The sequence below is a fragment of the Pleurodeles waltl genome, chromosome 3_2 (genome assembly GCF_031143425.1).
Source record: "Pleurodeles waltl isolate 20211129_DDA chromosome 3_2, aPleWal1.hap1.20221129, whole genome shotgun sequence".
NCBI lineage: Eukaryota > Metazoa > Chordata > Amphibia > Caudata > Salamandridae > Pleurodeles > Pleurodeles waltl.
Window position 1 is genome coordinate 117,859,096 of NC_090441.1, and position 144,179 is coordinate 118,003,274.

Below are 144,179 nucleotides of genomic sequence, written 5' to 3' on the forward strand. Positions count from 1 at the left end.
GTTTTCAAAAATAAATTGGGGTATTTCATTTCCTCTATTGACTTGCAGTGAAATGAGGAAAATTTCAGGAAAGCTATAAAAAGCCATTTTTGGCTTTAGAATCTCCTGCCTGAATCTGGTGTGTTGGCATGTATGGGAATATTATAAGGGCATGACATTGCTTATTGTGATATCATTAAGGGTAGGACATTCTCACTTTCTTTATACCGCCTGATACAGTTTACAGAAAAAAAAATACAAAACGTTTTTACATTTGAAGAACTAAAGTGCATTAATGTAAAAGCTGCCTGATTTCAAAAATTCAAAAGCAATTGTTCGGTTTCTTTAAACATAACTTTTCTGATCTTTTGGTCATGTTCACCATTCCAAGATGGCCATTAAGTTAAGCCGCGCACCTTACTGCGTACCAGACAACATCTTTTGCCACTGAAATAGGAGGAAGACCCTCCCCCTACTCGCTCATGAGTCTTTTGAAAAAGCGAACGTGTATCGTTAGTATAAGAGACTACCTTACCAAACCGGCACAGTGGCTGCTGTACAACGATATGTTGCTTTTAGAACTAGCAACGCAGATTAATTCAATATTATTTCTACCAAAATGAAAACAATAGTAGCTGCATACAATCGTACTTTTTTTTTTAGTATAAAGACTTTTGCCTTCTAAAACTGGTAAAATAAATTAGTTTTATTTTTTGTTGTGTTAAACAGTTTCTACTGATACAGTTTACTTTTTTATACAGGCAAGTAGGCAAACGTTCTAGGTTACAATGGCTGACTTATTTACGTAACCTTTACGGAAGTTCACGCGGCATTTCGCTTCTGCGCTTCCATTGGCAGATGCTCGAACTCCTCTTTGAGGCGATGGCGGCGCACAGTCAGTTGCTGCTGTTGTGCCTGCTTCCCCTGTGTTGGATGTTAGGGAATGAGGCTCAGCAAGGTCAGTGATGTTGCATTGTTATGGTGCCACACTGTCTTGCCGTTTGAAGGACAGCCCCTGTTTTATGAAAATAAATATCACATTATTTGCTCAGCCCCACTAAGTAGACTACCCCCCCACTTCCAAAGAGTTCACGGTTGGATTTATAATATGCTTCGCGTACCTTTCGTTACATGTTTTTAAAAAGTTGACTTTTTTGATTATTTGTCTCCTAATTATACTGTGTTTTCAATTGTAGCACGCAGTTTGCGCCAGTTCCTGGTTCCTACTTGTTAGCTCGGCCATTATTTTTGGTCTCGTATTAAGTATAAGTGACTGCTGCACTTCAACTAGCAACTTTATATCGGAATTACTAAGTAATAGTGTATTTCGTTTGTTAGCTTCTGCAGAAATAGGAGCAACAATAATTTATTTTGCGTATTTAGAAGCCTTGCTTTTGCTTTAACGTTCTCGGTGCTGCAATCTTTAATGGTTTATGTCACTGAGTATGAATAGAAGTTTATTTCCAAGGTTCTTCTTATTTTCCATATATTGGTTTTGCTCACAATTGTGTTCGTGTGCATTACGCTAAAATCACATTTCTTCCAAGCCATCAGTTCGAGTTTTAAAATGTTGTTGATTTAGTTGTTTTGTTAATGTTATTAACACGATGTGATTAATATACAGTTTAATCAAGATATTCTGTTGAGAAACTGTTTATTTTGATATTGGGCAACCTTGCCCCCAATTTCAAAATGCTATTAATTGCATGCAGCCATCTTATTCAGCGCACTACTGTCTTCTGTCCTTACCTCACCACGTACGAAGCACACAATAGCTTTTTTTTGTAAAAAATGGAAACGTGATGTTTCTTTTCTATGTACAACGTGACGCTTTGTCGAATGCTGTGTTAAAGAAGTTAATTGTAGGGCCTATTGGGACCATAGTGTGTCTGTATTGGGTGAAACCGTGTTTGCAAATTGTTTAACATATCATCTGCCAGTCATATCTGGAGGACACCAAGATGAGAATTGTATTATGTGAATCTGGAATTAGTAATAATGGCTTGGTTATTTACTGGTAATATCAATTACCCCAGGTCTTCTGTGCCACAGTCATTACTAGTGGGCTTGTCTCCTGTCAACAGATCCTCCATAGTCAAAACCACACACATTACAGTTTTCCATCCCTCCAAGATGGCGTCCTTCCAGTTTCTAAACTACTGATATCAAGTTGATGCCTACCCCTTATATCGAACCCCAATCTGAGATTGAAGCAATTATCTCCTGGGCTATGAGGGATGGCAACCCCTGACTATGATGAGGAAGACTTGGACTCAGACTAGTGAAACCATTACTTACTGGTGAAATTCATTACCATGATTTGTTGCCCCTAGTTCTAGTCATTACTGAATTACGGTGCCAGCCCACCACAGGAAGCACCTACCTAAGTGTCTTTTCTTTTTTCATGAACACATGGAGTAAAGCTTCCTCCCCCATCCCTACAGCATGTAAGTATCAAGTGTACTGAAAAGAAAAAGGTGCAGAATGAATACTCACTGGGAGTGAGGTAGGGACTCGTCCCAGTCCTCACTGAATGGGAATTCACAAGCAAACAGAATTTTGCACCGTGAAACACAGTACTTTATTACAGACCACCATTACTTCATTGCCATTTTGAGTACATGAACACAAAAATTGTCAGAAAGATTATAAATAACAACAAGGTGATAATGGTCAATGAATGTATGATGAGAAACCCACGTTACCGCTCTGCAGATTCCAGGACTGAAAACCCCACCAGCATCTGTCCGAGGTGCCGAGATTGGCCTAGTAGAATGGCCCTGAACTTGTGTAGGAGGTTGCTCCCCAACAGAATCATAAGCCTGTGAAAGAATCATTTGCCTCCCAAATCCATCTACTCATAGTAGAGGAAGAAACCTTCTTCCCTTTGTTGACATTACCAAAAGAAACAAAAATTGTGCGAAAGACAAAAATCCTGAGTATGGGTCAAATAACACAGAAGAGCTCTTTGAACATAAAGAGAGGAAAGATCATGACCCTGATAATCTATCCCTAAAATTGGAAACACAGTGTCGGGTAACACAATTTCTTGATCTAAATAGAACTTCGAAGACATCTTGGGAATGAGTTTGGAATCAGACTTAAGGATCACCCTGTCGGGAAGGATGGTAAGATATGGAACAGAAATCACTAGAGAGCCCAGATCCCCATTCACCCTAGTAGACGTAATGGTTAATAAAAAAAAACCATTTTTATTGTTAATCATCATAATAGGGCTGTGTCTAAGGGTTCAAAGGAATGTAACTGTAATCCCTGCAAAACAATGAGCGGATCCCAAACTGGTTACTTGACTGGAAGGGACAGTTTCTGCAAACAGAAACATTTTACCAACCTATGAACCAGGGGAGCAACATGGAGAAGTTCACTCCTGACTCTTTTAAATGCACAGATGGCCACCCGCCTTGCTGCTAAAGTAGAGGGAGCCAGATAAACAAAATCTCCTCTTGCAGGTAGTCCAAAATCTGAAGTGAGCCAACCAACAGAGGGTCCAAGGCCTTTTTCACACACCAGGCAGAAAAAGTATTCCAAAGCATCTGATAAGATGGCCTGGTCGACAATTTTCTGGATTTCTGAAGTTCTTCGGCAACTGGAACCGAACACTCAAAAGACACCAAACTCACTCTTTTAAGTTCCAGGCCCTCAGACCTAATCACTTCACCTGAATCAAAGATAGGAGAGGAAACTGAAGATGAGAAGAAGCAATTGGAAACCAAAATAACCTCCGCTTGGACAGGGGTATAAAAAGCAAGAACCATGGGTGATGTGGCAAAAAGAGAGTCACAAGAGTCAATGGTATCCTCCCTCACCGAATCTTCTGGTGCACCTTTGGGAGGAGGGGAAGAAAAGGGAAGGCATATAGAAGCCCCGCTGGCCAAGGCTGGCGACAGGCTGCCCGCGCCTGTGGACAATACATTTCCAAACAAAAAAGTGGAAGTAAGGAAGCCTGATGGGAGGTAAACAGATCCATCCTCGGGGATCCAAACAAATGACAAATTTGCTGAAACTGTGGAGTGCAAGATGGAATGATAGAGATGAGGGTAAATTCCGATTCAGATTGTTAGCATGAACGTTCAAGGATAGTCGGATATATGCTGCCTTCAGGGAGAGCACATGAGCCTCCGCCTATGAACAAATTTGAGTTGCCAGAGGGCTTAAGCAGGATTACATTGTCCCCTCCTGATGATTGAGGTAGCAGTGAGTCATCTGATTGTCAGTCCACATGACCACATCCCAACTCGCCAACTGTGACTGAAAAAAGCAGACTGCTTTTAAGACTGCAGCCAGTCCCCTCCAGTTGGATGATTGACAGCTCGCCTGAGCAGGCCGCTGCTCCTCCAGTCCAACAAGGCTGATTCCTACCCCCAGAGACTGGCATCTGTTGTCAACAGTAGCTGGACAGATAGTTGGATAGGGGTCCCCCATTCTCAAGATTGGGGTATGGAGCCACCATCTGAGCACCTGGCCTATTTCCTGAGTGACCTGCACTGGAAATTCGTACTGCTGGCTGGTTGGGTCTCAGTGTCCAAGGAGATGGTTCACTAATGGTTTCAAATGAAAATGGGCCCAAGGACCAACCCCGTTGTTGCTGCCATGAAACCCTGGAACTTTAACCAGAATCTCGCCGGAATCAATGACATCTGTAGTAGCTCACAAAGAGTCATCCGAAGAGACTGTATCCTATCCTGAGGGAAGAAACACCCCCTTTCTTGTGTGTCGAATAGTGCACTGATGAAACATCTGACCTGGGCTGGCACCAGGTTGGACTTCTGAGTGTTCAACTTGAAGCCGAGCTGCTGAAGAAGAGTTGTCATTGCCACCACCGCTACCCGAGCATTAAGAAAAGAGGAAGAAGAAACTAGGCAGTCATCGAGGTACATAAAAATGGAGAACCTGTTGATTTGTAAGGATTCTACCACAGGAGCCAGTGCTTTGGTGAAAGTCGGAGGTGACGTTGACATCCCGAACAGTAGAACTTGAAACTAGAAATGTATGTGATTCACACACAGCCCCAGGAAGGGTTGACTGTTGGAATTCACTGGTACATGAAAAGAAGCATTCTTGATGTCCACAGTTGCTAAAAATTCGCCCTTGTGAAGTAAAGGGATTATCTGACCATGGTGAATTTCTCCAGGTGGACTTAACGGTTGAATGGCTTGAGATTCAGGATGGGGCAGAATCCCATCAGGTTTTTTGACTGGAAGAAAAGGGTGAATAAAACCCCTCCCCTTTTTGGTGATGCAAGACTGGAATTACTGCCTTCTCTAGAAGTAATTTTTCCCACACCTAACCACATAGCTTCTTTCTTTGTGATGTCTTTTGATTAGACAGTAATCCTAAACACCAGGACTGGAGGAATCTTCTTGAAACCTTCTTGATTATTGAAAGGGCCCACTAATCCTCTACCTGGGCCCACCATTGGGGAAGAAAATTCTGAAGCCTGGCTCCCACTGCCAGATAGTCTGGGTTTTGTTGGCAAGCGAGTCACCGTGAGGGCGGCCGTGAAAGGGAAAAGAGCGTTTCACCTCCTACCACTCTTGATTCTGTGTTTGGACTAAGGACTTATTGCCAGGAAGAAACTCAGAAGGTTTTTAAATCTTCTCTTCTGCAGATTATGAAATCATCTCATAAAGTTAATTGGAGCAGTTTCAATCCAGTAAACAGGAGTTTTTGCACTAGAGATCGTTGAGTTGATTCCAGTTTTTAAGGCTTCATCTAAAGGGTATCCTGTCCAGCTACTGCTGTCCCTGAAGACAAAAGCCCACAAGTTATCAAAGGTAACATCTGAAAGAAACTGCAATACAACCTCCATCTGGACCAGAATCTATGTAGGGTCAGCTTTTTCTTGGAGACAATGAAATAATTTCTGAAAATCCTTCAACTGGACCTCAGAGGCGTATGCCACATATGAACTGGCTCTCACCCCAAAATGGGCAGCCACAAAAGTCCTTTTAAGAGAGGATTCAATCTTTCTGTAAAGAAGGTCTGATGAAGTAGCTTCCTCACAGGAGAGGAGAGGGATGAGGATGATGCCATTGAAGGAAGACTCAAAATGACCCTTGGTACTTGGGGAATTTGCTCATAAAAATGTTCCACCAGATAACGTTTATGGAGAAAGCAAAGGATATTGTGTTTGTTGACATCTTTTCATTCCTTTACAACAAAGTCCTTGATAACGTCATGGAAAGGGAGTTCAATTTAGACAGTCCCTCTGTATTGGGCTTAAAAACCATCTTCCTCCACAGTCTTTGGGGAAAGCCAAGATCTTTCCTAATGTACCCAAGCCTATCACACAGCACCTTCCTCTTCACTTATTCCCCCAAGAGAAGCATCAGGCTTATCATCCTGATCCATACACTGTTTCTTCAATTGGGCATCATTAACAGCCTCATCAACAGCCTGTTTATTGAGGTGCTGAAAATCTAATTTGCTCAAGAAGTTTGGTGTGTGTGATCATTCTCCAGCTCTTCAATATGTTTATACTTCTCTGTGTGTTTCCTAGGACCAGCAGTCTCCATCCTCGGTCTATCCAAAGCAAGATAGACTGTATTTAGCTCCTTCCAATTTGAAAAATGTGTTGACTGCGAAACTGACCATTTCCCTTGAGGTGTCACACCTTCCAGAATGGCACCTCAGTCTAGCTTGCTTGCTGGCATCTGTAGTTACTACTTTCATTGAAGAAAAAGCTGATTCCTGTTCAAATTCTCACCCTTCATCCACCAACCCAGATTCTCCTGTATCTGAACACTCACTGGAACCCTCGTCATAAAATCCTGAGAAATCGTCTCCCAGTGACCAAACAAATGGCTCCCAGTGACCAAATAAAAGGTGGATCAATGGGTATAAGAGGAGGCAGGCTCAAGGGAGAGCTACCAGTGTTGATGCCATATGCCATGATGCCTTGTATCCTCAACCACTGTCTCACAGTAGGAGCAGAGTCTGCCAAGAAAGACTCAGTCTTCGCTTTGATGTTGAGCTTTCTGTCCTCCGGAAAGAAAACCTTTCCGTCTTCTGTCATGAAATGAGCATTGATGAAATGTAAGCCCTGTGTTGGGATAATGCAGGATTCTTTGAGGTTTAACAAACATCTTTGATCTTGCACGATTCTGTATACATCTTGAACATGGGGCAAGGCCTTAGAAAATGAAGAACAAGAGATCAGTCAGTCATCCAAATAAGAAAGTACTTGGATTCCTTTAGAATGTAAAACCCATATCAACTGAGCCATACCTTTAGTAAATACCCTCGGACAAGATGGGAGACCAAATGGGAGTACCTAAAATTGATAATGTTAATCCTACACACTCAAGCGTAGGAGCATTTGCAAACTGGTTTGGATCAGAATATGTAGCTAGGCATCTAGAAGATCCAGTGATGTCAAGAAATCTCCTTGTTTGATGAGTGGAAAAATCTCTTGCAGAGTTGTCACCCTGAATTTGGTATAGCGAATCTACTAGTTCTGTCTTGATATCCTACGCAAGCCTGAATTCACCAGATGACTTAACAGGAAGAGAATCGTTTTGACTACCCTTCTACTCTGGTGGTTCTACTCCACTGAAGCATATTGTTTTCCTGTTTTTGCAGACAGCAGGGTCACACAAAATAAATCTGGTGGCTGTGTGGAGAAACTGAGTCTACCAGGTCTGCCCCTCAGGACCTCAACTAACTAGACTGCTGAAGAAGAGCTTCTGAGTTTACAATTATTGCTGGACCGCTCTGTAGCCAGAGCACAAAGAGGCAGACAAAGTGGTAAGAATGCATGCCGTGCTTCCGCATTGCCTTCAGATACACATGGTCAGATCCTGACTCGCCATACAAGCTTGCTGATGCAGGCCTCTGACTTTGCAGTGATCCATTAAAGCAGGATCTTGACATTTTGAGACAATGCTCCAGGAAGATAAGAAACAGGAAGTGATAAGCATCAACTTCCTTTTTATATAAGTAGGTTGGGAACAGGAAGTCGGCTATCTTGAAGGGGTGGGAAACTGGAAGGTGTGGTCTTTTTAGCAGTACTGTCAACAAGAGACAAGCTCACTGGCAATGGCTGGGGCGAGCAAGATCGACTATGAGGTAATGTGATTTCAAACTGTAATGCTCTTTCTTTGAAATGATTGGTTGAGTTCATGGGTTGTTTGCAAATATGCATCAAATGTATGGTTTGCTTTTTGTAATCTCCTGTAAAGGAGGCCACATCCTAAGGGTTGTGGGTTCACTCCCCTGATATTTAGAAGGCAAACCTATGTTGGTCTGGCATCTGGTTTATGACTAATTTTACTTGAGCCAAACTATACAATGTACTGCTATTTTATTATTTTTATTTTGTCCTGAGCTTCATGCTATTTCTTGATTTTAAATGACCAATTGACTGACTTCTAACCGTGTATTTTGCTTTCTGTAAATATTTAAACTTTTTAGTAAACATTCGTAGTTTGATTATAATACATGTCTGTCTTTATTATGAAGCCTAATGTGCTTTACATTTAATTCTGAAAATGTTATTTAATGTTGAATTAGTTTGAATGACCAGATCAAATAACTCTTGGCAGCCAGTGGTAGACAAAAGTATTGTACAAACTACAACCCAGATGTGAGGGAATATACATGTGGCAATATTTACCATCCCCATTGCATTAGCCAACAGCATGGCATTGTCATCTTGGAGATGCATTGTTTCCTCTTTTACCCTCCTGTATCTGCACATTCGAGAATATGTGATGTCACTATGTGCCATCTTTGCGTTTGAAGAAATGAACCAGTGGCATGATTGATTGTGAGTGTGAGGTTATTTCTGTCATACGTATGGGTTATTAGTGCTGTTTCCTATTAAGCTATAGTTGACTCACCATGTAAAACTGCACTGACTATTTGGAAATTATGTACGCTTTCTCTGCACCTCCAAGCCCTCCTTTTCACACATTAAGCCTTACACTTGTAGGGCATTATATTGTGTTTGGAGTGTTTACACTCTCTTTCTAAAAATTATTTTTTCTCTTTATCTGTTTATTGAAGCTGTCACTCCATGTACGTACAAGACAGTGTAAGTCTGATAAATCTTGCTTATCTGTCACATCACGTTCCTCAGCTCCTCTTCTGAGGACATCTCTGCCATGTTTTGCGGCCGTAGGATGTAGGCTGGTTTGCATTTTTGATAAGTCTGTGTGGAGATGTTACCAGGACTATTAGGACAAGATCTGGACCACTCAAACAAACAAGGGCTCTGCAAAGAGAAAACACATTGGCAGACCACCCGAAATTGAAATACCCACAAAAGATATCCCTCCCTTGAGATCTTTGTTCTGTTACTCGGGTTACAGACCTGAAATTCAAAGCATCATGCAGAAACTAAAACATTCATGTCCACCCCCCAGGAATAATAAGGCAGCAAGAAAGATTTGGGAATAAATAGGCTGCAATCGTATTTTATTTCCACAATGGAATTAGCTAAATGTCTTTGTTGGTACTTTATTTGCAACGCTTTTTTTTATTACAAGTCAAGGGGAGTCTGATACTAAAAGACTGGCTGCTCTTAAATGAAGATCTGAAGATGTATAGGCTCTGGAGTACAATATGGTCATTAGAATGTTGATGGTAGGCTTCACCTATCTACTGGCTATACCCCTCCCATCCACAAGCCTTCTCTCATGCTTGCACATCCAGGTCTGAGCCCCAATTACACTGCTCCCTCAACCTTTGACTGGGCCTTACGATCAGAAGGAAGCAATTTTCACATGTCCCTGTACAAAAGCCTGTTGGGGCCCCCACTTCTCCTAGTTGCTAATTCTATGTTATGCTTATTCAAGGCAAGGCAGAAGAGGAGGTAGGCGGGTTTCTGCATTTTTCCCAACAAGTGCCATACCTGAAGCTCCTTAATATTGTGGATACCTTACAAGGTATTTTGAAAGTTATGCTCCTACAAAAATGGTTGTATTTCCCCTGGCTTGACTGACTGACAGGAGGTTACTCCTGATGATGATGGGGTTAGGTTAGGTGCACAGGAGAAGCCCCATACTTGCATTTTAATATGCTTTTCAGCCCACCTGGCTCCACAGGACCATTCATCATTGACATTGTTCTACATGTAGGAGTTAGGTCTGTTGGAACTTGGTGGTGATCTGCTTGAGCTTGTAAATGTTAAAGTGTTTTGGGGGGGTTTAGATTTTTGCGAAAAAATAATGAGGATGAATAATGATTTTTGTATTGAATTTAGTGTGTAAATGATAACCAGTTACAGTTGAAATGAGTTTAATATATTGTATAAACGTGTGTGTAATAACATGTTTTGGTTAGGCCATATTTGGTGGAAAACTCAATTTTGTTTATATGGTTGTCTGCTGCTCACTTCTGTCTCTTCCACCTCCTGTCTTGTTCCTCGACACATCTTCTCTCCCCACAGGCTCCTCAGAAGCAAAGACAAGTGATGTAATAGGGTTTTCCTTTGTGTGCTTGTGAATTGATTTCCTTGTGTTCCTAATGTTGCAGATTCTGAAGGTTCTTCTGCTGTAGTTCTGTTGCTATGCTTAGTATTCCTCCACTGGCATATAGCCTATTGCTTAGAAACGTTTCATATTAGTTGATCTTCCTATGACAGCATGATGCTCGAGGCTTTCTTAAAAGTAGGATAGTGTTATGCAGTTGTGATGTGCTGTACTCCGATTTGCTCAATATTTGCTACTGTTGGCCATGCCACAATGAAACTGCACTTATGTATTTGTAATTTTGGGCCTTTATGGCATTTACCATTTATTGTGACCGCTTTTTTTTGGAGATTTTGTACTAAAACCCTTTATATTTTCTCTGATCTAGAAGTCTGTTATTGAGTTGCTTAATTGCTACTCTGCTAAACTAATGTTGGGACTGTTGATGGGGAGGGTGCCTATTGTAGCAACATCAACCCTGGAGCTCAATCACCAGAGGTACATTTTGGGTGTTTTGTATTTTGGGGTATCCTGAATTTTGGTGTACTATGTCTGCTCCCACACCACCAACAGATTTCTCCTTACGTTCATTCTTTGTTGCGACTGTCAGAAGCCCTTCCCTATTATATGTTTTAACCACCTAATCCCTTACGTGTGTGAGAGGCAATTCACTGGGATGAAGCTAGTGTGATAAGGTCAGCAACCCCATCTCACCCCCATCCACTTGTATGAGACCATTCTATAGTGCAAATGAGGGGTTCCCCTCAGCATGATGTTTGTGCCTTCTATGCAGACTTACCAGTGACTTCATGGAAGGCGCTAAACACCTTTGAGACTGAGAAAAGAATTCCACTTGGGTCCCGATAATGAAACGATAAACCTTTAAAATGGGGGCAAAATGCTTTCAAGTGGCTGATTGGTCACTTGTGTAAACTACACATTTGATAAGTGAATGCATTAAGGGTTTTATATAACTGAAACAAAGAGCTGTCTTCTCCTATGTACTTCTCATTGCATTTTTTAATGTCCAAAAATGACTGTGAATTGAACTAAAATAGCGGTCACCTCATGTTTGGTGCACAATTCACCGATGTAACTCAAGCCAAATATTTCTTTTGGCCTTTAAAATTTATGTTGTTTGTACTTGTAGTATATTTGCTGCCCTATTTCAGTGTAATGTATAAAGAAGTAATTGCATAGGTCCCATAAAATCTATGCATGTGCTAAATATGAATTGTGTTTATTTTAGAGGAAAAAATAATGTAATTATTTTATTTTGTCTCAAATACAACAATATGGGCCGATGATAAAAGTTTTGTTAACAGGTATCCAAATAAATAATGCTTGATGAGAATATTAGTCAACCAGTTTGATATTGATTGTTAAATACTTCCGTTGGGTGGTCTGGGGTGTGGAATTCCTATAGCCACCGCCCAGGGCATATTGCTTGGGGTCAAGGGCAACAAGTTTTGATGTTTATTTTGTCCTTGGGACAAGTAGGCCCAACCCCCTGCAGCACAAACCCTTTGGCGGACAGTTTACAGGACCTTGTTATGGAGCAGGAAAGGGAATTGTTTGCAGTTGATGTAATATTTGTGTCCATATGTTTATTCTTGTTTTTATGGTTCATTAATGTGAAGCCTTTATTGTTAGGGTGAGTGTTCTAAATACATGGTGTAAGCTCGGACTGCACTACTGCCAGTGATTCCAGTAAAAAAATGTGTACACACGTTCGCAAATTTTAACAATATGAAGCTACATGTAATGTTCCCAGAATGCTGTCTGATTAGATGCAAATATTTTCAGAAGCTTGAAAGCAAGAGTGAGGATTCTTTGCTTTAAAAATAAAATGCTCACAAAAAATGCAACTAGGGAAAAAAACGTTTTGTTAAATTACTGTGAACTTTTTGGTACTATTTCCTTGAAGCATAATTCAGTAAAATGTTTTGATGCATGTTAATATTTACAAAAATGTTCATAATGGGAAATGCTAAACCAGTTTGAACACGCTTATGGCAAATATGAAAATAACCAAGCACTAGCAAAGCCAATAGGTCTGAAATCGGTGGTCAGTTTTTTGGTTTCATCAATGCACGTCTTATTTTGACATGACCTTTGAAAAACATTATTATTGTGGGAGCTGTCTTATTTTGACATGACCTTTGAAAAACATTATTGTTGTGGGAGCTATGAGACCCTCACGGGTGAGTAGTGCGCTTTACAAATCCCCTGGTTGATTGATTGATTGGCTCTTCAACATTGTAACAGACATTGGCAGAATGGGAAAATATTTTTTGATCTAAAAAAAGCACACATTTCTACAGTAGTTTCTGGCACTGAACAAAACTACTTTGTGTGCCGATATGCTCCTTGTGAAAGAGCAGAATGCTATCACTCACAGCGAATGCAGCTAACAGATGAAGAGAGAGAAATAGAATTTTAATAAAAACAAAAGGCCTTGGTTAACACCAGACCTAATTAGGGGACCAATTGTTAAAGAAAGTCAAAATTGTGCACCCATGGTATTTGCATTTGCATTAGTGTAGATTAAAATATTTTTTGAAGTCACAAGAATTTACAGAAGTACACCAGGAAATCATACTCCTAGATAATATTTGTGAACTGTATTTTAACATGAGCAAAGATGCATGTGTAGATTTGCTAATTTGAAAATATGTTGAGTGCTTATAGGTTCACTTTCCCTCGAACCACTTTTTTCCTTAACCCTGGAAGAAGCTATATTTGTGCCCTTGTCAGGAGTAAATAGCCAATCGTTCCCAATATGTGAAAAGATTAGAGAAGACATAAAACATGAAATTTAGTAGGTTTGCACAGAGTCAAAAGGACATTCCAACCCTGAAACCTTTGTTTATCACTACCTCCAGCCCAAGTATGTAGATCTGCAGAAAGGTGGGGAAAATAAGGGCATTGCTAGTATTCCCTGGGATAATCAGAGAGACTATTATTAGAGCTCTTATATAATAAGATTTCTGCCTTAATTTGTCGCCGCTGTGCTCGGGACCAAAGGGACAGGTAGATCATTTTTTTACAGGACAAGTAGCTTTTTGAAAGAACATGCCCCATGGACAAGTAGATATTTTATTAAATTCCACACCCCTGGTGGTTTACAGACTAAACATCTACTTAATTTGCTTTTCTGATCACTGCATACTTTATGTAAACCACTTCTACACTGATTATGTATTTGGAGTTACTCTGAACCAATAAAAAGGAGGCATACTTTACAAAGATTATGGCCTAATGGTTTCTTAATTTCCAAATTCAGTATGGCCTTTGATTCATTTTGGCATTATGTTTTCTCACTGTTACTTCTGCTGGATAGTGTTTTTTTTTTTTAAACCTGAATAGTAATAGGCTGTGAGTTCGAATTATGTAGTGTAAAATGCAGGTCATCTGACATTCCTAGCTCACCCTTTAGTGGGGAAAATTGTCTCATTATATATAATTTAAACATTTGAGCACCACTTCCAGTGCTGATAAAAGTGTTTGAGAGAATGGATAATCTGGGTAAAATGTGTAAAATTACAGTTCAGAATTCTTCATTGTCCCACTGTTTATGTCACATGTTGTTGCTGTGCTTTATAACTGGAAACTCTCAATGAGAGACACACAGTGCAAGAATGATATTTAAACTCTTTCCTGGTTAATTTGAGGCCCAAACATGATCAATTCTTGCTTCCTAGGTTAAGCATAGCCTGTTTTCTACCCCTCTGACTGGCTCCATGTATTCTTCCACAAGTGCTCACTTTCTGGGAACTGTTTTTTTCTTTTTCAGGATGCGTTCTGCGAGAGTACATGTGTTTTCAGTTTTCTCCCTTGTATGCTAGTTCACAGCAGTAAACTTGCTGTATTTCTTTGAAAATGTTTCCTCCCTTCTGTCTTTCTGCTTGACTGACTCTACTTATCTCTGCCACTACCCGTTCATTAATCGCACATGCATGTGAGGAACAATGTTCTTTCTCTGAGCTTATTTATTGTGGTCAGTGCTCTTTAGCAATGGCATATCTTGAACGAACTCCGTGCTCATTTTCATGCCCATGCCATAGATGCTGGAAGTAGGGGATTTGGAGCGAGGTGAAGCAACCCCAAAATAAACATGCAGAGTTCTGAAGTTGAATGAGCAATAAAGAGGTCTTTAAATTTTGTTTTTATCTTGTCTCATTTGCTGTGTGTTCAAAGACAGAGGTCAAATGTCAGACTCTTTTGACAAATTGCTGTTTATTCATTTAAATGGAAGCTTGGTGTTTACTTTTCTTTCACTGCTTGCAAATTGTGCTGATGTGAAAAGGCTGTAGGGTTTTCTAGCACACAACAAACATGAAAGGCATGTAAATGAACTGTACAGATATTTCAGAATATATCAGAACTGGGAAAGCACAAATGAAGCACATTTTAAAAATAATTTTGAAGTGTGGTGAAAACAAAGTTTTTAACACAATCAAAACAAATCCATACACTAGGTGATGCCAATTTCTACACATTATCGATTGTGTGCTATAGTTATATCAGCAGAGCTATATGTCTGTGCAATTGTAATAGTAATTTAAATGGAAAATATGTTGTGTGTAACAACAGTGCACAACCACAGCATGCTTCAATGATATATTTGTATCGGGGTGCTCCAAAATGTACCACTAGCTACATACCACATCCTTACATACATGCTCCTGTGTAATAAGTAATTTCAAAACTTTTCTTATAGCATTTGAAAATGATGACCTCATGGTTCAGCTGCCAGGAGGAAAGTTTAAAATGGGAACCGACTCCCCTGACAGCAAGGATGGTGAAGGGCCTATCAGGGAAGTGAAAATCAAGTCATTTTCCATTGACAAATACCCTGTAACCAACAAGGAGTTCAGGTTAGTACTGTAATGACAGTATTTCCTCTCAGACAGATCACCAGCAATGGTGAAAACATTTCTCACATTGTAAGACTGCTTGTAATGCCCAAACACAAGCCAGGGATGATTTTGATGCCTGCATGCATACATGGCTGAAATCCCAATAAAGCCCACTACTGTTTGAAATACCTTCACATTTTCCAAGACAGTTTTGCATGCCCATGCATTAACAAAAGGCTTTGAAATACTTACACACAACTCTAAACTGTCCGGTGAATAAAGGCCTTACATTTTTGCTTTTCTTATTTTAATAGTTTTTTTCTTGAGCAAAGCTGACAATTTGATTTAAGCATGTTTATGGAAGAGATATCTGTGCATGAAATGTGTGTCCATGTTCCATTATAGAAAATTGAGTATCTCTTGGTGGGGCCACAGCCCAGGGTCATAAGTTTAGTTTGGCTGTGGTTGAGTTCAAGCCCATAGTCAGCACAAAACGAACTAAACTTATCCACAAGTACCTGGAGACCCATAGGAGTTCTGGAGATCAGGAGGGAATCATCAGCAAATAGCAAAATTGGAATTTTGTGGTTATTCAAGGATGGAGCATCATTTTGGCAGTTGGTAACGACTTGCACCACCTCATTGATAAACAATGTAAATAGCGTTGGGGCAAGAACACAGCCCTGACGCACCCCTCTCCTAATCTCTATTTTGTCGGTGAGATCCCCCTGATTACCCCATCTGACTTGTGCAAATGTTTTTTCATGTAATCTTTTAATTAAATGCACTAAGTTTCCTGGGGTACCGATTTTGTTTAATACTCCCCAAAGTTTCTCTCTTGGGACAAGATCGAATGCAGATCTCAGATCTACAAAGGCAACATAAAGTTTTTGCTTAGATAGGGTGACATACTTCCAAAATAGTAATGACAGTCTGAAGACTTGGTCCATGGTATTAGTTTTAGGCCGAAAACCGGCCTGTAAGGGGGATAAAATTTGGTTATCTTGGATCCAATCGGTAAGCCTATCTAAGACTTGCTTAGCAAACGTCTTCTGGAGGATATCAATAAGGCTGATTGGACGGTAGTTTGCAGGTGAACCTACGTCACCCTTTTTATAAATCGGTATTATTTCTGCGCCACGCCAAGAATCTGGAATAGGGCTACCAGCTGCTATGGCATTAGACAATAAATTGATGTACCATGCCCATATCTTTGGTTCTGATTTAAACAGGTCCCCTGGGATCTTATCTGGACCAGGGGCTTTAGCTGGCCTCAAAGAATTGATTGCAGCTGTTGTTTCGGCTAAGGTAAAAACAATGCTCTCAGTTGAAGTCATGTTAACAGCCCAACACTCATCGTATCCAGGATCCTCCGGAGCTTGCGGTGCAGGCAGAGCGTATATTCTAGAAAAATAGGACATCCATCTTTCGGGCTGTATATACATACCGATGTCATCATTGCCCCTTTTCGAACTAGAGGTCAACAGCCGCCAAAAGGAACTATCATCTTTGTATTTGACTGCTGCAAGCAGCTTCTGCCATATCTCATTATCCCAATCTTTTTTTGCTTGTTTCAGGGCATTAGCATACCTACGTCAGGCCTCTTTAATAGCCACTTGGGTAGAGTTTTTTACAGCCTCGTTTAAATTAGATCTTGCTCGCACACAATCCTGATTGTACCATTCTCTACGGGGGGTATCAGCAGGTCTCGATTTGGAAGGGGTTTCCCTATAGAAGATACCCTGTAGGGAATCCACCAATTTAATGTGGATAGCCATAATGGGAATGTCAGGGGCTTCTTGTTCCTCATAATCTACGAAGAGTTTTAAAAATATTGAATATATTTCCCCAATCAAGTACGGATTGGATTCAACCTTTGGCCAGCAGACCCGAGAACGTCTATGGTTCAGGTAAGGGAGTGGGACATTAGTGATCATTGTGTGCTGGACTCTTAAAAATGCATGGTTGGTCAGTACAAGGCACAGAGGATTATGATCGCTATCCAAGCGAGATAAAATTTCCATGTCCAGTGAACTTGACCATAGCCTAATGTCCACCAGGGTATAATCAATAGTACTAAAGGAAAGCCCTCGCTTGAAAGTGATGGCTCGCTCTGAATCAGATTTAGTGCGGCCGTTACATTCTCTCAGGCCATATTTCAGGCAAAGGGAAGACAACTGAGATGCATCACAGGAAACGGGAGAAAACGCCAATTCCTTAGGTATGGTAAGCTCCATAGATTATTTGGGGGTGAGAATTAGCAACAACCTGCATTGGGGGCCCCAAATCGATAAAAGCTTAGCTCTTCTGGCACAGAGATCTGGGGCCATTTTACGCTTCCACAAGTCTACCTCTGAGAGAGTGATTACTCCAACTATTAAAATTTACCGAGCAAAGGCACAGAGCGCTGCGGTCTATGGGGCTGAAATTTGGGGGTCCTCGAACACTGGCAAGCTAGCAGTGGGGGAAAACAACTTTGTAAGGTCAATCTTGGCCTGTCCTCGCAGTACCCCACTGCTGCCAATGTTCTGGGACCTCGGCCTTCCACGCATCTCAGATGTAATTGCCCTACGACCATTGCTTTTCTGGGTCCGTGTATGGACCACCCCTGAGCTATCCACATACAATGAGTCTATTCAAGACATTCTAGATAGACCAAATGTACTTACCATTTCCTGGTTCAACTACATCTCAAAATGGTTTCATAGATTGGGTCTTAGTGAGTTTTGGAGTCATCCAGAAAGTATAAGGAAGGATCAGAAGAATCATCTGAAAACTGTTTACTGGATACATGTCAGGGAAAACTATCTGCTGTGCTCAACACACGGCAGATTGACGTCACAATTCTTTGATATTAAATGGTATCCATATTTGGAACCATTTATGGATACAATTCTTGATCCATTAAGTAAGAGTCTATATATTCAGTTCAGATATGGTTGTCTGCCTCTTAAATCCTATGGCAGTACGCGGAGTGCGATCCCAAGTCCTGACACTTGCCCGAGTTGCAATCAAATTTCAGAATCTATTGTACATTTTATGTTTATATGCCCTGCTTATTTGATTGCGCGACGGAAGTGGTTACGATCTGTGTGCAGTAATATGGGGGTAAGACATTGTATTGTTGCCTTAAGGATCATGATGAGGGAAACTTCTCTCCCCCTATCTTGTGCGGTTAGCAAGTATATTGTAGCTGCTTGGCATATACGTACTAAACTTTTGGGGAAATAATGATGATGAGGACCAAGTGTTTAAAAAAAAAAAAAGTGTTTTAGCTGCTAAATTTTAACTACACACCTAGACTGAAATAAAACCCCATGTTTAATTTAAATGTTAGGTATTAGGGGGTTAGGTGCTTTTTCTAAGGGAAATCATTTTATGTGTTTTAAGGCTGACATATATGTTTTTATCTTATTCTTATCCTTTTTAATCTAATTTCTATCTCCTTTTTCATTTAATTGTTGGTTGTTTTGCTTTTATGGTTGAAAGTAACCGAATAAAGCTATGTGTTGATGATGGTGTGTCCATGTTATGTAGGCTTTGAATAATAATCTTTATTTTTAGGCTGCTGCTTAGATTTGATTAAGAATCACAGCAAAAGCTTATTGTTACAGTGTACAGTCATCTTTAGGGGGGTTTCTACCCTGCCAAGACCCATATATGAAGGATTGAAGTTTAAAAATTATGTAGCTTAACCTTTCCTTCAAAGTTAAATAAATAAATTCATCATAGTAAAACACCACTTGCGTTTCAATATTTTCTATTCTCCATCCCCAACCCTGTCAAGCTTGACTCTACTGTCTGGGGTGGAAATATACTGAAACCATAATTTGACTCCTTGTTGGTATAAACACCATTGTATAGAATGGACCTTCTCCTTCTAAACACCCAGCGTAGGTGAAATAATCACATATGTTGAAGTTTGGTGAAGCTATTACACATAAAGCATTAACTTTGTGTAGTAATCTTGCACTAATTTTAGGTGTGTTTTACTACCCTGCTACACTCTGTGATTACAAATTAACGGTGATTAATTAGAATGACAAGTTGATTTTCTTTGTGTGCTAGGACTAACATGTATCTCTTGCAGAATCCCCTCCTCCCATTTGAGCTGACCTGGGAGGAATTGTTGTTGGATTATTGGTACTGGAGCCATGGAAGCAAAGCACACTCTGAGAATATTCTCAGTACATAGATTGCAAAATTGATGTGATAAAAGGCAGTATCAGGCCATATCCTTAGTTTGAACTGAATTGTGTCAAACAGAGGTCTTTCATGGGTCAACAACAGATTGATGCATTTCAGACCTGCATAGAGTTCTGAAATGGAATTACCTCTAATCTGATTTGCTCAGATGTAATGTGAGTTATTGTAATTGGATTTGAATCAGGTAAACCGCTGAGGGGTGTGCATCCTTAATTAGACTGGACCTGTGTCCTATATAAACGTTTGGTTTTAGCAATGTACGCTTCAGAAAGACCGTTACTGAATGGGATACTGCTGGTCTGAAGCTAAAAAAGCATAGCTGGATAGAAGCCTTCAGCCTGCACTTCCATTTTCCAGTTTGCCTGGATGTCCAGATCCTGGCCAAGAAACTCAACAGCACATCTGAGGAGAATGATGCTGGTTGTCTTATGGGATGTTAAAGATCTGGATTGAGAATCATCTGTGAGGCATTCCTGCTTTCACTTCTGCAATTAGAAAAGGTGTGCATATGTATGCGTCTCTTAGTCTTCTGGCCTTGGTGCAATAAAATTACAGACAAGAGGGTAGAGTTGGGTCTAGATTGATTGACATTTAGGGCCTCATTATGAGTTTGGTGGGTGGCAGAGGCCGCCTGCCAAACTCTTTGGGTTCGAAGACCGCCAGTCCGGGTTTCCACTCGCTGGCCCTATTACGAGTTTCCCACTTGGCAAGCAGGCGAAAACAGTGTTTCTGCCTGCTAGCCCAGCGCGAAACTCACCACAACATTGACGTTGGCTCGTAATCGAGCCGGCGGCAATGTTGCGGTGCGTCAGGTGCCTGTAATTCAGGCAGTGAAAAGCGCGACAGGGCTGTCAATGGTGGCCCCTGCACTGCCCATGCCAAATGCATGGGCAGTGCAGGGGTCCCCCGGCACCCGTCTCCGCCGGCCTTTGCATGGTGGTGGAGCGCCATGCAAAAGCTGGCCGACACGGGGGTCGCGCTGCCCTGGCTACTTAAGATCATCAGCACCGCCAGGCTGTCGGCTGGCCTAAAAGTGGCGGTGCCAGTGGTCTGACCGCAGCGCTTTCGCTACGGTCGTAATGTGGAGGTCGGACTGCTACTTTGGTGGCAGTCCGACCGCCACTGCGAGTGTGACGGTCTTAAGACCACCATACTCCTAATGAGGGCCTTAGTGTTTGGGATAAACATTGAAATGTTTTGAATCTAATTCATGACAAATACAACATCTTTACTTGTAGTTGTCTTGTTATTTGCTCGATGTTAGCTAGTGTTGTTATGATGTTTGCTATTGTTAATCAAATTATGTTATAAATAATGCCTACAATCACGATTAGACATCAGTAATAAACATTAGAAATACCTTTATTGGTGTGTGCACTAATTTCCATATTCATTGTATCTGAAGTGCCTTGCATCATAAACTGTGAGTCTCAGACAGCTATTTAAAAAGTATTGTTCAAATGTAGCTACTCCAGTACAAGAGGAAGCGGAATAGGATACCCACCTATTGTTTTCATATTGTTAGGGTAGATGTAATATTACCTGCTAATCTCATTGGTAAAAATCTAGCCATTGTGTGCCTTTTCCTCCAATAGGGTCACTGGAGTAAAAGGTCTTGATACAGGATCTACAACGGTATAGCCGTAGCCTTCAACAACATACCTGCCCTTCTTCAAAAGAGTTGAAGACCCACCTTTTTAAAGAACAGTCCACCTCTATTCTCGGAATGCAGAAGCCCCTGCCTAGATTCACTCTCTGATTGTATCTGCCTGTGTTTCGATTACGTGCTTCGTACAGAATCACATACAAAGTTGCTGCTGAACTCAAAAGCTACTTGCTTTGTTTGAGCTTTTCATGTACTCCCTTCACATGCAGCTCATGGCTCACTACTATATATCCAGTATTTACTGGCGCCCGTAATTTCAGTGCTGCCTCCAGGACCATTTAAAAAAAAGTATTTTCAGACTTGAAAAATAACCTTTGGCCCCTCAGTGAAATAGATGAGCATGTTCTAATACAAACCTAGCCCAAGTACATACCCTAACACTGTTAGTAGTTTAATTCTTCATTAAGCAACAACAAAACAACCATATTGCATATTGTAGTAGTTCATATTTTCGACATTCATTTTCTCCACAGCTGTGAATTTCACTGTGTAAAACTGTGGGTTATTTTTCATATGCTGTTTGCATATATACTGTTTCTCTGTTTGTACAGCATAAGGATATTCTGCCTACATTCTGTAGTGTTCTCACTCCATAATCATTGACTTCCTTGGCCCCTTCCTCTTCACCTCAGAAACCTTTGTGCTTCTATTATTGTTTCAACGGATTCCACTAGTTTTTATTAATTCCTTCTGTAGTTCCGCTATCGGGCATGACAACCCTATGGCTTCGAATCTGAATTTATTGATGTTCGGTTAATTAAAATCATTACATCTAAGCATAAGTAACACGTATAAAACATAATAAAAACAATATTTTATGGAGGAAGAAGATACCAAGTTTGCGATCCCCTTTTAGAGCATCAAACTCCCCATTCCCAGTGAGCCAACATGAAACATGCCTTCGCCTTACGCAAGTCATTAATCATAGAAACCACATGGCAGCACACTGTTCTAAGATGCTTAGAGCTAAAAGTGCTTCCTAGCACATCATTCCTGCACTAGGTTAAAGCTTGTAAAGTGCGGCCCAGAAGAACAAAGTGCTCCATACTTGGTAGACTGCCAGTATAAGGGCCACCATGGACATTTTAGATAGTTGTTTACTGCTTTCAGTTTGACCCCCCTCGTACAGCTGTGATTGTGCACAGTAAATACCTGAAATCAGTAAACAAATAAATTGTACTTTTTTAGCCTTAGTAATGTTCTGAATTTCATCCCTCAGTCCTTAAATCAAGACAGCATCCTGTATTTTGGAGACAGGAAAGTATATGCGGACTCTGGTTGAGTGGCACCTTAAAACAAAATATATTCGTTTTAAGCCCATATTGGGATCTTTGAGGTATTCCACTTCTCCCTGTGCACGATTTGTATCTCCTAGAAGGTAATGAGTGGTTTTAAACTGACATCAACACATGAGCAGTCAGGGGACAAGTGGACTGTGTTTGAGAAGATGAAGATTGAAGTAATGGGGTTTATACATTACCTCTCTGTTTACACTTCCCCAAGGTCGTTGCAAAGAAGTAACCATTGAGGCCATTGTATATAAGACTCTTGTAATATATCAGTTGCAAAATGATACACAACTCTGTGGAACACACCTACCTGGATCTCAGCAGCTTCTCTCTTCGAACTCCCCATGGTAGACTCAAACAATTGACTAACCAAACTAGCGGACACAATTATCTGCCTAAAATGTTGACATGTTTTACATTTAATGTAAAATGGTTAATATTTGACCATTAGGCATGGATAGTGGGCTGGTAATATTGCCATGTGGTTTGGGAATATTGCCATGTAGTTTGCTGAGCGTTGTTTTCTGTTTGTTTAGTGTACTGTTTTATGTTTATCTTTAAAAATTGAGCTGTTTTCCTGAGTTTTCTTTTTCAGCTCAGATTACACCAGTCCTTATGACGAGTCAGGATACAACCCTCCTGTTATCTTCATAGCGGACTGCAGTTACATAGAAATGTGATCCTTAAAGACGGACATTGCAAAATGCCTGTCTACTTTGCTCCACTGTTTGATATATATACCCGCAAAGCTAGTTACTGTTGGTTATGTGATAATATGCCTATTTGTTATCTGTATTCATTTTGTATTACACAATGGAAAATCAAGAAACAACTCCAAACCCCAAAAAAGTGAATTCCTGAGTAGTCTTACTTGACGACTTGTGAACAGTGTACTTTACAGGATCCAGGACCATTCATAATTTGTACTAGAAGTAGACTGAACAGTCTAAAGAGGGATATCAGCTTATTCAGTTCACAAGGTCGTTGTGCCTCAAGGGACCCCCAGTGTATCAAAGGTGGAACAATGTGTCTTTCATGAAAATAAAATCATTCCTACCCTCAAACTGTCTGATCAATCAGGGTATTTGACCATTCCTCACCAGTCAGAGATAGTCTCAGTGCCACAAAGGCTCAGTTGCATGGAAAGTGTTCCTAAGTATTGAGCTTCTGCTGTTTCTTGATGGTGTAATGAAGACGATTCGTCTGAATGAGCCCTGAAGAGCAGCTCCTCTCTGCTTTCTTTAAATGGCGATACTAAGCCTTATGTATTATACAAGCCCCAGAATGGACCTCCTTGATCAATGGCTTCAATAAATATATATGGCATGGTATCACTGTTTAAAGAAAACTGAATATTTGCCTCTAGATACACCTTGTTTAAAAATAGCTGCTATTTAGGTGAGACCAACTCCTCTTTGTGCATCTTGGAGGCAAAGCTTGTGTGTTTCCTGTTGGTTCTTTGTTGTTTGTAAATTGGGGCAAGGCACTTGGGGCCAGATGTAGCAAAATAACATTTTGCGACTTGCAAATTGCGAGTACTAGCGACTCGCAATTTGCAACTCGCAAAATGTTATGCAGAAAGGTGTCTCAGACACCTGCGAGTCGGTATGGGGTCGCAATGACCCACCTCATTAATATTAATGAGGTGGGTCGCAAATTGCGGCCCCATAGCGAGTCTAGGCACTCGCAAACATGGAGGCCTGCTGTCGTCAGCAGACCTCCATGTTCGTGACTGCTTTTAATAAAGCAGTTTTTTTTTTTTTTAAGTGTAGCCCGTTTTCCTTAAAGGAAAACGAGCTGCACTTAAAAAAAAAAACGAAACCTTTAGTTTCGGTTTTTTTTCAGGGCAGGTAGTGGTCCCTTGGACCACTACCTACCCTGAAAAAATATTTGTGGGTCCATTCACAAAGTGGAAGGGGTCCCATGGGGACCCCTTCCAATTTGCTAGTGGGTTACCATCCACTTGAAGTGGATGGTAACTGCGACACCATTTGCGACCGCATATGCGGTCGCAAATGGTATTGCATACCACTCAGAATCGCAAATAGGAAGGGAACACCCATTCCTATTTGCGATTCTGAAATGCATATTGCGAGTCGGTCCCGACTCGCAAAATGCATTTCTGCATAGCAAAGAGGCATTTGCGCCTCGCAAACGGCGATTTTCGCTGTTTGCGAGGCGCAAATCCTTTGCTACATCTGGCCCTTAATACCTGGTCAACGCACACAGAATACACTGTACAGAATTTCCTGTCTCCATCCACCAGTCTGCTCTCATATTAGGTTTTGTTTCAGTCTAATAAATTTCAGCCTAATTATTCCCCTCTCGAATCCGACCTGATAAATACATCTGTAATAACGTCAGTTTTGCATTATAAGTTTGATTTTGCTCACTCTGCTTTTCCTGTCTCCTTGCTTTGCATCTGCTCCCCATTTGACTTAATAGATCGGGGAGAAGACTCCTTGTATCCCTATCCACTCATGTTTGTCTTGTTTTGTTGCTTTTTTAAGGCTGTGAGGCCCTTAACTGTATCATCCGTGTTTCCCTCACCATCCTTGGCATTTCCCCTCTCGTCATCACCATTCCATCCCACCTCTGTTGTAAAGTCCTGTCCAAACCCTTCGGCTTTTTCCTTCTGCTAAACTCTGCCTTGATTTCTCACATTCCGCTCAGTATTACCTATGCTTTACACCCGATCTTTGCCCACATTTGCAATTTGTTCTTCCATCGTTTCCTTTATTCCATTTTCTTTCCTATTCTCCCCATTTTCTCTTTCTCTCCTCCTTGTATTGCTCATTGTAGAAATAAGGAAAAGACGATGGATATCTGTTTTGTGTTAACCAAACACTCTGCCAGGCCTGTTTTAAATAAATGTATATTCAGCCTGTTCCAAATGCGTAAGGATTTCCAATTAGTTATATTAATCTTTTACTTCCTCGGTGCCTGGAACTTGACACTCCGGGTCTGGGATTCGATACTCCGTCCTAGGAAATCTTTTCACTTTCACCGGGACGCCGTTGCTTGTCTTCTTGACCCCAAACAGACAAAGAAAGCCCTATCATCAGTTTAAATGTTTCCGCTCTCTTGTTTCTAGGTATAAAAATAGAAAGTGTCACCGCCCACTTGGGCCTCATCAGCACTACAGACTGACTGCCCAGAGTGCTACAGCGTGGGGGACAGACTGCCGCACTCTCCTGGGTGCCCGGGGGGAGTAGGGGGACAGGGAATTCCTTTGGTCTGGGATCATGGACCAGCCGGGGACTGGGCAGTCACGGGCGGCGGATCACCCACATCTCAGCTAGAATCAAAACATCCCTCAGCAGACCTGATTTTTTTTTAAATGGAAAGGCAAAGCTTTGATACACTATAGATAAACCTTTCAGCGCTTGGCTGGGCTTTCCTCTCCTGCCCTGTGCTTGTTGTGAATGACAATCCCGATAAGTAGTAGTAGGGTTGTCAGAGCAGAATGCGGTGGTTCCCGAGCTTCATACATACAGCCTTGATTCTTGCATCACTGGCTGCTTCCGCTCTGTGCCATCCTAGGACTACTGGGAATGCTTTAAGTGACATCACAAGGTATTACCACCTCCCACTGTAGGCTGCAGCTACCCGCTACGCACGCAGGACAGAAGGATTGAGAGCATAATGGATAATTGAGATTTTCCTAGCCTTGGTGTCTGAAAGGCTAGATTTTATTAAAGACACGGAGGCGAGTATTATGCAGTCTTTTCTTGCTTTAATTACGAACAGCAGCCAAGCAAGAACTACAGTATCCAGAAACAAAAGAACTACAAAATGACCTCATAGTGTAGTAACCAATGGGATATCACAATGCACTACTAATATCTTAACTGCGAGCAACAAGTCCTCTTTTCTTGATGCGAACTAAAGAGGAGAAGTAACCAAAACAATCACATAGAACATAAAAACCAAAGTCATAAAGTCCATGCAACCATCTCGAAGATGACGGAGACCGAAGGACGACTGGAAGGTATAGTCGATGTCGCACAAATCCAAGCTTGGTAAAAGACGTTGGTGTGTATCACCCTGAGCCAACACCGGAAGAGGGAGTTGGTACTGAAAGAGAGAAACAGGGCGGGTTAAATCGTGGTGGGATAATACTCGCCTCCGTGTCTTTAATAAAATCTAGCCTTTCAGACACCAAGGCTAGGAAAATCTCAATTTTATTACAAGACCGGAGGCTCCTATTATGCATGTTCAAAGCATTGCAATCACAGAATCTGAGACATGAGAAATCGGTTTACAATAAAAAGTTCTAAACGTATTTTCATTCGACCAGTCTGCAGATCTGAGAATATCCTGTAAAGAGGAACCTGCCCAAAAAGCACGAGAGGCCATAGCCCCCCTGGCCGAATGGGCACCAAAGGCACTAATATCAATGCCAGCAAGGGACATAACCCATTTAACCCAACGAGCCAGGGTAGGGGAAGACACAGGAAGGTGAGGTTTCTGAAAGGAAATAAGTAGTTGGGATGAAGAGGATGATCTCAAATCTGCAGTACGGGTTACATAAGTTTTTAAGCAATTTGCAACACATATATTGGGTTGAGAGGGAAAATATGGATAATTAATACTAGACAAGTTAGTTTTCGTACGTTTTTTGATCTGAAACGAAACACCAAGAGGAGAAAAGAAAAAGGAAGTAACATCCAGTGCTCTAACATCTGAGATCCGCTTGATAGAAACTAAACATAAAAGGATGGTTAACTTAGCCGAAAGCTGTTTGAGAGATAATAATTCATTATCAGGCCACGAGGTAAGAAAACGCAACACCAGAGTAACATCCCACATAACATTATATTTAGGAGACGGTGTATTAACGTATCTTACTCCCTTTAACAATTGACAGACCAGGGGATGCTCTCCAACTGGCCTACCATCAACTCTTTGATGTTCCGCAGAAATGGCAGATCTATACAAATTAATAGTGCGATAAGCCTTACCTTGAGAAGCCAAAGAAGCCAAAAAATTTATAATTAATACTACATTCGCTGAAAAGGGATCTGAATTCCTGTCCAGGCACCAGCTGCACCAAAGGGACCAAGCTGACTTATAGGCCCTGGAAGTTCCCGGAGCTCTGGCCTGCTGGATAAATTTAACAGCGTCCTCCGAAATTCCTGGGACTCCCCAGGACGACCCGAAACTTTCCAAGCTATGAGGAACAGGGATCCGTCGAGAATCAACTGATGTTGATGGCCCTGAGGATTCAAGAGGAGATCGGGAAATTGGGGCAGCCAAAGAGGCGGAGCGATCGCCAGCTCTAATAGAGTCGGATACCACGGTTGGGTCTGCCAGAAAGGAGTTACAATCACCAGAATAGACCGTTGCCTGCGCACCTGAGAGAGGACTCCGGGGATGAGAAGGAAAGGGGGAAAAGCATATAGAAGGGAAGTCGGCCAAATCTGAAGAAAGGCATCTGTGGCCAGGGCTTGTGGATCTGGCCTCCAACTGAAATATGAAGGAAGGTGAGAATTGAGGCGAGAAGGAAACAGATCTATAGACATTTCTCCAAAGACAAAAGAAAGGTGACTGAACACTGAAGGGTGCAGTTGCCAATCGCTGGAATCGTGAAGGTGTCTGGAATACCAATCCGCTACTGTATTGAATCTGCCTGGCAGGAAAACCGCCTTGACTGAAATCCGACGAGGCAGACAATATTCCCAAAGATGTTTTGCCAGAGAGGAGAGTATCTTTGACCTGGTACCTCCTAGGTGATTGATGTATCTGACCGCGGACAAATTGTCCATCCTGAGAAGGATGGTGCAACTTACCCTGTTCTTTGCAAAAGTGCGGATGGCAAAGGAACCTGCAAGCATCTCTAAACTGTTGATGTGCAAGAAGGACTCCTTCAGAGAACATGCGCCCCCAGACGAGAACTGACCACATCTCGCGCCCCAACCCGTCCGACTTGCATCGGATTCTAATACAAGATCTGGGGCGGCAGAGAAGATAGTTCTGCCGTTCCAGGCATCTAGATGGGTTAGCCACCACTGAAGCTCTTCTTTGGATTCGGCATCTAAGACCAAGGGATCCGAATAAGCGAGACCCTTGTGAAGATGACGTATTTTGAGCCGTTGCAGGGCTCGATAATGTAAAGGACCTGGGAAGATTGCCTGAATGGAAGAAGCTAACAGACCTACTAGGCGTGCCAGATTTCTGAGAGAGATCTGCGGAAGGGAAAGGGAGTGGCGAATCTCCTTCTTGATCAATGAAACCTTGTGTTGCGGGAGCTGCAACACCGATAGAGTGGTATTTATTCGAAAACCGAGAAACTCCAAAGATTGAGTCGGAACTAAAACCGACTTTTGCACATTGATGAGAAAACCTAAATCGCGAAGGAGGTTTAGACACAGTTGAAGATGATCTAGAAGTAGATTTTTGTCCTGTGCCATCAAAAGGAAGTCGTCCAAATAGAGAATTAAACGCACCCCGTGAGACCGGAGAAAGGCTGCGACGGGTTTGAGAATCTTGGTGAAACACCAAGGAGCGGAAGAAAGGCCGGAGGGAAGAACTCGAAAGCAGTAAAAAGAGTCCTGCCATTGGAATTGAAGAAACTTCCTGTGTGAATGATGAATTGGGACTGTGAGATAGGCGTCTTGCAGATCCAGTCTGATTAGCCAATCTCGGTGAAGCAGAATGTCCCTGAGATGGAGAATAGTCTCCATCTTGAAGTGACGATAGATTATAAAATTGTTGAAAGCTTTGAGATTCAACACCAGACGAAATTTGTGATTCTTCTTCTGAACTAGAAAGATGGTGCTGAGGAAGCCCGAAGAGTCGAATTGAACAGGCTCTATTGCGCACTTGGCCAGGAGAGATTGGATTTCGACGCGCAAAAGCTCGTTTTGCTCTTGGGAAAAAACTAGGGGTATAGGGACGCGACTCTGAACTGGCATCTGATAGAATTCTAACTGGTACCCTTGAACAGATTGAATCACCCAGGGATCTGAGGTGAGAGAACGCCATGAATCGAGACACAGAGCTAATCTGCCCCCTACAGGAGGAAGGCCAGAAGCGGAAATACTTACCGGAGGTTTGGTCTCCCCTGCTGGAGTAACCTCTGGACCGGTAGCCTCTTGAACGACGGGGATAGAACTTCGGTTTGTATCCTGAATAGGATTCAGGTTGAGATTGCTGGTTGAAGGAGTCTCTGTTGGAATATTGATTCCTGATGGAGCGGCCGGCAAAGCGACTCCTGCCTTTGCCGGCCCTGGCAAAAACCCGAGACGAAAAAATTTTCTTCATCGAAAGCTGGGCCTTATCCAGAGAGGCAAAGGTGGACACATATTTGCCCAAATCTTTAATAAAAGAATCTCCAAATAACAGGCCTTTGGCCAAAGGACCCTCATCTTTTGAGGCCAGAGAAGTTAATTTGGGATCGATCTTTAAAAGCAGACTCTTCCTCCTTTCAATCGAAAGTTGAGTGTTGGCGTTCCCCAGCATACAAATAGCACGTTGCGCCCAGTTTGAAAGAACCTCCGGATCAATAGGGTTACTATCCATTTTTGCTTCTTCCGCCAAATCAAAAATTCTGGTGAGAGGGCCCACCAAATCAAGAAGCTTGTCCTGGCAACCCGACCAGGCTCTATCCACGCCCTTTTTGGGATCCTTGCCGAATTTTGAGAAGAACATCAGCATGTTAGGATCAATTACCGGAGTTGCTGTTATATTATCCGGAAGAGAGGGACGAGGACACTCTGACTTGAGTTTATTACGAGCGGCTTTATCCAGAGGGTGACGTAAAAAGAAAGAAACATAATCCGCCACATGCTCTGATGGGTACCACTCCTTTGAATTTGGATGGACCATGAAGGAGGGATCAAATAAGGGTTCACCAGCATGGTCGACTAAATCGTGAGACACTAGGTGTACGTCACCACCGTCAGGAGGAGAAATTCTACGCCTTTTCTCCAGAGGCCCATAAGAAACTGGATCTTCTGATCCGTCCACATCGCCCTCATGGCTGGAAACATTATCATCGTCATCCGTGTCTCTTAACTGCGAAATATATAAAGGAGAAGGAGGGGGACCCGATTTATAGACCTCTCGGGTGGAAGGACCAGAGGAAACGCCTTTGGACGTCATTGGGAGAGTGGTCGCACGTTTCCTGCTCTTATTAAAAGGCAATTTGGAAGAAGACATCATCTTTGAAACCGAGGCTTCAAAATTTTTTGGTAACCTCAGACATGGAAACTGAGACTGCCTGCTGTACAGAGTCCCTTATGAAGGACTTCAAACTCTCCTGAAACACCTGGGAATCCTCTTCCCCAGCCATAATGTAAAAACACACTGGTCACCGAAGGGTTAATTTTTTGAGGAAAAAGAAAAAGGAGTGTCTGAAGGGGCGGGACCGAGCCAAGGGAGGCGGTTCAATGCAGTCGAAGTCGACTGACAGACGAGGGCAGGAGTTGAGAATGCCAAACGAGGCAAAGTGAGCCAATTATGCTCAAATAGCAAGCAAACACGGTCGGAAATAAAGACGCGAGTATCAGCTGACAAGGTATGCCGGCCCAAAGAATGTGAGGAATGCTACGCGTGCGCTGAAAGGAATGCGCCGCGCTCGAGCGCGCGTCCTCAACGGCCGAAGACGGCCGTTGAGAGACGCTGTGTCGGAAGGACAGAAAAAAGGACGCGCGTTCCCTTATAATAACCGCGCGCTAAACACACAAGTTTCACAATGCAATAGTAATAACAGTAAGCACAATAAACAACCGAGCAAGTAATGTAGGTACTTATCTTGACTGCGAGCAGCAAGAAAAGAGGACTTGTTGCTCGCAGTTAAGATATTAGTAGTGCATTGTGATATCCCATTGGTTACTACACTATGAGGTCATTTTGTAGTTCTTTTGTTTCTGGATACTGTAGTTCTTGCTTGGCTGCTGTTCGTAATTAAAGCAAGAAAAGACTGCATAATAGGAGCCTCCGGTCTTGTAATAAAATCTAGTTTAGTCGACCTGGTATTTGCCTAATGTCAAAGAGTAAGTATGTTTTAAGGTGGGAGTGACATTGTCCTTCTACAGAACAGAGCTCGAGATGAACTAAGTTTCTGTTACACAGAACAGAACATGTATTTGAGCAATCTGCGATAGTGATTGGTTCTGGTGAAGGGAACTGAGCCTGAGTGACTAACATGTCTCGGACTATATGATTTATTATTACATTTGTTCAAAGGGCAGGAAGCTCATGGTTCATTAATATTAGATGAAATTGCTCTCTGCACTAAAGGGAAATGTTGTTAAAAGTCTAGACCAGACTACCTCTTAATTGCTCACTTATTGTGGTTTTAGTTATTTGTAAACAGTTTATGAGGTTACCAAAATAAACATATAATATTCTAATGCTTTTTATTGATGATTTAACACACGATCTGTTTAATAGTGGTAGTTCTCTTTTATTGTAAACAATTTTACTGTTATTTACTTGTTACCCTGTAATAGAGAACATTACTCAACCGATAGCTGAAGCGTTAACAACCTTTTAAAGTAATGTAAGGCCTAAACATGTACTAAAATCAGATAATGTCCATATGGTAGGCATTTTATCTGCAAATTCCCGGAACAGGCTGAAGGACAATTTAGGTTGCGTATACCTCGGGCAAGGCTTTCAGAAAATATTTTCAAATGAAGGACAAAGTGATGTATAGAGAAAATCACACATGTTTCTAGTATGGAGCCCAGCGAAGGGCATCTGGTGCAGAACGTCAGTAATAGCAGCACATACTTGATAGGCTCAGGTCCGCTTATCCTCGGTGAGGCGAAAGAGAGGGCTCCCCTCTCCTGATTGTTGTAGAAAGGTGACAGTGCCATATATCTGCTTCATGGCTTAAATAGAAGACAGCTACATACTGCTTCATTTGCACGCTCTTATTGAATATCTGGGTCCTCATTCGGACAAAGCTGTGACTTACCCCTGTTTTCAGCTCTATTACCCAAGCTCATTGTTTTTCTACATCTTCACAGACATCAATCAACCTGTAGCTTGCAATTGGCGCTATGTCATCTACGACGTCTTCAGCTATTCCTGACTTTTTACACAACCATACATCAATTTTCATGCTTGGACATCTACACCCATACTTCCAAAATTGAAAGGTCCAAGTGTTGGAACACAACAGCCCACTAACAAGCCAGGACTCTAGATGAAAGTGTCATTGATGACATTGGGCTACTTAACTGCGTAGAGAAGTGGCACAGAAATAGCTGCTTGCCACCATAAGATGAGCCATGCACATGCTGGCATATAGGTAATAACTTTGTAGATAGGATGTTCCCTCACTATCCAGAAAGCAGAAATAATTTTGTTCCCAAATAATGCACATTAAAAAATTACTCTGCTGTCTATCTGCCCAGCACAATTCTTTACATAAAAAAAGTTCTGAATTTGTGACTGAAAAAGTAATTCTCTGGCGATTTTGTTTGATTGGCTAGTAAAACGTGAAAGTTATTCAGGATAGCCAATTGTCTCAAAGTGGTTGACACTTGTTTCTATGTTGCATTTTGTTGTTTACATATTTAAAGTATATGTTCCTTTGTTTTTTAGGGAGTTTGTTCGGGCAAAGAAATATAAATCTGAAGCCGAGGTATTCGGATGGAGTTTCGTCTTTGAGGATTTTGTATCAGATGAGCTGAAAAAGAAAGTAACACAGAAACTGGAGGTGAGGGCAGGCATTGTGGTCTTATGGTTACTTAGAGTCAGATCTGTGCTCAAGTGTTTTAATAGAGATGGGGATGGATCGCTCCATCCTACGCTACACTGTGAGAGATCTAAATAGATGTGACACATGGTTTGCTGTCAGAGGACAATCTGACCCCCGTAGAGTTCATATACCTTCTCCTTGGTTCAAAGCAGTCCCTGGCATTGGTAACTTATATCATAAATACATGATCATCCCGCAGTCATTCGGTGATATATGAACAATGAGTTTCTTGTTAATGACCCGCTTGTCTAACTGAAAGAGACAGCGATGTAGTGACAAAACTGATGCCCACGTTTGTGACGTCGCCCTGCAAGGTAAGTAGTGCATGGGTGTGTTGTCAGATCATTTTAGAATGACTTTTCGCTTCTCCCTATCAGAGATAGCAGCTGCCCACTCCATGCCGCCATCACCTAACCTCTTCCACTTCTCTGTGCCTATGGGACCCTGTAGACTCTCCTTATTGACAAAGAGATGCTTAAACTAGTGCCTCATCACTACCTGACCGCAGCCTTCAGCAGCCCGAACTTGCTTATTTTGCAACAGGGTGTGAGGTAGCATCACTCATCCTTCGGAAGATTACCACATGCACAACAGTGGGCGTGAGATGGCGTTCGCAACTCATTAGAACCGCTCCTCGTTCACATCTGGTAGGTGTAAGGTATGTCTCTGTCTCTTCAAGAACCCCGGGCTCCTGCAGCAACCCTGCCTCCATATGTGTTTGTCTGGGTCCCTTGGTCATCCATTGGAACCATGCATCATTTGTGATGGCAGGTGTGAGGAGGTTTCTTGGCACCTCCAGAATGCTTCTTCACCCCATTGATGAATGCACTGACGCCCTTGGTCAAGCATTGGTATCCTGCCTCATTAACGATTGTGGTCCGCGGGTAGTGGAGAAAGGTTTCATGTTTATTGGCAGAGGCTGGTGCACATAGACACACAGCCTTTCACAAAAGAGTTTCCTTTTACACAGACTAGTGTGAGTGAGCACCTCAAACACAGGAAACAAATCTGACACCCTTTTCAGGTTGTTACAACCAGAAATATATCAAGTTGAGTTTGAACATTAGCCTGGCAACTCATACTCCCTCCCTTTTTTATGATTTTATTATGGGCACATATCCTTCCAGCTCCAGACTTTGTAATGTATCTTAACTTTGAGGCTAGAACTGGGATACCTTGTGTATTTTTTAAATGTTAATCTATGCGTGGATCTCTGTGCACGTTTTTTCAATTATATGTTTTTTTGAGAGCACACAGTTTTGCATTTAAAGGCTTGAGGAGACTGATTCCTGACAGGCACTATAAAAGCGGTTTAGAGCTGTTTAGAGGCTTGGCAAGTAGGGTGCATATGGCTCTGTTTTGAGCATGAATGATGTTTTATTTCAAATGATGGCATCTTCGGTCTCTTGCCTTCTATTTAGGTGTCAGTGAATGTCAGTCGTTGTGTCTTTCTTCTGTTTCTTGTGTTACATTGCACAAAGGGGGTGAGAGATTTCCCGCTGTGTGTTTTTGTTAGTGATGTTGAACCCTTAAATTTGTACACCCCAAAATATTACTTTAATAAATTGCCCACAGTTTGATAAATTGGAGATGGGATTAAACGGCAATTTCATGAGGCAGGGTGTCTCTGAGAGAAGGCACCTAAAAATATATTCCAAATACAGTCACTTAAGTAAAGACCCACTCAGTGACTAAGTTCTAGATCATTAATAAAATCAAGAAGATGTATTACAAAAATTCTAAATACACAGCACCTCACAACTTATTCAAAATACATTCAGTTAAGTAGGGGCACCCTTAATAACTGAGATCTAGATCTGGAATAAAGTTTACAAGTTGTATTACACAAATTCTAATTGTACAATACAAAGATAATAAATGCATGAAATCAATGCCATATGAAGGCTCCCAGAATAGGGCATTACAGAATAACGTGCAAATCAGAAAATTCTAATAACAAGGTAAGCAGCAGAATTAATAGAGAAACTGACAACATCCCTAATAGCATCAGAAGGTCGTGGCTTACCCCCAAAATCAGGGGTTATATACCATTTTCTGCAGCTAAATCGTTATGGTGTGAGTAAAAGAATTACATTCTCAGCAAATCAGAGGACGGTTTTCATGTGACATCATATTGCCTTAGCATCTAAGCACTATCTGACTACGTGAACATTGATTCTGCCCACTCTATACTGATGTCATGTGGAGATGACAGAACAAACTAGTTACATCAACAACAGTAAATTATTATGAATGAATAGGGTACAATGAGCATGAGCAGGTCATTGGGAAAGTAAATATTATTGTGACCATGCTGGAAAGGTTTCATTGAGAACCGCAAGAACAACATCAATGGAAAAATGAAAACATGACTCTGCTTGACTGTGTGCTGCAGGAATAAACAGCGTACATGCAGTAGGAGATATCCATTTTGAAAAATATAGCGTCTAGGCCTAAATTGAGGCCTAATTAGCTTAACCCTGAAAACACACACTTTTATAAGTCATAGCAAATTTGTTTCAGATGCATTAGTACTATGTCAGTGTGTACATGTAAAATCAAGAGTAAATCCATGTTTTACCTGTTGTTAATAATACACAAAAATATGAAATGCACAGAAACTCTGACATACGCCCTGTCATCCCCTGCCTTGGTTTATTTGTCTGTCTTTTATGACCCCTTCACCTGTGATGTCATGGAACCCTTACCGGCCCTTTGTTCTGTGGGTAGGGGTGATGTGTAGTCTTATGTTGCTTTCCCTGACTGCTCAGTGTTCCGTGCTTATGCTCTCTCTAGCTACCTGATTATGCTGTCATCAGAATGTTTGTTTATATATTGTTGTTGTTTGACTAAGCAGAGACCTGCTTTTCTACCGTTGTTGTGGGATCGATGATACTTCAGTCCTAATTGTAACCTGTGCTAGTGCGCCCAGTCCTTAGTAAGTAAACTTACAAGGGGACGCGTATAGGTTGATGAACCTTTTGAATCGCATGGAGTATTCTAGTCATGCAGTGATCACTGAACCAATAATCAACAACAATAAATCAATATCAAACACTTAAGAAACCAAAAAGAAAACCATATTAATCAGAAATAACCATCACTCATGGAAAAGGTTAACAAGTTTTATTCCCTATTGATTACAATTCTAGGTCATCAGTTAGTTCAAAGTTTATTCAATCAATTCTTTATTAATTCATCAGTTAGAAGATATTATCTCTTGGAAAAAATAGCATATGCGACCAAGCAACAACACAAGCTATGAATATCATCATTAACAATGTAATTCAGCAATAAAGTTTGTCAGTCATTTGTCACTGTCCAAGTCACCCCTAACAGCCTACCTAACCAAGATTAGCATTAGCATGGGGGTCTTCATGTGAAAACAATTTAGAGAAAAACATTAATTTGGAAAAATCTACCTAAGAGAGAATTTCTATAAAAACAGCGCAGTTGGTACCTAGAAGAAAAGGCACAAAATTAGTCAGTCACATTTTCTTAGTTACCTATCCAGGATGGATCAGCAACAAGTCAGTCTTCATCCACAGGTCATCAATGGTCAACTACGGATCAGGCTCACAGAGTATAAGCCCAATGGTCAGCACCTCAGACAGCGTCTCCTGACATCATCAACTTTCTCCTCGCAGTTCTGATATCTCACACCTTGTCATGACTTTTTATTAGGGTCTCCCAGTCCATCCCAATAATTGCTAATTGGTCAGTCCATCGAAAGTTATGACTCTAACCTATAGTGTTTGTTTACCAAATCTCTAATTTTGCATATGCTTTATGTGCCATAAAACTGATTGGTCTTCTTTCGATTAGAACATCATTCTGCTCTTTAGGTAACGAAATTGTTGCATACGAGTCTTTAGTCAGTGCCTCTATTGTTCAAGTCCTGTGAAAGGACATTTAGCCTACACTACACATAATTGTATCAAGTTGTCTGCATCATCTCCTGTCCGTTGGTACATTGCAGAATGTTCCAGCTAAGCCGCCTGAACTCTGAACAGTTCAAAGTTTCTCCTTCCAGTTACCAGTCCTCGCAAAGCTTTCCGAAGTCTCCACATTATGAGCAAGCAAGGCCCAGCAAAACCATGCCTTTAGTCCGGCTAATTTAAGAATATGAATTAACATAAAACATAGGTTATACACTTTGTTATGACATATTAGTACATTTTGTTATTCCTTTTTCATTATTTTGCATCTGTTAATACACATGGTGACCATTCTCCGAGGGCACATTTTCAATTGTACACATTATTTTCTAATATTAACATTTCTATGCATTTTTCTCATTAATAAACACACATTAATCATTAGCAATTTCTTTAATTAACAAATCTGCTCCATCGCCTGCGAGTATTGCTCCCGCGTATAAGGAGCACCCGCTCTGCAGCAGGTGTCCAAGTTCCAGTTCCCTTTGGTCACTTCCGTAGGAGAATGTTAAGTTGGTCCAATAGACCTTAGGGGTAGGTGAGTATAAATTGTTTGAACATGATAAAAAATTAAGTGGGACTACAGATTTCTCGAATGCATTCTAGGTTCCATGTGAATACTGTGGTTCCTTCTAATTTCATACCTAGATAAATAATATTGCAGTGATTAATTTTGGCACTCTATTTTCTCTTTGACATTAAAATCAGAGTAAAATTTTAATTTCAGTGTAAATATGTTTTTACTTGTAAATAGAAGTGTTAATATCTACTTTACTACGTTTTTTTCCATTTTTGTTTACAGTAACACCCCTTATAGCCACTTTATTTAAATTTCTCTTTCCCATACATGTATATATACTTTACTTACCTATTCTTTCTTGATAATTGTTTCCCATCTCCATTTGTCTGGCTTCAGTTTTTTACCCAATGTTTTTGACCAACTTTTAACATCACCTAAGATCATCTAAGCCACAAGTTGAGGCTATTGTTATTGACTCCGCAAACTATTTAAAAACTGCAAGGTTTCCCTTACACATCAACCACAAGTAGTCGCTGGTGTAATCAAGTTTTGGTATTTAGTTTATGTACCTCATTTGATTAGATCACTTCAACTTTGGCCTAATCATATTGTTGCTTCTTCTGCGACATTTTGGAGTGCCATGACCTCCTGCTCAATCCATGCCTTTTCTAGTTCAGTAATGCAGCACGGTTTGTGACAGTATTACATTATTTTGTCATTTTTTATGACGCATTGTCTGAGCAAAGATTTCACCTCATTAGTACCAGTTCAATATAATGAAGACAATTTTCCAGGTTGTGATTGGTGCATTTCAAATGACTCTAGAAATACGCGCAGAGCTGCCTGTACCCAACTCCGTGGTTTAGCTTCTCTCCTTGCATGGAATCTAGTGATAAAACATAGGAATTCCTTGGCACATAGAACTAGCACCCTCCAATCCAACATTTAAAACCCAAATACAGGAATAAGAAACAAAAAGTTGAATGGTCAACCTTTGCGAAAGGCCTTCCACTGTGCAGCAACATGTCGCTGGGTTTCAGTAACTATTGAATAATTTGAGCCAGAAAGATTTTTAGGATGAAGCCTATGCTAAAGTTATCGTGAGGACATTCTGAAAACGTTCCTGGGAATGCATTCCACCCATTGCTGACCGTTGGCTTTGTGTTTTGCAAGTCACAGTTGCCTTCTGTTTGCTGTTTTTATTTGTTTTAGGCTGTCCAGCTTGAGTTAGTTGCTCCCGTGGAGGATGGCCTGTTTACTGTATCCTTCCACAAGTGCTCGCTTTCTGTAAACATGCTTTTTAATTTTGTTCTCATCTTGTCACCTTTGCTGTGCTTTCAAAGACAGAGGTCAAACGGCAAGCTCTGTCTCCCAAGAGAGCTTGGTGTTTACTTTTCCTTCTGTGACATTAAAGCAACAGTATTTATCTGACAATCTGGTGTTTGTGAAAGGAAATTGGTTTTTGTAGCACACAACAAAATTTAAATATCTATAAATGAATTGTGCTTATATTTCAGATTATATCAGAATTAGGAAAGCACATTATTTGTATTTCAGAAATGTGGTGGAAGCAAATATTTTAGTGCGATCAAAACAAATCAATATCAGATATTATTGTTTGTGCGCCATATAGTTGTATCAGTAAAACTGTATGTTTGTGCAAATGTAATGGTCATTTCAGTAGAAAATATGTTGCCTGTAATGGCAGTTCTCTACCACACCATGCATACTCAACACTATGCCACTCCACTCTGCACCACTCTACTCCACTTTGCGCCTCTCCACTCTGTGCCACTCTATGCCTTTCCACACTACTCTTCTCCACAGTATGCCACTTTTAAGTTGACTAACCAGCATCCTTAAGTTTCAACTCCATTTGCTCCTGTAAACGGGCACATATGGAATTGCAGTGTCACAGAAATATTTACAGATCTATTTCAAACATTGATTGCTGTATGTTAATAGGTAAGTCAGCTCTTACCAGTATGTGTCTAATAACTTATATTGCTGGTTTACATGAGTAAATGGTGATGGCAGTCTCGTGGGGGGTTCCTTATTTTAATCTGTTTCAGCAGTTTTTTTGGGGTCAAGCCAGCACATACGTTTCGCTTGTGAGGCACTCTTGTTAATAGTAAGGGCTTGGAGTCCGCCCATGGTTTAGCACAGTGGTTCCCAACCTGTGGTCCGGGGACCCCTGGGGGTCCGCGAAGCCTTCTCAGGGGGTCCGCGACTGCTTAGAAAAGTAAAAAATATTGACAAATTAGGGCCCATGCTTCCAGTAATGACTCACTGGGGGTCCCCGGATTCCCATGATGATTCAGTGGGGGTCCCTGGGTTCCATTAATGATAAAGTGGGGGTCCACAGAAGTCAAAAGGTTGGGAACCACTGGTTTAGCATATCTTGTTTTTCTTGGCACTCTTCTTTATAGCCTCGTAATTTGTCACTGCAGGCCTAGTATTATTTTCCTTCCTCTCTGTGGAGGAGGGACAAAACGCTGATTGATTCAACTTAATCAGTGCCCGAGCACAGCTGCCAACGTGATTGAGGTACAGTTTTGTTCTTTTTAACTTTTAGTGCCATGCAAACAGAAGGCGTGTGGCTATCAAAAACATGTGTTCTGTGGCATGTGTGGCTGCATACTCCTGCCATCTAGTGTTGGGTCCCGAGTGATTCAAGTTGTTTTTTTTCGAAGAAGTCTTCAGAGTCACAGGATTGACTGACTCCTCCTCTTGGTGATATTGCATCTGGGCATCGACTCCTTTGTTAGATCGTTTTCTGCCCGCCTTCGGATGTGTGTGTCTCCACTCCATCTTTTGACTTGCTCCGGTTCGATTTCCTCCCACATGTTACCTTTGTTCAAAAGTATTGTTCGCGCTTCTTCTATCTCAGCACTCTCCTCAGTTTGTTGGGACAGGCACCGACTGCTCACCCCTCGGACCACCAAGGCCCTACTCGATCCTACCTTCCACATGGCACTAAAAGAAATGCTGACCGGATGGAACAGACTCCATTCTGGTTCTGCCCTTAATGTCTTGCCAAATTTCCTCACACCGACCAGCATCTCGTACGCAATCTCTGCCTTTTCGCCGATCATCGTGAGGCTGACGGCGACGCCTGTCAATCCTTCCGATCCAAGAGGACCCTTTGAGACCAAAGAGGACGTTGGTTGGAAATGGCCCACAAGACTCCGGACGACACCCCAGACATCTTGGGTGAGGAGCACGCTCAGGAGGAGCCTGCACAGGAGGAAGAAGCCCTCTCTATCCAAGTCAGTTCGGACTTGGACGCCCAGTCGGACATCAAAAGTCACAGGATCACCTCAGCCTAGCGCGTGAGTACTGTGGCTCCTCCGACCCACCATAAGACAGTTAAAAAGACTTTCCAGCCCCTTCTCAAGGTCGTTGGTCAGCCATTGCCACCCGGCCATGGTTGGTACCTAAAGGCTACTTTGGATGCCCCGCCCTCTGGCTCGGCCCCAAAACTATCCACAAAGCCCAAGGCTCCTTCCTTGACTTTTACTTTGTTTTCCTCGGAACGAGAGATCGTCTCCGTTTTGATTCAGTCCTCGCCACCGAGACGAAAACCAGCATCCTTCACTTTGGTGCCGACTAAACCGCACCGACCAAAATCTTTGGTGCTGAATGCATCGGAACTGAATCATCGGAACAAAGAGACTGGGACCAGTCTTCTACTAGTCCTTCTCCAGTGGTGCTCATACTGGAAACCATAGGTGCTCATCAGCACCATCTCCAAATACAGGAGGTTACAGGACGTATTACTGCTACACCGTCCTCTCCTGTGCTTCTGAAACAGAAACTTTCATCCCGGGAGGCTTTGAACGTTTCTCTGTCAGCCAAAAAGAGGACCAATGACAAGACTACCAGTTCACCATGTAGGCCTTCACCACCACCTATTCCTCCTCTGCCACTTCCTCTGCCTCCTTCTTTATATCTCCACCATCAAATCTACCTTCATCCCCTCCTCATTCTCCTACTTCACCCACACAGGGAGATTACAGTCCTCAGGGTCCTCCTCGGTTAACTGCTGGGGGAAATTTAGGTGGGCCTCAAGACCCATATCCTTGGGCTGCTAATGATCCTGACCCTATCCCCTCTAATGATCCCGGCCTCTACACTGCATGCCCCTCACCACCTGAAGAGACTACTTCATAAGAACAGGTAGTGGCTAGGGCAGCTGCGTTCCCCAACGTGGAGTTGCATAAAGACCCCATCGAGCAGAATTTAGTGTTTGATACCCTTAACTACCACCCATAGGGACATTCAATATCTCGCAGTGCTCCCTGGCATGCTTCGCACCGGACTCCACTGTAGCCAGCCCTGCTCGTAAGCAAGCCAATAGTCAGGCCACTGGGGGACTATACTCCCCCTGAGGAGGAGAGTAAGAAAGTCTATGCTGCCGACAAGAGAGTTGCGGCACAGGCCACAAATCACTGGCGTACCGCCATCTCACAAGCCTTGTTAGCCCGGTACGACCGGGCTCACTTGGATGAAATAGAGGACCTCCTGCATTTCTTACCAGATAAGCAGTGTAAAAGGGGGCAGCAGATAGTTGCAGAGGCACGTAATCTTGAATAATGCAATGCGGTGCGCCCTGGACGCCGCTGACACAGCAGCACGCAGCATCAATTCCAGCGTCCTTCACTGAAGGCACACTTGACTGAGTTGGTCAGGTTTTAAACCAGAGGTCCAGCAGGCAGTCCTTAATATGCCCTTCGACAAGAAGCATTTTTTTTCGGTCTCAATTGGACACCACCCATGAGAAATTTAAAAAAGACACCAACACCTCAAAGGCTATAGGTGACCTTTAATCCCCCCCGCAAAGAGGCGCTTTTCGTTGTCCTGGGTTCAGAGGCTCCTACAAGCCCTCCACCTCTGTGGTGTCGACCTCACACCTTAGGCAGTCTCAGTCCGCTTATTCGAGGGGCTATTACTGAGGCTCTTATAGAGGTACCAGTAACAAAGGTCAAGGAAAGAGCTCCACCTCACCGGGCTCCTCCTCCACTGCCAAACAGTGACTATATTCACCTTCCCCTCCACACATCCTACACCTGTTGGGGTAAGACTCCAACTTTTTAACTCACACTGGGTCAACATTACCACGAACCAGTGGGTCCTCTCCATTTTCCAACATGGTTATTGTCTGGAGCTTACCACCTCTCCTCCCAGTATTCCCCCTTGCAATCACAGGCAATCTCAGGAACACTTGATCCTTCTCAAACAAGTGGTTCAATCCCTCCTTCTCAAAGGGGCCATAGCAGTATACTCCCTGTGCTCTCTTATCCCCAAAAAGGACGGCTCTCTCAGGATGATACTCGACCTCAGACCATTAAATAAGCACATCATGTCAGAACATTTTCACATGGTTACCCTTCAGGACGTTATTACACTCCTACAACAAGGCAACTTTATGACAGCCCTAGATCTAAAAGACGCCTACTTTTCATATTCCAATTCACCCTTCACATCGAAATTGAGGTTCGTCATTGCAGGCAAGCACTACCAGATCAAGGTCCTTTCATTCAGAGTCACTACCGCTCCCAGAGTCTTCACAAAACGTTTAGCTGAGGTTGTCATACACCTCGGAAGGCAAAACATCCATGTGTTCCCCTACCTCGGTGACTGGCTCATCAAAGCCAGCACGTTACACCAGTACCAAAAACACACTTGTTAGTAGTGGACCTCATTCACACAATGGGATTCACTCTCAACATTTCCAAGTCAAGTACAACCTTATCTAGGCGTCGTCTTGAACACAGAACTAGGGTTAGCTTACCCCTAACCACCTCGTATCTAGAGCTTTCGGACTCTACTCCCTCAATTTCAAGAAAACCATATTTACTCAGTTAGTACCATTATGCGCCTGTTGGGGATGATGGTATTTTGTATCTCCATAGTTCCCAGTGCCAGACTTCACATGCGTCCCCTTTAGCAATGTCTGTCTCCTCAGTGGTCTCAGTCACAGGGTCACCTGGAAGATCTAGTGTTTTTAGCCCGCCAGACTGCTGCTCTCTGCAATGGTGGAACACCACCAACCTCCTGAAAAGGCGGCCATTTCTAGACCCTGTGCCTCAGGTCACACTAACCACAGACGCATCACTCACAGGTTGGGGTGCTCCCCTTCAAGACCTCACAGTACAGGGTCTCTGTGATCCCAGTCTCCACTCTCTACACATCAGTTACCTCGACCTTAAGGCAGTGTTTCTAGCCCTAAAAGCATTTCTTTCCCACCAGTCTCACAAGGTTCTATTAGTTATCACGGACAGCATAACAGCCATTTATTATTGGCATAGCATGGTATAGCATGACAGCTATATATATAAACGGGGGGGACACAGTTATTCCAACTGTCATAACTCTCTCAGACAATATGGAAGTGTCTTTGCTTGTGGGCGCTGTACTCAAAAGATGAGGATTGTCTTGTTCTAAATATTACGAATGCAACATTATTGCTTTCTTAGGTGTAATTTCTGAAATGATGCTTTAACACGTAATCATGCACAACACCCCAATGTACCGCACTCCAGTCCACCCTACTAAAGTCCAATCCACCTCAGACAAATCCAGTCCACCACACCTCACTCCAATTCTCCACAATCCAACCCTCCCACTCCATTCTTCCAAACTACAATCCAAAACAGTCGGCCCCACTCCAGTCCAAAAGAACCAGCACTCCAATTTGTCCTGCTCAAAAACAATCTGACCCATTCCAATCCAAAACAATCTACTCCAATCCAAAACAATTTGCATCACTCCAATCCACCCACCCCAAACCAATCTACCTCACTCCAACCCAATCCATCCCATTGTAAAGTAATCTAATCCACTCCAATCTTCCACACCCAACACCAACCCAGTCCACCCCTCTCCAATTGACTCCACTCCATTCCACCCCACTCCTGCCTACTTCACTCTACCCCACTCAATCCATTTCATCCCACTCCAATCCACCCCACTCCACCCAACTCATCCCACTCCCATCCACCCCACTGTACCCCTACCCAATTCATAAGCTTTTCAATCCACCCCACTCCAATCTAATCCTCCCCATCCATACCACCCCACTTCAATCCACCCTATTCCACTGCATTCCAATCCACTCCACTCTACCTCCTTATAATCCACCCCATCCCAGTCCAGTACACCCCACTCAATCCAATCCATCCCACTCCCATCCAATCCACCACACCCCAATCCAAACCACCCCACTCCACCCAACTCATCCCACTCCCATCCACCCCACTGTACCCCTACCCAATCCATAAGCTTTTCAATCCACCCCACTCCAATCTAATCCTCCCCATCCATACCACCCCACTTCAATCCACCCTATTCCACTGCATTCCAATCCACTCCACTCTACCTCCTTATAATCCACCCCAGCCCAGTCCAGTACACCCCACTCAATCCAATCCATCCCACTCCCATCCAATCCACCACACCCCAATCCAAACCACCCCCATTTCAATCAACCCCACTCCAATCTAATCCACCCCATCAACCCCCACCCACTCCAGTCCACCCTACACTACTGCCATCCAGTCCACCCTACTTTACTCCAATCAAATCTACTCTACCTCATTCTAATCCACCGACACCGGTTCAGTACACCCCACCCCAATCCAGTCCAGTCTTCCTCCCTTTCTATTCCAATCCACCCCCTCCTTCAAGTCTAAGCCACCCTACTCTACTCTAACTCACCCTATTCCACTCTAACTCCCCCTACTTAAAAGAACCCCACTCTAATCCAATCCATCCCATCCCACCTTTATCAATCCAATCTGTCTGCCCACCCGCCAATCCACCCCACACCACTCCACCAAATACAATCCAACTCATCCCATTTCAATCCACCCCAATCCAGTCCGCCCCATCCACTCCAATCCAGCCCACTCTATCCCGATCCAATCCACCCCTATCTACTCCCATCCAATTCACCACCACCTCAATCCACTCTTCCCTTTTCCATCCGACCCTACGACACTCCACTCTACGACACTCTCTGACGCAAACCACTAAATACTACTCCCCTCTACTCAACTCAACGACACTTCACTCCCCCCTACTCCACACTACAACACTCTACTCTAACAAATTCAGCCAAACACACTCCACTCTAGAGAACTCCACGACACTAACTTTTAGCCGTGCTGAACAGCAGCCCCAGTGGTGTACAACATGGCAAAAACACATTGCCAAAGCCAATAGCTCTTGTTTAGGCACGATAAAGCTTGTTACAGTATGCATATGTTTGTGTACAGTGTAAAAACGGTATATGATGAATGCTGATATGCCGTAGACATAAATATAATATTTCTACATTAAAAAATAAAATACCACCAGAAGCAGCTGAATTTACCTATTCGTCCAATACTGGACCTGGCCAAGGTATCTCATTATATCTAATAAACAGAGCCCTTAACTTTTTCCTGTAAAGTCTTAGGGGCGGAGAGGACATCTCTGTGGCTACTGTGGCTAGTGCTGTTTATTAATTTCAACCATTTCTGTTATTCAGAATTGGCTGCTGTATTTTTTAATCTCTTCGTGGATGTTAGCAATAAGAAGAGGACTGATTTTTATTATTACAATAATAATTGTATATACATGTTCTACTTAAAGATTTTTGGAAAAATGGAAATTCATTATTTTGTTGTTGCATCCTAATATTATTGTTTTTCATTGTAGTCTGCTCCGTGGTGGCTTCCCATTGAGAAAGCATTTTGGCGTCAGGTGAGAGGTTTCTGTGTCTTATTTACGAACAATTCAGGAAGTGCATCCCAGTACAATGCTGAGTGGATGTAATCAGAACCATACGTATGGACCAGCGAATACTTGAAATGTAAAGAATCTATCACATTCACACTGATGCTTCATTTGGCATTATGTTGGGTTTTGCGGGTGTTTCCTTATATCGGAGAGTCATGTCTGGATCACTCTAAGCTGCACAACAACTATCTTGAATACATTGTTTACATGTAACTTTTTTGTATTCAGTAATCAAAGTTGTTGTTTGTTTTGCATCAATCAAAACGAGTAATGGGCAAAACAAAACTAGGAAAGGAATTTCAAATACTAACAATCTTTCTCAAAGCCAGTAGGTCTCCATCTTTTATTACATAATTCAAACACACAGTGTCAACGCTCACTAATGCCCACACTGCCCTTTCTCTTACAAACACACAAACTGATAGTAACGGGGATGTTGGTTATAGTGGTGAGGATGGTGGCTGCATTGATGGTCATGTGATAGTTTTGGTAGTGGTGGTTACGGCAGTGATAGAGTTGGTTGGAATGGTACTACTGGCAATGGTGATTGTAGCGGTATTAAAAATGGTAATGGTGGTAGTAGTGAAGCTCTAATTTTTTTTTGTAACATATATTTAAAACCAGGCTCTAATTTTTGAAGATCTCAAAGGGTTATCCATTGGCAATAAAACATTTGCGCCAGCAACCTCATAATGTTTTCTGTCTGCAAGACAGACAGTGAACATTGTAACAGTGCTGGGCAGGAGGACCCCTGCACTGCCCATGTTAAGTGCCTGGGCAGTGCAGGGGACCCCCTATCCCTACCTGCACCTGTTCTCAGTGAAACCGTCATGAAAAGGCAGGTGGAGAACGAGGTCGTAATCCGCAGGGCAGCACTGCATGCAGGTCTGCCCTGGTAGATTACGATCTCTGCCACCAGATCCTGGGGGTGCTGGCAGAACCCTGGCAGTCTAACCGCCAGCGTCTTTATGTGGCGGGTGAACCACCACCACAGCAGCAGCAGTCCTCACAGCCAATGTGAGACTGGCAGTCTGAAGACTGCCAGCCTCGTAATGAGGCCCTTATTGTCTGAATGATTGCCCGTATTTAATCAAAATTGTGTTGATGTTGCAGGAACAGCACTGAAAATCAACACGAACTGCACCATACATTGCACAAGAGCGCGCAGCCATTCAAGTTGATTTTGCTGCCGTTCAAGTTGAAGATGTAGTCCAGCAGCAGCAAATCTACTTGAATAACAGCCCTCTGACCGTAAATGCAGTTGACTGCCCACGTTGGAAAACTGGGCTAGGCAATGCCAAATCCCGCTCGTCAGCTTTCATATTCTGGAGCCTTACAGGAGAAAAATTCTGCAAAACATCGATTGGCGAAATTTGGCCAGAACTCCGTGTTACTCTTTAACGTAGAGTTCTTGACAAGTTTCACTAAAAGTCCCATCAATTTTGTGAGCTGAACTGAATATTTTGCCCACCCTATAGTAAGCATAGTCATGAACATGTTGGCTGAATATTGAATATTACTTGAGCAGGGTTCCTGCTGGTGCTGAGAAAGAGAAATGGGTAGTAATGGAAGTGGACATTATAATGGCAGAAGGCGACATGTTGCGATTGAATTTGACAGCAGGTTTGGAAGTGGAACACAAGAGATTATATGAAATCAGAAATCATTGATAAACTGACTTTAATTTTTGAATGTGACTTTTGCTCTAAGGATTGAAACACACTTTTGCTCTTTTGTCTTAGTTATAATGGAGCAATTGAATATGCTCCAAGGTCAGCAACTGGTTCATATTGAAGTTCAAATGAACTACAAAATAAAGCTATACACTTGCTCTAAGGACTAAAATGATATACATCTATAATAAGGAATAATGTAATTTCACCTAAAAGGGTGCAGTTGCTCATACAAACTGGGTAGGAACATCGTGGGAGAAGTTGATTTATGTTCTTTCAGCTATACCTTGACAAACGTTTTAATGTCATTAGGAGCCCACAGTCACTCAGAGCTCACTCCAGGAAAGAGATGTTTTAATTTTGGTCAATTAAAAAAAACCTGGTGTCTAAAGTTAATGTTCACTCTGATTTCTCGCTGTCCCCTTAAACGAGGATGGTGTCCAGGGTCAGACTTTTCCTGTTCTTTGCATATCCACACATGGATGATTTGTTCAGCATTCCGTCCACCATCTGTTCTTTTTGCTTTTGTCGCCCTAAGTGAGAAGGGTATGCACTGGCATGCTTACTGTGCCACTGGATTCAAGCTAGCCTGGATGATGAGGGATGATACCCCAAACCCGGTCCTAGGGTGCTTGTTTCCAGTCCAGGTATGGCCTGGCCGTTCTGGCTGGATTGTTCCCTTGGGGAGCAGGATCAAGACTGATTTGCATATGGCTGGGTCCATACAGTGGGAGGGGCGTGGGAGCAAAAAACGATGGATTAAACCTAGTGCTGTGACTGAGGTTTAATGTTTGATTTGTTTATCATCTGTTCTTTTTGCTAATGTCCACACAGGGCGTCACTGCTGACTGCCTTCATGTATTCACGCCTAGACTACACAGAGGACACCTATTTGGAACAAAGTGCAGAACTCATGAATAGATTTAAGCATGTCCACATTAAGGGCCTCATTACAAGGCTTGCGGTCAGGACCGCAGCTGCTGTGGCGGTACGACCGCCTCCTAAAGACCCCGCAGGTCAGACCGCCAGGGTTCTGCTAGCACCACCAGGATCGGTGAATCCGCCGGCCCAGCGGTGGCGGAGATCATAATCCGCCAGGGCAGCGCTGAATGGAGCGCTGCCCTGCAGATTGCGACCTTGTTCTCTGCCAGCCTTTTCATGGCGGTTTCATGACCTAGCGAGAAACTCCTAATAGGTCTGGTGGGGTGGTCGCCACTGTGGCGGTGGCACCTTCTCCTAAATGTTACATTGGCTGGCAGTTGTAAAAATGAAGTGGAATAATTATAGGAAATGTATTTTCAGGTTGTGTTTTTAATTAAATTGTTTTCAATTAAATGTTTTAATTGCGATGTGTTTTCTTTGGAACAGTGGCATGAAGCATTACCATGTGTACTATGCTACTTCACGTTTTGGTATTTTGCTCACGAAAGTGGTTGGAGAACCCCTAATTGCAGCTTGGTATTTGTTTTTAGTTCAGGAGGTGTGGGTGGGAATATTGGTTGTTTAAGAAGCTCTGTACTGCACCATGGAGGAGAGCTTCCATGAGTCAACCTTCCAGGCCTGGGGGTAATTGAAGAATTTGCTTTCTGCTCATGAGCCTATGACATTCCTAATTTTTTTTTTATTTGTCTAATTTTTAATTAGCACTCTGTATCACATGGGGTGTCCTCTTGCTATGTATTGTTTTAAAATAATAATATTAATAACCCATGGCAATGTCTCTTTGCTTTCTGGACACATTATGCTAATCCAAGCACATTGTTTGCCTTTGGAAGTGTGTTTTCAAGACCACTGTTGTTGCCTTACCCTTTAGCCCTCCGGCCCTGGATCCAGCATTAAGGAGAAGTTAGAGTACCCTGTGCTCCAGGTAAGCTGGAACGATGCACAGGCGTACTGCAAATGGAAAGGGAAGAGACTGCCCAGCGAAGAAGAGTGGGAGTTTGCAGCGAGAGGCGGCCTCGCGGGTATGTTCAGTTTGCACTTTTGATACTGCTGTTCATATGTGTCTTATCTAACCTGTTTGTGATTTAGGTGGTCATTAGCAGAATTACTGTGCATTTCAAGGATAATGGTTGTTAGAGGACAACGACTAGGTATTAAAATGTATTTATTTTAATTTCATTTTTTTTAAAGCCACAACTCAACCGGATCCTTGTAGAAGGGAGATGGAGATCGTTATAGACAAATAGCATGAAGCTCCACATACATCTTTAATGGATCCCAGTCTATTGACAACATAATCTAAGAACAAGGAAGAGATGTGAATAGTTGAGTGAAGGGAAGAGAGAAGACTTATAGTGACAAGTGATTGAGGGATGTATATATGCTCAAGGGAAGCGAAGAATGTAAGAGTGGGATAGGACATAAGGAGAAATGCTGGCTTAGAGGGGCTACAGATAAATGGAAGATAAATAGTGCCTGTTGACATAGAATTACATTCATATAATGCTTCATACTCCTGAGAAGGCGCAGAATTCTGTTTGTGAAGGTTTATGGTCTCTGATGCTATGTAGCAGTCAGTATGTGCCATGTCGCTCCTAACCATTTGCTTCTTCCAGGAAAGAAAATGTATATTTCAGGCTTTGTTTTTAGTGGTGTGTTTATATATTTTAATGGATAAAAACCTGTTCTGTTTCTGCCCCAGGGTACGTTATCTGCTGTTGAGATAAAAAGCACCTGTTCCTAGTTTTTGGGGAGTAAGATGCACATTTTTGTGCTTTGTGCACCAACACCCGCATGGTATAGTATTTACTGGACCCTTGTTCCCTCTCAAATTCCGCCAGGTGTGTCCTGCCGAAATGTAATGAAGGGTGAAGTATTTAACGCACCTGCTAGTTATCGGATGTATTAAATACTAGCCAACTTGGAATTCCAATCCTTGGGCAGCCACCACGAGTTATCCGTTTAATCCCTTCTCTCTTCACAGGCACAATCTATCCCTGGGGAAACACGTTTCAAGCGAACCGCGCAAATCTCTGGCAGGTAACGCTTCTCCCATTCACTCCAGGCTTCCATTGCATGGTGGGAGTTGAATGTTGTTTATGCTGATATATTTCTCTGTGTGAATATGCCTTTCGTAAGAATTTCCCAAGATGTCCGAACAATATGCTTAAATAGGGAGAAGTTAATCATTATCGTGAAGGACTTTAGCAGTATTACGTGTATTTTGTCATCCTGCCCTTCAGATCCTGCCCACTACGATCGTTGGTCTGCACGTTCCTGTCAGGAACTGCCCACGCTGCTCTGATTACTTCCCTGTACAAAATTACCCATGTGCCGCCGTAGAGCCAGGAGGCAACACTTAATGTGAATCCCTCTCCAACAAGCTAAACCAACTGCACTACCCATCGCCAGCATGTCCACTGTTATGTTAGATGCACTGATTAAGGGACTGGTGTTGATAAAATCCTCTCTCTCTATAGGGTCAAGGACAGCACAGTTGACTGAAGTCTTCAGGGAACTGAGATCTATTCACAATGCCATTGAGTTGTCAGAAGCATAAGAATGCATCAGAACAGATTGGAAGCAAGGGAAGCTCAGTTACAGCATGACCTTGAAATGGGGCTCCAATCTAGAGATGGGACACAGATTTGGCAAACAGAATTAGGTGGGATAACATCCCATTCTCCCTGACCACCTGCAAATCCTCTTTCATATGCAGCTGCAGTTTCAAAGAGTGCCTCGCGTACCTTCATGAATTCCTGACATTAAGGGCTCACTGTGGCCTGTGATCACATGCTTTCACCATCATCAGAAGGCCAGACATGTGAGAAGGTCCACCAAGAGCCATGGTTCGTTTCTAGTCCACATTAATGACATGTGCATCACAGCCGACGTTTCCAGAAAAACTAATCTAAAAACAATTCTTGGCCCTTCGCCCATTGCTGAGGAAACGCATTACATACTGTGGCTTTTTGGCACTGCCGACAATTTTCTTACCACTAGATAGCAATTAGGTATTTGGACAAAATATCGAGTTGTATTTATCAGGAGACACACATTTTGGAAAAACAATATTGTGACACAAAAATATTGTTGTCAAGAATCAGGGATGTGGAATTCCTATCGCCTGACGCCCGGGACATCTTGTTTGGGGTCAAGGGCAACAAGTTTTTATGTTTACTTTGTCCTTGGGACAAGTAGGCCCAAGTAGGCCCAACCCTCTGCAGCACAAACCCTTTGGCTGCCTGTTTGCAGAGAGTGGAACTCTCTGCAGTTGAGGTAATGTGTTTCCAAGAGATAATGCTGTTCGAACTTGTATTTATGGTTCATTATTTGAAAGCCTTCGTTATTAGGGTGAGTGCTGTACATAAATGTTTTAAGGTCACACTTCACTACTGACGTTGGTTCCAGTACAAAAAAAAAACGTGTATACACATATTTGAAAAGTTTAGGCTATGAGGCTAAGTATAATGCTCCCACAATGCTCTCTGATTAGATGCAAATGAAGTGTCATTTAGTAAAATGTGTTGATGCATGCTAGTATTTCCCAAAAATATTTCTAATGGAAAATCAGTGTAACCATTTTCAACACGATTATGGGAAGCATGAAAATAAACAAACACTGACAAAGCCAACTGATCTGACATATTTTTATAAGTCTTTTAGTTTCAGGGATGTGGAATTCCTATCGCCCGATGCCCGGGACATCTTGTTTGGGGTCAAGGGCAACAAGTTTTTATGTTTACTTTGTCCTTGGGACAAGTAGGCCCAACCCTCTGCAGCACAAACCCTTTGGCTGCCTGTTTGCAGAGAGTGGAACTCTCTGCAGTTGAGGTAATGTGTTTCCAAGAGATAATGCTGTTAGAACTTGTATTTATGGTTCATTATTTGAAAGCCTTCGTTATTAGGGTGAGTGCTGTACATAAATGTTTTAAGGTCACACTTCACTACTGACGTTGGTTCCAGTACAAAAAAAAAAACGTGTATACACATATTTGAAAAGTTTAGGCTATGAGGCTAAGTATAATGCTCCCACAATGCTCTCTGATTAGATGCAAATGAAGTGTCATTTAGTAAAATGTGTTGATGCATGCTAGTATTTCCCAAAAATATTTCTAATGGAAAATCAGTGTAACCGTTTTCAACACGATTATGGGAAGCATGAAAATAAACAAACACTGACAAAGCCAACTGATCTGATTTTTGAACTCTAAAAGCACACGTTGCCACCAGTGGCATAACAAAGGCCCCGCAGCCGCCATCCAGGGGGCCCCTTCAGCACAGCACCTGCCCTGAGTGAGTCTGGAGAGGGGACTCCTCCATGTTCTTTGCAAAGGGGCACCCTCCAGTTTCATTACGTCACTGATTGCCATTGTAGTTCCTGACACTGAACAAAACTACTTTGTGTGCCAATATGCTCCTTGTGGAAGAGCAGAATGTGATCACTCACAGTAAAGCCAGCCGAAAGAGAGAGAAATAGAAGTTTAATAAAAACAAAATGTCTTTGTTAACACCAGACCTAATTAGGGACCAAGACTCACATGTAGGTAGCCTTTTGCATGTCACAAACAGCGATTTTCGCTGTTTGCGACGTGCAAAAACCACATTGAGATGCACAAACCCAGTTTTGCGATTCGGTAACCTGGTTACCGAATCGCAAAACGGGTTTGCGACTCGCAATTAGGAAGGGGTGTTCCCTTCCTAATTGCAACTCGCAGTGCAATGTAGGATTGTTTTGCGATTGCGGGCGCAAACCAATCGCAGTTTGCACCCATTTCAAATGGGTGCTAACACTTTCGCAAAAGGGAAGGGGTCCCCATGGGATCCCTTCCCCATTGTGAATGTCACTGTAAACATTTTTTCCTTTAAGGAAAACGGGCTGCATTACAAGAAAAAAAAACTGCTTTATTGAAAAGCAGTCACAGACATGGTGGTCTGCTGTCTCCAGCAGGCCACCATCCCTGTGAGAGTCGCCATTCGCAAGGGAGTCGCAAATTGCGACCCACCTCATGATTATTCATGAGGTGGGTATTTGCGAAGCCCAATCACAGATGGTGTCAGGGACACCATCCTACATTCGGATTTGCGACTCGCATCTGACTCGCAATTTGCGGGTCGCAAATCTGAACCTACCTACATGTGGCCCAAATTCTTAGTCACAAAAGTGCACCCATCGCAGTTTGCACCCATTTCAAATGGGTGCTAACACTTTCGCAAAAGGGAAGGGGTCCCCATGGGACCGCTTCCCCATTGTGAATGTCACTGTAAAAAAAAATTCCTTTAAGGAAAACGGGCTGCATTGCAAGAAAAAAAAACTGCTTTATTGAAAAGCAGTCACAGACATGGTGGTCTGCTGTCTCCAGCAGGCCACCATCCCTGTGAGAGTCGCCATTCGCAAGGGAGTCGCAAATTGCGACCCACCTCATGATTATTCATGAGGTGGGCATTTGCGAAGCCCTTGCGAATCACAGATGGTGTCAGGGACACCATCCTACATTCGGATTTGCGACTCGCATCTGACTCGCAATTTGCGGGTCGCAAATCTGAACCTACATACATGTGGCCCCAAATTCTTAGTCACAAAAGTGCACCCATGGTATATGTCATACCCCTATAAAATATTTGTGAACTGTATTTTAGCATGGGTAAATACGATGTGTAGATTTGCTCATGTGAAAATCTATTGAGCATTTGCAAGTTCATTTTCCCTCCTGCCACTTTCTTCCCAACCCTGGAAGAAGTTCTAATTCTGCCATTGTCAGGAGTAAATGTCCAACCTTTCTTATTATGGGAAAATATTAGAGAGAAGCTGGTGAAAACCTTTAAAACATGCAGGTTAGTAGGTTTGCAGACTCAAAGGCATTCAAGCCCTGGAACTATTGCTTACTGCTTCCTCCAGCCCCAGTGTGCAGATCTGCAGAAAGGTGGCAAAATAAGGAAATTGCTACAGTAGGGATTGAAACTGCAAGTATTCAAGCCCTACTATGGTAGTAGCCCTGGCATAATCAGAGATGCTATTATCAGAGCTCTTACATAATGAGATTGCTGCCATAATTTGTCGCCACACTACATGGCACCAAAGGGACAAGTAGATCTTTTTACAGGACAAGTAGATTTGAGAAGCAACCTGTCCCCTGGACAAGTAGATATTTTAATAAATTCCACACCCCTGAAGAATATTGTTTTTTTAGGTAAATAATATTGTTTTTCAGAATGTTGTTTTTAATGTTGGTTTCAATAATATAGTAGTATCGATTTTTAATGATTTGAATGTGTTTTAATTCATATATTAATTTTATATGTTACTATTATTTGTATAAATAATATAAAAGTTTTAAAATATAGCTTGTCATTTTAAGTGATTTAGACTTTGATTTAATTAATAGCAATTTATAGTGCCATAACGGGATGTTGAGTTTGTGGGGAGATATAGTGAGATGTCAAATGAATCAAAAACGAATTATTAATGACATTTTTAATTAATTATGTGATTGGTTTTAATTATGTAGATTATGTAATACTGATTTATTTTAGTTATATTTAGGTGGGGGTTGCTAGGTTTGTAGGTGTGTAGGATGGGAAGTTAAGTCATAATTCTTTACCATTATTATTTTATTAATTATTTAATTTATTATTAATTATGTAAATTGTGTATTCATTATATTTTTGTTATGCTTTAGGTGTAGGCACCTGGGTTTATAGCGGTATATGGAGGGCAGTTCAGTAATAACTAATTAACAACTATTAATTAATTTTTTAATTGATTATCAATTATATAAATTGTGATATACCTATTTATTTGAGTTGTGGGATGGTGGGTTTGTAGTTGTATAGGTTGCTAAGTTAATTAAGTAATAAGTAACTATTTAACAAGTATTACGGCAGAGGAAAGCTAATCTTTTCTTTCCTCTGCCATAATACTTCCTTCCAAGGGCACTTTAGACACTGTGGTGGTGATCATTAGATGCAATCTGCATGTATCGGCCCTTCAATTTCAGCTGCTTCCAGACCTAAATTTATTATTTACAGCTCAAGAACCTTTATTCTAATTTATCGCCACCAAATTATATGGCAGACTAACCAAAGCAGTTTTATGAAATGGTGTGCTCTTTAATGGTTAATCACATACAGTTGATAGAAACTTGAGATTTAGTTATTGGGCTTTTGATCCTAGGGCAGACCACCAGGGACTGCAAATTTATGAATTTGATGTCTTCATAAAATTTTACTCACGCTATTTGAAGCCTTATGCATTGAAAGACCACCTTTTGAATTCATAATGGACCTTCAATACCAGATTCATTAACTCGCTAAATGTACCAGTTCTTTGATATTTGTGAAGCCTTCCTGGGCAAAGTCACTTTTTGAATCAATTTAAAAAAAGCAAAAGTCTTTTATAGAGATCTGTAGATGTAACCTCTGTAACAGCACTCCCACTAAGTTGGTCTCTATGCGATTAGGTTCCATAAATCTCAAACCTGCCCAGAAAAATAGTATTAGTTTTATTATTACGATTGTTACTGTTGTTAGTAGCAGTGTTGTTGTTATCATCATTATTCATAGCCATACGTTGTGGGCTGCAAAGTCCAGCTTAATCGGATATGAACTATTGATGGATTGTAGATGGACAGGCTTTCTTCTTCCTTTTAGTCTTTTGTTTTAGGGGTTTTCGGTTGATGGTCTGATGTGATTGCTACCTTGCATAGCTATGGTGGCTCTTCTCTGCAGCATCTAGTGGTTTATGGATGCGTGAATGTTTATAGAATTTTCCTGTCAGTACATGAGTTATATCTTTTTAGGATGTCAGAGTTGTATACATTCTAGGGTTTTCAGCTGATCCAGTTATAGTAAGGGAGCAGTTGAAGTAGGAGCTTTTCCTGTAGGTACTTCAGACTTACATGTGTTACTTAGTAAAAACATAAGGGCCATCATACTTCATTGCAGTATCTGGAGCAGAGTTCGCTGAAAATGAATGAACTATTCACAGTTCAAGCTTGTATGTCTTGATAAAAGATGCTGAATATCATGTTATCCTAAGACTTTCATTTGTTTGATGCAGGGAAAGTTCCCACAGCTGGATACAGTTGAAGATGGCTATCATGGAATTTCTCCTGTGTCTGCCTTCCCTTCTCAGAACAACTATGGTACATAATATTATCTCTTCTTGTAATATTTTCTTTTTCAGTGTCCCTTCGGAGTCCTGCATCCCACAGGACTGTTAGGCATAGACTAGGACAGCTGAGGAGGTCTCACTCGGTGCGATCTTCTTAAATGAATTGTATTCATAAATACTAGAAATTTGAGGCAGCGATATTGCTATTTGCACAGGGAGGGGAGGAAATAACGTTTTGCACTTAGAATTGGTCTTTTTAAAATGTTATGATTTTGACATGCACTGAGCATTTGCACTTTAAAAACTGTTATCATAACTGTTTGCCTGACTCTGACGTGCGCCGGGATTTTTATTGATTGTTAAACTTTTAATCGGCTGATAATTCTGTTGTTACTTAATTGGTCAGACAGAGTGTGGGGGAGGAAGTGGGACACGGAGCGGCTCCATTTTGTGTACACTGGGCTCTGGTGTCAGGGTGGAGTTGAGCCCCTCCTTTATCTAGGTGGCCACAGCGCAGACACACCAAAGGTGTGCTTAAAGCAAGCCTATCTGCCCCCGTCTGCAATCCCACCGCAGCCAGCGCCAGCCTCCATGACGGTTTGGACTCAGATGGTCACACCATAGTTGTGTACATGGCTTCCGAATTACGAGGTATGGGGGTTGGGGTTTCAAGGGCTTGCATCCCATTCTTCTTAAACTGCAAAGGTCCAGTTTCCTTTCTACATTGTAAATGCTGGTTATGAGCTTTGAATACCAAGGTCAGGAGCTTAGCGTACTTGGCTTCTAACCAGGGTAAATTTCAGGCCACGTGGATTAACGTATACATGCTACGTAAACAAGCGCTAGACGTCTACAGTTTGTTAATAGATAGCCTGTTAGATGCCTTATTCTTAACAGAAATTTGGATGAGGGAGGATTCGTGTCCCGATTTATAATTGGCACTCCCTGACAATTACACGTTTGTTCACTCTGACAGAAGGGCAAACGAGGGGGAGGAGTAGCCATTGTGTATAGGAAAGATTTTAAAGGCCATCCTTTTCAGATGGATGAGCTGAAGGCGGCAGAAGCCCTCAGCTTTAGTATCTTATGCCAAATATTCCTTCTCTGATGTTTTAATATATCACACCCCCAGGATTTGCAGGAGATTTTATCTCATCCTTAGATCAGGCCCTTGTCCCTAAATGTATTAGTTACCGCAAGTGTATAGTATTGGGCGACTTCAACATGCATTTGAACAATTTGGAGGATCCATTGTCCAATAGCTTTCTAGAGACACCAGCAACTCTTAACCTTACGAGGGCAGGCATGGGCTCTATGCAGAAGGCAGGGTATGCCATAGACCGAATCCTTTCTAATATTCTGGTCTAGTGGGAGAGTCCTGATCAGGTGATATGGTCTGATCATTTTTTACTCCCCTTTTCCAGGCTTCTACTGGTATCTAAGGGAAGTAGAGTAAACCTTCAGGGCTCAGGAAGACGACCATGGAATGAAGTAACAATGCTTGATCTCCATGAGATCCTGAGCTCATCTAAACCAGAGCTGTCAGGCATTGTTGTATTGGATGATAGGGCCATTAATAATTGCCTCACAGAGGCAGCTGATGCAGTGGCTCCGATCAAAAGGGCGTACAGGCTTGATCCACATGCTGGTTTTCACAAGAGCTTGTCCTCAAGAGAGTATCTTGCAAAAAGCTAGAAAGAGTTTGTCGACAACATTATAATGAGGCCAATAACGCACTTTATAAGCAGGCCCTTAATTTGTACCACAAAAAGTTTAAACGCACATGCAGTCGTTTCTACTCCCAATGCATCAAGGAGTCTGATAATAATGTAAACTTATTTTTAAGATAGTAATGAGTTTCATGGATCCTAAGGTGATGGCCCCGCCTTATGAGATTAATCAGGACCTCTGTGTAAGATTAAGTGACTCCTCAACAGTTTAGGCCCCATTTCAGTGTCTATCGATATACCGGGTCCTACCACCAAGAGGAAATTTATTCAATTCCAACCACCCACGATACAGGAACTGAAGACCCAATTTTCAAGTTGCATATCTGGGTCCTCATGGAGGATCCATTTCCCCCACATATCTTCAAACTAATAGGCAAATCTATTGCCCTTTCTTACCAAGAGCTATTCTCAGCTTCTCTCCAATCTGGGGTAGTACCAGAGTCATGGAAGAAGGTAAGTATAATCCCATTGCTTAGGAAGGAGAATGGCAAACTTTAGACCGGTCACACTGTTGCCAACTGCTGCCAAGACTCTTAAACAGATGGTGAACCTTCAGCTCGAGGCTTTTCTATCGGAAGGCAACTTTATGCATCCTTCGCAATCTGGGCTCACGGCACGGCACAGGACTGAGACAGCACAGGTGGAGAGCTCTGAGTCCACTGTGGACTATGATATCCTGTTACACAGGTTGGAGTCCTTGGGGTAGCTGGATTGGCTATGAGTTGGCTGGGCTACGTTGTGGATAACAGAGAACAGGTACTATGGATAAAGCCTTTTTCTTCAAGGGTAAAATCTTTAAGATAGGGGGTCCCTCAGGGTCCCTCCCTGAGCCCCACTCGTTTTAATGTTTATGTGTCCCATTGGCTTTTGTGGTCGAGTCCTTTAACATCAAGGTCATATTGCTGATTATACACAGCTATTGCTCACTTGCGAAGGGGATTCAGTTAGGTGGAAACAAATGTTTTCACTCTGCCTGAATGTTCTACTGGGCTGGCTTAGAATGAATCGGCTACAATGCAACCCAGACAGAGCAGGCATTTTGCTGTTTTGGACTGGTCCCTTGCCAGGGTAGACAGGAGCCTGGCCCTGACGTAATACTCCACTGTAGATTCCAACGGAGATGGCAAGAAATCTGGGTATACTGTTTGACACACAACTCTCCTTCAAAACCCAGATTGCTGCAGTAGTGAAATCCTGTTTTTGTATCCTAAGAATGCTCAGGAAATTCCTGGATGTCCTTCCATGGGAAGCGCAGGTGTCAGTGGTCAGAGCCCTGAATCTTTTGAGTCTGGATTATGCCAATGTTCTATACCTGGGATTCCCAGACTACCTACTACAGCGTCCCCACCTAATACAGAACATGGCTATCCACCTCCTCTATAAGCCACCTAAACACTCTCCTGTTTCTCTCAATATCTAGAGCAGCTATGTTGGCTACCAGTCCGTAAATAAATCATGTTCAAAGCTCTTACAATAGCTCATCAAGCTCTTCACAACTCCGGACCCAGTTACTTGAATGAGAGGATTCTGTGATGCAGACCTGGTAGGACGTCACACTCCAGTAATGCACGCCTGTTATCAGGCCCCTGTTTTAAAAGAAAATGTAGGGGGGCAACCTCCTTTATGGTCCTTGACGCAAAGATCTGGAACCAGAAGCCTTTCCATCTGTGATCCATTACAGATGAAGTAACCTTTAAAGGATCCTTGAAAACCCACCTATTTAAACTTTGATCAGACTATTCACACTTGACTGCTCATCCGACCTCCCGATTCTTCTTTTATGCAAAGCGCTGGGACACTCATTGAGTAGCCATGCGCTATATAAAAGCTAACCATTCATTCATTCATTCATTCAACATAGTCAAGACACCATGATAGCATCCTATGTTCTGGTGCCGGATCTGTGTGTGTCAGCAGTAAAAAGTGGATCCATATCTCGTTTTTGTCAGGTGTGTTAGGGCCCTATTTAGAGTTTAGTAGACAGATTACTCTGTCAGAACGAGATGGAGATTCCGTCCTTCTTATTACAAGTGCATTATATCCTATGACACTTGTAAAAAGCTGGGTAGGATATCTGCAACGTTGAGATGGGGTAACTGTCTTCAAAACTAAATAAGGCCCTTTAATCCAGTTGCTTCAGTGAGCCTATTGAAGAAAGCAAGTACCAAATTGCATTACATTGGTAAATAGAATCCTTAAGATGTCCTAGCAAACATGGAGCAATTTGACAACCTTAATCACAGGCCTCAAAATGAGTTTTGATGTTTGGCTCATGCTATGTGTGCAAGCACTAATTGGCAAGTGATTGCTATATTTTTGCAGTATCCTCTTCTACTTAATACTTCATTTTAAGGCCATGCTAAAGCAGCGTTAAATTGGAGCATGGTGGAATAAGACAATGGAAACTAACTGTGATGTTAACAGGGAAACAGTTTTCCAAATTCTCAAAGTTTTCAATGTACAAAAAATTCCACCCCTACATGTCAATGTCAAGATCACAATTTGCTGATTTGTTATTTAGAAATACATCCCATTTAATTGGTCTTGCACCTTGAAATCGAGATCTGATGACCTTTAACTAAAACGTTTCTCACAGAATAAACTTGTAACAGCCTAACAACATGCAAAACCAAGAAATTGGAGGAGAGGTAGACTTTTATTCAAGTGAGCAACATGTATTTCAGACATTTGCAAGTCCATCAAACAAATGCACACATTAGCTACATCAGCAGTTCGCTTTGTACAGAAAATATGTTTTTATTCATTTGTCTAAAACTTTATAGAAGTATGCCAATTGTATTTGGAGCCAATGCCACTATGCCTGTTACTTGCTCATCCTACAACTGTCTTACATATTACCGATCCTCCATTCCAAATGGGCATAGCTCATTCCTACTCAGAGGTGGCTGGTGACTGTTCAAAGTTGGGAAGTGTAACATAGGCTTTAAATGTCGAAGCGAGTGACATGGGCCAACAACACAGTTTCTGGGGTTGGAGGCAAGTGGGGAGTTTGGAGAAGGTGGGGACCCAGGCTCCCTCCTAAGAACATTGAAAAATAGGATAAAAAGTGCATTTTACAAATCAAATAGCATTTAAATTTGATTAAAAACATTAGCGTCTGACAGTGATGTCATGGACATTATGGGAAAGAATTATTTTCGCCACTGCTAATGACTCTCACACACGTCAGGGAATTGTTGAGGGGAGGGAGGGTAATGTTATCAGAATTAAAGTTTTATGTGCATTTGTATTTATGCAATAAAGTTTGTGTTAAAAAAAAAAAAGCATTGGCGTCTGGAAGGGTAGCCAGGAAATACTGTAGTATTTTCATTTTGTGCCTACTAAGCTGACTCTTCCTCAGGCAAATGCAGTTCCACTTCCCCGAAGATAATCCTGAGAATATGGTGGTAAAATTGTGTATTTTGCAGCCAAAGTTCCCTAGATAAATGCTAAAAGTCACAGGCGATCTTGGAAAATCAGAAAAATTCTGTTTATCTTGGCCTCTTGTAAAACAAAACATTACTATACAGTTCTACACTCCATTTTTCCAAACTGCCCCTTCCTATTAAATTCTCAATCACATGTCATAACTGAGGATATCCTTGGAAAAAGGCAACGCGACAGCATTTTTTAAAAATACACATAAATGAGAATCTTGGGCTGCACATTGAGGACTGATTGCACAGACTCATACAACTGCCATTTCCCTCTGGTTATATAGACCTCACAGGAGCCTAGTGAAATGGCTTTCCTGGGGTTATTACTGTAGCAGTTTTCTTTCAAAAGTGAATGGCTTTAAGACTGATACCAGAGATACAGTTTTACCTGGTTGAGTAGCTGTAGACCAAAGCTGTGAGTGTGTTTACTTTCTGCCTTTTGAACCTTCCAAGACTCCAGAGAGTGTTGATAGCTCATCAATATTTGGCAAAGCACATCTTTTGAAGTACAAAATGTGCAAACATTTTAAAATATGTATTACACCATCCTAATCTAACTAGGCATTTCAAAACTTGCAAGGCCTTACCACCTGCTATCAAAATAGTTATTGTCACCTGGTAGGAGTCATCTCATATAAGCAACCTCAACTTGCTAGAGAATAATATTTGCGAGTCCACTTCCATATGGCCACATTCAGTTCTTGCTGCTTTGTTCCCCTCTGTCTCCCCTGGAAAGACATTTATTCATAATCCTTTGTTTGTGTGTATATTGAGCAGTTTATCTGCCCTAGGCCTTTACTCTTTCAGTCTAGTATGCTTGCCCTGCCCTTCTTTGAATATTTAGAGAAAAGCCCACACTGCTTCCCTTTCTTTAGCTCACTGAACAGGACAGGGGGAGATGGGTGAAAATTAGTTAATGGACAAAGCACCACACTCTGTTTGGGAGGAGAGAATAAGAGAATGCATTCAGACATCTGTATGTACATTCGGCTAGTCCATCTGCATGCTGGAAAGCCTTGCATCTATATGCAGTGTGATTGACTCTACGGGTCCTAAGTGTGGGCCGTGTGCTGTCAGTCACACTATAACTCTGATGCTAGGCCTTACCGTTGATCACAGTGCTGACAGGCAGCACTACTTTTGAGAGTTATGAGGCCTTTTTGAAAGCCAACCTCTTCGGAAACAGAGCACTGCCTGTCATTGATCTGAAAAGCTAAACTGTGCATGTCAAACTGCACAAGTTCTTCTTTCTGTCCAAGACATGAGCAGTTTGTATATTTTTTTCTATTTTCATTCCATGAGTCTGAAGCTGTGTACAGCGCATCTTCAGGCTCTGGAACTGCTGGAGGTAAAATGAAAGGGCACCACCCTAAAGTGTAATGCCACACCCACTTCCAAAGTCATGAGGGATGACATGGCTCCAAACACACATTTTTCCATTCCGAGATAGAGGCAGCTAAGACACAAAATAGAAGTTGTATACTGTAAATCCATCATCATCATTTGTAGGCCAACAATAGCGGGCTTTGCAGTCTTCCAGTTTCTAGTGGCTGTACTCATATTCTGAATAAGCATTTCAAACAATGGAGACCCATGAGCAACTTCTGTTTGAATTATTGAAGATAGTGTCTTTAAACATTCTAATACCTCCAGTAGTGACTGTCTTGCTACAGAGATGCATGTTTCCAAAGAGGAATGTGTGGCATCCCTCAATGAGACAAAAGAATAAAGAAAATATGAGCAATGCGTGTAAACTATGCAGGCAGCCAGGTAGATCTGGTGAGGGGACTAGAAGCAGAATGTAATATGCTAATCCCAATCTTCCAATATCTTACAGGTACCTAGTTCTGCACTAGTAAGTGCATAATGCAAAAATAATAATTGAAGGCATCTTCACTAAATGTTTCTTATTTAGTGTGTTCTGTGTAGATGTACTAATAAAGCACAAATGGTTCAGTGGGACTAACTCTAGTTGTCCCCTGAGGTAAGAATACATGCCAATATTTTTGATCATGCAAACAAATCACAATTTAATTTTTGCTAATCAATGATGCCAAGCAATATATTAATAAAGTGCGGATGAGACAGTGCTCATAAGTGCAGTAATTAACATATGATACATATATATAAAGTGGGTCTCCACGAGTCAAATATATCAGTCCAGCATAAATGCTACTCCAGACAACGTTATTGTTGCAAATGATCCCCACGTAACTGTCGACGTTTCGACCCACAGTTTACATATAGTGGGTCTCCACAGGATCAGAGCTCGTCTGACCTGCCACCTAAAAATGAACTTTTAAGAATGTCTATCAACCTCATGGGCCTATTTCTTATGTACAACGCCCAAAAATCTGAGTAAAAACGCATACCTCTCAATCGCATGTGTCTTGCTTATATAGAGGTCCCATTTTAGCGATGTTAGTGTTCCTTTCTGTCATAAAATCAGCAAATATGCATCACCTTATGTCTCTTCCAGGCGGACCAGCTTACAAACCGTCAAGGGCAGACATTTTGTGTAACCACCACCTATTCTTTATGTATTTTGTACATCAGTTTAAATTGTCTCAAGAGAAGCAGATAGATGGTGGAAAAATACCGCTATCTCTTAGGTCCCATTCACACTCTATCACCTAGTTTATGTATATCAACAGATAATCATGAATGCACAATGTCATTGGCAAGTGGTCTACAACTTGCCACAACCCCTTGTCAATAAATCTCTGGGAATGCTGTTGTCTCAACGGTTTCATTTTATAACACTAATATCTCATACAAGATCACCTCATATTAAGTGCCTTGTTAGGGGGCACTTGCCTCACCCTCAAGTTTGTACTTCAGGACTGGTCATGGGGGTCTCCTCATTTACTCCAAATCTGTGTCCTAAGTATCACATGCATCTCAAACATGTCTCATTAACAGGTGTGGACCCTTACCCCATGTTTGTATATCATACATAGTCATAGGGGTCTTTATGGAAACCTCCAGCCCTAATGCTCTTATCTCCCAAGCAATCAAGAGTCTTCGCGGTGTCTCCAACCAAATTAGGTGTAGTTTACAGCGAGCTCAAAGTGTCTCCCCGTTCCAAACAATTGCGTTTGAATAGATGAACAGTAGCTAGGCGGGAAATCGGTCGAGCCAAAAAACAATTAGACCGTCAGTTATGGCTGCCATCTTGAGTCAGGTACATGCATGCTCACTCAGTGCTGGTTACTCATCTAAAGACAAATATATTCCAAATGATGGGTACAACTGCGGCCATCGTGACACTATTCTAGTAGCGAGCGCTTTCCTAAAGGGAAAGAATCTCTGCTAGTTGTTCACAGCCCCTCACCACAATTTTAATCACTGTTAATCCTGACATACAGTATGGGTGCTGATCCCTAGTTCATGTGACCATCATATACACAACCATGTCATAACTTCATGTGAACCTAATTCGCCTCTAGGAAGCATATCCAGTTATAATCATAGAGCAAATCAACAAGTATATCAATGGGGCAAATCCCACATCCACATGTGTCAAACATGACATATAATTGTTTGTACTCTGTAATTTAGAAAAGTGCCTCCTTTACAATGGAAAGTGGTACGGCAACTACTCAGAGCCTCTGAATCATATATACCTAATTGAAGGGAAATTTCAAACAAAAGAGTGGAACATGTACAACCATGATAAAATTCCGAGCATGGGATACAGGTGGCAAACACACCCTCTCATATATGTATACATTTTTCATACCCAACCCAGTGGAAACAGGCCTCGAGAAATTTACTCGCTATGGCGAGTCAGATTTTATCAGATTGAGCTATATTTAGGACCTACTCACCCGTTCTGGTGAGTTGACAAAGAACAGGTGTTTTATTCACCCAGAAAGGGAAGGAGCAATAAAGATAGCTTTAGATCTTGTTTTTATCTTGTCACATTTGCTCTGTGTTCAGAGTTAGAGATCAGAAGTCAGTTTACATCTCTGATTGCAGAGTTCTAGGATTTTGTTAAGTGCACTATCTGACCTGCTGTACAATGAGTGTGAAATGAAAGGCTGTAGGATGTCAGATTTTTCCTAACACACCACATTTAAATAGCTAATAACTCAACTGTACAACATTTCAAAATATATTTCAGAAGTTGTGAAAGCCTATTTTTAGTATTTCTGTGTGAATAAAAAATGTTTTAGTAGGTTGAAAACAAATCAGAACACTTGGTGATGTGAAAATGATAAATATGTTTTCTGAAACCCACTTTTCACAGAGAATTGTTAATACACTTTATAGTTTTATCAGTAAAGCTGCAAGTTAGTAAGAACGTTTTTGACCATTTCAATGGGAAATTTACTGACTGGCTACCACATCATGCTTTAGTAACATATTTATTAAAAGTGAGTGTTTCAACATGAGCTGAGAAACACTCCTGCCCATTCCGTGATGGCAATGATATTAATAAACTAAGAGGCAAGTCAATGATCATGTATACTCTATATGTGACTAAATTCTTATTATACATGGAACAAATGTTTAGTCTAAGGAATCAAACAAAATAGTTTTTTGTACAGCAGAATTGTTGTATTGCTTTATATACTGCCTTGTCTATGCTTATGATATAATATTGATTTATTTCTATATAGAAAATTATATATATTTTTGCTAACAGTACACTGCTGATTGATTATTTGAATATTCTCTGATGGTTTGCTGTTGGATCATTATATTGACCAATATACTGTTTTGCTGATTAGAATATAAATAATTCCTCCAGGAACCCATTTATGTTCTGACTTTTAGAAAGTGGAATTTTTTCTGCTCTTTTCTGCTCTGTGTGCCTGCCGCCTATCTCCAATACACGTCTGGGGTGGGTGACACCTACACTCTGTGCATTCCCTCCAAACTGCCACAAACACAGGAAGGTTAGGTTTGTCTGAGTTCTCATCTGCATTCTGATCGCCCTTCCTGGCTGGAAGGGCGGGAGGGGGTGACTCTTACGCCTGAATAGGCAGTGCCTGTTCCCACGCAAAGGGCTGATTACCCCCTACTGAAAGCTTGGAACCCGAGCTAGGAAGAAAGGACCTCTGTGCACTTCAAAGACCCTTCTTTGAAGTCACCCCCACTTCAAAGGCACATTTGGGTATAAGGACAGCGTCTCATACCCCACCAAATCAGAAACGTCTGGACCTACAACTGGACTCTGTCTTCAGACCTGCTGTACTTTATGCTGGACTGCTTTTCTGTTCTGCTGCTCCCTGACCTTGCTGAGGGAAAGCTGAACTCTGTTGTGCACCTCAAAATGATCTCCAAGGGCTTATTGGCTTGCCTCCCGTTGCTAGAGACTCATGGATATATCAAAGACTCTACCCCTGCTTCTGTGCCTGGTTCAATGGAAGTGACCAAGATACTTTCACCAGTGAAATCAACACATCTCCTGCTTGCTGGAAGTGGTGACCGATATATCAACTCGGTTGCGGGATTAGAACCTGTGCATTGCATTCGGAACCAGTGCTTCACTGTCGCATCGTCACCGTATCTGAACCACCACCTCTCTGCCACTGCTGAAACAAGATCGACGCATCCGTTCACTCCGTAGAGAAATTCAGCACATCAACTTCCAAAACTGACGCATCGCAGTACCAGTACTTCACTTTTGGAACCGCCGCATCATCAGCACTGCGAGAGGAAAATCAACATATCTTGTCATTGCGAGCAGGATTAAGGTACTTTGCTCAGCGGGCCCTGCGTGGGCCTGTGCTCTAATGTAGGCAGCCTGAACTCTTGACTTTGTCCCGGTCCAGTGCGACCTCAAGTAACTCCTAAAGTGTTATTTGCTTCTAAGCACTAGAGCTTTTTTTATTCTTTAATAATCCATAGCTCAATTTCTACTTATTGGATTTTTGTCATTTTGGTCTTAATTTATTTATAAAGTTGTCTATTTTTCTAAACCTGCATGGAGTCCTTTTGTGGTGTTTTCAATGTTTTACTGTGTGTGTGTTGCACAAATGCTTTATACACCATCACATGCAGACCACCGGGACAATGCCCTCAGCTTCTGCAATGCCATCCCTGACCTCATCCCTGACCCCGATCGACTCTGAGCACTACATTCGCCTATGAAATCTTAACTTCCACCTTAATGACCCAGACGACTCCAACACAGACGACCTCCTGGAAAGCATGAGCAACATCAGCCTCCCAACAACTTGTCACCAACCCCACCCACATCTCAGGGCACATGCTTGACCCCATATTTACATCCAGCAACAGAGTCAAGTACAACTACGTCTCACAGCTCACCTGGACCGACCACTGCAGCATCCAGTTCACTATCTCAGGATCTACCAACACAGGCACCATGCTCCCCAGCTCCACACGCAGAAACTGGAAAAAGGCATTAGAAGACCAATGGATTAACGCTCTCAACTCTCAGACACATCAACGACCCAGAACAGGCTGTGAAGGACTTCTCCCAGTGGATCACGGAATGCGCCAACACAATCACCCCTACCAAGACAGCCAAAACAAAGTACTGGCCAGAAGAGCCAGCTGGTTCACCATGGAGCTGAAATCCTCCCAGCGCATCTGCGTGCAGCTAGAAATGAAGTGGCGTACTAGCGAAAAGACAGAACACCATACCAATATCAAAACGGCACTCAACCAGTACAACCACCTCCTGAGAGAAACAAAGAAGAACTCTTTAGCAGACCACATCAAAGCCAGCACTAACCACAGCAAGGAGCTCTTTGCCATTTTGAAGGAGTTCTCCAACCCCTCAGTCACCGGAAACAACATCACACCCTCCCAAGAATTGTGTGACACCCTGGCAAACTTTCTCCACGTCAAGATCTCAGCCATTTATGAGAACTTCAATCCCCAAACCCCCACCGGGAACAGCATCAGCTTACTCAAACCCACGAACACAAACCCTGAACACCTGTTCACCCGTTGGGACGCTCTCACAACTCAAGCCAGAATCCCCATCATGAACTCCGTACCCCCGGCAGCACCCACAGACCTATGTCCCCACCACATCTTCAACTTCAGTAGCAAGACGATTGGCAATGTGGTCAAGAAAGTCCTGAACGTCTTCATCTCCACGGTCTCCTGCACTGAGGGCTGGAAACACACTGAATTGAGGCCCATCCTGAAGAAACTATCCGCTGACCCAGCACATCCAAAGAACTACTGGCCCATCTCCCTACTTCCCTCTCCCGCAAAGGTTCTCGAAATGACAATCAACCAGCAACTCACACACACCTGGAACACTACAACCCACTGGACCCCTCTCAATCCAGATTCCGAGCCAACCACAGCACAGAGACAGCCCTGATCGCCACCACTGATGACATCAGGGCCCTCCTAGACCGTGGTGAAACAGCAGCTCCTCCTGGACCTGTCAGTCGACTTTGGCACCGTCTCCCATCACATCTTGATCAACAGACTTCACCACATTGAATCCAAGGGGACACCCTCAAATGGGTCGCCTCAGACCTCACTGGAAGAACCTAAAGGATCCATCTCCCACCATTCACCTCGGAACCCAAGAAGATTATCTGCGGCATCCCATAAGAATCGTCCTTCAGCCCCACCCTCTTCAACACGTACATGACCCCCTGGCCAACACCGTCAGATTTGCACAGACTTAACATCATCTCCTATGCCAACGACACCCAGCACATCCTCTCGCTGTCAGAAAACCCCTCCACCACCAGAGCCAACTTCCACGGATGTATGATGAATGTCACCAACTGGATGAAGGACAACTGTCTCAAACTCAACATAGGCAAGATGGAAGTCCTCATCTTTGGGACAACACCTCGCCATAGAGTGTCACTTGGTGGCCGGCTGAACTTTGCCCTTCCCCGCCCCGACAGACCACACCCTCAATCTCAGCATCATCTTGGACAGCAAGTTATCTATGCAGCAACAGGTAAATGTAGTCTTGTCTGCCTGCTTCCACACCCTAAGAATGCTCTGTAAGATTATCAGGTGTCTCCCAATCAACACCAGAAGGACCGTCACTCAAACCCTTATCACCAGCATGCTGGATCACAGAAACACTCTTTACATAGAAATCACTGCATACCTCCTGAAGAGACTACAGTCTGTACAAAACTCTGTACCAAGACTCATCCTGGACCTCCCCAGACGGATTCACATCACTCCAGACCTCAAGAAGCTACAGTGGCACCCGATCCAGAAGAGATGCCAGTTCAAGATGCTGACCCATGGATACAAAGCATACAAAGCCCTGCAAATGTTGAACATACATCAACAAATGAATGGCCTTCCACAAACCAAAAAGACCCTATGATCCACCTCCCACTTCCTCGCAGATACCCTCGGATCCACCGATCCAACAGCGGAGGACCCGCCTTCTCTCACCTGTCGCAGAAACCCTGCAATGCCCTTCCGCTGCATCTCAGGAACTTCCCATTGTGCTGGGATTCAGGAAAGGACTCAAAACTTAGCTGTTCGAATGAACAGAGCAGAGCGAAGCAGCTTGCAACTCCAGCGCCTTGAGACCCTCACGAGCGATTTACCGTGCTTTGTAAATCCTGATCGATTGATTGACACATTACCTCTTTAGAGCTTGACTGCTCTGTGCCAAGCTACCAGAGGGTGAACACTCTGATAATGTGTATCTGACTCACACTGGCTAGAGTGGTGGTCTCTACTTCGACTGGGTGCATACTTCTGCCAACTAGAGCCCCCATTTCTAACATGTGCTCTTCTTTTCTAAGTAATAAACACCTTTAAACAAAAAGTAATTCTTTCTCAAGGCAATCTCACTCATTTGTATGAGGAATTATATCAGGTAGTTTTTTTCTAGGTCAAGTTCAAACGTTCTCCGCGTGGGGTCCAGGGCAGTTCTCTGTGTAAAGTTGGTATATAATGACTCAATATCAAAAGTCACCAGTATGTGTTGTCCCATGTTAAAATCAGTGTTTTCAAAACATTTTATGAAATCCATGCTATCCCTAACATAAGAGGCGATCTTAGGTACATATTGTTTAAGGTATTGGTCTACTTATTTGCATAATGGTTCTAAGATTGACCACATCCTGAGATGATCGGACGTCCTGGTGGGTTTTGACTTTCTTTGTATTTTTTTGGTAATGTGTACATCACCGGGGTCCTAGGGATATGGTTTATTCAGGAAGGCATATTCCTTCTCTTTTACAAAACCTAAACCCAGATTGATGCCTGTTAAATTCCTTACCTCTTCCTGAATCTCCTTAAGTAGGTGGTTCTGTAATTAAGTTCAGTTGTATTTGTGTAGTATTTGTGTATAATGTAATGTAATGTTCTTCTACCTGGAGCTGTCTCATGATTAGACAACCCTCAAAGGAGTATTGACGACTTCTACTCCATAAAGTGTGCCAAAAAAACTGAAAAAGCACTCAAAGGTAAAGGTAGATACAACAAAAAGCAGGTATACCTATACCCAAGAAGTGAGTATTACAATCAAACGGGGGAGCCAGGAAACCCGACCAGGCCAGCAGTAGACTAAAAACTCAATAACATTTTCAGGCATGTGTGGTACCTCAGACAACAAGGAGGAACCAAGTACCAGCAGTTCAGGGCCACCATACGCATTCCTACCACCACAGAAACATTTTTTAGGCATAGACAGCCAACAGAAAACAAGGGGGAGGCGATGAGGCAGCGGGAGGAGCAGAGGCTGGTACAGAGATCAGTATCAACCAGGAGAGAGGCAGACGAGAAACCAAACCTACAAGTGGTAGACATGGAAGGTGGTAACCAGCCCACATCTGTCTCCCCTATTTTCAATATTTCCACATACATGCTTGACCATAATGAGAGAAAAGCGTTGAGGAGAAGGTTGAGTTTTGTAATAATGTAACGTCCCGACTAATTTAAAATTAAAACTGAAATATTTCGTTCTTTTTTTTTTTAGAAAAATCAGATTGAGACACTACTTTAAGGACAAAGCGTCTCATTACACTAGAAACAACGCAGACTTATCATTGCCCTCTACGTTCTATCCTCCGTAACACCTCATGTCAATGGACATTCTCGCCTTTGAGAATTTAGTGATGAAGCAAATGTTTGAAGAGAGGAATGATTATGTACATTACAACAACAGGAAAGATGAGAAATTAGCATTAATGAATTTAAGTAAGATCAATCTGATCACAATTAAGCCTGCTAATAAGGGAGGAACTATTGTCATATAGGACACAGTAAAATACGAGCACAAAATCATGAGACAGTTCCAGGTAGAAGAACATTACATTAAATTACAGAACAACCCCCTTTAGGAGATTCAGGAGTAGGGGGGTGAGGAATTTAACAGACAGCAGTCTGGGTTTAGATTTCATAACAGAGAAGTGACATGCACTCCTGAATAAACCATACCCTAGGACCCCAGTGATATTACCAAAAACACACCAGGACGGCCAATCATCTCAGGGCGCGGGTCTGTCTCAGAAACATTATACAATTATATGGACCAATACCTTAAATAATATGCACCAAAAATCACCTCTAAAAAGTATAGAAAACACTGATTTTGATGTGGGACAACACATACTGGTGACTCTGGATATTGATTCATTATACCAACATCCCACAGAGAATTGCCTTGGACACCTAAAGGTGATTATTACTTACAAAAGAAAGGTGTGGCAATGAAAGCTTCTTTAGCCCCAAGTGTAGCAAATCTGGTGGTTGCTGACTTTCAAAATGGGAAGTTCTTGTCTAACTCCAGTCCATATAGATGCAACATTAGGATTTGGAGAAAGTATATTGATACCGTGTTTATGTTATGGAATGGAGAGTACCAAGACCTCCTTCAGTTTGTGGAATGGTTGAATGAATAAGAGCCAGACTTAAAATTTACACATCAATACAGACAAATTATTTAGACATATTGGTAAAACACAGTGAGGCGACAATAAACACAACACTATATAGAAAACCCACTGATAAGAACTCTTTACTAGCATGTAATAGCACCCAGATCGCTAAGAGATAATTTGCAGTATAGAAAGTTCCTTCTGATTCGGAGGTGTTTCACATTAAAATCGAACTACTTCAAGGAGGCAGGTGTCATATCCATTAAATTAGTTGAAAGAGGATACCGACGGAGAATACTACACCAAGCACTGAAAAGGGCTTGGGACTGCCCGAGAGAAACTCTACTTACTCTTCGAGACAGGTCTAATATGAATAATGAGTGGATGATCATGGTGACTGCTAATAATCCAGCTAGTAATGCAATCAGTAAAATCATCAGTAGACATTGGCATATCATACGAGAGGATATTAACACTAACCCAATGTTTGCCTACAAGAGGAGCAAAAGTATAAGAGATCGTGTGGTGCAAGCACAAAGGAAACCTCCTAAACTATACCCGAGGCTTGGGGGTTGCCGCCCATTAGGGTCACTTCAGGTGTGAGAAGTTTCAAGTATGTAGATTTATGTCTGATAGAAAAAGAATTGAAATAGGGGTTGTACAAATTGATTTGGTTGGTTGCTCAAATTGTAACAGCAGGAATGTAATATATGTCATCATTTCCCCAAGTGATTTAAAATATGTGAGTCAAACAACCCAAATGGTGAAGCAGAGGATCTGCCAGCATCGAAGCAGGAATAGGTGTCACACAGACCCCACTGGTCAAACATTTTGCAGAGCTCCACCACACAGGATATGATAAGGTGGTACGTGGCGAGGGTAGATTGGACTCGAGAGGAGGAAATCTGAATGAACTACTAAATCGCTGAGAATGCAGTTGGATGAATCCCCTTGAAAGTATGACTAATGGACTGAATGATGTTTGCAAGCTGAGATCAGTGGTTGTCACCTTGACAAAGTGTAAAGATTATGTGAAGTACATATATGTGAGGGGGTGTTAGCCACTTGTATCTCATGCTTTGTATCATGGTTATAGATGTGCCACACTTTTCTGTGACACTTACCTTCACTGAGGTATATATGAAAATGGTTGTCCAGAGGCTCTGAGTAGTTGCCTTATCACTTTCCGTTGTGAAAGGGACACTTTTCTTTATAGTTGAGTACCAACAATGATATGTTATGTTTAACATATGTAGACAACAAGTATATCAAAGAGGCATTTGCCTCTTTGATATATTTGTTGGATTGCTCTTTGATTATTACTGGGTATGCTTCCCACAGGCGAATGAGGCTCAATATCAAGTTATGAAATGGTTGTGTATACGATGGTCACATGAACTAGGGATCGGCGCCCATACAGTGTCAGGAGACCATATACATATTGTGATTAAAATAAAGTAAAGATACTTTCCCTTTAGGAACACGCTTTCTACTAAAATAGTGTTAAGAGTGTTAAGATTGTAGGAAAGTACCATCTTTCTAGCATAGTTACCCCCACTTTTTGCCTGTCAGTATATTTAGACTGTAGTCCACTGGGATCCTGCTAACCAGGACCCCGGTGGCTGTGCTCTCTCCTCAAAATTTGGTTGCTTGGTAAATTTCTTGCCCCACAATTGGCATACCATGTAAGTCCCTAGTACATTGGTCTCCAAACTTTTTTATGCCGGCCCCCCCAGTTGAAAAATAAAAATCACTGGGCCCCACCTTCAGAATTTTTCACAATTACTTTATAAAGATGGCAATGTTTAAATATGTCTAGACCTACTTAGACATTGTATTTAAGTACGGTTACCTTTTTTGAAAATGCAATAACATGCTTCTGCTAAAAAAACAAAGGCCTGTTATCTGTATAATGCTTCTCTTAGCCAGTGTCTGGCGCCCCCCCCCCCCCACCCGGATCACTTGAGGCCCCCCTAGGGGGGCCCGCCCCCCAGTTTGAAGACCTCTGCCCTAGTATATGGTACTTAGGTACCTAGGGCATTGGTACACCAGGGGTCTCCCATGGGCTGCAGCATGTATTGTGCCACACATAGGACCCCATGCAAACTGTGTCTGCAGGCCTGTCATTGCAGCCTGCGTGAAATTGTGTATGCACCCTTTCACCCTCGATGTAAGGGTTACCTTACTTCACAATCACTGTACTTAGGCACTGTAAGTCACCGCTCTGGTAGACCCTTTAACCCTAAGGCAGGGTGCATGTCCCTATGTGTGAGGGTATTCCAGCATGAGCAGAGTACTCCTACATACCCCAGACTTCATTCTCTGGGCTTTGTAAGTGCAGGGAAGCTATTTTAAGACATGTAGTGGACACTGGTACGTACTAGTAGTCCTTCTACATAATGGTTTCTCCAAACCTATGCATCTTTGGTATCAAACATGTTGGAATCATGCAACAACACCGATTCCAGTGTTAGTTGCATACCACCATCTACTCTGAGGGTTCCTTAGAGGATCCCCCAGATCTGCCTGTAAAGCCTTCCAGGGTCTGCCTGGCAGCCCACGCTGCTGCAGACCCTCAAACACTGTTCTGTCCTCCTGCTGTTCATCCAGCTCGAGAAGGGGGAAGGCAGAACAAAGGGTTTCATCATAGGATGCACACAATAGGTGTACACCATAAACTGAGCTAGCCTCCTACAAAGATGGCTGCCGTTGTTCCCATCATTTGGAATGCATTTGCCTTTAGAGGAGTAACCGGCACTGGGCACAGAGTGAGCATGCGTGTACCTGACTCAAGATGGCGACACAGTCAATGGTTTAGTTGTGTTTTTTGGCTCGACCACCTTACCGCCCAGCTACTGCATGTCTATGCAAACTCGATTATTTGGAACGGGGACGCTTTGAACTCGCAGTAAACTATACCCAATTTGGTTGGAGATAACGCGAAGACTGTTGGGATTGCTTGGGAGGCAAGAACATTAGGGGTGGAGGTTTCCATAGAGGCTTCTCTGACTGTATGATATACAAACACGGAGGAAGGCCCACACCCGTTAATGAGACACATTTGAGATGTATGCGATACTTATGACACAGTTTTGGAGTAAATGAGGAGACCCCTCAACCCCCCATGACCAGTCCCAAAGTACAAAAATGGGGAACAGATGCACATGCCCTTAACATAAGGTGATCTTGTATGGGACACTGGTGTGTTAGTATGCACCCCTTGAGACAATGGCACTCCCAGAGATTTGTTGACAAGGGGTTGTGGCAAGTCGTAGCGCGCTTGCCGATGACATTATGCATTCGTGATTATCTGGTCATATTCATAAACGGGGGGATACGGTGGTATTTTTTCCATCACCTGTCAGCTTTTCTTGAGTAAGTTTAAACTGATGTACAAATTCCATAAAGAATAGGTGGGGGTTACATAATATGTGTGTCCTTGACTGTAAGCTGGTCGCCTGGAAGTGACATCAGGTGACACGTGTTGATTTTATTACAGAAAGGAACATTGACATCATTGAATGAGACCTATATATAAGCAAGTCACATACAATTGAGAGGTACACGTTTTTACTCAGATTATTGAGTGTTGTACATAAGAAATAGGCCCATGAGGTTAATAGACATTCTTATAAATTAATTTTTAGCTGACAGGTCAGACAGAGTTTTGGTCCTGAGGAGACACATTATATGTAATCTGGGGGTTGAAACGTCAACAGTTGCGTGGGGATCATTTGCAATAATTCCATTGACTGGAGCAGCATTTATTCTGGACTGACATGTTTGACTCATGGAGACCCACATTGTATATATGTATCATATGTTAATTATTGCACTATTCCACTTATTAGCACTGTTCCGTCTGCACTTTATTAATATATTGCTTGGCGCCATTGATTAGCAAAACTAAAACTGTGATTCTTGTGCATGATCAAAAATATTGGCATGTATTCTTACCTCATGGGATGACTAGAGGGAGTCCCACTGAACCATTTGTTCTTTGTTTGAATGTTCCCAGGTTCCGGTGTTTGGGCAGACTTGGGTTTCATCCTGTGTTTCTTCTCTGTGTAAATGTCCATTACATTTTGCTAAATGACAACCTAAAACATGATCAACCTTTAACAATAGAAGACCTTCCCATTTTTCATATTTGTACAGTAGCTGCATAGAATACTAACAGACACGCCTTTACAGATGTACTTAGATGCAGAGATGGTTGCATGTGAGTGCTAGTTGACATGTTTTAAAGAGCAGTTTTACATCACAGGTCTCTTTGACATGCTGGGCAATGCCTGGGAGTGGACTTCCTCAGAATATATTTCCCCGTTACGTGACCGAAAGCAAAATATGTACGTACTCCGGGGAGCATCTTGGATTGACACAGTGGATGGATCTGCCAATCATAAGGCGCGGGTAACAACGAGGTAAGTGATTTGGAAAGTTACGATGTTCACTGATAGAAGCACTATATTTTTGTGTGAGAGATTTATTTGGTGATGGTGAGAGTACTGGATAAAAATAAATTGAATCTTCTAGTAAAAACGATGACTATTTCCTTGAAGATAGTAATGTTGACAATTACATTTAATATATATAGATAGAAACATCCAGATTCCGCAAGAAAGCTCACTTTTGTCTGGGTTTTTTCAAAATCAGAGTGGTGCAGAGATAATAATATTAGTCATTCTTGTGATTTCTGTGACCTAGAGACATGTGTAGCTGTCGACCACCCTCCTTTAAACAACAAACAATGCATTAATAAATAAGTGACAGTAATATTGCAAAGAGAGCCTTTAAGGTCAACCCCTTTCATCCATTGCTTTGTTTAAGGGTCATTCACATTTTGAATCAGCCCCTTTTTTGCCATACATCCCCTGCAGGTTCATGGTAAGCTCAAAATATGTCCTTCACAACCAGACGGCTGGCGCTGTTTGTTGGGCTCAACTTATCAAGGATCGCCTCTCTCTCTCTCTCTCTCTCTCTCCATGCTCTCTCTCCTGTTGCTGTTTTGCCATGTAAAAACTGGGAGTTGATAATCACATCCTCTGACCATTTGAAACAAAACAGCACTTGTCTCATTGATCTGTCGTTCTTAATAGCACAGGCAGCACCAATTCCGGCTGCTGCTCTTGGTACCACTGCTGCATCGCAGCCCCACTAGCAGTGCTAAGCTCATAACACCATGCATGCAATATAGGAAATGATGGACACCGAAAACTCTTTTGTGTGTAAAATTATGTTGCAGGTTTATTGACTACAATGGTTGGGGTAGCTTAAGGTGTCAGTGGGGAGTTCATGGAGCAGTAGACACCCATCCTTCGAAAGCTAGAGCTGACCGGTACATGGCATGTACACCAATACACTGAAATTCTTTACAGCTCATTAACTTAGATTGGTCGACCGCCACCCTTTTCTTTTCTTTTAAGCATCATGCTTCTGAAAAGTCAGAGCGCTCAGGATTCAGACTGTCCCTTGTGGGATTAAGGAACACCATCACTACATTTAAGGCCCTGCAGTAATGACTCTCAGTCAACTGAGGAACTACCTTTTTGGCTATAAGATCCACTATCTGACAACCCTTGTAGGTAAATAAAGCTTTAGGATCACACTAACTTCACCAAGCATTGGGGATGGTAGTTGGTAATAACCAAGTACCCTTCCCCGCAATGAGTAACCATCTTCGCATCCCATTAAATTCACCATCCCATCTGAACAACAATGTAAATATGTAAATCCTATTACACCTAGGCAAGACATGTTTTAACTGACCCTCTAGTATTGCATCTTTTGTTGTACTCAGTTGTATAGAATTATTTTAGAATTTGTTAGACTGCCGACCTTGGGCATTGAACTGTTAGTCTGCTGCTTTATTGACCAAGGCTTTGGCCCCTGTACCATCAAAGCTCAACAGATAGCGCAGTATGGTTATAAACAGTTATAAAATGTTCCTTAAGAATGTAGCAGAAGGAACAAATATACTTTACATGTTAATTTCCCTATGGAACCAATGACACTTGAAAGTAGCAGTGACAATTGCAGGTGCTTCTGCATTTGAGTAAGGCAGAAAGGTTAGCATAATGAGGGATGCTCCTGCTGGTATAAATACTTCCTTACAGTTATTTAGTTGTGACCATGATATCATATTTTATGCTGTGGATGTGTGTGCTCTATCTGTAGGCTGTAGGGTGTGCATCCAGCAGTTGTTTTGATCATAGTTGTGGATCCTGTCACAAGTAATTTGTATATAACTTCCTATTGCAAATCTTGGTCCAAACAATGACACACCGTGAACACAATTGAAATGCCATACTTACTTGGATAGCCCATTTATTTATTGTGTTGTGGACATAAGAGTCAAAGCCGGGCTTACCCTAAGTGTGTTTTTACTTTTCCCTCGTTCTTGGACGAATATAATGACCTTACATTCTGGTTGTGTTTTTTACTTTTCCCTCGTTCTTGGACGAATATAATTACCTTACATTCTGTTTGGAGTGATTGATATGTGGTTAAAGATCTTTCTGTATAAATACTTATGTTTTCCTAGCAAGAGTGCTTATCTGTTGGCCCCATCACAGATCTTTCAAAAAAATTCCGCTTTATGTTCGTAATTGCTACATTGAATAGAGTTAAGTATCATCAAGTTTTAGGACACCATTAAGATGCCAATTTTTTTCTTTAAAAACTTTCAATTTTAATTATTTCCTTTATGTCGAAGCAGTGTAATTTACCCTGCTGTCTTTAAAACAACACTAAAGAGCCGGAAGTCACAATCCTTTGGTATAGTTGCACACAAACAGCAAATCAAAGTGGTTACAAAATGTGCCTTTTTCACTGCAGTATGACGCCGACCCAAGGTGTTGTGTCATTGTGGCTAAGGGCCAGATGTACGAAAGGATTTGACCCATTCTGTGTCTATGGGGAAAAAGTTTTCGTACATTTGGCCCTAGGTGTCTTTTTTATAAGGAGGTGACCTTCTTCACTGGCCACTATTGCAGGAGAATAGAGACTTGTACATTACAATACAACATTTATCCTTGACAGAGTAATTCCACGGAGAACTCAGGTTGCTGTCAATATTCAATTGCATATTTTCCTAAAGGTGCCAATTTTTAATGGGCGATTGTTTTCGGTCTCCACATTCCATACAGACTTCCATGATTTATACTGGGAGAAACCTATGTTTGCATGTAGCAGGGTGAAAAACCTCAAAGAGATCCTCACTACTGAATCACAATCACACAAAACTACTTTCCAAGGTACCCGTATATATCAAAATGTATACATTGTAATAATGTTATAGTTGTAAATAAGTTGGCACACCCTACACAGGGCCAGAAAATTGTATTGCAACATTCAAAGCATGTGATGTATGCAAATAAATGCCCATGCAGTAAGATGTACGTTGGCAAAACGCAAGGGAAAATCAAAGTGCGTATAACTGAGCATAAAAGTAATATACGCAATAAGTTATTCTCATCGAGTGTTGCTGTGCAATGGATGGCAGCTGGTCACAACATCACCCAATTGAGTTTTTAACCATGTCAAGTAAGAGTGGATAATCACAGAAATATTTTAAAGACTGAATGTTCCTGGATCAAACTTTTGAAGACTTTACAGGGCTGAATGACAAACTAGAAGACTTGTGTTTCCTTTAAATTGTTGTTTTCCTTTGATTTGTGTTGAATTCAATTCAAGCTAAGCATGCTATATTCGTATTAATGAACATCATAAGTCTCATTACGAGTCTATGCGGAGGCCCGACCACCACATTACAACCCTGGTGGTCCGACCGCCAGCTCCGCCAGGATCTTGGATCCCGGCGGTCTGGCAGGGGCGGAGATCCTAATTTGCCAGGGCAGCACTGCCCTGCAGATTACGACCTCGTTCTCCACCAGCCTTTTCGTGACGGTAACACTGCCATGAAAAGGCTAGCAAAGAACAGGTGCAGGGGGCCACAGGTGTGCCCCTGCACTCCCCATGCACTTGGGACCCTGGCATGGGCAGTGCAGGGGCCCCCCTGCCCAGCACCATCACAATGTTCACTGTCTGCTTTGCAGTCAGTGAGCATTGCAAGGCTGCTGGTGCACCCTGCTGGCTACAGCATTGCCGCGGTCTCGATTATGAGCCGGAGACAATGCTGTCGTCTGTTTCCTGCTAGGCCGGCGGACGTACACCGAGGTTTCCGCCAGCCTAGCAGGAAACTCTAGTAGATCCGGTGTAGAGGTAGCCAGTGTGGTGGCAACCTCCCCATCGCAAGGTCGGTGGACAGTGCAAACCATCCGCCGAACTCCTAATCAAGCCCTATGTGTCTAAGCATGGCATTTACGGATACCATCAGTTGACAGCAGGCGGCCAATAAATTCTGTTCCAGGCAGACTCATACCACTAGTATTTGGCATTATGGGATCAACGAATAGAACAGGTGTCTCAACCAGTCGATTGCGAGCTGCCAGCAGCTCCCAGACCCCTTCAGAGTAGCTCACCACAGCCTTTAGTTCATTTTAAATAAACACAGGGTCCTATTTTTCCCTTTGGAGCTAAGGGAAGACTGTTTTTATTTTACATCATTATCTTTAGGCTGCAGATAGCAGGGCTTGATAAGGAACAGTGCTGGAGTCAGATTAATGACCAAAGCACACAGGTGAACAACTGAAGCATTAAGGTATTTAACTCCTGAATAAAAGTCCTTCTCAACACTGGATTTGGAGGTAAGAATAAAATGACGTTTCTCAAAGCTTTTATGACGGAGAAAATTAAAAAGAAAAATTACCGTATGAGTAAGTTAAATTTTCATTTTAATTTTCTCAAATTGTTTTCCAAAGTGTTGCATTTACAAACTGCAGGCCTCTTGCCCCCAGTGGCCAGTAGAACACTGTGCCATATTTATAACTGAAAAATACAGTCATTGTTTAAATGGGAGAAACTTAAAGTGCAGAACAAGGTTCCACATTATGAACATTTTTGCACTTTAAATTCCTCCCATTAAAAACAAATGTTTGTATGTTTGTGTTATACACGTAACGGTGGCCACATTTGGCGAAAGGTATGTCCTGTGCCACAAGTACGTACGACACAGGCTCTCAGTTACACATACATCCCGTTCAAATGCACAGATGTCCATGCACCCCCAGAGACCACACTCTCACTGACACACATGGCAGCCCTGTCAGTGCCCCTAGTCAAAGTATTTTGTTCAAGTGACAGAATCTGGCTGTACGGAGATTAGAGTTAAAGTCAATGAAGCTGGGTGCGGTGGTGTCTGGTAAAAATACATACGTAGCTCATGATGATTTTCATTGATCAGAAGAGGCTCTCACAACAGAAAAAGTTGGAGATCCCTGGTATAGAAGCTCGTGTCTTCAGTGATATATGGTTTTGCATAAGACAACTACGTCCCATTCACACGTCTGAGGATATATCACTGGTGGGAGTTTGACATAAGTAGTATTTATATTTATTTTGAAATGAGGTTATGTTTGCACTATGCTACTCATCGTATTGAGGGGAGAGGCTGCCGTCGGGGGCTGCATGAGTCATGCACACAGGGGGGAAGGGCCACAGGGTGATAAATATTTAGGTCATGTTTTAATATTGGAACTTGCAGTAGAGACATCCCCCAGGCTGACAGTATATAGATGTTACAGAATTGACCCATCAAGATTTAAATCCTGCTTATCACTATTTCAGTGTTTTATTTGTATTGGAAGTCTGTTGTCACCCTTTAGTATTACGTCAGGGAATAGATGGGGCAACACGCCAGTTAAGTTTGGTACATGAAGGGGATAGTTGAAAATGACACGAAACATGCCATTTCTCTACTGGGTGCACTTCCGTTTTGGCAGAACAGATGCGTGTTTGTAAGTACAAATACCATTAGTATGGCTGCTCCATAGTGATTTAATTTGTTCGCAGTACATGACGTGGTGATTGAGACAAGGTTTCAGCGATGCTAACACTCGGGCTGGGAGAGAGAGTACACAGCGGCAATAGTCACATTGTGAAGAGGCATGTTTCTGTCTTTTGGAGTTCACAAATTTACACTGTTTACATTTGCTACGTAACGGGCAGCATGTGCATCTTCGTGGATCACGGTTTCTCAGTGGGGATCACTGAAATATAGGTGGTCAAGCACTGACCTATATTGCTCACTATTTCGTTTTTAGCGGGGCGGCATGTTAGCTTTTTGCACAATTTGACGTCAGTTTGGGATAAAATAAGTTTGACAATCGTCCGCCACTACAGCATGCGTAGCACTTGGGTCACATGCTAACAGTTTAACATTGGCAGTTCCAGAACGTGATGTTATGATTTGTATTTTAACTTATAGATACCCCTGAAGAAAGGTCTAATGACCCAGAATGCATTGGGTCTGTTTGATATGCATCGTCAAGATTCTTATTAAGCTTACAATGTGTTGAAGTGAATATACAGGTCATCAGAAACAGTGTATTATGCAATACTGGAGTTTGGAATATTATAAAAGGCTCAAATAATTAATATATTCATGAAGAAGAACGCTTGTTGATAATTGCAAAATACTTTTGTCTCAGTCATTACATTTTGTCAAAGTGAATATGAGCCTACGGGGAATGATAACAGTGTGTCAGGCGACTGGCGAGGAGAGTCCAGCATTCGGATTGGTTGACTAATTATGCAAATTTGGGACATTGCGTAGTGGCTGGCTGCTCACAGGTTAAATGATAATTGAGTAGACTTCTAACAGCTACAGCATTTAGGGGTGCGGAGAAGGAGTGCAATATTAGTCAATCATATCTCACCATGAGGTCTGTCAGCCCCGCGGATCCTCCATGGCGTGAAATCTACAATTTGTTTTAGCATTAATTGTGCGAAAACTGCTGAACGGTATTAAAAAAAAAACTTTCTAGGCCACAATCTAGCCATCTGGCGCATTTTGTGTAAATTCTTTCAGCTGTTTGGGCTGTAGCTGTGTCTAAAGTTCCTATGGAAAAATGAATGCTGAAAAATCATTTTGGGACAAAACACAAACACACTTTTTCTCAAATCCTGCTTGACGGATCCCTGCCAAAACTTTCCAGTTAGGAGCTGAGGTGAATTTTTTTTGGGAAAGATTCTTGAAGGTTCTTCAAATGGCGCCAAAGATATAAGCAAACCAAAAAATGCATTTCCTATGGAAACACAGTCTTAAATGTAACTACCCAGTGGCAGCTGGCCCCCGGTAATATATACATAATTAATTACTTGATGCTAAAATATTTGCCATGCATCTCCTCTGCCTGTCCACTGTTATGTGTCAAAGTCTCAACCGTGGCTTTGGATATTGGACTGATGATAGAACTGCTTTTGCTTTCTATTATTACTTTTTCTTTCTGTTACTACTTTATTTGCTTTGTGTTGTTATGTTAGCAATTAACTACATTGATGTAGCACATAAGAGTTAAATAATCTATAAAAAAAGAAACAGTATTCACACATGAAATTCAGCACATCTTGGAAGTGTCAGGCACCATATTAGTATTACGATTCTGTAGGAACAGATGGACGAATAGAATAGTGGCACTTATGCAGTTATGAGTGATGAAGACAAAGATTGCCACATGAGGAAGAAGAAGTTATTAGGGTATCAAGGGAGTTGTAAAGTTGTTGTAAGAAATAGGGAAAATAGCAATTTAGAAAGAACACATTCAAGAAGCAGTGTTGAAAGGTCAAAGGCAATGAAGTGGGGAAAAAGAAAGTAAAGGGCGGTAGCCTGACATAGATGGAGTAACAAATGGTAAAAAAATTAAAGGAACAGGTGAAGGAGGAAGCAAGATTCAAAGTAGATGTTAAATTGGTTTTCAGCCTTTTTTTGGAAAATCATTAAGCTCTCTGAGAGTTTAAGGCTGACTGGAAGGGAGTTTCATAGGAGTGAGTGCCTCCGGTGAATGACTGTACTGATGTTTTATGAGCTCTAATTTTATTTTTGTTTGCTGTCTCTAGTTACATAGGTTTCCTATGTTCTTATTCATGCCATATATCTTGAGGGATGAGCAAAGATTCTCAGGTGAGGCAGATTTAGACTGGTAAAGGTTATTACATGCAAGTTATTCTTGAGGGGAGCCAATGGAGATCCCTTATAAAGCAGGAGAAATGGAGTTGAATGTCCTTATTTCCTAAAATTCACATAGGCACATCTATCTCTGGAGAAATGTAGTTGAATTTCCTCTTTTCTTCATATTCTCCTTGTTTGTTCTAGCTAACACTATTGCCTATACAACGCTACTACATAAGTCACTGGGCTGGAGAAAGGGTCTAATAGCCAGACTCAATATACAGTGCATTTTTTTCCAGTTTACCCAAGCTTATAATAGTGCTCCACCTCTGTGCAGGTAGGCATGCCTTATGTTCTCCTCATCAGTCAAATGTTGGACATTGGCCACTTACTCTGTGACAAAAATGAGGAATTACAATCTTTTATCAGAGTAGAAGTGCAGAGATTGAGCTGTGCATTTCGCCTCATTTTTTGTCTGATGTTCATGTGCTACATTTTATTCCGTAGAACTTTCCTCTGCATAGCTAACTGCTCATCCTCAAGTGCAAAGGTATCTTATATTGTTTGAGTTTAGAACCAGGTACAAGTCAGGTTCCTCTAGGCAGGATTATGTGACAGTGTGTTGGACTTATCCCTTTTTGCAGGGTCATCCCCAAACTTTTTGCCTCCTTCCTCCTATTTTTTTCTGATCTGTTTTTACTGGTTTTAGCACTTTGGGAACTTTACCACTGCAGACCAGTGCTAAAGTACAAGTGCTCCTTGTGTAAATTGTGATTATGATTGATTATCCATGATTGGCATCTTTGACTGACTAGTAGTAGTGCCCAGGGCCTGTAAATCAAAATGCTACTAGTGGGCCTGCAGCACTGATTGTGCTACCCACATGAGTCGCCATGTAAACATGTCTCAGACCTGCCGCTGCAGTGTCTGAGTGGGTAGTTTGGAACTGCCACTTCGAACTGACAAGTGTACCCACTTGCCAGGGTCAAACCTTCCTTTTTACTACGTCAGTCACCCCTGAGGTATGCCCTAGGTAGCCCCATGGGCAGGGTGCAGTGTATTTAAAAGGTAGGACATGTAATGTGTGTTTTACATGCCCTAATAGTGAAATACAGCCAAATTCGGTTTTCATTATTGCAAGGCCTGTCTCTCCCATAAATATATTTTAAGTGCAGTTTCCCGTTGGGAGCAGATGGAGATGTGGAGTTGGGGTCTCTGAACTCACAATATAAAAATACATATTTTGGTAAAGTTGTTTTTAGATTGTCTGTGTGAAAATGCCACTTTTAGAAAGTGGGCATTTACTTGTTTAACGATTCTTTGCTTGACTGCTGAATGCACGTCTGGGTCAGACTGACAGTTGGGCTGTTTGTGAATTTACTCTATACAGTGACACAAAGGGAGCGGAGGTGTGTCCTCCATATCCTGATGAGGTTTCCTGGGTTAGAGTGGAAGGGAGAAGCTGACACCTGCAATTGAAAGAGCTATGCATGACCTCACATAATACAGTCTCCAAACCCTAGAGTGTGGCTCGGGCAGGGCAAGGAAGAGGCAGGGTCATGCACACTACAAAGACTTTCCTTTGACGTTTGCCTCCTTCAAAGGCAGAAATGGGTATAATTATTGGACTACTGACCCCACAATTTTAGAACACTTCTGGATGAAGAGGAAACTCTGCGAGGGAGAAGAGCTAGATGCTTGAGGAGGACCTGCCTCTCTGTATGTTGTTTTGCTGTGCTGGCCTCCTGCTGCTGCTTCTTCCCTGGTAGTGAAAGGACTGGACTTTGCTTTCTACATCCTGCTTGTGAAGTTTCTCCAAGGGCTTGGACTGAACTTGCCTCCTGTTGTAAAGTCTCAGGGACATCAAAGACTTCACCTGCCAGTGCTTGGGCTCTTCTGCTGAGAGTCCTGACTTGCTAAGTGGTGCCATATCCAGATCCAGGGCCCTTAGAAATTGAAGCTGGTAACCAGAGTGTAAATCCACGACCCCGAGCCGTTGCGGCAGAAAAATCAACCAGTGTATGTACTGCAGCTGAAAAATCGATGCAGCGCCAGTCTCACAAATGTTTGTAATGAGGTCCTAAGTGTTAAAATAATGTATTCAGTGCTCAGTTTTGGTCCAGTAGTAAGCAGGCCCCAGGACAACAGTGGAAAAAGTTTCAACAGACACAGCTGGAGCCAAGAAACCTTTGTATGCCCCGTTGACACAAATACCAAATAGGAAAACATTTGTTTGCAAACTATTTATTACTCCAAAGATTAAATCCATTGCACGTTATGTAGAATGAAAGGTGAATGTATTCGTTTGCTGCCGATTGTGAATAAGCACATATTGTGGAAAGAATTGTGGAACTTTAGCTTCAGGACAAAGAAATGTGAGTATGAGATCGAGCAGGCTCTCAGTCTCAATTGGAGGAAGGTAAATAAGCATAGCATTTTTATTTTTCCATGTAGGCAAATAAATTGCATACTGTGTCCACAGTGTTTTGAGGAAGTGGTTCTTCTTTTTTTGTGCAGCCTTTAGTTTCATGTACAGGAAGCAGCATCAACCCAAGATGGCTGTTGCTTTTATCAGAAAATTCCATTCCTGTGCCTGTCTCTGCAACCGTAGAGTAAGTAGACTAGTGTTTCCGCTGTAGGAGAAGCGGCGAGAGCCTTCTTGGTAGACAACTGTACCTTTTTAGAGCGGGTATACAAAAGAAATAGCAGACTTCTAGAATGCCGGCTTCCAACGTAAAAGGCAGCGCAAGAAAAACACGTTTACTTGGGCTATGTCAACATTATTCAGCAGGCCTAAATTTTGAAGGAAAATATTTGTTTTGTATTTTATGTGGAATTGATTTGCACAACAATGCTTTTCTGAAAAAGACCTGGCAAGTGTTGCATGTACATACTTTAGATGAAACGTCAAGTAAGCATTTACCCCTTGAAATGTTGTGCTTTTAAGATGCAGAGGTCTTCCTTTCACGAAGTCTTGTGTCTTCACCAAATAGTCCTTGATGCTGACAACATTGCACCTCATGCATTGCAAAGAAGCTCTCCCTAAAATACGGAATAAATACAATGAGACAGAAACTCTCCTCTCAGCTGATCTAAGATATGATTGATACACTTTCAGTGCAATTGTGGAAGAAGGCTGACCCAAGGAACTAGTGTGTGAAGGAGGCTGGCCAAAAGCCCACAGTGTTTTTTTGCAATTGGTCTGCTTTAAAGTTTAATAGTGCCATTAACTTCCTTTATCGATTCTCATCCGTCACTAGAGGTAAAATTAATTTTTGTATGACATACCACACCGTGATTTTTGGTCTCATTTCAGATTCCGATATGGAACTCCTTAAGAAACGTAAAATATAAGGCTGGGAGTGGTGACAAGATCGACTTTCCTGTTTAGTCTTCTGTGCTTTTTACACCATATGTTGTGTATTTTTGTGCATTATAAAATACCAAACTAAGGGGTGGTTGTTGTATATTCGTTTTGTGGGATTTGTCCCTATTTGCACATGTTAATACCCAGGAGGTGCTCTTACTGTATGACAATGTAGTTAAGTTTTGACCCCACCCACATACTGTCTTTATGAAACTGGGATGCAGGTGACATTGCACATTGACAAATAATCTCTCCCTTCCCCTAATTATCTAATACTCCAGTGTTTTAAAGGCACCGTTCTGGCATGCTGTGTAACGTGTGCAGTCCCTCAGCTGGGCTCTTGAATGATATGTCTGTCCCATGTCTACTTGTTATATTCATACTGCAGAGAGCCTTTCTGAGTATCACAGAGCAGCACAGGGCCTTTTTGATGTACGTCTTTGCTGTTTCTTGAGGTTGGTTGGGCTTGCAACTTGACTAGTATTTTTCTTTTTGTTTTAGAATGGGAAACACGCCAGATTCAGCGTCTGATAACCTGAGCTTTCGTTGTGCTGTCAGCACCAGCAAGCCGAAGGGTGGCTCAAAAACTGATCTATGAGAGAAACTGGCGAACAACTTTTTTGATTAACTACATTAGCTATCTTGCTCACATTTGTTTCTCCTGTGGAGATAAGCTATTGAATGGTAATTATGTTATTTTGCTACTGTTGCCCCAAAATTAGGAAAGTTTGTTGGGAGCTTTGCTTCTCTTTCCATGTACCATGTTTAGTAATTGTTAAGAAAGGTGCATGTCATTCTAAATTCAGATATTCTTCAATGCTACGCACTCCTCATTCTTCAATGTCTGTTTTAATTTATACTAATCTAGTCTGATTCACTTTACGTTTTGTAAGAATTGCATATTTTTCATTTCCTGTCATGTTTTACTTTTTGAGAATAAAAACAACATTTATTGGCAGACCAAGTTACCAACCAATTCCTAATAAATCATAAAAAAATAAAAGGATTCGGAAAAAATGTTATCAAAACATACAGCTATTACAAAAATAAAATGTTATCAAAACATACAGCTGTTACAAAAATAAAATGTTATCAAAACATAGAGCTATTACAAATAAAAAGTTTCATTTCAATTAATGTTTAACACAATGCTTAATTTACTTATCGAAAACCCTTTGTATGGTTCTTACTTACACTGGTCTTACTTCTAACTGTTTAGTAAGCATTTTTATTACTTTGGTTGCCCTTCACTTTGTTACTGTTTTTAAAACCTAACATAGAAAATGGCAGAGGAGGGCGTCAGTATAATTCTGTACTGTTGATCGTTTACAGCAGTAGATGTGCACAGTGAAAAGCAACATTTCTTGTTGGTGCAAAGAAATAGAAGATGCTAACTTTAGTTTCAACTTAATCTTCTTTGATATTTTGCATACACCATTCCCTGTCTTCCGCTGATGCAGTTTCTTGTTTTGAGAATTAGAAGTCATTTATCTAAATAGAGGACAGATTGAGAGGAAAGGTAAAGACACGGAGGATACAGAAAGGGACAACAACTATGAATGGAACACGTTTTCTTAACTGTGGCAGTCACCCAGCAAGGCTCACAAGGTTCTGTAAAACTGAGACCCTAAGTACCTTTGCAAGATTTTTCTGGCATTAGCAGATGATCACTGTTGCCCTCCCACAATCAGCTTGGCAGTCAACCGATCTAAAATAAAAGGTTACTGCAGGTGAGAACCCCATTCCTCTAGAGTCACATTTCCCCTCCAACTCAGAGTAAAACAGAAGTAAGATTTGGGTAGTAACTCTGAGGTTGGATTTACTGAGTACAGAGAAGAATGAGAAGTGTTCATTGTATGTGACAGTGACATAAATTGGGATTTAAGTCACCTGATTAAGTGATGTTTGATTGGGTCATGTCGGTGGTGATAGTAAGGATGTTCGGGACCTACTCCACGAGAACCATAGTGCAATGTGATTTCATTAACTTACAAAAGAAAGTGCAGGTCTGTAGGCAGCAAATAGCCAAAATAATTCAGTGCTGAGGATGTGAAGAGAATAGTGAGAGTTCAAAGGACTGATGTAGTACATCATTAATTTGTTGTACGATGAAGTAGAGGGTTTTTTTTTTTTCAAATAATTTTTATTGATTTTACAAACGGATAAACAAACATAAGTTCAGTTTGGAAAAGCAAATACAAAAGAAAGACCGCTCACTAAGCACGAGCGCATTAGACAGAGGAACATAAAAAAAGGGAAGAAGTTAAGACTGTGCATTAAATACATTGTTAAAACCATCTTTTACGCACAGTGGAAAATACAGTGAGCAAGTTAATACGAGTGAGGTGATTTGAAATCATTTAGGTTACATTATTGGAAAGAAGACAAGCCATGATCAAGTATGCACTGAAACAAGGCCTTCAGGCTCTAGAGTGAGGTTTATGAGCCTATGGTGGTTTGAAAGATAAGTTAGCGGCGGCAAGTGAGCCCCAGATAGGCCTATTGGTTGGACGCCAGCTTGTACATTGCACTGAGGTGTCATCCGCCATTCGCGCCACATATGAAATGAAACTAGACTGGAGTTCTTCTAGTTAGTAAGAACCATTTTGCAGGCAAATGTCAGCATTAGGTCAAGAAGAGATTCATCTGCTTCATTTTTTATTTGTGGGTGAAGCTGACCTCGTAGAATATAGAAGAATTGATGATAGGATTAATGCCTAGGGTTTTATTAATGAACTTAAAAATGTTATTGCAGTAATTCTGGAGTATGGGACAGTATAAGAGCATGTGAGCCAGGTCACCTGTGTGCACAGCACAGTTCCACCATGTGGCGCTTTGTCTGAGCTTTAGCTTGTGTAGCTTTTCGGGGGTCCAGCAGGCTCTGTGAATGAGCATGTGTTTAGTTTGGGATAGCATTGGTGATATCTTCTTAGTAAAAGCAGATTTGTAAATTTCCAGTCAAATTTGATATTGCTTTGGATGGATCTGCATCCTATTTTTGCTCGTTCCGTGAATGACCTTTTGTAAGAGTAATTTGTATACTTTGGATCCTGTATGGCCGGCTTTGTAGAAGTTATTAATTAAGCTAGGTATCAAAGGGTTATTCTTTAGAGCTTGAATTTTAGATAATTAGACTTCTAGCCTCAGAAATTTGTACAAACTCGAGGTTATCCAACCTGAAGCGCGATTGCAAGGTGGGGAAGGGGAGTAAGAAAGTGCCATCAAGTGTTTGATCAGATTAATTCCTTTCTTAGACCAGTTGGGCCACAAAACAGTATGTCCATCAACTCCATCAACTTGAATTTTGGGGTTGAGCCATATTGGTGACAGGTTTAAATTGCAGATCTTTATTTTTGAATGGTAGTCCATTCATACAATTTCCATTTTAGTGTTGTTCATGATGTTATTCAGAATGGGGGAGGTGGCAAATTGTCCATCGATAGGTACGCACACATAGGTTTGCCATCTAGAAGTGATTTTACTAGGTTCACCCAGACTGATAAGTATTCTGACCCATCAAGGTACCAGTTGATACCTTGTTTGAACAAGTTTGCCGCTTGGTAGTTCCTAAAGACGGGGAGGCCTATACCATTGTTATCTTTAGGGAGCCTAAGTTTTTTGAGTGAGAATCTAGGTTTTTTGTTTTGCCATAAAAATTTATTGAAGGTATTGTCGAATTTTTGTTAGGAATTCGTCTGAGAGTGGGGAGCATACAGATTAGGTAATTAACTAAGGGGGTAATCCTCATTTTGAAGGACTCCGCCCTTCCCCACCATGAGAGAAATTTGGGTGACCATCCATCAAGGAGATTATTGACCCACCATGAAAGAATTTTGGTCTGACCATCCATCAAGGAGATTATTGATCTTCTTAAGTATGGAGTCTTTGTTATGTTTTAAAGTAGTAATACGTTCACTGGAAAATTCGGTCCCTAAATATTTAGTACATTCTGGTTGTCAAGCGAGGCCAGACTCACCTAAAATTACTTTATTTCCAATGTTATTGAGAGGCATAATTTCGTACTTGTCTTTAGTAAGCATATAGCCAGATACATCTCCAAATTCCTGAATCAGTGTCATTGAAGCGGTGATGGAAGTCAGGGCATCTTCGGTGGTAATTAAAATACCATCTGCATTTGGAAATGAAAGGGCATATAGTCAGGTGTGAATTTGCATTTGTAGATGGGGCCTGTTAATGTCATCATGAATAGCAACGGACCCAGACCTTACGAGAGCTGTGATAGCTTAAACAATTGCTGGAATATGCCTACAAACTTCACAGCTAGCTGCTGCAAAGAATGTGACAAAACTTTGTATGCCAAGAGAGTAAATTAAAAAAACTACTCCCATGTTTTTCCACAGTATGAAGGATACAAAAAGGTACACATCTGCCACCAACATATAATGAATATATTAATGTATTCATGTATTAAGGTATTTGATTAAGAAAATAAAGTCCGCAACAATGAAATGTGATTTTGCTTCCTATGATTCTGATGTATAAAATTACTTTGTACAACAACAAGGTTTTACAGATCACACAGATTCCTCTCTCTTTCTCTCTGTGATGAGCTAGTGCCGTGATTAGTAAGATCCTAAGGCATGCAAGCATGTTACATACTGTATCCGTTGCTGTTGTGGCTCCCTAGATTCCTCCATGCGTGCTTCATTAGTACTGGGGCAGCAACTAATACCTGCGCTCTGGTTGGTACCTAATATGCTCCAGTGCTATCATGTGTGGAGGTCCGGATGGAACCGTGTGGTGCTGTCAGGTGATGCTGGATGGCCGATGCTGGGAAAAAGTGTTCCAGACCAATCTGGGCCGTAGACGTTGTAGCCATAATGTGAGGACTCTGTAGGAACATTACTATTATAGAAGGTCAGTAACGTTTGCACAAATAGTGCTTACTGCCTTGGCTTGGAAGGACAAGTACCTAAAGCCTTTGGCCAAAAAGTATTTATCCAGGAGTCAATATTCTGACCAGTGACAAATACCTCGGTTTTGTCCTAGTTATATTTGAGCCGTTGTCTTCCCATTAAAACCCTTACCTTTATGAAACACAGTTTCAAACCCTTGTCTCCATCAAACATTGTTTTAAAGTAAAATAAGGGTAGTAAGGGTGAGAGGCGCCGCACCTCTAAGCAGTAAACAAATAGTTTTTACAGAGTAAAGAAGTACGAGCAAAGTCCGGTGCAAAGCGGCCCAGTGCCTTACTACCCAGTAGGCACCAAAAAGGGTACTAAGAGTACCCTAGGCAAACATGGGACAAGAAGGCCACAGCACACAGAATGTAATGTCCAACAGTAAAGCAAGAATAGATATTCCTGATGTCGTTCTCTAGGTTGGAAGAAGTATGAAGTTGAAACGAGTCTCAGATCCTAGCAAATTAAACGATCTCGAGACTACGGGAAGCTCACCGCTACTCTATTTCATGGTTATGATCACAGGCGTATCAGGGCCTTTTATATCTGCATTATCACACAAGCTCTCTACCTTACGCACCTGCAGCTGCTTGGCGCAGCAATACTACTTACAGGTTTACCATTATACTAAGCCCACTCAACTGAGCTACTTTGCTACTTAGCATCACCACTTACCCACATCGGCCAGCTGCCACAGCCTTGATGAAGTCACCTGTGTGACGAAACACGTGTTGGCTGTATCTCCATGATGACTCAATGATTTCTAACAACTATTAATAAAGACACCATCTGCAAACAGGATCTGAGACTCGTTTCAACTTCATACTTCTTCCAACCTACAGAACGACATCAGGAATATCTATTCTTGCTTTACTGTTGGACATTACATTCTGTGTGCTGTGGCCTTCTTGTCCCATTGTTTTAAAGTAGTAGTGATGGGATGGGATCCATCTCCATCCAGCGTATGGAGGATCTGGGGATCTCCTGCTTACTTATTAGGTGGTGATTGAAGGAGCCATTGGATCTACATAGATGCTAAAAAGGTATGTCAAGAATGCAGACCCTGGGAGGCAGGTTGATTTGTAGATTGTGTGACTAGACGCCTCTTTTGCATGCTCTGCAGTAGAAGAGCAGAACAAGCTTAACTCTGGACTTGGCGTTCCAGTTTCTTACAAACAGAAAAATCTCTTGGGGTCCAATACTTGCGATAGATCTATATGAATAATAATAACAATGTTTTGATTGTACTCACGCCAGTGAGAAAATTAAATATAATAACCTTGTAATTATCTATTTATTTCATGGAGGAAATAACTATATTGAATTTTTTCACTGTGCCTGAACAGTGCAGCTAAAACCTCCAAAATAGGGATCTGAATATTTTTTTTAAACAGTGTTCAAAATAAAAACTATAGCTGCAATATTTTGAGTATGATTTAAAAAAATCATATTTCTCACAAACAAATTCAAATATCAAAATTAACCTGGAGCGAGCCATCAACTTGAACCCTCACAAAAATCAGAAATCATCACCCGTACCATTAGGGTGATCTGCAGGATAAAATTGAATTCTAATGCACTTTACTATTGTCTCACTTAGCTATTTTGTTGATATTAACGGACAATCTCTTAGACATGGGTCTCCTTCCTCTGGACCAAATTAAATTTTTCAATGTACGTTCAATATGAATAAAACATACATAATCACTAACCAAAAATTAGAATACTATCACTCATGCATTTTGGCAAACCCATTTTGAGCGTTCTCCAGCCAGTTATAAGATTCCAATAGGAGCATAATTGGCCAGCACACGGCTTTCTAGGAAGTAGTGAGATTGGACAATTCTAGTGGGTCAATGCTGCTATTTTTTAACAGTGGGATCACTACTGCCTCTTTCCGACCTGTAATAACTTAGCCAAAGGGAGACAAGAGCAGAAAACTCTTTACACTTTGGTAGTCTGTCAGGAAAATATAATAAAATGCCCAATGAGCAATACATTCGTGCATCTCCAACTTTAGCCAAAAACTGAGTTCTCTTCATTAAAGTCATGATCAAGTGTTCAGTTACATCCGGTTTCAGCCACTCAGTTAACAGCGGAATTTAACCCAATAAAATCACAGTGTGTAAAAAAAATATATATATTTTTTTAATTAATGTGAAGAAATGGTTGGGTTCTTTGAAAAAGTGTGAGGGAGAAGAGAAGTTATGCACAACCCTGTAAAACGTCATGGTGCTTTTCAGGTGGGTGTAGAGATTGCGTTTTCGAGGCATGGTCAGAGGGGGTTAGCAAAAAGCTTGTAGCAAATGATGCATTTTAAAGGATCTTGGGCCTGTGATCTAGTAAGAGTCATAGGACATTTTAGGGGGCTTTGAGGGTACTCTCACAAGGAGTTTTTTTTTTTTTTTGGGGGGGGGGGGAGAAGGAAATGTATAGATTGTTAGGTACATTGGACCAAAAGCATTAATTGAATCTTGGTTGGATTTAAATACCTATGTGCAAGATTCCAGTATTTATGACCTGATACATTTGGCTCCTGACTTTTGGTCTGCTCATATGCCATTTTCATATCCACATGCATATGGCGTGTATTGGGAATAAGAATTCTCATTGGTAACACTATGGCCCAGATGTACTAATGTTTCACACAGAGCAGCATCCAGATGTGCTGTGCTGCCTATAAGGGGCTGACTTTCCTCATAGCATGTGCCGGTGCTAAGACTGAAGAAATGTGAACATCTGTCTTATGCATGTGCGATTCTCCCAGGTCACTCGTAAACCTCCTGGGAAATAAGGACTTCCTATTCACATGTTGTGAAACAGTATAAATTCCAGTGTTTCAATATCCAGCCAGAGTGCAGAATCCCAATGTGATTGATATTCTAAATGCCTTCATTACACCCCTATCTCTGGACTTGGCACAAACGCGAGGGCCTGCGCTCCCTGCTCAAAGCTCAGAAAAGGTGTGTGGACCTAAATGTATTTATACAGAAGTGCAGAAACTAATACAATATTCTGCTAATCATTTTTTAAACAATGTTAGGTATTTTCCTGACATCTCGTTTTCTATGATTCTCCTGTACTCTTATTTTAGTAACCATTGCAGTAATTGCTTGACATGTAATTTACACTGGGATAGTGCATATGGTGATTTGTAGATACACTATTGTGTTCCTTGACTTGGTAGAATCCCTTCTATCATCTTTGGCAGGCCCGAGCAGTCTCCACACTCAGCCGTCCCCATGAAAGAGCCCAGGGGTTCATTTTCTCTACTCCACAGACCCACAGCTGTCCCTAGAGATAGTCTAAACATGACAAAAATGGATACAAGTTTTTAACAGTGGAGTAAAAGGAACAGGCAGGGGAGATAATTGTAAAAATATGTTCAAACAAAATACAGCGGCGTAACGCAAAATGATGTGTCCCCTGCAGAATTTTAAAAGAGCCCCCCCCCCCCCGAGTCTCTCATTTCTCACAGATACCCATTGGCCTTGGGCTGAATTCCCCCTATTGCCCCCACCCCCAGGGACGGAAGCCCCCCTGTGGGTCTACGTTTGCATCAGAGCCACTTAATAAGAATACTGATTACTGGGCTCTTCCCATGCAATGCCTCAAGACCGTCAGCCATCTTAGACAAACCCAAAAACAGTGTGTGGCTTCTGTCAAAACTGAACTGATTCCGGAATTCATCCAGGATAAAGCGCTGCTCCTCGAGATTCTGCAATTGACCAGCGGCCGCCTAGTCAACAGGGAAGTTGTATGATGCCTTGTTCATTTAGAAAAGATGGAGACCACAAGCTTGCTTCAGGGTGGCTGTGATGTTGCTAGAAATCACGGAGTTGCTGACATAACTGTAAACATCTTTTGCTAAGGCATTAGCATGATTCATAGTAATGATGATTAAGTAAAGGAAACAAAGAAAGACCACTGGAGGGATATGTGGCATTAAATGATAAGCAGTAAAGGGATAAACTCTGTAAGGGAAGCGAGTATATAGACCAAGTGATAAAGAGGGGCTCAAGGGAGAGGAGGGTACACTGTAACTTGTTTTCTGGCATATTTCGACACAGGATTCTGAAGTTATTGACAATGGCCTGAGCAGCTACGGGAACTCGAATAGTTGGTAATTACAAACCAGTTGATGTACATTTTCTTTTTGAAGGACTTTACCTTTTGACTATGCATGCCTGCTTGCTTTCCAATACCATTTCCAATTGGGAAGGGACTTTGCTTTGTTCTCTGGAAGGCGAAAATAACACCATTCTGTTCTAAAAGGATAATCCGTCTTGTAAATAGTCCTGGCACTGAGAGATACTACTCCCAGCAAGGGTGCATAAAGTGCTCTCTGTGAGACGACTGTTATTGTTCATTCCTATGCAAGATGGATACTATGGCAGGTTTTAAAAGTCAGATCCTTTTCAGAGCTGCCACACTGACGAAAATGTGGTTACGCCATACGCAGTCTGAAAGGATTTGTTGGCAAAAGAAAATTTAATAATCTTGGCATCATAGGTTCAACTGGCCATGGTTTCCCTTTGCAAAAATCAGTGCCACAGGCTCATAAACGGAAGTAAGAGGCAAATTTTCACCCTAAGATACAGAAGTTTTAAGCTTGGCATAGGTCTGTTTCTCATCGTATAGGTCTGAGATCATGAGAATAGGAAAAGGTGTCCTTCAAATAGCTACAAATATGCAAACGATTTGGACTAACCAAGCTCTTCCCAGGTTTCCTTCCTCAGGAGCCAAGATGCAGAAGTGGCTGCACATCTGAAACTGACACTTTCTGTGGACAGTGTTAGCATAAGTAGATAAACATGGCCGGAGTGGGTTATAGTTATAGTAATTGAGTAAATACAGTTCTATGTTTTTACACACAAGGAGAGACAGCCAAATACTACCATTTTAAAGGGTAATATATTGGAAAATGGGTAAGTTGTAGAGAATTTTATTTTTGGAAATTGCCCTCTATGCAAGGTCACCCTCACACATTTTGCCTTTTTCCTCCACTTTTTGCTGAATTCGTTTTTGATGGCTTTAGGACTCTGGGCGCTTTACCACTGCTAACCAGTGCTAAATTGCATGTGCTGTCTGCTTAAAACATGGTAACAGTGGCTTATTCACAATTGACATATTTGAATTACGTATAAATCCATAGTAAAATTCACTGTGTGCCCAAAGCCTGTAAATTAAATGCTACTAGTTGGCCTTCAGCACTGACTGTGCCACCCACATAATTAGCCCTTTCACCTGTCTCAGGCCTGCCATTGCAGAGCCTGTGTGTGCAGTGTTAAAGTGCCATTTGGACCTGCCAAGTTAACCCTCTTGCCAGGCCCAAACCTTCCTTTTTTATACACATAAGTCACCCCTAAAGTAGGCCTGGGACAGCCCAGGGGCATGGTGCAGTGTATTTAAAAACGAGTGCATGTACTTTTAAGTTTTACATTTCCGAGTTGTGAAAAACTATTAAATTTGTTTTTCACTACTGCAAGGCCTGTCTCTCACATAGGATAACATTGGGATTTCCTTATTTTGTTTTATAAGTATAATTTCCATTTGGGAAGAGATGGGACCCCCAAGTTTAATGTCTCTAGGGGACCCCCACGTTTGGTGTCTGGAATCACAATTTAAAATCACAACTTATGGTGAAGTCAGATTTTAAATTGTAATTCTGAATGTTCCACTTTTAGAAAGTTGGCATTTTCTTACTTTAGCCATTTTGGAGCCCCCTGCCTGTCTCTGAATACACGTCTGGGGTGGGTGGTAGCTGCTTTTTGTGTATTCTCTCCAGACAGCGACACACAAAAGGGAGCTTAGGTGTACACTTCTGGACCTGTGGATACTCTGCCAGAAAGAAGGACTGCTGTGCTGCTACAAGGACTGCCACTTTGCTGGACTCTTGCTCTGCTGTGCTTACATGCTGCCTAATGCCATCCTTGCCTGGGTGTAAGAAGGACTGGATCTGCATCTCTCCAACCCTGAATCAAAGTGACTCCAAGGCCTTGCTGGCTTGCATCCTGTTTTCTGAAATCTCAGGGGCACAAAAGACTACCAACACACCTACTACAGCACTTATACTCTTCCAGCTGTGAGTCTTGTCCTGCCAAGTGGTGCATACCCACTCCTGGGCCCTTGGAAGTGGCTATAAAGTGCTGCTCGTATCAGAACTGATGCATCGCCACTGCTGCACGGATCAGAAATATTGCATTGCCCCTTTTGCATGGATTGGAACTGGCGCATGGGCCCCATTCCGTGGATTAACTTGAAGCACACAGTTTATTCTTTAAAAATTCATATCTCAAGTTCTACTTAATGAATGTTTTTAGTTTTGGTCTTGTTTTATTTATTAAATCAAGCTCTATTTTTCTCACCAGGTGTGGTATTTTTTTGTGTGGTATTTACACTGGTTTATTATTTGGTGCGTACAAGGGTGTAGGAAAATGCCACTGTTGGCATGGTCACTCCCCACTTATTGCCTAGTGTTGATGCCAGCTTTGATTGAAAGTGTGCCGGGAACCTGCTAACCAGGCCCCAGCACCAGTGTTCTTTCCCTAAAACTGTACCTTTGTTTCCACAATTGGCACAGACCTGGCACACAGTTAAGTCCCTTGTAAAAGGTACCCCTGGTACAAAGGGCCCTTTGAGCAGGGAAGGTCCCTAAGGGCTGCAGCATGTATTATGCCACCCCAAGGGACCCTTCACTCAGTACATGCACACTGCCTTGCAGCTTGTGTGTGCTAGCAGGGAGAAAAGACAAAGTCAGCATGGCACTCCCCTCAGAGTGCCATGCCCACCAACCACTGCCTGTGGCATAGGTAAGTCACCCCTCTAGCAGGCCTACAGCCCTAGGGCAGGGTGCACTATACCACAGGTGAGGGCATAGCTGCATGAGCACTATGCCCCTACAGTGTCTAAGTCAATTCTTAGACATTGTAAGTGCAGGGTAGCCATACTGAGTAAATGGTCTGGGAGTTTGTCATTACGAACTCCACAGCACCATAATGGCTACACTGAACACTGGGAAGTTTGGTATCAAACTTCTCAGCACAATAAACCCACACTGATGCCAGTCGGGATTTATTGAAAAATGCTCACAGAGGTCATCTTAGAGATGCTCCCTGTATGTCAGCCCAACTGCTAGTGAAAGGCTGACCGGTCTATGCCAGCCTGCCACTTCCAGACACGTTTCTGACTACATGGGTTGAGTGCCTTTGTGCACTGTGTGTTCAGAAACAAAGCCTGTCTTGGCTGGAGGTACTTCACACCTCCCCCTGCAGGAACTGTAACACCTGGAGGTGAGCCTCAAAGGCTCAGGTTTGGTGTTACAGTGCCCCAGGGTACTCCAGCCAGTGGAGATTCCCGCCCCCGAACAAGCCCCCACTTTTGGCGGCAAGTACAGAGGGATAATGAGAAAAACAAGGAGGAGTCACCCCCTCTTCCAGGACCACCCCTAAGGTGTCCAGAGCTGAAGTGACCCCACCTCCTTGAGAAATCCTCTATCTTGCGTTGGAGTATTAGGACCAATAGGAATATGGATGTGCCCCTCTCCCCAGAGGGAGTTGGCACAAGGAGGGTGTAGCCACCCTCAGGGACAGTAGCCATTGGCTACTGCCCCCTGACCCTAACACACCTCTAAATTTAGTATTTAGAGGCGACACTGAACCCAGCTCTTCAGATTCCTGATGACCTCAAGAAAGAAGAAGGACTGCTGAGCTGAAAACCCCACAGAGAAGAGGAGACAACAACTGACTCGGCCCCAGCCCTACCAGCCCGTCTCCTGCTTCCAAAAGCTGCAAAAGAAGAAGCAACACGATCTGCAGGACCAGCGACCACTGAAAAGCCTCAAGGGGACTCCCTGCATCACTGAGGACCAAGAAACTCCTGTGGACAGCGGACCAGTCCAACAAGAAGACAAGCCATCTTTAAAGGGACTCTCACCTCACTCCAGAAGCGTGAGTCCAAACTACTCTGCACCCAACGCCCTCGGCCCGTGTCCAGAGAAACCAACTAGCCAGAGAGGATCCCCAGGCAATTCTGACTACAAGTCCACCCGGGGCTGACCTCTCCAAACCCCCGTGACGACACCTGCAGAGGGAATCCCGAGGATCCCCCCTGACCGCAAATGCCCGGTACGAAGATATCCATTGCCAGGAGAAACACTGCACCAACAGCCCCCAAGCCAGAGAGAAACCGACCACTGGTGCAGCAACGACCAGCAGGCAGCCCTCACCCTTGCCCAGTCGATGGCATGCCAGAGAAGCCCCCCTGTGCCCTGCCTGCAGCACCTAAGTGACCCCCGGGTCCCTCCATAGAGTTCTATTGAGAAACCAACGCCCTGTTTCCACACTGCACTGACCGCCCCTGTGCCGCTGAGGGTGTGATTTTTGTGCCTACTTGGGGCCCCTCCACTGCTCCTCTAAACGCCCCTGGTCTGCCCTCCGACAACGCGGGTACTTGTCAACACCAGAGCAGTACGCGCTCTATTGGCAACAAAAATGCAATAACCCAGCACTCTCAAAACAGCCTAATTTATGCATTGTGCTGATATGTTGTGGTTTAACCTTTTGCATTGCAGAGTTCAATCCTGAAAACCTATTTTCAATATGCTTACAAATACTGTTCCTTTGCAATGTATTGCTGCAGGTTTGCAGAGTGTGTTAGGGTGTGGCCCCTTTCCAGGGCCTTCCAGAGACTTTCCCTGCAACATGCCTGGGCGTGGTTCTGGGCTGGGCCAAGACTCTATAAAAGAGAGCCAGCCCAACTCCTAGTGCTCACTATTCAGAGGTCCCGGTGCAGAGCAGCAGCTTCTTCCTGAGCTCCTGTCCCGGCGGCCTATTTGGATCTTCCAGTCTTCTGCCCTTCATCTTTCATTGGTGATCATTGTTCCAGGCGGTAAGACGGTGGTTGGACTGTCCCGACACCGTTATTGAGAATTTTCATATTCTTGGTTTAATTCTTAAATAAGTAACAGATTATTTGCACGCTACCATTTCTTGACATTTATATGGTAGTTTACAAATAGGCAAGACGCGCAATTTGTTTCATAAAGGTTTGACTTTGTTATTCATTGCGTGCTACCATTTCTTGACATTGGCATGGTGGCTTAAGAATCAGCAAGACGTGCGATTCGTTTTATGGTGTTTAAACATTGTTGTCCATTGCGCGCTACTATTTCTTGACATTTACATGATGTTTTACGAATTGGCAAGACGCAACTCGTTTCATGAGGATTTAACTTTGTTGTTCATTGCGCGCTACCATTTCTTGACATTTACATGGTGGCTTAAGAATCGGCAAAAGAAGCGCGATTCGTTTAATTGTACTTTGATCTTGTTATTTATTGTGAGCTGTTATTTCTTGACATTTACATCGTATTTTACGAATCGGCAAGACGCGCGATTCGATTAATGATGATTTGACTTTGATATTCATTGCTTGCTACCATTTCTTGGTATTTTACATGGTGACACTCGAATCGGCAAGACGCACGATTCTCTCCTCGAGTTTAATTCATGTTGTTTATTGTATGCCACTATTCTAAAATATTTATTATGTAATATTCGAGTTGACAAGTTATGTGATTTGTTTCCTGAATCCATATTGTGTTATTCATGGTGCACAATCCTTTTATGGTGTTTACTATATGTGTATATATATATATCTGTAATATGCGCAATTTGTGTTGAAACATTTTAAGAGTACACAGAAGGCCAGAGTTTCTAGATGCAATATTATATGGTCCTAGTATACATTCTCAAAACAGGATTTATATCACTGGTTTAAAATTTAGTCCAAATGTTTTTCTGATTCTCATGTAAAGGAAAGTACTTGAATAAGAAAGTTTTCATTTAATTCATCTTGATTCCCCTACAGGTATCCGACCATCTTGAAACTCAGTCATTTTAAACTTAACTCTTAGATTGTTCATGTTTTCAGAGTGACTAGGCTTAGAATCATAGTCTAGTATAGAATTCAGGAGATATAATTTTCATATTGTGTGTTCTAACCTTTTTCTTACTACAGGTCTCCTTCCTAGCTGTTCCCTTCCTAATCCCCTCTTCCCCTCTTGAACTCTCTCAGTCTCTGTGATTTATCTATCAGAGTCTTGGAGCTGTTCAGTAGTGGACGTGTTGGGAATGTGCACAGACCCCGAGGATCTGGTGACTCTGACAGAACTTACCTGCAAGCAGACCGGAAACAGAGTACCACCTGTCTCCATTGGGGCCTACATTATTTTGGCTCCTGTTTGACCTCTGCACCTAACCGGCCCTGTGTTGCTGGTGCTGGGTGTTTGGGGTCATCTTGAACCCCCCCCCCCAACGGTGGGCCACCTGTGCCCCAGAGATTGAACCCATAGGTTTGTTACTTACCTCAAAAACTGTACTTTACTTACCTCCCCCAAGGAACTGTTGAAAATTGCAGTGTGTCCACTTTTAAAATAGCTTTTTTGCCATTTTAAAGAAAACTGTGTACATTGTTGATTCCATTCAAAGTTCTAAGTATTACTATCCAAAGTACCTTTCATTTAATGTACTTACCTGCTAAATGAATCTTGTGGTTCTAGAAATAAATTAACAAAAGAATATGTTTCTATATAAAAACCTATTGGTCTGGAGTTAAGTCATTGAGTCTGTTTTCACTTATTGCTTGTGTGTGTACAACAAATGCTTAACACTACCTTCTGATAAGCCTAACTGCTCGACCACACTACCACAAATACAGCATGAGTGTTATCTGTTATTGCCTCTGTCAAGCCTCTTCGGGAACCCCTGGACTCTGTGCACACCATATCTCATTTTGATATAGCATATACAGAGCCAGCTTCCTACAAAGGGCGTATGCCGCTCTGTCCATGTCTAGCGCCTGAAGTTGTTTGCGGGCCATGGTCAGTTGGTGGCAGGTCTTATGGGATCCTGTCTGTTTATGATCTGTTTCTAGTTCTTTCACCTGCTTCTCAAGCAGGCTCCGTTTATCCCTCCTTTCTCTATTAAGATATGCCGCCAAGACAATCAGGTGTCCACGAAGGACCAATTTCAGCACATCCCAAAGCGTAGCAATGGGTGTGTCTGGATGGTCATTGTGGTGCAAAAACTCAGTGATTGCTCCCGTTAACTCTTTGACATGTGCTTCGCTAGTTAGGAGTGTATGATTAAAACGCCAAATGCGGTGCCAAGGGACTAGGCCTGGAAGGTGTATGATGGTGTGTAGAGGGACATGATCTGAGAGTGCTGCTGTCCCTATATCTATGTGAGTGATGGATGTCAAAATCTGGGGCGTAGGCATATGTCTGGTGAGCCGCTGGAAAAGTATAGACCCTCTCTGTGGGATGGCGGCTGCGCCAGACATCTGTGAGCCCATATTTATTCAACTACTCCAGACTCTGTGCAGAAAACGCCTTCATCTGTCCCACCCATTGCACAGATCTGTCCAGTCCCGTATCGGGTACTGAGTTGAAGTCCCCTCCAATCAGTATGTCCTTATCTGTGGTAGCCATTACTTGACCCAGGGCCTCTAGGATAAAGGCCTCTTCTTGCTCATTAGGTGTGTATAGGGTAGCAAGCTTAAAGGTATAGTGTTGCACTGTGATTCAAAGTTATAAAAGTCCACCAGGAATATCAGCCTGTGTCTGAACCACTTTTCCAGGAAAGTAGGAGGCCAAAAGAATTTCCACCCTGCCTTCTACCCTGTGCCAGAGGAAAAATACTGTTGATCAAACCACCTGGATCGCAGACTTTCAAGTCTGCCTGGAGGAGACGTATCTCCTGCACCAGGCAGATATCACATTTGGACTCTCGTAGCAGGGATAAGAGTGCAAATCATTTGCAGGTGCATTAAGTCCCAGTACATTATATTATAGCAAGTGATGTGTACCATCTTAAATACAAAGTGGGGGTGTAGACTTGTGAAGCAGACTACAGGTCGTCCGAGGCCGATCAACCACCATCCTGCAAGCAGGTAATTCACACCATATGTTTCTCGTCTTAATGTTAGGTAGGAAAGTAGAAAGAAAGAGGTAGCACAAAATGCCAGATAAGAACAGAATGAATGCAACCAACGCTGTCTCTCCCACCCCCGCATCAAACAAATAGGTTGGGCTCCATGTCGGAACATTGCTGGTGGAGCAGAAATCATCTCCACAGAAGAGACTCCGCCGTCAGTACATATCGTTCCCGAACAATAGGTGTGAGACTCGAGCGGCCTATCCTTTTTCATGACGTGGTGAGTAATGTTTATAGCAATGTTGGGGCCCCAGTGCCACTATTACTCTATGCTCAGTTACTAATCATTGTCAGGGTCCAAGGCCCGGTTGCGGGGCTGTAGCTGATGAAGAAGGGCTGCATTTTCGCTCCGGCTCTCCGTTTCAGTGGGTCTGGCCGATTTTGCCTTCTTCTTCCTCCCCACAGAGCGTCTGAACTTCACCGGCAAGTGTGAAAGACTGCGTGGGAGTGGAGAGTACATCCTCGCCCTGTCGACCTGTGATAGGTAATATCGCCTGTGCCTCTTCCAAAGTGCGCACACTGTTCGTCTCATTATCCCAGATTAAGGTCAGGTGGAATGGATGACCCCATCGATAGCGCACACCTTTCTTTTGCAGGAGTTCTGTAGCAGGTCGCAATTGGCATTGACTTTGTAAAGTGATGGATGAGAGATCTTGATACAGCCAAACCTTATTGCCTTCAAAGTCTATGTGGGTACGATCCCACACTGCTGCCTTAATTATTTCTTTTTGACGATAGTAGTGGAGGCAGGATAAGATGTCTTGGGGTAGTCCAGGAGATAAAGCAGGTCTCCCCGGAGCGAAAAAGCAACCCTTCTTCATCAGCTACCGCCCTGTCCTATGGGTTCTATCCAGCACAATATCTGGGGGGCAAGCTCTGGTACGATGTGAAGGAAGCATCTGCGGACATAGCACTCCAAATTCTATCCAGCAGCGGGACTCCCTTAATTCTTATGTTGGCCGTCCTGAACCTATTTTCAAGGTCTTCCACCTGATACCATAACTCTGCATTGTTGTCGCGCAGACCCAGTATTTCAGTGATGGGCATCCAGTTCTTCCCCATGTGCATCACTAGTTTGTTCAATGCCGGATACCAGATCTCCTAATTCATTAAGGCCCATATTTATACTTTTTGACGCAAAACTGCGCTAACGCAGTTTTGTGTCAAAAAATTTGCGCCGGCTAACGCCATTCTGAAGCACCATGCGGGCGCCGTATTTATTGAATGACGTTAGCCGGCGTTAGCCCCCGGCGCCGTCTGGTGTGCGTTAAAAAAAACGACGTACACCAGGCAGCGCCGGCGTAGGGGAAAATGGAGCTTGGGCGTCAAGAAATGGGGCAAGTCAGGTTGAGGCAATTTTTGCGCCTCAACCCGATTTGCGCCATTTGTTTTTCACTCCCAAACCCCATAGAAATTACTCCTGTCTTAGCAAAGACAGGAGTCCTGCCCCCTTGCCCAATGGCCATGCCCAGGGGACTACTTCCCCTGGGCATGGTCATTGGGCATAGTGGCATGTAGGGGGGCACAAATCAGGCCCCCCTATGCCACAAAAAAATATAAAAAAAATACTTACCTGAACTTACCTTAATGTCCCTGGGATGGGTCCCTCCAGCCTTGGGTGTCCTCCTGGGGTGGGCAAGGGTGACAGGGGTGTCCCTGGGGGCATGGGAGGGCACCTCTGGGCTCCTTCAGAGCCCACAGGTCCCTTAACGCCTGCCTTTTGCAGGCGCTAAAAAACGGCGCAAAAGCGGCCGTACGTCATTTTTTTTGACCCGCCCACTCCCGGGCGTGATTTTTGCCCGGGAGTATAAATCCGACGCACATGCCTCGGAGTCGATTTTTTAGACGGGAACGCCTACCTTGCATCTCATTAACGCAAAGTAGGTGTCCACGCAAAAAAATGACACTAACTCCATGGACTTTGGCGCTAGACGCGTCTAACGCCAAAGTATAAATATGGAGTTAGTTTTGCGTCGAAATTGCGTAAAAAAAAACGATGCAATTCCAGCGCAAACGGAGTATAAATATGCCCCTAATTTCTTTCGTGAGACCCTTGATGTCTGCTATAATGTCCTGTTTAAGCGTTGCAATGTCTGTGTGCAGTGGTCCAAAGAGGGTTTCCAGGAAGGCACGCGCCAAGGGCTCAGCATTGTCAACTATCCTTGCAGCGTCGCCATCTGTTGTCAGGGGTGCCAGGGATGTGGTTTCATCATGGTGGTCCACCTTTTTTGCCATTGGCTTGGTAAGTAAGTCTCTAATGGAGGCATCCTTCCTATGGGTGCGTGGGCCCACCATGTTCCTTCTAGCAGGTACGAATCAGTATCCTCCACTCCAAGGTTACAGCATGAGTTGCTCCATCAGTAACTGATCATTATCCCCAATTGGAGTGTCCCAGTGACAGCTCGAGGCTCCAGCCCCCTCACAAGTAGTTCTGCCACTTCCTGTCTAGCCAGGCCTGGGGGTCCAATCTGTCTGGCTTTGCTCATGTCCAAGGCACTGGTCGTGGCGATGCTGAATGGCGCGTCTCGCAAACAGGCAAAACCCTTTTCCAAGGCTTCAGCATTGTTTGTGCCTCCGCACGGTGCCATGCTCCATATCTATATCAGGGTGGGCCCATAATGCGCAATGCTGGATTAGAGGTCACAGCGTTACCTCCACTTGCTGCAAGTCTGCCACCGAATGAAGAGTAGGTAGTGTCCCAGACTGCCCGGCCGATGAGGGACCCAGGGCCGCTTCCGCTCTCTGCTGTCCTCAGGAGGGCTCCCCAACCAAGCAGTGCTCCACAGCTCATTGCCACCAAGATCACGCTGTGCCCTACTAGTAGCTCCAACTTGAGCCACTTCCGTGTTGCAGGCTGTCCGCTGCCCCAGGGGCCCAGCGGGACCATGTCAGGCAACGGGGCCCTGTCGTCGTGCAGCAGTTGTGTCCCTCAGGTGGGGTCAGGGCTCCAAGGAAGGGCTCTGATCCTCATGACTGTGAAGGCCTATGTGCCGGGGCCCCTATGTATGGCATCCTGCGTGCCCGCTTGTCCTCTCTGCAGTTCAGCTCCTAGTGGCAGCCATTTTAGAGTCAGGCAGGCTGTGGAGCACGTCTAAGCCTCGGCCAGAAGCTGTTCTCCAGCCTGCAAATGTGCCCCCACCTTCCTGCACTGGTCCGAGAGCCGTGCCATCGGTCACCGGCATCTCTGCCAGTATTAAAAAGCCGACAGCGGAGCGCTAAGGGTCCACTACCGTCTAGAAGCCATCTTGGATACGGCCCTGGTTTACTATTTGAAGTGTTGCATCAATACTTAACACATTGCCTCCTAAGTTAAGCCTGACTGCTCTGTGCCAAGCTACCAGAAGGTGAGCACAGATTAACCTAGGGTGTGTTTGTGATTCACCCTGACAAGGATTGTGGTTCCTGAGAGCATACCTCTAGCAACCAGAAAATCCAATTTCTAACATTGATGAAAGAAGTCATCTAAGAGAATGGTCTGGCAGTTATATCAAATATTATGACAAGGACAAACAGGGCTTGGATAGGTCCTGCCGATACCCTGCTCTGAGATAGGTATAAAGTAGGCTTGAAGACGAGTTCCTGGTCATGCCCTTAGTTCTGGCCCTTACGAGGCATCTGACTTTAAAAAAAACTAGTGTAAGTGACACATTTAGGGTAGCAATGGGGTGCACAATGTACCCAGCAGTGCAGATGAGATGATGGAAGAGAGAGATTATAAAACAACAGGCATTCTTTTAAGGTCTGGCTCAAGAGCACAGCTGTAGGCCAGATATGTTATCACTAATCTAAATATATAAAGTGAACTTCTGAGCAATAAACATCACTCACCTAGTGCTATTGGCTGTTTTGTTTATCATTGCACTGCCCACTGAATGCTTCCATTGTAATGCATGAGATGCATTGTTTTCAGCAGCTGCCAGAGGCTATTTTGTGAATTCAGAAGTCATCTTGGAATGAAGGATTTTCTACCAAACCTAGCACAGTGTCCATGTTAACCCAATGCTTGGATCAGGATCTATATAAATAAAGTATACTACCTGTCTGACCTTATTCTTAGAGATAATCATTTTGTGTGCCAAAAAATCTACTTAAAAAAATAATGTACTTTTTCTTATGTCAAATAGGCTTGTTTTAAAAACAAATGTACTCCTGTTGCTTAGAATGTGCCCTGGTGAGTTCTTCTCATTGCTCCTGCCCGCAGCTCTTTCATCTGATGGGTGAGCTCGATGTTGCTCCCTGTAACTCTGCCTCTGTTATCGGATGAGTTGCCTCTCCTTTCGCTCCCTCCCGCCCCTTCATCTTCCCTCTGGTGGGTCTGCGTGTCATTGCTGCTGCCCCTCCATCTTCCTCTGTTGTGCCCTCCCCTCATTTATCCACCCCGCACCCCCCTTCCCGTGGTGCTGCACTCTACAGTACCACAGGTACTACTCCAAAGTTATGTGATAGCATCGAAAAATAATCTTACTTCAAATGCAATACTGTTTTTTTGTCACAGTTATTAAGCCACAATAGTAGCAATTGAGGATGTAAATGGCCTCGCACGTTTGTCTGTGAGCAATGTATTGTATTGTGTAATAGTATTTACATAGCGCTTACTACCCCTGAGGAGGCGTTGAATCGCTTTTCGGCGAGTAGCACGCTTCTCCGGAACCCAACAAGAATTAGTGATGGATTAGTATCGGGAAATATGAGTACAGTTTTAGTATTATTATGAGTTAATTTGAGCCGTGGATATGTAAACTGCTACTCTTTCCGATATTGGTAAAAAGGCTCTTCTGTTTTGTCCTCTTTTTATGCTTCTGCCTGAATTGTGGCGCAAGATAGGAGGGCCTGCCCTTCACATCCAGGTGAGAGGGTTTCCCAAGGAGGCGCTGATTGTCATCCATGCGCTGTACAGCGGCAACAATTGAGGTCTGTCTCCAGGGGAAGCTCTAAGAACACCCCCGTGCGCTGTGATCTCGAGACCTGCCCAGCCCTTTCCTGTCACGTGCACTGATTGCCGCCTGCGCACTGCACACACAGTTCTTCAGGCCCCCCTCGCTGCATGCAAATGGTGCAGAAGAGTCTCTGTGAGTGAGTCCTTATGAATTGTTTTTCAAGGCTATAGCTCCGTATAGCAGCGCAATATGATACAGAGCAGGGCACACAGCATATACCACTCTGCCCAGCTGGGCCTCATTCTTACCCGCCTAATGTGAAGATGGCGGGTCATACACTCTTATAGAAGTCTCCTTTATTTAGTAACCCCAGCCAACCAGAGGCCGTGCTGCACATCTCCTCCATCCTCAGCTCCTGCTGCTCTGTATCCTGGAACATCGTGATAAAACATTCCAGGAACCTAGAGCACGAGACCAACATTCCAAACCCACACACCCTTCCCCTTTAATTCAACTCAAAAAGAGCTTTTAGTTACAGTAACTCATAACAAGATATAAAGACACCTGCGAATGCTTACCATCAAAACAGCTCATAGTTTTCCAAATAAGAGTAAGAAAAAAAACGAAATAAACTTATTAAACAACGAATCATTGCTACACAGTTCTAGTATTTATTCCAAGCATGAAGTAGCATATACAATAAGGTCACAACACAGTTAATAACATGCGACCCCCAACAGCAAAGTCGTTGTACTTCCGAGGAGCTGACATCTTGTGTCTGCCGATCCTGTGCCCCGAGGACCGTGCTCCCTTTTCTCAGCTTCCCTCGTCTTGCCCTCGCCGCCCGTTCTTCCCGCCGCCGCGTCCCGATAGCTCCGGCCCCTTGCACCTCATTGGCCGCCCCGCTCCCACCTCCCAGCTGCTCCTCCCTCCCTCTTCCCCTCATATGGAGGCCGCGCAGCGGCGGAGTCAGTGACCTCTGACCCTGGTTCCCAGGCAGGTCGCTCCCCTCACCGCCACGCAGCCCCCAGTGTGACCGCTCTCGCTGCCGTGCCCTGACTGCCTGTGCCTGCCTCCTGTGACCGAGCGCCAGTGTCCGCCGATCCTGTGCCCCGAGTGCCTGCGTCCCTGGTATTGTTACTGTATTGTTGCCCTGATTGCTCTCCCTTACTTGTTGTCTTGCCTTGACTGTGCTCCCTTTTCTCAGCTTCCCTCGTCTTGCCCTCGCCGCCCGTTCTTCCCGCCGCCGCGTCCCGATAGCTTCGCCCCCTTGCACCTCATTGGCCGCCCCGCTCCCACCTCCCAGCTGCTCCTCCCTCCCTCTTCCCCTCATATGGAGGCCGCGCAGCGGCGGAGTGAGTGACCTCTGACCCTGGTTCCCAGGCAGGTCGCTCCCCTCACCGCCACGCAGCCCCCAGTGTGACCGCTCTCGCTGCCGTGCCCTGACTGCCTGTGCCTGCCTCCTGTGACCGAGCGCCAGTGTCCGCCGATCCTGTGCCCCGAGTGCCTGCGTCCCTGGTATTGTTACTGTATTGTTGCCCTGATTGCTCTCCCTTACTTGTTGTTTTGCCTTGACTGTGCTCCCTTTTCTCAGCTTCCCTCGTCTTGCCCTCGCCGCCCGTTCTTCCCGCCGCCGCGTCCCGATAGCTCCGCCCCCTTGCACCTCATTGGCCGCCCCGCTCCCACCTCCCAGCTGCTCCTCCCTCCCTCTTCCCCTCATATGGAGGCCGCGCAGCGGCGGAGTCAGTGACCTCTGACCCTGGTTCCCAGGCAGGTCGCTCCCCTCACCGCCACGCAGCCCCCAGTGTGACCACTCTCGCTGCCGTGCCCTGACTGCCTGTGCCTGCCTCCTGTGACCGAGCGCCAGTGTCCGCCGATCCTGTGCCCCGAGTGCCTGCGTCCCTGGTATTGTTACTGTATTGTTGCCCTGATTGCTCTCCCTTACTTGTTGTCTTGCCTTGACTGTGCTCCCTTTTCTCAGCTTCCCTCGTCTTGCCCTCGCCGCATGTTCTTCCCGCCGCCGCGTCCCGATAGCTCCGCCCCCTTGCACCTCATTGGCCGCCCCGCTCCCACCTCCCAGCTGCTCCTCCCTCCCTCTTCCCCTCATATGGAGGCCGCGCAGCGGCGGAGTGAGTGACCTCTGACCCTGGTTCCCAGGCAGGTCGCTCCCCTCACCGCCAAGCAGCCCCCAGTGTGACCGCTCTCGCTGCCGTGCCCTGACTGCCTGTGCCTGCCTCCTGTGACCGAGCGCCAGTGTCCGCCGATCCTGTGCCCCGAGTGCCTGCGTCCCTGGTATTGTTACTGTATTGTTGCCCTGATTGCTCTCCCTTACTTGTTGTCTTGCCTTGACTGTGCTCCCTTTTCTCAGCTTCCCTCGTCTTGCCCTCGCCGCCCGTTCTTCCCGCCGCTGCGTCCCGATAGCTCCGCCCCCTTGCACCTCATTGGCCGCCCCGCTCCCACCTCCCAGCTGCTCCTCCCTCCCTCTTCCCCTCATATGGAGGCCGCGCAGCGGCGGAGTGAGTGACCTCTGACCCTGGTTCCCAGGCAGGTCGCTCCCCTCACCGCCACGCAGCCCCCAGTGTGACCGCTCTCGCTGCCGTGCCCTGACTGCCTGTGCCTGCCTCCTGTGACCGAGCGCCAGTGTCCGCCGATCCTGTGCCCTGAGTGCCTGCGTCCCTGGTATTGTTACTGTATTGTTGCCCTGATTGCTCTCCCTTACTTGTTGTCTTGCCTTGACTGTGCTCCCTTTTCTCAGCTTCCCTCGTCTTGCCCTCGCCGCCTGTTCTTCCCGCCGCCGCGTCCCGATAGCTCCGCCCCCTTGCACCTCATTGGCCGCCACGCTCCCACCTCCCAGCTGCTCCTCCCTCCCTCTTCCCCTCATATGGAGGCCGCGCAGCGGCGGAGTGAGTGACCTCTGACCCTGGTTCCCAGGCAGGTCGCTCCCCTCACCGCCACGCAGCCCCCAGTGTGACCGCTCTCGCTGCCGTGCCCTGACTGCCTGTGCCTGCCTCCTGTGACCGAGCGCCAGTGTCCGCCGATCCTGTGCCCCGAGTGCCTGCGTCCCTGGTATTGTTACTGTATTGTTGCCCTGATTGCTCTCCCTTACTTGTTGTCTTGCCTTGACTGTGCTCCCTTTTCTCAGCTTCCCTCGTCTTGCCCTCGCCGCCCGTTCTTCCCGCCGCTGCGTCCCGATAGCTCTGCCCCCTTGCACCTCATTGGCCGCCCCGCTCCCACCTCCCAGCTGCTCCTCCCTCCCTCTTCCCCTCATATGGAGGCCGCGCAGTGGGCGCGCCGCTGGCGCGCCTTCGCAAGCCCGTCTGCGCCCGTCCGCGCCTGGACCGCGCCCAGCGCCAGACCCCCTGGCCCCCGCCGCTGCCAGCCTACCCGCCGGACCTACGACGCCGGCACCATCCTCGCACTCAACACCAGCCGGATCCCCGGGTGCTGCCGTGCCGACCCAAGACGCACCCACGGACCCTTTGCCTGCCAATCATGCAAGTTCTCCTGCATCCAGACCCGCACCGCACCCGCCAAGCCAAGCACCAGCAGCAACCACCTGAAGTGCATCCTGCTCAACACCCGCTCCATCCACAGACACGCCGTGGAACTCTGGAACCTGCTCGACACCACATCTCCAGACGTCGCCTTCCTCACAGAAACCTGGATGAACGCCTCCTCAGCGCCCGACATCGCCATCGCCATCCCGGACGGATACAAGATCACCCGGAGGGACCGCGTCAACCAGACAGGAGGAGGCATTGCCATCGTCCACAAGAACACCATCCGCATCACGACCAACTCCGACGGCACCCTCACAGCTGCCGAACATCTCCACTTCCAGATTCACACCGACCCCAAGACCACACTCAGAGGCACCCTCATCTACAGACCCCCAGGACCCCGCACACAATTCAGCGAAGACATTGCAGACTTCATCAGCCCTCACGCCCTCTCCTCCGCTGACTACATCCTCCTAGGGGACCTCAACTTCCACCTGGAGAACAACGACAACAACACCACCACCCTGCTGGACAACCTCGCCAACCTCGGACTCAAGCAACTGGTGAACACCCCCACCCACTACGCCGGACACACGCTTGACCCAGTCTTCTCCTCCAGCAAGTACATCTCCTTCAGCCACTCCACCGGACTCCACTGGACAGACCACAGCTGCGTCCACTTCAACTTCAGAAGAACCACGACTCACCACCACCCACAACAGGCTCCCCGCAGAAGCTGGAACAAGATCACCACCGACCAGCTCTCCACATCACTGAGCCAGAACCCTCCCACCAGCTCAGCGGACCCCAACCAAGCAGCCAACAACCTCACACAGTGGATCACCAACTGCGCTGACAACCTCGCACCTCTGAAAACCCACCCCATCAGGCCCAACAGCAAGAAAGCCTCCTGGTTCAACAACGACCTCAAGAACTCCAAGAAGAACTGTCGCACCCTCGAAAAAGCCTGGCGAAAAAACCCGACTACAGACAACATGACCGCCCTCAAGCACGCCTCCCGCAAACACCACCAGCTGATCCACACCACCAAGAAGACAGCATTCAAAAAACGACTAGACAACAACGCACACAACAGCAAGGAACTCTTCGTCAAAGAGCTCTCTAACCCCAGCGCCGGAAACAACGACATCACCCCCTCACAAGACCTCTGCGACTCACTCGCCTCGTTCTTTCACCGCAAGATCGCCGACATACACAACAGCTTCGGCGCACAGACCACGCACCCAACCACCACACCGATGCCCCCCAACACCACCCTCCGCGCCTGGACCCCAGTCAGCACCGAAGACACCATCCACACGATGAACACCATCCATTCCGGATCACCAACCGACCCATGCCCCCACCACGTCTTCAACAAGGCCGACTCCGTCATCGCACCCCATCTCCAGGACATCATCAATTGCTCCTTCAACGCCGCTACCTTCCCGGAGAGCTGGAAGCATGCCGAACTCAGCGCCCTCCTGAAGAAACCATCAGCAGACCCTACCGACCTCAAGAACTCCCGCCCCATCTCGCTCCTCCCGTTTCCTGCCAAAGTCATTGAGAAGACCGTCAACAGACAGCTAGCTGCCTTCCTCGAGACTAATGGATCCCTCGACCACTCGCAGTCCGGCTTCCGAGCCAACCACAGCACCGAGACCGCCCTCATCGCAGCCACTGACGACATCCGAGCCCTGCTCGACAACGGAGAAACGGCGGCCCTCATCCTCCTGGACCTCTCCGCAGCGTTCGACACTGTCTGCCACCGCACCCTAGTGCAGCGCCTCAGCAACATCGGAATCCAAGAGAAGGCACTAGAGAGGATCATCTCGTTCCTCACCGGAAGAACCCAGAGAGTCCGCCTCCCCCGTTCAGATCCGAGGCCACCGAAGTCATCTGCGGCGTACCACAAGGATCATCACTCAGCCCCACCCTCTTCAACGTCTACATGAGCCCCCTCGCAGCCATCGCACGCCATCACAACCTCAATATCATCTCCTACGCCGACGACACCCAGCTGATCCTCTCCCTCACCAACGACCCAGCCACCGCCAGAACCAACCTGCACGAAGGGATGAAAGACGTAGCCGAGTGGATGATGAACAGCCGCCTGAAACTGAACTCAGACAAGACGGAAGTCCTCATCCTTGGATCATCACCCTATGCCTGGGATGACTCCTGGTGGCCCCCTGCCCTGGGCAGCGCACCCAAACCAACGGACCACGCACGCAACCTGGGCTTCATCCTGGACTCCTCCCTCTCGATGACCAGACAAGTCAACGCCGTCTCATCATCATGCTTCAACATCCTACGCATGCTCCAAAAGATCTTCCGATGGATTCCCACCGAAACCAGGAAGACGGTCACCCAGGCACTCGTCACCAGCCGACTGGACTACGGTAACACCCTCTACACCGGAACCACAGCCAAACTACAGAAAAGACTCCAACGCATCCAGAACGCCTCCGCACGCCTCATCCTTGACATCCCCGTCACAGCCACATCTCCGGACACCTGAGAGACTTGCACTGGCTCCCCGTCAGCAAGAGAATCACGTTCCGCCTCCTCACCCACGCACACAAGGCCCTCCACGACCTGGGCCCCAAGTACCTCAACAACCGCCTGACCTTCTACACTCCCACCCGCCAGCTACGATCAACCAGCCACGCCCTCGCCGCCGTGCCACGCATTAGAAAAGCCACCATGGGAGGAAGATCTTTCTCCTACCTGGCAGCCAAGACTTGGAACTCCCTCCCCATCCACCTCCGTCTGACCCAAGACCACCTCTCCTTCAGGAAGCAACTCAAGACCTGGCTGTTCGAGCAGTAGCGGTACCCCCTCCCCCAGCGTCTTGAGACCCTCTGGGTGAGTAGCGCGCTATACAAGTTTCTTGATTGATTGATTGACATCTTCCTTCCAGATCTGGTAAAAAAAAAAATATTCTTCCTTCCACCAACACCACCAGAATTATTAGATCCCGCACTCCTTGAAATGTTGGTAGAAAGGGAGACCTCATTTGGCTGTACTTCTCTTGAGGTATGGCACCTCTCCTCCCTCCTGTAATTCAAAACATTATCTTTATATCAAGGTCCATCAACCAACCTTTTACATTCATCATACAAGAATCCTCATCTGTTTTATTCTTTTCTCAGGTGCCCCGCCTCTTCATTACTCATCTTTGCAAAGTTGGTGCTTTGTTCTGTCACTCTATGTGGTCCTCTAAAAGTGGAACTGCCTTTAATTCTTCTTCTTTGCTCCTTAACTAAGTCCCCTACCTTCATGTTTTCATATTTCACTGCATGTTTCAAGTCATAATTCTTTTTGCACACACTCTGAGCCTTCATAATGTTTTTTCTCACTTCTTCAAGGGACCAATTATTTAACATTTTGCTCTTCATCCATGCTAAATTGTCTTTCATTCAAGGCTCTCTTCCTTGTAGCAACATAATACCCCAATACAGTAGGGGAAGTACAAAATGCCCACAACAACATATTTCCCCATTCATACAGCCTTTAATTGCCATGGAAAATCTTTCCTTAAGCACCCTAGTTAAACATTCTACCTCACCGTTGCCAGCAAGGTGATAACGTGAAGTTTGCTTCTGTCTAACATTATTTCTTGCCAAGAAACTCTGAAACACTTTTGGCATAAGCTGTGACCCATTGTCACTCAAAATAGATTTGGGTATACCCTCACGCGAAAACACATCATCCAGAAACTTAATGATTGCATCTGAATCGGTCATCTTTGAAATGCCTATTTCCGGCCACTTCGTAAATAAGTTCAGGAAGACTAACACATGACAAGCGACCCCATTGATGCCCTTAAATGATCCCAAAATATCTATGGCTAAATCTTCCCAAGGCCTAACTGGGCATTTATATGGAGTTAACAAAGTTCTAAAAGTAACAAGAGTTTTATATGCTTGAGCACATTAAACAATTCCTTACCACTCTTTCCGTCTGCACATCAATACCAGGCCACCAATATTGAATTTTATTTTTCTAGTTCTTGTTAATTCCCAAGTAACCTTCATGATTGATTCGCATAATTTTATCTCTCAGCACCAAAGGATGTACCACCCGGCCACCAATATTGATTTTTTTTTTTCTGTTCTTGACAATTCCCAAGTGACCTTCATGACTGATCTGCATAATTTTATCTCTCAGCACCAAAGGAGGCACCACCCGAACACTCATTAAAAAAATCACCTTGCCAAGGAAGTTAATTTCTAACTTTCCAATATTGTTTGACATTCTCACATCCTTTTTTGATTGCCATACTTAATGCATAAATTCTCATAGCTCCATGATAACTGGATCAGACTTGAACCGTTCCTACCAATCCATTTGTGATGCATCTTCACACCATAACTTGTCAACTGCAGCCACTGCTTACCCCTTTATACACCTGAGCTGAAGTAAAAACTTGAAATAGAATAGGGGACCTGCTCAAGAAATCTGCTACACAATTCCTAACACCAGGCAAGTATTCCACATTATAAATGTAATCCTGTAGTTGCAAAAACAAACTGTCCAATCTGGATGTCGGATCCACCATGCCAGCCGTGGTTTTGTATTTTTGTACGGTATTTGTGATCTGTCCAAATATCAAAATGTGAGCCCCAGGCAACCTGCCTAAAATTACTTATACCCCAAATGCAAGCCAATCCTGTTTCATTGTCGGAAATGTCTCTACTGCAGAGACCATGGCACATGAGGCAAACAAAATAGTGGATTCCACCCCCTCTGTACTAATTTGGGTTAACACTGCTCCCAGCCCCTTACCACTGGCATCACTGATTATATTAGGTTTTTCCAAAGGATCGAAACCGTGAAGGGAAGTAGCAATACAGATATCATGCAAGCTTGGTCAGGGCTGCCATGTTTTCAGCATACGTATGTGTGACATTTCCATATCTGCCTGCGGTGTGTTCATGTGTGACATTTTCACATTTATGTGTGACAGTTTGAGTGACACAATTGTTTAAAGTTACACCTTCCTAAATATTGTTCTAAATATCCAAGAAGTATTGCTGACTACTCAGCTTGATCACAGTACCTCCTTATCTCTAAATGCCCCTCACAATAACCATTCCAAGGAGCCTACAGAAGCTTAGGTGGAAAGATCTGCTCTTTTCCTAACCAGCTGCTTAACTGCAGCATCTAGTTCCATAAATACAATAGAGGTTGGCTTCTCATCCTTTGTACAGCCCCCTGAAAGGCCCCAAGCTTAGCTGTATAAACAGCCTTTCACAGTACCGGAGATCTTACTGTCCCTTTATTAAACCATGCATGGAAGGCTTCCCATGGCCAATATAAGTCTATCACTATTCACTCCATCTACATCAATGTTGTGAAGTCATACTTCCAATCCCCAGCACAGGCTTGCAACTTTTAAGGCGAAATAAGTGCAGGTTTCCAATTGCCTCTATAAAGCTCGGATTTGTAACACTATCAACCAGCTTTCTCTGTTTTTTTTTTGCCAAATAAACATTCTGTTCCAGACATACAGGCCTATATCCATAGTCAGAAAACAAAAATTGCTCATGCTGGACTTCAAGATTTTGTTGCATTAAAAGTTATAACTTGCAGGAAGTTTCACAGATGACAAAGAGCCATTATTTAGTTGTGTTAGCACACCACTTCTGAGAATGTCTTGCATAACCAGCATAATCTGTCATTAACCTTCACGAGGTACCATCATTAAACAATGGCATAGGAGAACAGTGAAAAAAGAAGCACTAAGCATATAATACTTTGAGAAGGAGCAGGAGTTTGTCTGACCTTTATATGATGGTAATCGTAGTTATACAAATATAGTTTACACAAGACACATTTTTTTTACGCTAATGTGGCTCAATGAGGCAAAAATTACTGCGCCATATTTACAAAGTGGTGCAATGCATGCATTGTGCCACTTTGCGACCTTTTGGGCCACATTATGCCTGCCCCATGCATAATGTATGCAAGAAAGGCGTTCTGGCGTTAGGAGGTCCGCGCAAATGGTGCAATGAAATTTACAAGATTTCATTGTGCCATTTTTTGTGTCATTTTTAACGTCTGCTCAAAGCAGGCGTTAAAAGGATGCACCCATTGAATTCAATGGGCCTCCTTGCTCTGCTAGCGTCAAACTTTTTGTTGCTAATGGAGCAAAGCACCACAATAGCATGAAAAATGTAGACGCTGTTGGCCTAGGGTGCGCCATGGTGCGGCGTATTGTAAATACGGCGCACCCATGGTGTCATTAGGTGGAGGTAGGGGGTGCAAGAAATCTGCTGTATCAGTACTGATGCGACAGAGTTTTGTAAATCTGGGCCTAAGTTCTCAAGTTTCCAAGTTCAAGCCATGAGTAGGTAATCCAGTCCATTTTTTCCTTTGTATTTAGGAGTTTGTAGTCATATTGCACATTATTTAATCAAGTCTACAAATTGCACAATGTCAAGAAAACACCTGGACTGGACAAGCTACTCACACATGAAACTGGTAAATGTTAGAGCTCTGTGAGAGAATTATTAGCATTAAATATACGGGTGTGAGACCATATACACAGACGGAGTAAACAGCCAGTCACAGATAGGGGGACTTTTGAAGGCGAGCCTGCAGGCAGCAGGAGGGAGCTCTATGGCATAAGGTTGAATAATATAATCTGCAGCCCCAGCCCACATCACTGGACTCTCCTGAGATCAGTCATCATCTGCCTCAGTAAGCTCAGCTGTAAAAGGAGCAGCGGGCTGGCAACTGCAGTTTATCTGGGTTCAAATCTAGTGCAGCTTAGAAAATCAACTCTCTCACTCCTGATCTCAAGGTTCACAGAATTTGGTAAACGGGTGAAGAGATCTAGGGCCATATTTATACTTTTGGACGCAAAACTGCGCTAACGCAGTTTTGTGCCAAAAAAATTAGCGCCGGCTAACGCCATTCTGAAGCGCCATGCGGGCGCCGTATTTATTGAATGGCGTTAGCCGACCGGCGCTGCCTGGTGTGCGTAAAAAAAACCGACGTACACCAGGCAGCGCCGGCGTAGGGAAAAATGGCGTTTGAGCGTCCAAAAATGGGGCAAGTCAGGCTGAGGCAAAAAAATCGTCTTAACCCAATTTGCGCCATTTTTTTGGGGCGCCCAGACGCCATTAACATGACTCCTGTCTTAGCAAAGACAGGAGTCATGCCCCCTTGCCCAATGGCCATGCCCAGGGGACTTGTGTCCCCTGGGCATGGCCATTGGGCATAGTGGCATGTAGGGGGGCACAAATCAGGCCCCCCTATGCCACCAATTTTTTTAAAAAAAAATACTTACCACAACTTACCTTTTCTTCCCTGGGATGGGTCCCTCCATGCTTGGGTGTCCTCCTGGGGTGGGCAAGGGTGGCAGGGGGGGTCCCTGGGGGCAGGGGAGGGCACCTCTGGGCTCATTCTGAGCCCACAGGTCCCTTAACGCCTGCCCTGACCCAGGCGTTAAAAAGAGGCGCAAATGCGGGGTTTTTTGCCCCGCCCACTCCCGGGCGTCATTTTTGCCCGGGAGTATAAATACCACGCACATGCCTGGGAGTCATTTTTTAAGACGGGAACGCCTACCTTGCATCTCATTAACGCAAGGAAGGTGTTCACGCCAAAAAATGACGCTAACTCCATGAACTTTGGCGTTAGACGCGTCTAACGCCAAAGTCTAAATATGGAGTTAGTTTTGCGTCTAATTTGCGTCGAAAAAAATGACGCAAATTCAGCGCAAACGGAGTATAAATATGCCCCTTAGAATAGAGCAAAACTCACACATGCACTGCAGTCTCTGCAAGCTTCTCCAGCAGTCACTGATGTTCAATGCTCTGTCTAGCAGTTGGTGCATCTTAGGCCTTTGGCCAACCATGTTATATGTGATAACAAGTCATAACTCTTTGCCTTTTGTGAGTTACCAGTCCACTCCCAAGATACCTTGATATAAATGGACATGTTTTCATATTGTTTATTATTGTGAATCTCATTATTAAAAAATACAATTACGGTAAATGTGATCATACACATTGATAATTATAATAGTACTTATTATTATATTAAGTACACCAAGTAAAATGTATATATATATTTTTTATTTGTTTGCTATTGCTGGTGGTGAATGACCATGAAGAAGACTGAAACAAGCACATCCTGTCCCTCTGATCCTCAGTGCATAATTCATTTATGGTCAGATGTCCAACATGGAGTTATGCTGACAAGCCCCCAGGACTACTCATCATGGAAAACTTTGTTAGAGGCAGCTCATTAGTAAGGAATCACATTCCACTGCTAGACATTGCGAGAAATGTGGAAAGCAACATTGTTCCCCAAGTATTTTACCACAGGAAGTGCAGGAGCCTTTTTACTATGAAGAGAGATTTACAGACTATTAAGCAAAAAGCTGAAGCAAGTGTCATTGAGGATGCTGGAACGAATGAGTACATGGGTAAACACTTAAACAGAAAATCATCATTAAAGGCAAACGTGTACGCTGAAGAATGTATATTTTGTGGAAAGATAAAATGCTATAAGGGAACATCAACGTATGAGAAATTAATCACGGCCACGGAGCTCAGAGGTAACAAAAGACTGTGTAACCATTAATTATAATTCAAAGATTTTAGCAGTTTGTTGTAGGGACATAGTGGCTGCAGAAGCACATTATCATGCATCTTGTTACAGGAACTTTACAAAGGTTAAAGCAAGGAGGAAGATCATGCATCTTGCATTCAAACTAATGATCACTACAAAAATAGAGATGAAGCATATGATGAGCTCTTTCAATACATTAGAACTGTGATCATTCCTAACAAAGAGGTAATACATCTAACAACTCTCACTGAAAGACGTGAAACCCTCATGAGACACACAGGAATACAATGAACAGATGAATCAACCAAGAAGCAAAATTGGAAGAAAATTGGACTCAGAGTTCGGTTACAGCCTCCACGTATTCTCAGACAACCAAGGAAACCTATTGGCCCAACCTGATAGTGTCATGCTACAGTACGTTGTAAGAGAAAACCAGAAGTTAAAAAGAGAATTATCAGTTTTAAAGGTTAAGGCCACAGCCTTAAACAAGATCATCGATCAAACATCATCATAATTGATTTTTAAATTATATTGAATTTAACCACACTGGCGGAATTAGATTTTATTTTTCCACATATTATGATGAATTTGTATGCTATTTATCAAAAATATGAAAACCATTATTTGATTGCTAATCTAATAATATAAGACAAAAGGCAAAGAGTGATGACTTGCTAATAAATTTTTTCAATCTCTAGCATCCATACCTTGCAAAAACATCATGTTAGAACCCATCCCCTCGAGTGGTACCAGTGGCCTAAATTTGGGGTCCTGGCTCATGGCTTACCTGCATAGTGCCAGCAGACAGTATGTGCTGGAGGGAGAGAACCAGTATACTAAGAAACTCCTCTTCATTGCCAGCTCTGCAAGCAGGCGTTAAAAGGACTCACCCACTGTAATCAATGGGCCTCCTTGCAGTTTGCTCCACTAGCATCAACATTTTTGATGTTGTTATTCCTAATACCGCCATGGGGTGCAATATCCTAAATAAGGTGCACACATGCTGGTGTTAGGGGAGCACAGGGGGGTGCAAGAAAAGTGGCGGTGCATTGGCTGTAGCTCCACTTTTCTTAAATTCGGCCCATAGTCTACTCTAGGAAACACCCTGTGAGTCCCAGAGAAATATGAGTACCCTCTATATTAGATGATGGTGGTGCCAAAGATCTGAAAAGCCCAACAGCATCTCCCTGGGTGCGCCCGGAGCAGAATCCGAGAGGTCCAGCTCAGGAGCCATAACATCATTAAAGTCACCCCCCAAAACTGAGGGAAAGAGTCAGTTTCCAACAATATGGCTGTCACTTTGTCTAGGGTGGGATGTAGCAGGCATGGGAGCACATTGACACTGATAAGAGTGACACTGGTACTCCCCCAAAGACCCTGCACCGCAGCGTACGTCCCATTGCAATCTGTCCTGGTCTTTAGAACCTGAAAGGTCCTGATCAAAATCCCCTCTTCCGAGAACTTGAGGTAAAAGCCTGCATGAGCCAACATACAGTACGCCCCTCGTCCTAGGAAGTGGCACTGGGTCCCTAACAAAGTGGGTCTCCTTAAGGAAATCTACATCAGGTTTTAAGCATCTGATAAATGTTGCAACCAAGCCCCACTTGACCTTATTGCCCAGTCCATTGACATTCCAGGTCATAATGGAATGTCTGGAGTTCTCCAGTTCTCCGATATATATTCGCTTGTGCCATGACTCAATTTTGCATTTTTTAATCTCTGCTGTCAACCCATTTTCACTAATCTGTCATCACGTTCCTGTCTACTTTTCCCCATAACCAACATATCATCCTGGAATAAGATTACTCCAGCTTGGTCTTTAAACAATTTATACATTAGGGGTTGGAAGGCTGCAGCTGGTGACGCAAGCCCAAAAGGCATGCAGTTGTACTGGAAACAGCCGTATGTTGTGATAAAAGCAGTGAGATGTTTGCTGTTGTGATGCAACTGAATCTGGTGATACACTGCAGCCAAATCTAAAGATGTAAACCATTTAACCCCCTTAGTCATGGCATTTCAATAATTTTTGGAAAGGGAAATTTGTCAACCAAAATATTTAAATTCAAATCTCTCAAATCATGCATAATCTGACTTTCCCATTGCCCTTCCTCACTACTACCACTCACTGGACTCAATTTTATTCAATAATTCCGCTTTCACAAGACTTTCTAACTCCTGTTTAACTTCCTCTCTGACACTAAAGGGAATGTTTTTAATTTTGTACGCAACATGTTCGTAGTTTTCTTTCAAAACAATGTTATGCTGGAACACTTTGAGATTTCCTACCTTACCAGAAAAGACCGTGGGAAACTGTTGACATAAGGATTGAGAAAGACTCACTGAAGAATTACTATCTTCTGAAGTGTTCAGAATTATTTGAATTAAGGGTAATTTCTAGGTTCCCTTGGTCTAACCAACCAAGAAAAGATGGGCCTTTTTCTGCTACATACATCCTACCTCGAATCTTTCTACCTTTAAACTCAAATGTAAGGCTGCAGTAACTCACCATAGATATGGGTCTTCCCGTGAAAGTCACAGGGTGTATATCTAATGCTAACAAGATATCTTCTAACTCTTTTTTAAACTTATCTGTCCATACAGAGTGGTTAATTATAGTGCATAGTGAGCCCAAGTCGGCCACAGTATCTGTAGGATTTCCCCCCAAAACAACAAAATAAGGTTTCTTCTTTTTCCCACAATCCAAACAAAGAATATCATAGTCAATACATAAAACACATTGGCCCATATTTATACTTTTTGACGCAAAACTGCGCCAACGCAGTTTTGCGTCCAAAAAATTAGCGCTGGCTAACGCCATTCTGAAGCACCATGCGGGTGCCGTATTTATTGAATGACGTTAGCCGGCGTTAGCCGGCGGCGCTGTCTGGTGTGCGTTAAAAAAAACGACGTACACCAGGCAGCGCCGGCGTAGGGGGAAAATGGCGTATGGGCGTCCAGAAATGGTGCAAGTCAGGCTGAGGCAAAAAAATCGCCTCAACCCGATTTGCGCCATTTTTTTACGACGCCCATCCCCCATTGAAATGACTCCTGTCTTAGCAAAGACAGGAGTCATGCCCCCTTGCCCAATGGCCATGCCCAGGGGACTTCTGTCCCCTGGGCATGGCCATTGGGCATAGTGGCATGTAGGGGGGCACAAATCAGGCCCCCCTATGCCACAAAAAAAATAAAATAAATTACTTACCTGGACTTACCTTAATGTCCCTGGGGTGGGTCCCTCCAGCCTTGGGTGTCCTCCTGGGGTGGGCAAGGGTGGCAGGGGGTGTCCCTGGGGGCAGGGGAGGGCACCTCTGGGCTAATTCTGAGTCCACAGGTCCCTTAACGCCTGCCCTGACCCAGACGCTAAAATCCGGCGCTAATGCGGGTTTTTTAGACCCGCCCACTCGCGGGCGTCATTTTTGCTCGGGAGTATAAATCCGACGCAATAGCATCGGAGTCATTTTTTAAGACGGGAACGCCTACCTTGCATATCATTAACGCAAGGAAGGTGTTCACGCAAAAAAATGACGCTAACTCCATGAACTTTGGCGCTAGACGCGTCTAACGCCAAAGTATAAATATGGAGTTAGTTTTGCGTCGAATTTGCGTCGAAAAAAACGACGCAAATTCGGCGCAAACGGAGTATAAATATGCCCCTTGGTACATCCTCCTCCTCTTGATCTGAAGATTCAGAATTCACAACGCATTTAACAGACGTGGATGTGCCTTTCTTACTGCAGACCTGTGCAAAGTGGCCTATAATGCCACAATTTCAGCACCGTTTCTTTGCAGGGCATTTTTTTAATCATACACCAGATTGTCCTTGCTGCCACATTTGAGAGCGCTGTCATTTTTTTCCTTTGGTATCATGTTTAAACAAGGTATTGCTTTTGGGTTTCATACAATCAGAAGGACTCTCCACATTGTTCTTTGTGTCTCGTTGATGTACTTCTTGGACTTCACTTCATGCACAGTTTCCTTATTTTCCACATTACATAACAAGAGTTCAGCCTTCTCTGCAATCGCTATGCCTTCTTTTAAAGTTGTATCTCCATTTGCCTATAATCATTCTTGCACATTAGAATTGTCAGTATGCATAACTTTTTGATCTCTGATGAGATCATCATGAAAATCCTTCAATTTATGAGAAATTGCCATTTTCTCAGCACATAATCATCAATTGCTTCATGACTCCTTGGTGGCTTCGAAAACAAAATTGTGCCTATCCACAGAAATACATAAGGATGACATGAAATAATTGTCTATGTCTTCTAATGCATGAGCTACAACATCTGTGTCATCTCCAGCTCTAGGTTTTATTTCCATTTCTGCATATATTCATAAGCCTTCTGGGCCAAAGTATGTAACAAAATCTTTCTTTTCCTTTTTGCTGAAAACTCTTCCTCCTTGAGTCTTCTTCCAGAGCTGAAATATATGAGGCCATTTCATTATAGGCTCGCCAGGAGTCGTTAAAAATGGTTGTGGAGGAGGTAAGGTGAAGGTTTGCGCACACATTATAATGAACAATAGATGAAATGGCACAGGTAAAACACATTACAGAAGCAAAGATGACAATGTAAGTGCTGATTTAATTAACGCCACTCACCAGAAGTAGATGCAGCAGAGACCGTAACCCAAATCAAACAAGATTACTCAAGAACCCTTCCCAAAGTCATTAAATGATCGTCCAACTACATTAGAAGTCGTTTTCACGTCATCAGACATCATCAAGCTCTTGAAGTCATCAGCAAAGTTTAGAAACTTGCGCCTGATGATTTGAGGACGACTTTAAAATGAGTATCTGATGACTTCGTAGGATGTGATTGTTCCTGATGACTTGAGAATGTTTTACAATGACTTATTGATGACTTGATAAGCACTAACATTATGCCTACATTTAAAATGCTTCCTGGTTAAAAAAAAAAATAGTTTGCTGATTACTTTGCATACATGTGCAGCATTTTAGGTCAGTATTTCCTGGCACACTAGAGATTGTGCTGGGTAATTTTACAATTACTTGCTGATTACTTTGAAATGAGAACCATTTCGGTATTCATACAATGTTGCATTGTATTAAAAAATGAAATAGGCATTAGTGGGCAACGTGAACATGCATGTCACATGTTCCAATCATAAAATATAACACATTTGGGAGAAGATGATAATCTTTGTCAGTCATTTTTGTGTAGCATGCCATTTACAAGGTTGTTCCAGGCAGATTGTTCAGTGAGCTGAGTGCTTGTTGCATACATCAGTGTGGCATACTTTCACATGCTCCACTCACAGAAACACATATTAATTATTTACTGCATCTTCTAAACATATCTGTGTAAGCTCAAGGTTACTCCCATGAAGCAATCTGTGTGTAACCTCGAAGTTTCAATCCCTGTAAACAGGTTAAAGCACTCAGTATAGAGATTTACTTGTATTTCACAGGTTTATTTCAATATGGTTACCGTAGAGTTGAGCGATTGATGCGACCTTACATGGACTGCTGAATCGGTTGCTGAAAGCTGGCTCTAACCTCAATGTCCCTCCATTCCACAAAGATGAATCCATCAGAAACGCTGTGCATATGAGGCTGCTCACACTCAATCCCATTAATAAAAGTGAGTGACGAAATGGTAAAATGCAGAGATCTATAATCTGCTTGTGTACAATGTAAAACTAACATTCACAGTTGGTACATCACAGAGATATATGTGTACGTTTTGCCAACTGCTTAACTTTTTTTGCGGGCTCAACCAGAGATTCAGTGAGAACCAGATCCTTCATCCTGAAACCTCAGTCTCGCCCTACCCGCCCCCCACTTAAGCCAGATACAGGCCTGCTCCCGATTGGCTCCATATTCATCTTAATATCGGGGCGGCTCCTCCGCAATAGCGGGGAGTGTCGCCCCAGTGGCTAAGAGCCAGCAGCAGAAAAATAAAACAATACTTAAATATCGTTTTATTTTTCTGCTGCTGGCTTAGCCAGCATGAGAAGGGAGGGGCTGGGCTGGACCACAGGAGGTGGGAGGGTTGATGAGGAATTGAGTGCACTGAGTGTGCATGTGTGTTTGGATGGCCTAAAACGGCCGGCCGGCCAAACAAACATGCGCACTTAGGTTTCTCCAGCCGGCTGTGTACCCAGCCGGTCTGGAGAAACTGCACAGGTCCCAGGGTTGTGTCTGAGTGGCAATCTAAGCCTCTTAGAGTAATCCTGATGCTACTTTCATGCTATCTTGAGCATGAAAGCAGTGCCAGGATTGCAGGGGAGCCAGTTCTGGTGTGGGACACCAGAACAGGAAAGGGAGAACGAACAAGGCAGCGGCGGAGGTGAACGGTAAGTCTTTTTAAAAAATAGAAAATTCCCCCGCTTCCCCCTCACCCCCCAAAGACATAGTTTCAAAAGACACAGCCCCCATTACGACTTTCCGCCAAAGCTGCTGCAGCCGTCTGCTGACAGCCATATTAGGAGTCTGTGAAGGACTTCCACCTATTTATGGGCAGAAGCAAGAGGCGGGTGCATCACCACCACCCCCATGCCAGCAAGACTCCGCTTGCTGTATTACGAGCCGTAATACGGCTTGGCAGAGTCTTGCTGGCTTTGCGGTGCTGGCGATGCAAAACCACCAGAACCCTTCTCCTCCAGGACGACCAGCTCGCTGGAAAAGGTAAGGTGATCCTCTGAAAATTGTTGGGGGGGGAGTGTTGGGTGCATGTGTGTGGTGTGTATGTGTGTGAATGGGGGTGTATAAGTGCGTGTTTGTGAGCAAGTGAGTGGGGGTGTCTGTGTGCAAGTCTGAGAGTGATTGGGGTGCATGTGTGCAAGTGTGCGTATGTGGAGGGGGAGTGTGTTAATGTATGCATGCATGGAGGGGGTGGGGTGTAAATGATTGTGGATGGGGGTGCATGTGTGAGCGATTGTTTATGGATGGGGTGGAGGGTGAGTGAGCGTTTGTGGTTGGGGATGTGGAGGGTGTTTGTGGGTGCGCGTGTGCATGTGTTTGTGTAAGTGGACGGGGAGGAGGGGTGCGTGTTTGTGTGAGTGAACGGGGAGAGCGGGTGAGTGTATGTATGCGGGGAGGGAGGAGTGAGTATGTATGTGGTGCAGGGCAGGGGTGAGGGGGAGTAGGGGTGTGAATGTTTGCGAAGGGGGAGTGCGTATGTGTCAGTGGGGGTGTGTGTATGTCAGTGTGAGAGCAGGTGGGGGTGTTTGGATGGATGTGTACAGTTGGGTGGGTGTTTGGAAGTGTGTGGACAGGTGAGGTGGGTGTTTGGAAGTGTGTGGGCGGGAGGGAGAGTGGATGGAGGTGTGGGAACATGTGTGCATGTGTGTGCTGGTAACAGGAATGGGCATTCCTGTCACCGGGTGCGTTACTGCCAAGGTTTTCATGGGAGGAGCAGGGCTGGAAGTGCTCACCACCGGCCGCGACGGTGCAACCGCACCGGCAGGCCAGGCAGCATTGTGGCGGTTTGACTTCTGCCAAACCCCATAAGTTGTAATGCGGCGGTATTTACTGCCAGGTCCGCGGTGGTCTTTACCGCCGGGTCCGCGGCGGTAAGACCACCATAGCGAGGCTGGGGGTCTGATGACCGCCAGCCTCGTAATGAGGGCCACAGACTTGGGGCATGGTGGGTCCACAATCCCACAATGCAGCTGTGCTCTTGGCTACAGCCAATTAATGGCTGAAGGTGTCTTCGACAAATAATTTCTGAAATGTATCTTATTACATGGGTAACTCATATCCATGGCCGGACTGGCCAGCCGGGCAAGCGGACAATCGCCCGGGGGCTGATGCCCCAGGAGGCCGGTTTTGCTTCTAGGAGGTCGGTTTTGGCCTCCTTATGTGTTGGTGCACGTTACGCTGCGTGCAACGCCCATACGGCTGAAAGGGCTTTAGCCTTCCCTCCGGTAGAATGGATCAGCCTGGGCTCCAGGCAACACACAGTTCTTGAGCTGCTATGGGCTCCGCTGGGCAGTGTCTGGAGTCTTATCTCAGCCTCACTCGAGTATTTCACAGGTCTATAAAAGACCATTTAAATGCATTTCGGAATTGGTTAACAAGGCTATGTTTTTATTTTTCACTGGTTCCAGTACCAGATGAGTCCCTATTCTACCTAAATACCGTCCATTTGTTGTTGCTTAAAGAGTGTGTAAAGGCACAGACTTGATGCTGAATAGGGCTGTGAACAAAATCACGTTTTCATTCATAACATGACTTTTCTGCTTTTTGTTATTTTACTTACTAGTCATGGATTATTAACGCAGTCCTAGAACATTTTTTAAAGTACTTTTAATTTTATTTGCTGTTTCAGGTATGTACAGATAAAGGCTACAAATACCTACTTTATGTGATTTTGATTATTTTTGTACAGGCAGGACATCAAAATAGAGGTGGTGTTGGCAAAAATTCCATTAGCTAATATTGTGCCTGTGTGCAGTGCGTCGGGGGCCACTCACTTGGTTCAAATCAGGGCTGTTTAATGTACCCAGTCTGGCCCTGCTCACATCACTCAAAGTGTCACTCACAAGCCATTCGAAGGTTACCCATAAACCCAAAAAAACATGGAAATGCCTTACATAAGCTGTCTGAAAATCAGTAGAGGCTTGTGTGCTCGGAAGGGGTGGGGCGTCCCGCGGGGGGGGGGGGGGGAAATCAGGAGGAAATAGATATTATTATTATTTTTTTTAACTTACCTTCTCCGACGCCGTGCTCCGCTGCTTCCTCGCTGGCTCTGCAGGCACAGGCTCCCAGCCTGCCCTGCCCCAATCCTGACACTGCTCAAAGCTGCGTCAGGATTGGCTGGGAGCACCCAAGGTGACCCTCCCAGGCAGACTGGGAGCCTGTGCAGGGCAACCGAGAGAGCCCTGTGCGCATGTGTGTTTGGCCAACCTGAGACGGACGGCCAAACACACATGCGCTTTGAGGGGAAGTGCAGTGCACGTCACCCCCGTGGCCCCGCCCCCTTTACCAGAAAACAATCATAATCAAAGTTTTCTGGTGAAAGTTGTGCAGCTGCTGCTGCTTTTTTTTGGGGGGGGGGTAGATTTGACACTCCTCTGCCCAAATGGAAGAGCCGCCCCTGCTGAAAACTTTGCGGCTATATTTTATCGCCCTCAGAAGGATGTGGGTAGAGCAAGTTATTCCACCATTAGACCTGTCACCTGCATGTTATGTGCAGATCTATGCTGCAGGCGCATTAACCCAACGAACTGTAATAGCACTATTCATTTGCTGTCTCAAAAAACGATGCCTCCGAAAATAAATGCTAATTAAACTTTCTATTCAAAGTCGCAAACCTTTGGAAAAGCTACAACAGTGAATGTGTACTTTTTAAAATAAAAATGTACACAAAATATAAGAGAGCCATAACAACTGCTGTAAAATTAGTTATTATTTTTAGTTATCATAGCCCACTTTATAGCTGCTGTAATAAAACCCTTGCACCCTACAGCAGATCGTATCCTCTTGTTTCCAGAATGCACTGCAGGCTTTCAATTTGACTATTAATTTGTAGTAAATGACAGTGAACTCTTCCTTGTGTTTGGCATTACTGTATGCAGGTCTTAGTCTTGAGTTTCCAACAGTGGCGTAGCGTGGGGGGTGCAGGGGGGGCCGGCCGCACCGGGCGCAACATCTTGGAAGAGACTAAATCCACGGGTTAGGGGGCGCAAATTACTTGCCTTGCCCCGGGTGCTGACAACCCACGCTACGCCACTGGTTTCCAATAAAGATTGTTGAAAAGAAGGGCAAGAGCGCTCCCGTATCTGACCTTGTTGACCTTTGCCCGCGCCGGTCGTCTTGACCAATCGAGAAGGGTATTGTTGTGTACATTCCAGCAGTTGGGATAGTCAGGATCCGCGGGTCTTTGTTCTGTATGATGACGTACTGAGATAGATGAGAGAAAACATGTCCACCAGCCTCGTAGCATCGTTTTTATGTAACAAAACAGCGGAGGATTACACGCACAGCCCAAGCACTGCCGGAGCTCTTTGTGTCCTTTAACCCTGTGGCCCTCAAGCCCTGGCTGTTCGAATAAACATCCGGGACCTGCAGGCGCGTGGATACCCTATCGGATGATTACCCACGGTTTATAAATCCTGATTGATTGAAAAAGAAACTGAGTGAACAGGGATGGTCTTAAACTGAGTCTAGCTCCTGGGAAGGGAAAGGGTTCATTGGGTGAACTATTGAAGGAGAAAGAGAGTCAAAGTTAGCCCCCACTCCCAGACCACATTTGAGGAATTGAAAGTTGACCCCCCAATGGGAGAGATGACCACCTTTGTTCTTTTAATTAGAAGGGGAAAGGATTCCCCTTGTTCTGATTCTTACCCTGTCCTTTTAAGCGTGCAGATTCCCTCCCTTTCCATTCTGCCTCTTACAGACCTCTCACATCCACAATACGTCCGCGATGCCCCAGGCTTGTTCTTTCCACTACTCACTCTCAACATACTATACTGATGTGCATTCATCTCAACCCGCTAGGTCAGCGGTTCCCAACCTGTGGTCCACCGTACCCACAGGGATCCATGACACATTTCCAGGGGTTCCACAGGCCTGGGCCGCCTGGAAGACACTTCTCCAGCTGGGACTTCGCCACAGAAACACATGCATGTTTTTATAGTTATGATTTCACTTGTGCAGCAGTTTTAAAAGCACTGCAAAGTTCCATGTACATCCAGCAGCATTCTGCCAAAAATAAAAGCGACAAGAAAACTCTGGTGATTAATGTACCTGCTGGAGAGACATGGGAGTTTTGTCTAGTGGCAGTTTTGACTCATCTAAGGTAGCGCAGATGGTTAACATGTCTGCTGCAAAGAACGTGTATCATGGAAAGAACAGTGGCCAAGATTTAAGAGGGCCTACCACCTCCTTGTGCCACATTAGCGTAATTCTTTTTACGCTAATGTAGCCCAACGAGGCCAAAATCGCCCTTCCAGATTTACAAAGTGACGCAGTGCATGCATTGCGCCACTTTGTAACCCCTTGTGCCACATTATGCCTGCGCCAGCATAATGTATGCAAGGGGGGTGTTCCCCATTAGGTGGCCCAAAAAATGGCGCAAAGAATTCTAAGAGGTTTCTGTGCTCCATTTTTTTGGCATTTTTAACGCCTCCTCAGGGCAGGTGTTAAAAGCGGGCATGCCATTGGTTACAATGGGCCCCTATGTAATGTTCAGGGTTAGCGCCAACATTTTGGTGCTAACTCTGAACAGTACATCAATAGCGTAAAAATGATGCTATTGTCCCCTACCCTGCACCATGGTGCGCTGTATTTTAAATACGGTGCACACGTGGTGGTGGTTGGGGACGATAAGGGGAGCAAGAAAAGTGGCACCTCAGTGGGTGCAGTACTACTTTCTTAAATCTGCCCCAGTATTTTATGTGCATAGCACAGTGGGTTACTGATTTTGTCACAGAGATTCTTTTGTTACTGTGCAGTTCATACGTTACAATCGTCATCTAGCAGAGGCAGCTATGAACTGCCATCAAGGAGTTGCATGCAAACTTCGGGGCACAAATTAGAAAGTCATTTTTTTCCCCCAGTCTTTCATTTTCCTTACACTGCTGAAAAAGGTTTGCTTGCCTACAAATACATCCTTTTTTATGAAATTCAACACTAACCCCTGTGTTAAGTTCTGAATCCCAAGTTTGTGCTTCTCCAGATCAAGCAGTCCTGAAAAATGCCTACCATTGTGGATGACATGTGAATCCTTCACCTTTTAGTCGCCTGCAAAGTGCTCCGACACCCTATACTGGTATGAGAGGTGCTATAAAACAAATGAATTACATGTGACAGACAGGCTATGGATAGATGAGGGGCCCTTCTGGTTTTACTTCCTTTCCCGAACCACATATTTATCTTTCTCAGATCTTATGCACCTGAAAAATAAAAACAGAAATCGCTTGAGAAATGTAGAATCTGACCTGAGGATTCAGCTTTCCTAAATAAACTCAAACATTGAAACGTTAGTCACCGAGATGGAGCGTCAACCTTCCCATTAACATTTTTCGATTTCTGCATATTTTTTCAATCTAAAATAATTATATCTTTAGTACTTTGAGTATTTGATAGGTGTGTACTTGTTTATGTATTTTTGGTGAATTACTGTTTTAATGTTTGAAATTTAAATCGTACAAATTGGTTGGGGGTCCCCTGCTTTAAGTAGAGATTTAGTGGGGGTCCTCAAGAGTCAAAAGGTTGGGAACCAACGCTCTAGGTCTTTTTGACACTGTATACATCTTTCCCTTTATGCTCGACATCTGCTTTGCAAACAAGTTCCTTGTCATGCTTTGCTCTCGTCCATACCCTGCAGCCCTCCGCACAAGCTCTTCAGTATACTCTTACATCCATCACACCTGCTTTCCACCTCCACTGTCTGCTGAACACACACACCCTTCATCTTGTACATTCACTCTTCAATCTTACAGTTCACTCTTTGCTCACCTCTTTTTTCCATCATGTATATCTTCTCTTCACTGTATGCAACTGCTGTACATGCTCTGTATGTACTCTCCTGTACATTCCATACTGTAAATGCAATGCACACCCACTACTTTTTCTTTCCGCCACTTCTACCTTCCACCAAGTACCTACATCCACTCTCTACTATGTACACCTGCTCTTCACCCTTAAAATGCACTCACCACCTTGTACGTTCCCTCTCCATGGCCCACACCCTCTCCTCATACTAGTACATTTGCAGGGCATGCTCTACGTTCACTTTACTGGAGGTGGGCGAGCCAACATATTTAACAAGGAGAACCGAGCCAAGTCTCAGCTCTTGCTCTAAGAGCCTGCACACGAGGCAACCCTTGAAAATATTTGGCACATAAATCATGCAATAAATATCATGTTAGAATGTCTACAAAATTCCCAAAAGTGTATTTCTTTAACATACGGAAGAGTTGCACCTCAGTACATCAGATTACATCTCTGCATTAAGAAATATGTATTTAAAAATATATTTTTTAAACTTGCACTGAGAAACACGCCTGCCCCCTCCCTGATGACAATGCTTTTACTGAGCTAAGTGTCAAGTCAGTTGTCATGTGAGTCCTATATGTGTCCTTGATTCTGATAGATATAGCAATATCATATGCTATTAAACATGAGAACTTTTTGTACTTCACACATGCTTAATTTGCATATTTGAAGGTGCTCTCATATGTGATAATGAGCAAACCAGAGGCTCTGTGAAATAAAGTATTTTCCTATGATCAAAAATTTGTAAACACTGTAAAATTCATCCATTGGAAGGGTATCTATTACATCAAAGCCTAATGCTTTGTCTTTAATTGCCCAAGGGCATAAGGGGTCTTCACAACAAATAAGTACTATGTTACGCCTTTTAGGTTTTGCCTAGACAACGCACGAACTGTTGAACTGTCTCTGTGAGACTTATTGTTTACAAATAGTGGGCTACAGCCCGCCCATAGCTTAGCATTCGTTACTTCATCTTCGCTCTCATTTTCTTCATCCCTCTTTGTAACGGCATGCAGATGTCATGTCCTCTTCTTGTGTTTGGCACTTCACTGGCACATGGACCAAGCACGTGTGTCCATCCACTGCTCCCATTTTTGGAGCTACTTTTTTCTTTGTGTTCAAGCACTCCATATGAGTCTCCCATATCCCCATCCATATAGCTTCTATTCCCTCCCATCCATCCCCACTTCTGTGTTGCCTCTTTCCCTCCCACCCCTACCGTGTACTCTATGCCAATGTACTCTAGTCTGCACCACTGCACTTTATGCCACTGCACTTTGCACCACTGCACTCTAGTCCGCACCCCTCTATGTCACTGTACTCTATGGCACGCTACTCTACACCACTACTCTATGTCACTGCACTCTACTCTGTACCACTCTACTCTAGGCGACTTTACGTCATTCTGCACCACTCCATGGCTCTACATTCAATGCCACTGTACTTTATGCCACACCACTATACTCTACACCACTTTACTCTGTGCTACTCACTCTAAACCAATCTATGACATTATATGCTACTTAGCACCACTGCACTGTATGCCACTCTAGTTTATGCCACTGCACTCTACACTATCACACTCTACGTCACTGCACCTTACAGAACTCTATTATACTTTGCACCACTCTCTGCCACTCTACTCTGCACTGCTCTTCTCTACTCTACTGCACTCTACCACAGTGAACTGTATGCTACTCTGCTTTACTCTGCACCATTTTGTGTCCCTGCACTCTACCCCACTCCACTCTACTGTGCACCACTCTATGCCACTGCACTCTACACCATTCCACTGTACACCACTCCACAAAGTGCCACTCTACCCTACTCCACTCAGTGCCATTCTTTACTCTACGCCACTGTGCACTACTTCAAGCCAGTACACTGGATATATAGATGGCTGGGAGGGGTGTGTGTGTAAATATACATTTCTCCATTCTCCAGCCGATCACATGTTCACCCACTACACCTGCATTTCTCTGCCTTTCACAGGTGCTCTCCACCTTCCACTGGTACTCTTTCCACTCTATTCATCTGGGGCCAGATGTAGCAAACTTTTGCGAGTCGCAAATGGCCCGATTCGCAATTTGCGACTCCGCAAAATCGGAAATGGGATGCAAAAATCCAATTTCTGACTCGCAAAATGCGACGCGAGCCATTACCGACTCGCAAAATGTGCGACCCCATTTTGCGACCCGCAAATAGGAAGAGTTGCAAACCATATCTAATAGCCCATCGCAAATTGCGACTAGTCGCAAAAAGCCCATTTTGCACTTCCAATTTACCACTAACTCAGAGCAGGTGGTAACCATTGCCAAAGTATAAAAGGAGACCCAGAAGGCATCTGGGTTACTCAAGATGGCGGAGATATACCTGATAGCAGTGAGGAGGAGAGCCCACGCCGCACAGCAGAGGAGGAGGAGGAGCCAGAGACAGGAGAAGATATACAGAACAAGGCAGACACTCTTCCAACAAACTGAGGAGGAAATATATGATAAATATAGACTTAGCAGCGCAGCAATACTAGATTTAATAGAATTACTCAAACCACAGCTACAACGCCGGACTGTGCGCGGCTGCGCCATCCCTAAGCATGTGCAAGTGCTATGCTCACTGCACCTCTTGGCCTCGGGTAGCTATCAGGGGGTCATTGCTGTGGCAGGTGGGGTATCCCAAAGTGCACTCTCACGGTTCTTTAGGGCGTTCCTAGACGCCTTACTCACACACATGTCGAGATACATATACCTACCCAGGAATGAGGCAGAAATCAACAGCACCAAGGGGCATATTTATACTCCGTTTGCGCCGAATTTGCGTCGTTTTTTTCAACGCAAATTTGACGCAAATCTAACTCCATATTTATACTTTGCCGTTTAGCGCCAAAGTTCATGGAGTTAGCGTAATTTTTTTGCGTGAACACCTTCCTTGCGTTAATGATATGCAAGGTAGGCGTTCCCGTCTTAAAAAATGACTCCGATGCATATGCGTCGGATTTATACTCCCGGGCAAAAATGACGCCCGGGAGTGGGCGGGTCTAAAAAACCAGCATTAGCGCCGGATTTTAGCGCCTGGGTCAGGGCAGGCGTTAAGGGACCTGTGGGCTCAGAATGAGCCCAGAGGTGCCCTCCCCTGCCCCCAGGGACACCCCCTGCCACCCTTACCCACCCCAGGAGGACACCCAAGGATGGAGGGACCCACCCCAGGGACATTAAGGTAAGTCCAGGTAAGTATTTTTTATTTTATTTTTGTGGCATAGGGGGGCCTGATTTGTGCCCCCCTACATGCCACTATGCCCAATGACCATGCCCAGGGGACAGAAGTCCCCTGGGCATGGCCATTGGGCAAGGGGGCATGACTCCTGTCTTTGCTAAGACAGGAGTCATTTCAATGGGGGATGGGCGTCGTAAAAAAATGGCGCAAATCGGGTTGTGGCGATTTTTTGGCCTCAGCCTGACTTGCACCATTTGTGGACGCCCATACGCCATTTTCCCCCTACGCCGGCGCTGCCTGGTGTACGTCGTTTTTTTTAACGCACACCAGACAGCGCCGGCAGCTAACGCCGGCTAACGTCATTCAATAAATACGGCGCCCGCATGGCGCTTCAGAATGACGTTAGCCGGCGCTAATTTTTTTGACGCAAAACTGCGTTGGCGCAGTTTTGCGTCAAAAAGTATAAATATGGGCCCAAGTTGGAATTTTACAGGATTGCCAACTTCCCCCATGTCATAGGGTGTGTAGACGGGACACATATACAAATATGCCCTCCTGCAAACCTGGAATATCTGTTCCGCAATAGGAAGTGTACCCACTCACTCAATATTCAGGTGGTATGTGACGCCCATTATGTCATCACTGACATGGTTGCTAAATTTCCTGGCAGTACTCATGACTCCTACATTTTTAGGCACAGTGGGATACACCAACGCCTAGAACGTGGGGAGTTTGGAGACGGATACCTCCTAGGTATAGCTGAATACACCTTGCAGACATACACACAGATCAATGTGGAAACCATCCATGCCCTGCTAACATTGTACTTTTTGTGCTAAACAGGTGACAGTGCATATGCACTACGACCATGGATACTAACTCCGTACCTAACACCCAGCAATGATTCCGAGAGGCGATACAACAGTGCACATAAGAGGACCAGGAATATAATTGAACGTACCTTTGGACTGCTGAAAGCAAGGTTCAGATGCCTCCATCGAAGTGGAGGTGCCCTCCAGTATACCCCAATAACAGCTTTCAAAATAATTGTTGCATGCGCTATACTGCACAACATTGCCACCAGACGTGGGCTACCTCTCACCCCTTAAGACCCAGATTCTGAGGATGAAGAGCAAGAGCTACCACATCGCCATCATGGGGATAGGAGCATCGCAAATCAAGGCAGACTGAGACGGGAACACATTGCAAACCAATACTTTGGCAGGTACGTGCTAACTTTTACCATACTCACCAATGTAACACACAAAGAGTCCATGTGTTAAGTGGAAAGAACAAGTGATTTAATAAGTGCAAACACAAAAACTATGGCCCATATTTATACTTTTTGACGCAAAACTGCGCTAATGCAGTTTTGCGCCAAAAAAATTAGCGCCAGCTAACGCCATTCTGAAGCACCATGCGGGCGCCGTATTTATTGAATGGCGTTAGTCGGCGTTAGCCGACCGGCGCTGCCTGGTGTGCGTGAAAAAAAACCACGTACACCAGGCAGCGCCGGCGTAGGGAAAAATGGCGTTTGGGCGTCCAAAAATGGGGCAAGTCAGGCTGAGGCAAAAAAATCGCCTTAACCCGATTTGCGCCATTTTTTTACGACGCCCATCCCCCATTGAAATGACTCCTGTCTTAGCAAAGACAGGAGTCATGCCCCCTTGCCCAATGGCCATGCCCAGGGGACTTCTGTCCCCTGGGCATGGTCATTGGGCATAGTGGCATGTAGGGGGGCACAAATCAGGCCCCCCTATGCCACAAAAACAAAAAAAAAAAAAAAACTTACCTGGACTTACCTTAATGTCCCTGGGGTGGGTCCCTCCATCCTTGGGTGTCCTCCTGGGGTGGGCAAGGGTGGCAGGGGGTGTCCCTGGGGGCAGGGGAGGGCACCTCTGGGCTCATTCTGAGCCCACAGGTCCCTTAACGCCTGCCCTGACCCAGGCGCTAAAATCCGGCGCAAATGCGGGTTTTTTAGACCCGCCCACTCCCGGGCGTCATTTTTGCCCGGGAGTATAAATCCGACGCAATAGCATCGGAGTCTTTTTTTAAGACGGGAACGCCTACCTTGCATATCATTAACGCAAGGAAGGTGTTCACGCAAAAAAATGACGCTAACTCCATGAACTTTGGCGCTAGACGCGTCTAACGCCAAAGTATAAATATGGAGTCAGTTTTGCGTCGACTTTGCGTCGAAAAAAACGACGCAAATTCAGCGCAAACGGAGTATAAATATGCCCCTATGTACAATAGGAACAGTTCAGGGGCTTCAATAGTCCACCTGGCATGGGACACATTGACGTCATGTGCCCCAACCCCAGGACTGTGTGGAGCTCAGACCCTACGGCGGGCTCGGCCAGCATGGCTGGTACTAGGGGGGTCAGCAGTGCCCTGCCTTGTGCTTCCACTGCGAAGCACCCTGGTGTCACCGGCAGAGACACTGCTGACAGTGGAGCCCTCCTCACTGTCTTGTGGCGTGTCGCCTGTGCCCCTGGCCACCTGCCGTGCCTCCATGAGGTCTATAGCATGGCTGAGACGGCCCAGTCCCCGTGCCACGTCATTAGCAAAGTGGCCCATGTCCACCTGGAGGCTGACTCTGCGCCTAGACAGACCTGTTGTGTTCACAGCCAGCCTTACTATTGAGGAGGACATCCTGTCCAGGCGGTTCAGCAGCTGGCGGTCCCTGCGCCGTGCACTCTCAGTCTGCGTTAGCAGTCCTGCCACTAGTTGGCGCATGGAGAGTGCAAGGTCACCCATGTTGGAACTGATCACCTGCAACTCTGAATGTACCAGCTGCATACTGTTGCCATGATTGCGCTCCATGCGCCGCAATGCCCCACTAATCCTCCTTAAATCCTGTGTTTGCAGGCGCTGACCCTGTAGGAGTGCGGCCTCGGTTTGTGATGTGGAGGCATCCCCTGACTCTGCCTGCCCCTCTGAGGATGGTGTTCCACGTCGCCTGCGACGCCGTGGAGGCCCTGTGATGTCTCCCGTGGCACTCTGGCTCGTACCTGGTGCAGGCTCACACACCACTACTGCAACATGTGTTTCCTGAGGGGACATGGTGTCGGTGGTGCAGGTCGCAGTGGTGGCTGGTCCTGTTCCCTCATGTGCCTGCTGGCTGACCAGTGGCCCCTGGCTGCTTGGGCTGGTGGGGGTGTCTTGTGGGAGACCTGTGGGACATAGGGAACACACTGTCAGTATCTACTATCTGTTATCAACTTCCTAATAAACTATTGCCTATGAACTGCCTACTTGACTACATTGCCCATAATGCATCATTCTGGTGTTTGCTACTCTGAAATGGAGCTATTTTGGTTGTGCATGCTCCTGTGTACAAGGTGGGTGGGGGTATGGCATTAATGAGGGTACATGCATGTCACATGGTACTCACCGGTTGATGGTCCTGCCTCAGAGGTGTCCAGATCTCCCATCCCGCTTACAGCCTCAGGCTCTAGGGTCTCTTCTACCCTTTCCTCCAGGGGTGTGGGTGGTGGTACTGTCGATGGTCCCCCTCCTGTGCCTCTCATCTCCCGGAGCCGCTCTGCCATCCTCTCCTTGGTCCGGGAGCGCAGGTCGTACCACCTTTTTTTCAATTCTTCCACACTCCGGTGTTTGACCCCCAGGGAGTTGACTTTGTCCTGGATCTCCTGCCAGAGTCTTCTCTTCTCTGTCTCTGCCACGGTGAGGGCTGCCCTGCCAAACAACTGGCCATGGTGCTGACAGCACTCCTCAGTCAGCACCTCCAACTCTTTTTCAGCAAACTTAAGTTTCCTCTTCCTTGGGTTTTCAGCCATGGTTGCAGCAGCACTGTTTGTTTGCTGTGCTGAAGTTGAAATGGGTGTGGTCCTCCCTCCTCCCAGGTGTATTTGTAAACTTCCTGGCTGTGATGTCATCATCATGTGCCAGGAAGTGTTTTCCAGGGTGTTCTGCAGCACCTGCATTACATTTTCGGCACAGTCGCAATTTGCGACACCCACTCGCGAATTGCGTGTCCGTTTTTTGCGCGGTCGCAAAAAGCGACCTCGCAAACAGCGGACTCGCTATCTGCGTGCGACTCCGTGTGCGAGTTGCAAACTGTCCTCACATTTTCTATCTGCATTGCAGTTAGTGAGTCGGAAATTGCGAGTCGCAAAGAATCGCAATTTGCGAGTCGCTAATTTTTCCCTACCTACATCTGGCCCCTGGTATCTACCCTGTTTATCTACTTTCTGTCATGGATCCTGCTTTATATGTGCTCTCCATCATATGCATCCAGTTTTCACATTTGCCCCTAGCATGAACAACCACTCTCCACCCTGTACAGCCACTCTCCACATATAACACATATAAACTACAATGTTTGTGCACCTTACAACTTTCACTTGTCATCTCCATTTAGAATATTTTTCAAACTGCATAAGTATTCTCCACACATCCTCTACACTGTCTGCTCTCCATCCCATACATCCAGTGTTCACATCTGCCCCTAGCAAGTACATCCACTCCATCTTTTACAGCCACTCTCCACATATGCACTACAACCTGTGCATGCACCTTACAACTTCCACTTGTCATCTCCATTTAGAATATTCTTTCTTCACAATCCACATATCCACTCTGCATATTCATTCTTCACACATCCCCAGCACACTTTAAATGTGCTTTCTACCCTGGTCATTTGCTCTCCAAACCCACTTTACATATGCTGTGCCTCTTGACATATTTCCACCATCCCTATCAGTGTTTTGTGTCTGCACTGCACCCTATGCATGTGCTGTCCGCATCCATTCTACACTGCCTAACCGCTCTCCATGATGTACATGTGCTCTCATGTTATCTCAACATGCTTGCATCTCTCTCTATATCTGTACACCTTCTACATCTGCCACCACTCTTCAGGTGCATTTTTCACCCCCTACATCTGCCCTTCTCTTGCTCTCAGCATCTGTTCACCAAACTATACATCTGCCATACACATTGACCTTCCATATGCATTCTCCTCTTTCGACATGAACTCTGCATCTCCCACATGTGATCTCCATTATATACATCCACACTCCACATCCTCTCTAACTTGTACATGTGGACTCCAACTGCCACTTTTGCTCTCATCCCATTATATCTTCTTGCTGTCCTGTAGATGTGGTCTCCTCCAGATATGTTCCTTCCATACAGTTATGCTCTCATTCCACTAGATGTACTCCACCATCCACGTACTCTCCACACTGTACATACACTCTCTAGTCTCTATGTTCTACATCTACTCTTTATATCTGTTCTCCACCTCACCATATCTATAGTCCATGCTCTACATCCACCCTTCAACCTGTACATCTGCTCTCCATGGTCCATATCCTCTCTCCAATTCCCCTCAACACATTGCATATCTGTTCTCTACTATAACTCCATTGTCCATGCTCCAAATCTGCCCTACACATGCAGTCTACACCCTCCACTAGCCCCTCTGGCCCCTGGTAGTCTTCCATTCACCCCATATATCAGCTTTCTATGCTGAACCTCTTGGCTCCACCCTGGACATCCACTCTCCATCCTCCCTATCCAGTCTCTATCTGCTGCATATCCTCCACTCTCCAGATCCGCTCACCAGCCTACACATGCACTTTCCAAGATTTACTTGTGCTCTCTACCCTGTACATGCTCTTTCTGCAGCTCACATCTGCTCTCAATATGCATTTTCCACACCGCATCACACACTCTATATTTGCTTTCCACCCTGCACATCTGCATTCCTCATTTCACTGTGCCCTTTGCATGAACTCTTTATTTATATCTGTGATTCTCATCTGTTGTCTACTATATGCATGTGCTGTGCACATCTAGGGGGTCATTCTGACCCTGGCGGCCGGTGGCCGCCAGGGCCACCGACCACGGGAGCACCGCCAACAGGCTGGCGGTGCTCCCACGAGCATTCTGACAGCGGCGGTTCAACCGCGGTCAGAAGCGGCAAGTCGGCGGGCTCCCGCCGACTTACCGCTGCTCGGGGGAATCCTTCATGGCGGCGGAGCGCGCTCCGCCGCCATGAGGATTCTGACAGCCCCTACCGCCATCCTGTTCATGGCGGGAAACCCGCCATGAACAGGATGGCGGTAGGGGGTGCCGCGGGGCCCCTGGGGGCCCCTGCCGTGCCCATGCCAATGGC

At 43.9% G+C, this 144,179-nt stretch overlaps 1 protein-coding gene across 1 annotated transcript; it reads left to right on the forward strand.

Moving 5' to 3' along the window:
* Nucleotides 1-814: 814 nt before the first annotated feature.
* SUMF2 (sulfatase modifying factor 2) lies at nt 815-89,611 on the forward strand. Its single transcript, XM_069226943.1, has 9 exons — nt 815-937; nt 15,136-15,292; nt 32,996-33,110; nt 46,314-46,358; nt 49,881-50,031; nt 50,994-51,049; nt 57,069-57,153; nt 77,365-77,521; nt 88,976-89,611. Exons 1-9 carry the CDS (start codon nt 838-840, stop codon nt 89,070-89,072), a joined length of 963 nt encoding a protein of 320 aa, XP_069083044.1. The 5' UTR covers nt 815-837; the 3' UTR covers nt 89,073-89,611.
* The last annotated feature ends 54,568 nt before the right edge of the window (nt 89,612-144,179 follow it).

Excerpts from the sequence above, each read along its gene's own strand:
- SUMF2 (XM_069226943.1), top strand. The coding sequence starts at position 838 with ATGCTCGAACTCCTCTTTGAGGCGATGGCGGCGCACAGTCAGTTGCTG. Across the intron at positions 46,359-49,880 it reads AGAAAGCATTTTGGCGTCAG|CCCTCCGGCCCTGGATCCAG; the intron begins GTGAGAGGTTTC and ends CTTACCCTTTAG. Across the intron at positions 57,154-77,364 it reads CCCTTCTCAGAACAACTATG|GTCTCTTTGACATGCTGGGC; the intron begins GTACATAATATT and ends TTTACATCACAG.